This window comes from Leopardus geoffroyi, chromosome A1, assembly GCF_018350155.1.
Source record: "Leopardus geoffroyi isolate Oge1 chromosome A1, O.geoffroyi_Oge1_pat1.0, whole genome shotgun sequence".
Classification (NCBI taxonomy): Eukaryota; Metazoa; Chordata; class Mammalia; order Carnivora; family Felidae; genus Leopardus; species Leopardus geoffroyi.
Window position 1 is genome coordinate 15504332 of NC_059326.1, and position 144179 is coordinate 15648510.

Sequence of the window (144179 nt, forward strand, 5' to 3'; positions counted from 1 at the left end):
ACTGTGAAAAAGAATTTGAGAAATATACCCCAGTTATGTAACTATTAAGTGGCAAAAAAAATCAGCCTTTCGATTCCTGTGTTTCTAATCCTAGAGTGGATGTTTTTTGTCAAATCAGTGAGGAGAAGGAGAAGGAAAGTACGAGGAAAAAGAGGAAGAAGAGGGGGAGGGGGAGGAGAAGGGAGGAGAAGAAGAAGAGGAGGAGGAGGAGAAACAAGGAAGCTAGATCAGTTGTGGTTAAACTTTTTGGAGTAATCAACCTAAGAATCTGGTGAAATTCTGGTCTGTCTTCAACAAAAATGCACTTTTGCACAACACTGATATAAATTTTAGGAGGCTACTTGACCCTTGAGTGCTCGGCCTGCATGTAATTTTATAACCCCTCATCTAGAGCCCCAAATAGGATGATGAGTCATTATTCATAGTAAACTAGTCTCCCTTTATAGGAAGAGGGTTATATATATATATATATATATATATATGTTTCCTACTAGATACATTGAAGAGAAAATTTGGTCTTAGATGTTGGATGAATAAGGACTGTTTCTTTTAACATAGCCAGTAATCACTTGGACATCAGCCTTAACAACAAATATGCAGATCTGTCTCCTCAGGCAAAAGAAACAAAAGCAAAAATAACTATTGGGGCTACACCAAAATAAAAAGCTTTTGCAGAGCAAATGGAACTATCAGTAAAATGAAAGGCAACCTAGTGAATGAAAGAAGATATGTGCAAATGATATATCTGATAAAGGATTAATAACCAAAATATATAAAGAACTTATACAACTCAATACCAAAAAAACAAACATTCCAATTTAAAAAAATGGGAAGGTGAACTGAATAGACATTTTTCCAAAGAAGACATACAGATGGCCAACAGACACATGAAAAGATACTCAACGTGACTCATTATCAGGGAAATACAAATCAAACCATAACGAGGTATCACCTCACACCCATCAGAATGAATGGCTAAAACCAAAAACACAAGAAACAAAAAGTATGGGTGAGAATGTAGAGAAAAGGACACTCGTGCACTGTTGGTGGTAGTACAAATGGGTGCAACCCCTGTAGAAAACAGCATGGAGGTTTCTCAAAAAATTAAAAGACAGAAATACCATATGATCCAATAATTCCACTACTGGGTATTTACTGAAAGGAAACAAAAACACTCATTTGAAAAGTTACAAGTACCCTATGTTTATTGTGGCATTATTTACAATAGCCAAAATATGGAAGCAACTCAAGCGTCCATCAATAGACGAATGGATAAAAAAGAGGTGATACACACAAACCACACACACACACACACACACACACACACACACACACAGAGTGGACTATTTCTCAGCCATAAATAATAAAATTTTACCATCTGTGACAACATGGATGAACCTAGAGGGTATTATGTTAAGTGAAATAAGAACAGAGAAAAACAAATACCATATGATTTCACTTATATGTGGAATTAAAAAAAAAAGATGAACAAACAGACTTAAATACAGAGAATGAAAAGTACAGTATAGAGAATGTAGTCAATAATATTGTAATTACTTTGTATGGTGACAGATTGTGACCTGTATTTCCTCCATTGGCTTAACTAGGAATAAAATGTTCATTTGTGGTTTATAATCCCAACTGCCTTTTAGCAGAGGGAATAGCAAGCATTGAACTGATCCTGAAATCTGAAAAGGGCAGGGTCTTAAGGGAGAAGGAGGGCTAGTGGCTTGGTTGCATTTGGCTGTAATGTCAAAGCACTGCTACAAAACAAGTAAAAAAAAAAAACAACTTACTAATAATGTCTGTGTTTTCCACTTGAAGATAACGTTAATGACAGGAATTTCTACTTGTGTTGGCTTTGGGAGCAAATTAGCCTGAAAAAATGGATGTACAATGAACATGTCTTTGTTGTTTGGGGTGCAGAAGGTATTTGCAGAGTCTGAGGCTCTTTGATAAGCACAATACAGCTCGTTTTTAACCTGACATGGAACTTTTATAATTTATTTCCAGACAATGGTGATCAAGTACTTGGAAATGGTGAAGGAGGGGAGGCTGGTCTTTTATTAACCTGCAAAAATAAAGCAAAAAATTTATTCTTTCATAAAAGGGAAAGTAGGCTATCTTGACTGTTATATTGATAAATCCTTATTGTTTCTTTAATAAGTAATTCTACATTTCAGAAGATAGGAAAATCTTAAGGGTGAATATATACCTCTGTTCATTTGGCATTTATTTAATGCCTTGAAATAACAGGCAATCACTGATATAAATGGATTGAGTTCTGAAAGTTTGTACTGTAGAAAATTTTCCATAAAAATTATAAATGCCATTATAATAATATATATCCTACTATAATTATATATTATTGTAATTATATACATAATTAAATTAATAATGGATTATATTTGTTTTTCTAACTACATCAAAATTAGTTAAAATACATGTTTTTGGAATCAACCTGCAAATAATCTAACCATTATTTATGGCACTATTTCCATGAGAAAGACAATTAATGTTAGAAACCTATTTAAACCTACGATTGGAAAAAGTAGAGACTTTTAATACCTTCTATGACTCTGGAAAAAACAGATCAGGAATTTTTCTTTTGACTGGCTCTGGTGGAAGAACTTTCTCTCCTTTGGCAGCTAGTTTTGCAAAAGGAAGGGAATTCGCCCCCTGGTGGTGATCACATACATGCATGAAATATTCATAAACCGGTGTTTATATATTACAAACTGTTTATGTATTCCTTTTCTCCCCCACCATGGGATTTTTAAATACACCTTTATATCTCCCAAAACTTGTAGGGCATTATCTTGCATATGGCAGACAATCTGAAAGTTTGCTGAATTAATTATTAAAGATACTGATTTTCCACTAAACATCAGATAAGAGTGAATGACTTATTTTTACAAGCTCTTAGCACAGAATCATAAGCAAAATTATTTTTCTTACAATATGAGGACACTACCATAGGAATTGTTTTAAAGTAGTTCATAGTAGTATCAATAAATTTCTAACAAACTAGTTGCTAAGTTGAAACTTCTGTGCCCAGCTTTTTTAAGTGCCACCCCACCACCAAACACAAACACACACCCTACCTATCAAATTAATGTTTTAGTTAAACTGATTCTCCTGTAATTCCCCAAATGCAATTTTCACTGACCAACCCCCTCCCACCCCCCCCCCCCAACTGCCTTTAACTTGTAGTTATCCTTTGGCCTTACCACCTAGAAAGGGATTCTTTTTTTCTTTCCATATTGTTATCCTTTGGCCTTACCACCTAGAAAGGGATTCTTTTTTTCTTTCCATATTGTTAAATCTCACGGTCTAACACTCTTACCCTCTGGCAATATGAATAGCCATTCTGTCTTTTCTGAATATTGAAAACCTAGAACATGTAATGCTGGGGGCTGTTATCTCTCTTGTATTCAAAAACAAAAACAAAAAACAAAACAAAACAAAACAAAAAAGCACCCTTCTGTATGAATTACCCTACCCAGACTATATAATTAGCACCTTCTTATATATCACCTTATCTTCAATTTTTTACCCATACAATTCAAAACTTTATTATACAATGTTGTGTTCAGATGTTTCTAAATTAAATTATAAGCTATTGTGTAGAAAACTTTTCTTACACTTCTACATTTATTCATTCACTTCAGGAATTATGGCATTCGTTCATTCATCACATAATTCACTCATTTGAATAATAAATATCTATGAAACATGAATGAGACACTATTGATGATGTCATTGGGTTCACTGCATCTAGTACGGGGCTATTATACATCATCTATGACATGGAAAGCTTGTTGCTATAAAACAACAACAACAAAAAAGTAACTGCAAAAAGATGTTTCCCAGTGTTCTGGTATGATGATCAAAGTTTTTCTGCCTCAGTTTAACATAATCTTATGTCTAGTTGAGATCTTACTTTGTGTGTGAGCCAAATGGTATAGTGGGGGAAAACATGGACCCTGAGAAGGAAGTCCCTGAAAAACTGCAACTTCTCACTATAACACATGAGGCAATGTCACCTGCTAAGAAAGGAGGTCAGTATTTATGAAAAAGTGAATAAGCCCATGAAGAAAGTGAGAGACTGCCTCCTAGAATCACTTTGAGCATCTCACTCAGATTTGGGGACCAAAACTATGCAGTAACAACCTGTGATTTCCTCCAGCAATATTCAGTACCTAGGTGTAGGGCAGAAAAGGTCCATTTTGCCTTTTAGACAAGGTCAGGACTTGGGAGGCTGATACCATTGGAGGAAAATAAGGCCCAGGCAAGAGAATAGTTGGAGAGATGTTTCTAGCCAAGGAAGAGGGGGAAGCAATGAAGGAACACAAGCTTGAGGAACCAGGGAACTCAACAGGGCATGGTAGGTGAAAGTTGGATGACTAAGAAGCTGCAGTCAGAGACAGAGTTTAACATTTTTTTTTTAATGTTTATTTATTTTTGAAAGAGATAGAGAGCGAGCAGGGAAGGGGCAGAGAGAGAGAGAGAGGGAGACACAGAATCTGAAGCAGGCTCGGAGCTGTCAGCACAGAACCTGACACAAGGCTAGGACTCAGAAACTGTGAGATTATGACCTGAGCTGAAGCCAGATGCTTAACTGACTGAGCCACCCAGGCGCCCCTAGCGACAATGTTTATATTGGAGTTTCCAACTTCAGGAATGATTAGTGAGGATGAATTTGTGGATGGGTTGCTGACGTAGAATGGAAGTTAAGCTTTGTTAAGTTAAGGAGGTCAAGTTGAACCTTGAGAGACTGCTCACCAGAATGTTAATGTTATCTGTGATTATGGCAGGGGTTCTAGAAGTCATGACTCCTATGAGTTGGTGACAAAATCTTCAATAAATGAAGGCTTATGGAATGGGAAGAGTGGTAGAACTACATGGTACAAAACTCAAAGAAGAGTCATCAGAAAAATGCAAAAGGGAATTCTGCCTGCTAGTGAAGTCTCATTGGTTTATAGTTTTTTTCATTCTATGAAGCTGCTTTCCTTACTTATTTAACAAATCAGAAAACACAAGTGTGGTTGATATGTATTTGAAAAGTATACAAATTCAGGTGCAAATACTTGGAAAGGACCTACTACAGTTTTATTCTGTGATTTTTTTTTAATTGAAAGACAATTTACCAGTCATGATGCATTTCCTATCTCATTTAAAAATCACAAAAAACTAGGGGCGCCTGGGTGGCTTAGTCGGTTGAGGGTCCAACTCTTGATTTCAGCTCAGGTCATGATCCTAGGGTCATGGGATCAAGTCCTGCATCGTGCTTCACACTGAGCTTGGAGCTGCTTGGGATTCTCTCTCTCTCTCTCTCCCTCTGTCCCTCTCCCCAACTCATGCTCTCTCTCTAAAATAAATAATAATAATAATAATAATAATAATAATAATAAATAATCACACAAACTAACATTTTATTAATGCATTATACCTGATCAAAATCATATTCTGTTTTATCTATGATACAGGTAGCATTTAAGTATTCTACTGGGAAACCTGTTTACAATGATTAAGCCCAAAATTAAATTTTTAAATGATTAGACATGAGGATGTTCTCTTTCTGTATCACTTCTCACCCAACTTAGGATATAAAGTACAAACCTTATTGCCACATAGCAAAGCTCCTTGAGAATCAGTCTTATTTCAAATCTGAGAAAATACCATACTAAGTTTTTTAAACTTAAATTAAAATGATAGTATGGGAACTCAAAGTGATAATATTAAATGCTAGGCATAAATCTTTATCTCTTCATCAAATAAATGAGGAAGTACAATCTATTGGTTAGAGCCTCATTGTAATTAATCTCTATTTTGTAAGAGAGACCATGGAGAGGGTTATCACCCCCATCATTTATGCTCTTTTAAGTTCTCAAGAATATTGCTTGACTTGTCTAAATAATAATCAGGTTACTATTGAGAACTGTTTGTTCTCACCTAAACAATGACCAGGAATGATCAAGGCATATAGCTACAATTCCAAGTGCATAAGACAGAAGAGGGAGGCAGTGAACCTCTTGATATGTTCACTTGATATGAAGTCAGGCATTTTGGTTGGGGATGAGCAGGTTTAGAAAGGAATGGGAGCAGGCAGGAGAAAGTGTTGCAAGTTGGTAGAGTTGGAATGGTGACCTGGTTCCAGTTAGTTCTCAAAATTTCTATAAGCCTATCCTAATGGGAACTTGAGCTTGTTAGGCCCTTAACTATACAAGAACACTTAGAAGAAACCTGGCCACGCAAATCTTCCCAAGTAATAACCTTGTACTCCTATGCCTCAGCCATATCCTCACCTGCATATTTGTTCCTCTAGAGAAACTCCACCTCATCCATCACATACCAACGAAATCACTGTGAGTAACTCGTGAATTACGTCCTATGCATACAAGATTAAAAATCTCTATTAGGCCTTACCCTCACCAACATGAAATGGGGTGATGTTGGTGAAGCGTCCCCTGGTATCTTTACTGTTTTTGAGAAGGCTAAGGTTCACCTGAAGGTGAAGCCACAAAAGCCCTCATCTTTGTACCTTATGTTGATCCCTCATGTGTGCAATGGGAATTTTCATGTGCAAGGAGAAACATGAGAACTCTCTCAAGATTGTAAGCGATGCCATCTGAACCCTAATTGTATGGCTCTCCTGGCCAACATTATCCATAAAAATTTCAAATCATGGAGAAACTCATAATCACAGTCTATGCCATCAATGCCACGAAGACACTGTGGGTGTCCCCTGTGGTGAACCATGATGTCATGGTGCTTCCCAGAGTATCATTCCCGTAACCAGGGGCACTTCCAAGAGTATGTCATGGATCCGACCTGCCATCTGAAGAAAGCTTCTAAGTTCAACGTCAAGAATGTGGTAGAGCAGGAGTTCGGGGGCCCTCTGAAGAAAGTCCTGAGCAATACTGAAGACTAGATTGTCTCCCATGATTAACAGAGTCACTCACTCCTCCACCTTGATGCAGGGCATTGCCCTCAATGACCACTTTGGTAAGCTTATTTTTAGGTATGAATTTGACTACAGCAACGAGGTGGTAGACCACTCATGGTCCATTAGGTTCCACAGAGTAAGAATCCCCTGGGCAACAAGCCAAATAGTCCTGAGGTAGAGAGCGACTCTCAGCTGCTGGGAAGTCCTTGACTCACATCCAATCCCCAATCCACTGAGAAACTCCCAACCCTTCACAGTTCCCATTCCAAGCCCCTGAAGAAGCCTACCATATATATATACCTTGTCACATATGATCAGCACAATCAATATTATACACTGTGCCCAGAGAAGGAAAATCTACCAGTTCCCCATTAAGAATCACACCTAAGCATTTTAGTATGGTATTTTGCTTCCTTATTAAGCTCTCAGATTACTTTTCTCTGCTCAACTCTAACCATTCATACAACCCAATATCCTATACGTCAGCCATACTGGCCTTTTTGCTGCATTTTATTAACTCTGTTTTAGTGAATACTGTTTCCTTTTCTTGAACGTTCTTTCTATGATCCTGGTCTACCTGACAAATGATAGATAATCTTGAGGTAATTGGTGTAACAGTGTCAAAGAAAAGTCAGAAGGGGCTATGGGAGAAAGGTCTCAATAACAAAGAGTTAGCAGCATGTTATTACTTATTGATGGAGCAAAATTAGTGATGATCTTGGTTGTGAAATAGGTACACATATGATGCGACTGAAGAGGCATGACCCAAATGTCACCTCTTCTCCATTGCTTTCCCTAGCCTCACTACCCACCTCCCGAGAAAAGGTCTTTGGCTAGAATTATTTTCCCTCTATTTTAATGAGAAAAGCATTTATGAGTTCCTTCATTTCTAAGCTTCTAATGAAGAAAATAAAGTTTCTTCATTTCTTTTTTTTTTTTTTAATTTTTTTTTTTTTCAACGTTTATTTATTTTTGGGACAGAGAGAGACAGAGCATGAACGGGGGAGGGTCAGAGAGAGAGGGAGACACAGAATCGGAAACAGGCTCCAGGCTCTGAGCCATCATGAGCCATCAGCCCAGAGCCTGACGCGGGGCTCGAACTCATGGACCGTGAGATCGTGACCTGGCTGAAGTCGGACGCTTAACCAACTGCGCCACCCAGGCGCCCCTCTTCATTTCTAAGTAAACCTTAGTAAATCCCACTCCTGGGGCATCTGGGTGGCTCAGTCAGTTAAGTGTCCAACTCTTTTTTTTTTTTAAACTTTTTTTTTTTTTTCAACGTTTATTTATTTTTGGGACAGAGAGAGACAGAGCATGAACGGGGGAGGGGCAGAGAGAGAGGGAGACACAGAATCGGAAACAGGCTCCAGGCTCTGAGCCGTCAGCCCAGAGCCCGACGCGGGGCTCGAACTCCCGGACCGCGAGATCGTGACCTGGCTGAAGTCGGACGCTTAACCGACTGCGCCACCCAGGCGCCCCAAGTGTCCAACTCTTGATATCGGTTCAGGGCATGATTTCATGGTTGTGAGATCAAGTCCCACATCAGGCTCTGCACTGAGAATGGAGCCTCTAGGGATTCTCTTTCACCTTCTCTCTCTCTGCCCCTCCCCTCCCCTGCTCATGCCCATGACCATGCTCTCTCTCACTTTCTCAAAATAAACATTAAAAAAATAATAATAATAATCCCATTCCTTCCAGACTGTTCTCTGAGTCCTTCTTGCAACATTATATCTATCCTTTCCCTTTTTATTGGAGTCTTCCAGTCTATCCACAAATATGCACAGATGCCTGTACCCTAAATCACTTAACTTTAGTGCCCTTCCAGTTAATATCATATTTCTAACCTTCCACACCCAGCAATTCCAGTGGACTATATATTATTATTGCCTCCATTTTGTTATAAGGCATCTACTGCCCGTTTTAGCTTCTTTCTTCATCTTCTTCACTATTACCTCAGGTTATCTGATGACAACAAAAAATCCAGATACCAAATGCAGTACCTTATTTTGAGTTTCCATTGAACATAGGTGATCTATCCTAGTTCTTGAAATGATCTCCTCCTGGTCTTTTGGGACATGACTCCTTTGCTTTCCTCCTATCCTTCTAAGGATACCTTTTCAGACTCTGTTCAGAGGCATTCCTCCCTTCCTTCCTCCTTCATCCTAGATATGTCATTGATTCTCTTCTCTTTCATTAGATATTTCACTTTCACAACTTCAACCACCATTCCTGCATGGACTAGTCCTATATATAAGCCTTGACCTCTCTAACACATTCTGGCTCTGATTTCTGTCTGCATATGGGGTGTGACCCCCTACAGATACCACCAACACCTGAAACAATATCCTTGCAACTAATTTTCATCACCTCTTCATCACCTCTATCTCTTACATTTCCCTTCCAGCAGAGCCACATTAAACCATAAATAAGAGATAAAATGTCTCTTTTACTTTTAAAGGCTTTCAGAAATTATAATATCCTAAAACTTCTTTGGCAAACAAACTTTATAAACCAGGCTACAGAGAACTAAAGAGGAAATGATGTTTTTACACCTCAAGGTAGATACAATTCTGCAATTTAAGATAAAAAATGTCTCATTTTACAAAGAAAATCACTTCTAGGGAAGCACATAAAGAGAGTTAGATGGATTCCTAAAAGACTAGAGAGGCTCAGGAGTACTTACCTTAGAGGAATCATTTATTTAAGATATAAAGCAAAAAGAGATCTTAGAAAAAATAAGATGCTATATGAATGCAAAGATTGGTTCTATTGAAATTATGTTAATTTAATTCATTTACTCCATGGGGATTATGCCACTAAAGAGTTCAAAAGATTTAGTCATCTTCCTCTGTTACAGATTTATTTTAAATCCTTATGTTTTCAGCTGTCTACCTTTTGGTCTAGTGGCCTTTTGTACAAAATATTCCCATTAGAAGAAATATTTCTGACTAACCCTTTAAAATATGAACAAAATAGCATCTATTCTGAATTGCTAGCTGCTCTCTGAATAATAAATCTTCCTACAGTTAAACACGGATAATTAAGGTCTGTTTTAGAGACTTGATTTCAGAGAAAGGAGGCTCAGTAATTAAAGTGAAAATGAAAAAAATGAAAATGGAAACTGATCAGGAGTGAATTTCCATTTCCATTTAACAGAATCTCTCAGGCACTAAGTTTTATTAAAATTACCTAGGAGGCTACTCAAGCTATTTGCTTTCCAAATAACCTCTGATTTTGAATAAACAAAATGTAAGCTATGTTATTTTGGTTCTATAACAGAGCTAGGAATGAAACGCAATTGAAAATTCAGGTTGCAGTGGAGGTTGAAAAAGATGGAAAAAAAAAAGAGCAAAGATGTGTTGATCAGGAGTACCTGGCGAAGCCCCTCTGCTCCCTCCCCACAATAGCCTCCTCCGGGGAGAACCCCAGCCAGGAAAGGTCACTGCACAGTTTTAAAGTTGCTGTTCCTTAAAGCCTATCTACCTCTTAACCTCCATGACTGGCAAGGGACTGCTGACCACCAAGGGGCTGCTGCAGTCCTCCAGGACGGCCTCTTCCAGTCGAGGGTTGCAGACAGAACTAGCTTCAAAGATGCCCTGTATCTACTCGTGTGGTGTGACAGTCAAGTATGTTCAATGTCATGGTGGCTGTTAGTTCAGCCTCAACAACAGATGAGAAGCACTGAATGCTGCAGGTCTGGGAGAGAATCCCAAAACACATGAACCATCCTCTCTAAGAAAGTCTCAAAATCTCATGGAAACAAACAGGAGAGGACCAAAAGATGAAAGAAAATCTCACTTCTTTTTTCTAGGTTAATAATGTTTACATTTCCAATTACAATTCAAAACATTCACCAAACTAAAGTGATTAATTTATCTTATTTGTCACCTTCATAATATTTAAGTTCTACCTGAAATGAATGGAAAACAGCTTAGCAAAAATAAACAAAAACCAAAAATACTAATTGCCCAGTATTAGTTTAAGGAGCTTCATTTTTCATATAACCTTTATTCCCCAAATTCTATTTAATGAAGAAACTAAAGTATTATGCCAATTCTCGTGGGTTTCAGACACTATGAAAAATCTAGAGGGGCGCCTGGGTGGCGCAGTCGGTTAAGCGTCCGACTTCAGCCAGGTCACGATCTCGCGGTCTGTGAATTCGAGCCCCGCGTCAGGCTCTGGGCTGACGGCTCGGAGCCTGGAGCCTGCTTCCTATTCTGTGTCTCCCTCTCTCTCTGCCCCTCCCCCATTCATGCTCTGTCTCTCTCTGTCCCCAAAATAAATAAACGTTGAAAAAAAAAAATTAAAAAAAAAAAAAAAAAGAAAAATCTAGAGATAATCAGAAAGGCCTATTATTAAGGGTCATGCATGGGAAAATTGGAGGGTGGGGATCTCGTGCACTCCAGAGTGGTACCAACCAGCATTTTGCTACATGTTTGTGTAAGTGTTCAATCTGCTTGGTGATCATTCACACTCTATGATAACCACTATCTTTGTATTAATCATTTTGTCCAGATAGCTTTGAGGGTTATAAAGAAGTATCTTTCCAAATGATTTTTGTGTAACAGAAGGACTGTGCCCAAAACATTGGATCATTTATTTTTGTTCCATTATTTCCCCCATATATGCCAAACTCAATTGGATTAACATACTTGAAACTTCTCATAATAGTAATTCATTTTTTAAAATATCTTAGCATTGCACATTACAGAATAGAATAGTATGACAACTAGAAGGCACAATTCCTGATGTGAAGAAAGTTTTACTTGGATAGGCAACCAGTCTTGAACAAAGGAAACAATTAGGAGATAATTTCACAATTATGAATTATGTAAGTCTTAACATAAGCAAGTATATTATGACTTAATATGAACATTTAAGGTCACTGTCATATTTTCTTGGATTTACTTCTAATTCTTTATATGTTTTTCTTTTTTAAATGGCATGTTTTATTTAACCATATGTCTTAAAATTTATTTTTTATAGAATATGTATCTAGTACACTTGTTGATGCCCCTTATTAATTTTTCCCATTATCTTTATAAAGCTTTATTGAAACCTGTATGTCAAGGTGACAATAATACAGTGTTTGGAAAATAGTAACAAATAAAGGGTATCCCAGAGTCAGGTTTACCAAATACATACTGGAAACCAGGGAGCATCTTCCTCCATTTCCCAGCAGGAACAGAGGGCATAACAATAGCTTCTGCTGACTTATATGCCGTTACTTTCTCTTTTTTAAATCATTATCTATGAGTAATTACAACTTTATTCATATATCTTTAATACGTTTTTTCTTATTTTTCAACTGGGACCTCCAATTCAATGTTGAAATGATATAGCAGGCATCCTCGTGTCATGCCAATTTTAAAGGAGATGATGTTTCTAATGATGTATCAGTAAGGATGATATTTGCTCTAAGTTTTTGGTAAATACATTTTAGGTATTTTTCATTTACTGTGATAACTTTTAATAAAAACATTTACAAACAGCTTAAAACTGTCATGAAACAATTTATATTTACCCATATGTTAATTTGCTCATCATTCCTTCTTGTGTTGCACACACATCTTCCTTTTTTCTTCTTCCTCAAGTGAGTCCTTTAGAAGCTCCTTTGAAGAGTGCCTACTGGTAATACACTCTCAATATTTCTTAGCTGAAAATGTCTTTATTTTGCCCTTGTGCTTGCCTGAAATTTTAACTAGGTATGTGTTACCGTATTGACAGTTCTTTTCTTTCAGCATTTTGAAAATATTATCCATTTAGGGCCTCTCTCCATTGTTGATGTTGAAAAGTCAGCCCTCGCATTACTACTGCCGCCCAAAAGTATGGTCTACGGAGCTTGTCAGACATGTGGATCTCAGATCCCATCCTAGACCAATTAAATCAGAACTCTGAAATGGTGGAGACACTTCTCCATGCTTACTTACTAACTTTACAGGTGATTCGGGGGCTCATTAGAGGTTGAGAACCTAAGAGTAATTTGTGTATAGGCAACTTGATCTCTTCCTACTTTTAAGATCTTCAAGACATTATGATATATCTAGACGTAGATTTATTTTATTTATTATGCCTGGGAATTTTTACTTCTTGCATCTAAAGATTCACATCTTTCAGTAATTCTGGGAAATCATCAGCCATTATGTCACCAAATATTTTCTCCTTCTGTAACTCCAATAATGTGTGTTTTAAACATTTTCATTTTTACTTTCCTATAGTTTTTAATGTAGATCTCTATATATTAATATCTCTAATGTTTTCATACGAAAACAATTTCTGAATAGGGGCATCTGTAAATGACTACATCTGCAGAAATTTAATTCAACAACTTACACAACGGATGCTGAGTGACCCACACACACACTTCTAATCTCCGAGTTGGGAAATAACTTTCCACTAAAATAGTATAGCATTTTACAATTACTGCAGTACCTTAAAGCTTAATCAAAACAGCACCACCAAAAACTACACTGTAAAATGGAACGACTGAGACCCTTCTATTGTTTGTTTATGAAGTAAAATCTCTTAGAAAACATTCAAGACAAGTTGATACTTCATTTTCATATCACAGTGTGTTCTTTTACAAAAAGGTACCCACGTATCATATCTTTGTCAAAAAGGAGTAACTTATTTTTTTTTTAAGTAGGCTTCACATCCAGTGTGGAGCCCAATGCAGGGTTTGAACTCATGACCCAGAGAGACCAACACTTGAGCTGAGATCAAGAGCCAGATGCCCAACTGACTACACCACCCAGGCACCCTTGCAGTAAATTATTTTTAAAATACTTCTCAGTGAAGAAAACAGCCAAACTAAGAAAAAAAAAATCCAAGATATTTTCCTGTGACTTTAAAATTCATTTCATTAATAGTTGTATTCATAGACTCCACAGAAAATCTGTTTCCTGATATTTCAGGGACTTTTCATCAAATTTGGTGATTCAATGACTTTCACAGAAAAGAATGTCAGCAGTTTTAGAATGCCAGAACAATAGCTTCATCTGAACCTCTCAGTGCTTCCCCTCCACTCGAAAACATGAGGACAAAGAGCTTGAGCAGAAATAAAACCAGGCATAGAACCAATGGGGGAGGGGGCATATTCTTCTTTAACATGCTGATGGATAAATAGGAAATTTAAAACTTGATTTGTTTTAAAAGCTAATGCTTTCGAGACTAATTATCTGTAATGACAATATGTCTGTGTGCTATGTAAATAAGAACCTACAATGAGACACATCTGTCATAATGAAATGTGACACAGGAGAGATTAGAGTAAAGCTTCCCTTACAGTGAGCTTTTAGACAAACTTTTTCTCTGATTAATAAAATGTCCCATTGTTTGAGACACTTGAAGTAAGATGTGGATGGAAATAGGATTGGATTATTATAGGAATTTTTGTGGATGAGTTATGCAGATTTGATCTGATTAGTTCATTTGTGCTCAGCAGAGGCAATGATTCCTCCCTCTCAGTCAGCCATTGCCATGTTCTTCAGAAAGGCACAGGATCCTCTGGGAGCTGAAGTCTGGTACCTGACATTAATGCATGGGCTTGTTTACATCAAGAAGCTCATTCAGAAGAAATTCTTTTCTCTCTCTCTCTCTCTCTCTTCATCTAGAGACCATCATAAAACAAACAGAAACTACCATGATCTGAGGCTTACCTCGTCTCACTCTCTTCTCTCACCTGTAACCTCCACCTCTCCCTTTCTGCTGGTTCTTTCCGATTAGCCTAGAAATGTGCACATGTCTCTGTCATCTTAAAAAAATAAAATAACAGAAACAAGAAAGTCCTCTTTGAATTCTGCCAATTTAATTCACACTTGATTCACTGAAAGAATAGTGCATTTCTCCATCTTCACTTTTATACTTCCCTTTCATTCAGACCCCATTGTCATCTGGCTTCTTCCCAGATTAGAAATATTGCTGGGATGCCTGGGTGGCTCAGTCAGTTAAGTGTCCAACTCTTGATCTTGGCTCAAGTCATAATCTCAAGGTTCGTAAGATCCAGCTCAGCATTGGGCTCTGCAATGAGAGCAAAGAGCCTGCTTGGGATTCTCTCTCTTTCTTTCTGCCCCTCCCCTACTCATGAAAACTCACACACTATCTCTCAAAATTAATAAATAAAACCAAACAAACAAAAAAATAAATCTTGTTAACAACTGTAATAACAACAAGGTGTCTATTTTTCAGCCCCTACCTTGTTTGACAACTCCAGGGACCCAACACTATTGATGACTCCTCTTTGTGAGGTTCTTTACACAGTGTCTAGGACTACAGTTTTTCTTCTAATTCTCAGTTCTACTCTTCCATGGGCTCCTCATCATCAATCCTCCTACTAAACAGTGGTGAGCCCCAGACCTGCATCATGAGGCCCCTTCTCTTCACATTCTGCCTGGGCAATTGCATCGTTGCTCACAGCTTCTCCTTAAGTTGAGAATTCCAACATCTGCATCTGCTGTGCAAACCCTCTCCTCAGCTTCTGAGCTCCAAATCTATACATCCCACAGCTCATATGGATGTTAAATAGACACCGCAACTCAATGTAACCAGAGAGGCTTTATTTTGAAAGAAGAAAAGTTTTTCCTACTATATTCTTTATCCTCTCAGTTCTTCAACCAGTAACCAAAGAACCAGCTTTGCCGCTTCTCTTTCCCCTTTGTCTGACCTCAATATCACTAAGACTTGTTAGTTTTCCTTATCCCCTTCTCACCATTCTCAGTGTCTTACCTATCCCGTTGTCTTCCTTCTCAATGACACTATTGTAGTTTACACTCGTTATCCCCTGCCTATAACACTGTCTCCTAAACAGTCTCCCTGTTGTTATATTTGCTGCTCTCCAGTCATTCAATTCACTGCTGAAGCGATGTGCCTATAATTATAAACCTCACTCTGTTGTTGAAAACCCTCCACATTGAACATCTCTTACGTGCCCCTTCAGATCCTTCAGCCTCCCTGTCTCCCAGGCCTCTGTCACTTGCTCTGCCCTAACTACAGCTACTTCACACATCTAAAATGCCTGCCTACAGAAATCTTCTGCCTGATCCCAAGGCCTGGAGCTTCTAGCTCCCCTCCACCACTCCCATGCTCAGATGAAGCACCACATGTTAGTCCTGGTTCTCCAAGAAGCATATACCAAGATTCAATTAAACATGTGCTACAGATCTGATCACTATTGAAGGAGAGAAAGAAGTTAGGAAGGTTATATAGAAGAGTCCTAGACTCCAGTGCAGTTCTAAGGAAATCTTGGCAGGAATGCTGAGACATCCACAAGCTAAAACCTCCTGTTAGAGGAGTCCCTGTCTCCTAGGAATAGACCTACCTTACTATGCTATGATCAGTCTGCTATGATCAATCACTGGGGCAGACAGAGGAAGTGTGGCCTCTGTACACTTAGCGTGTTCGCAGATCCACCAAATCATACTGCTGGACAGACACAGCAGCATTCTACTATATGACGGAAGTGGCACATTTATGATGAGGCTGGAGCAGGTCCAAAATTATGAGTAAATTACTATCAACTGCTGGTCCAGACTGCCTGCCATCTACTTCTACAACACCAGTGCCTCTCTTTCAGCCCATTAATTCCTGTGCTGACCAAGTCTCAGAGGAAAAAGACACAAGACTGGCTCATAGTGTGTTGGTATAGCTAGAAATGAACAGTTACCACATTAGCCCCAAATGTGGGTGACTCTGAAAGATGGTCTGACATAATGACCCTGAATAGTCTCCTTGACCAGCCCAGTGCTTGTGCAATAAGCTACAGAGTAGACAGGGTAACAAAAATGAAGACTATGCATGGGCCTAATAACAATGGCTTCTTGTCATCATCACCAATCTGGCTACAGCCACTTATGAGTGGCCAATGTGCCAGCATCAGAGACTAAAGATGTGCCCTCAATGTATCGCCATCCCTTTAGATGTCATCCAACAACTATCTAGTGGCAAGTTATTTTTTCCATGCAGGAAGGGACATTAATTATTAATCCATACAAAATTGACACATACTCTGGATAGAGGGTTGCCTTTCCTACCTGCAAAGCCTCTATTGACACCACTATCAAAGGGCTTGCAGAATGCTTTATCCTTCAACATGCTTTCCACACAATGTTAGCTCCCATGTGGGATTGTTTTCTACAGCAAAAGAGGTACAAAAGTGGACTTGTTACCAGGGGACTCAGTGATTATACTACGTACCCCACCAGACCAACAGAATGACAAACAGCCTGTTGAGGGCTCAACTATGGATGCAGTATCTTGTGGGGTTTGGGTACTGTCTTCCAAGAAGTGATATATGGGCCAAATTGACAGGTGACATATAGTAATATGCTTCCAACAGTAAGGGTTTATGGGTCCAGGAAGCAAGAGACACACAAGTTGTCCCCTCATCATCAAACACAGGGGTCCATTGATAGGATTTGTGCTTCTACTCCTTGCAATCCGAGGTCCTTCCCAATCGGAGGCCCTAGTTCCCGGAGAAGGGGCACATCTGCTACTGTATGTAAGAGTCCCATTGATTACCCCTGGACCATTTTGAGCTTTAATGACAATATTTTGAGCTTTCACGCCAATAGTCCAAAAGGTAAGGAAAACAGTTTCCTGTCTTATTGATTTAATTAAAGAGCTGGTGTTACCATCACAGGATGGCTTCAAAGGAGATAGTGTCTGAAACCCAGGGGATCCACTGGGTATCTCTCAGTACTCACATGCCCATTGGTAATGGTTAATGGAAAAATGCAGCAGCCATGACCTAAAACGTACAGGGAAAGCAAAGGGTGAGACCACTTGAAGTTCTAGGCCACCTCACCAAGAAACCAATATAGACCAGCAAAAGCTGGCCCAGGATGAGGGAAGTATATAGAATGTGTGTGAGGACAGAGATGATAAATATCAATTAGAGCCTCAGGACCAGCCCCAGCCAAGAGATTGTAGCTTATTATTTCACTAGCCTACTTGCCTTCTTTCTGGAAATCACAACAAGTCTCCTTCCTGAGGGGAATTCTGTGACTGACTGACTTGTTCCTCCCCTCTGTGGGGAAGCAGTAAGAGCAATTTGTTCTCATAACAATAGAAGCCCAATATTGTATCACAGAAACCATATATAATGGAAGGTCACAAGCATATCTGAGGATCATAAGAGGTCATGTGTACTGGGTACATCTTATGCACTGCTTCAGATTCCCCCAGCCTCACCTGTCAATCAGCCCTTGGCTATCTGTTCTGCCTCAACCACTGCCACAATGACCAGTTCCAGACTCAGATGAAGCACCACACTGCAAGGCTTGGATCTGGCTCTCTAGAAGGTGCCCAGTGATGCAGTTCAAAAGTAGAAGGGAGTTAATACCTCAACAGTGAGCTCTGTTTAATGGGAGACAAGAGAAGGTAAGATGCTATCAGATGGATTCCCTTCCCCTACACCCTCTGATGGAATGCTCTGAGGCACGTCTTTTTTGTACAGCGTCTTTGGAGCTGTTTCAAGTGGCTGAGAAACTGGCTCTGTTTCTTCGTGAAGTGATGACCAGCTTCGTAATGAAGACCTTGTGTACCTCCCATCCTTCCCTGACTTATTGCACTTTTCCTGTCTCACTGCCCCCAGATTACCTTTCCGGGAAACCATTAGCATTTAATCCTTACCTCTGGTTCTGTTTGATAAAGAACCTGGGCTAAGTTTCACTTCACTGCTCACTCCCTCCAAAGAAAACCTCAGTTCCAGTTCCCGATGTCATTTTCACTCTCATCACCTGTGGTCCCCTACGTTCATCTTTTGGTGATCAAGCAGAGCTCTTCACAGGTTTCCAAGCTGCCCACCTTTTTCACAGCATCATACATCTGTATCTGCTCTTTACTGTGCCTGGAGAATACTCTCCCACCCACTCCCTCTGGTGAACTCCCCACAGTGCCAGGGGTGAAGTCAGACAACAATGAATCCAGTACCTCACGAAACTTCACTACAATTGAAATGTTTAGAAGCCTCTTTCAGTATCCTTGCTTAATACTGAAATATTAAAAGAAAAAGAAAAGAAAAGCCACGTATGAATAGATAAACACTTATTCTTCCTCTTATGGTAAAAAAAAATACTTGAAATACAAGAAAATCACTATGGAGACAAGCTGAAATGCATTCCTTTATCAGCAAATGTAATTGAAAGATTCTCAGCAAAACTGCTGAATGTTTGAAGATGTAAAGAAATAAATATTAAAATAAGTATATAATAATACAGGTTTTCTGTATAGATAGAAAAAAGTAAAGATATTGCTAAAAAATCAATTTATGATATTACTAGTCTGGTTCAAAAAAGAAATAAAAAATAACTCATTTTCCTATGAACAACTAAAGGAAAACATGTACCAAGAAGCTATATTCTCAATGGTAAATTCTTTAATGAAAACAATTATTTATGAAAAAATTTGCTTAATTGAATGGCTACTTAAAGTGGAATAAAAAATATTCTGGGATAAAGTCATAGAAACATTTCCACATATAAAATCCTGCACTGCATCATTCATAGTCAAGATGTTACAGCAAAGCAGTTGAAGCCAGGAGTGTGCCAAGTGCTAGAGATGTCAAAAACGTAGTTCCTTTCCAAGAAGGCAAGATCTTTAAAATACAGACTCTTGTACAATACTTTGTAATGACATGAGGAACAACCGTGGTAATCTTTTGAATGACACAAGGTTTGTTTGTTTTTTTCTACTTGTGGCAAAATACATAAAAGGTTTGTTGAATATAAAGGTATTATACATCTTTATTATATAAAACACCATGCTCCAGATTTGCTGATTTTTTTCTGGTATGACAATGGTTGTCAGGATTTGCTGTTTGGAAGATATTTTCATAGATTAAATACCCTTTATCACCACCTTCAAGATGAAGCTACCATTTTGATAATTTTGATTCTGATAATGAATGAGAAAACAAGTGCTTCTTGAAAACAAAAAAAATTACTCTGGGGAGAGTATTTTGAACAATGACTGTTTGATATTATTTCCATTAGCATATGATGATACAACTGACAATAATGTATGCCACCTGTAACAACTCCTTCCTGTGCTCACATTTTAAAAGTTGACAATACATTTTTCAAACCTGTTTTCAAATCATCCACATGTGGAATTTCATTGGACCTATACCCACTTACAAAAATACATAAAATGCAGGACTTTTTGATGAGTCTGCATAAACAACTGATTGATATCATGGAAGATGAACATCTGGTGAGTGATTTTCAACTAAAATCTTTGCATAATTGGTGAATGGAATTGAAAAAACAGCATCATGATCTAGCAGGCACAACCAACAATGCACATCTTCAATTTGTATATATGTATCTTTGTGAGGTATTTTTCTACTATGACCACCTTTAGAAACAACTATAGAAAGAAACTGAGTTTAGAACCAGAACTTAAAACCAAATCTTTTCAAAGATAATATAGCATATCCAATGACATGTTTTCAATGATGTTTTAAAAAATGTAACAGCTTATCTCATCTTTGTCTCATCCCTTTTTAAAGTTCAATTTGCTTTTGTTTGGTATATGATTCATGTATATAATAAATATACATCAATTAAGAGTACATGACCATTTGGCAATGATTTCTTGGATATGACATCAAAACTGTAGGCAACAAAAGAAAAAAGTAGATAAATTAAACTTACTAAAACTACAAACTTTTGTGCATCAAAGGACACTATCAACAGAGTGAAAAGGCAACCTACAGAATGGGAAAGATATTTGCAAATCATGTATTTGATAAGGGATTAATATCTAGAATACATTTTTAAACACCTGCAACTCAAAAACAACAGAAAATAAACAACCCACCTTAAAAATGGGAAAAGGACTTGGATAAACATTTCTCCAAAGAAAATACACAAATGACCAGTAAGCACAAATCACTAGTCATTAGGGTAATACAAATCCAAACCACAAAGAGATACCATTTCACATCCATTATAATGACTGTTACTAAAAACAAAAACAAAACCAGAAAATAACAGGTGTTGGTGAGGATGTGGAGACACTGGAACCCTCATACACTGCGAGTGGGATTGTAACGAGATGCAGCCGTGATGGAAAACAGTATGGCAGTTCCTCAGAAAATTAAATACAGAATTACCATTTGATCCAGCAAGTCCACTTCTAGATATATACCTGATGAAATTGAAAATAGGGACTTGAACAGACACCTGTACACTAATATTCATGTCAGCATTATTTACAATAGCCAAATATATATTTGTTATTATATTTATATTACTGACATATAACATTAGTAATAATTGTTATTATATACTGTTATATTTTTGTATACATTTTGTATACATATACACAATGGAACATTGTTTAACCTTAAAAAGGAAGGAAATTCTGAACAAGGTATATAATATGAATGAACCTTAAAGACATTATGTAGAATTCCCCTGGAAAGCCATCTGGCCCTGGGCTCTTATTTTTTGGGAGATTTTTGATTACTAATTCAATTTCTTTACTGGTTATGGGTCTGTTCAAATTTTCTTTCTTCTTGTTTCAGTTTCAGCAGTTTATAATGTTCCTAGGAATTTGTCCATTTCTTCCAGATTACCCATTTTATTGGCATATAATTACTCATAATACTCTCTTATTACTGTTTTTATTTCTGTTGTGTTGGTTGTGATCTCTCCTCTTTCATTCTTGATTTGATTTATTTGGGTCCTTTCCTTTTTCTTTTTGATCAAACTGGCCAGGGGTTTATCAATTTTGTTAATTCTTTCAAAGAACCAGCTCCCAGTTTCACTGATCTGCTCTGTTTTTTTTTTTTTTTTTTTAATTTCACTATCATTGACTTCTGCTCTAATCTTTATTATTTCCTGTTTTCTGCTGGTTTTGGGTTTTATTTGCTGTTCTTTTTCCAGCTCTTTAAGGTGTAAGGTTAGGTTGTGTATTTGAGACCTTTATTCCTTCTTTAGGAAGGCCTGGATTGCTATATACTTCCCTCTGCGTCCCAGAGGTTTTGGGCTGTGGTGTTATAATTTTCATTGGCTTCCATGTACTTTTTAATTTCCTCTTTAATTTCTTGGCTAGCCCATTCATTCTTTAGGAGGATGTTCTTTAGTTTCCAAGTATTCATTGTCTTCCCCAATTTTTTCTTGTGGTTGATTTTGAGTTTCATAGCATTGCGGTCTCCTATAGAATAAAGACAGTCTCTTCAGCAAATGGTGCTGCGAAAACTGGACAGTGACATGCAGAAAAATGAACCTGGACCACTTTCTTACACCATACACAAAAATAAACTCAAAATGGATGAAAGACCTAAACATAATACAGAAAGCCATCAAAATCCTAGAGGAGAAAGCAGGCAAAAATCTCTTTGACCTTGGCCGCAGCAACTTCTTACTCAACACGTCTCTGGAGGCAAGGGAAACAAAAGCAAAAATGCACTGTTGGAACCTCATCAAGAATAAAAGCTTCTTTCTGCACAGTGAAGGAAACAATCAGCAAAACTAAAAGGCAGCCAATGGAATGGGAGAAGATATTTGCAAATGACATATCAGATAAAGGGTTAGTATCCAAAATCGATAAAGAATTTATCAAACTCAACACCCAAAAAACAAATAATCCAATGAAGAAATGGGCATAAGACATGAGTAGACACTTCTCCAAAGAAGACATCCATATGTCTAACAGACACATGAAAAAATGCTCAACATCCCTCATCATCATGGAAACACAAATTACAACCACAATGAGTTACCACCTCACACCAGTCAGAATGGCTAGAACTAACAATTCAGGCAACAACAGATGTTAGCAAGGATGCGGAGAAAGAGGATCTCTTTTGCACTGCTGGTGGGAATGCAAACTGGTGTAGCCACTCTGGAAAACAGTATGGAGGTTCCTCAAAAAATTAAAAATAGAACTACCCTATGACCCAGCAATTGCACTATTAGGTATCTATCCAAGGGATACAAGTATGCTGTTTTGAAGGGGCACATGCACCCAATGTTTATAGCAGCGCTATTGACAATAGCCAAAGTATGGAAATAGCCCAAATGTCCATCAACAGATGAATGGATAAAGAAGATACAGTATACACACACACACACACACACGCACATGCGCGCGCGCGCACACACACACACACACACACACACACAAATGGAGTATTATTCAGCAGTCAAAAACAATGAAATCTTGCCATTTGCAACAATGTGAATGGAACTACAGGGTATTATGCTAAGCAAAATAAGTCAGTCAGAGAAAGACAAATATCATATGACTTCACTCATGTGTGGAATTTAAGATACAAAACAGATTAATGAACATAAGGGAAGGGAAGGAAAAATAACACAAAAACAGGGAGGGGACAAAACATAAGAGACTCTTTCATACAGAGAACAAACTAAGGGTTGCTGGAAGGGCTGTGGGGGGAGGGATGGGCTAAATGGGTGAGGGGCATTGAGGACACTTGTTGGGATGAGCACTGGGTATTGTACAAAGGGGATGATCACTGGAATCTCCTGAAAACATTATAGCACTATATGCTAACTAACCTGGATGTAAATTATCAATAAATAAATTAGTAAATAAATAAATGACATTATGTGATGTATGAGATAAGCCAGACACAGAAGGACAAACATTGTATCATTCCACTTATTTGAAGTATCCAGATTAGTCAAATTCATAGAAACAAACAATAGAATGGTGGTCACCAGGGGCTGGGGCTAAGAGAGGATGAGAAGTTATTGCTGAATGGGTATGGAGTTTCAGTTTGGAAGATGAGAAATTTTGGAGATGGCTGTACAACAGTGTAGATGCACTTTATGTCACTGAACTGTGTACATTAAAACGGTTAACTTTTATGTTGTGTCTATTTTACCACAATAAAAATAATAATAAAAGGAACACGACTTAAATGTATGTACATCTGAATGGCAGAGCATTCTTCGTCCTCTGCACAACGGCACATGTCCAATTAATGCTTGGGAAAGGAAGAAAGGAGGGAGGTAAGGACATCCATCTTGGAATTATGACATGGAGACATTATTTTCCTGTGTATGTCTTTGAAGGATACAAATATTTGGCACCCTGAGAGATACCAGCAATATGTTCTCCCAGAACATGGAGACTTTTCTCAACATCTAACCTGCCCTCCTCCATCTTCCCAAATTCTGACCCCACAGTGTTTTCAACCTCACAACGGCTGCCAAATTTGCAAATGTTAAGGGGAACTTCTGATAAGTCCTCAGTGAAATTAGTAGGAAAATCCATACCACCTTTCCGAAGCATGCAAACAGAACTGCATTCAGGCAAAAGCCTCCATCTGATATCATGTATAGGAGAAAAGGAAAGTCTACCCACATGCCTAACACCACTCCCAAATGACAGTCAGGCTCAGTGTAATAAGTGTCTTCAAGTTGCTGGGCCATGACCTAGAGCCTAATTATGATGAATTAAAATAAGCAAACTTTGCTCATTTCTCTTCTCCTGAAGTCTATGTTTGGCACCTTATTTTAATTGAAATCTTTGGAATTAAATACTACTAACATTGACACATACAATATGGGGTAATTCTTCTAAAAGATCAGTAAAGTTTAAAACGCTGCAATGCTTTCAACTTAAAATATCATTCTATGTTTAGGGAAAACGTCAAAGACAACAGTATCCTTTTATTACAGAGCACCTAGAAGACAGATAATATTTAATACGTGTGAGGATAAATCTGCAAAGAAAAGGAAACGTCAAAAGGCTGCTGTTAGACTCTATGGTATGCCAGTGTTTAAACACTGAAAAACCAATAAAATGTCATTTCACATTTAAAGTAAGCATGCTAATCTCCAGATAGAGAAGTTATAGGAATTTTTTTTTCCTTTAAAAAAACTTATATTCTGGGGTGCCTGGGTGGCGCAGTCGGTTAAGCGTCCGACTTCAGCCAGGTCACGATCTCGCGGTCCGTGAGTTCCAGCCCCGCGTCAGGCTCTGGGCTGATGGCTCAGAGCCTGGAGCCTGTTTCCGATTCTGTGTCTCCCTCTCTCTCTGCCCCTCCCCCGTTCATGCTCTGTCTCTCTCTGTCCCAAAAATAAATAAACGTTGAAAAAAAAATTAAAAAAAAAACATATTCTGACAGTAACTTCTGATATTAATATTAATGCATGTTATTTTACAAACAAAATTGGTGTCGGCAGCTCAGGATACAACGTTTTACAGCAAAGGGAGAAAATAAAATATAATAGGAGTATGGGATGGAAGAACCCTTATTTTACCATTATTTTTAAATCTCTTCATTAGAAAGTATGTAATTCTATGAAGGCAGAAACCATATTATTTTGCTCATTTCTATATTCTCCCAACAATGCTAGCACATAATAGGTATTTCATAAGTATTTGTTAAGTGGATACATAAAAGTGCAAAGTTAGGTATTCACTTAATGTATTTCAAAGGAAAATTGCCAAAAACAGGCCCCCCAAATCAGTTACAGAACTGAAACCTCATCTCACTAGGGTGACGTGACTGCCACATGACTAGCTAGTGGCAGAGTTCCAACAGAGACCAGTGTCCTCACTTCCCCAGAAATTCATGTTTCAGTTTAAAGGAGCAGAGTGAAGATTCTATGTTGCTACATCAAGCTCTTCTCCAGTTATTCCCTAACAGCTGAGACAGGAAATGAGACAAGGAAGGATGAGCATCCAGCTTTCTTCAACCACTAAGAATAAAGACAGAGAGCAAAATGCCAACAGGAATGGGAGCAGATCTTGAACAAACAAGGGAAAAGAGGAGAGGGCCAGAAAGAGTCATCCTTACTAGAGTTGAAGATTTAGCATTATTTTCACAACTCCCTTCATTTGTTCTGAACTAATGAATGTTCTCTGGGTCCTTCTCAGTACTAGCCTTCAACATCAAAGAAATGATTACAATGCTAAATGTTTTTTCCTACACCAAATGTGTACCATTTTATTGAGTTTAAAGGAGATGTACCACTATATACCAAATAAAAAATAATGTTTCATATAATTAGTATTTATTTTTCCAACTACATACTTTTTGGGTAACAGATGTAGTTGCATCCCAAGGCTTACTAAAAAGACTTAATTTCTACTTTACTGAAAAATATATAAGTTTCCATTTTTATTAAAAAACACATCAGGGGAAAGAAAAACAATTGTAAAATACAGACAATATTTAGATTCCAAAGAAAAGAAGAACATTGTATTTCCTTTAAATTTTTTTTAATGTTTATTTATTCGAGAGAGAGAGAAACAGAGTGCAAGGGGGAGAGGGACAGAGAGAGAGGGAGACACAGAATTTGAAGGCATCAGGCTCTGAGCTGTCAGCACAGAGCCCGACAGGAGGCTTGAACGCACAAACGTCAAGATCATGACCTGAGCCCAAGTCAGACACCTAACCAACTGAACTGCCCAGGCGTCCCTGTTTTTAAACAAATTATAAAAAGAGATGATCTAGTTACAAAGCACTGGTCAGTGTATATGGTAAAAAAGCAGTATCTATCCTCTGTCCTGCCATCTCTTCAGTTTTACTAGAGCCAATGCTGAGACCTATTATCAGTCATTACCCAATCCTGTCTGTAGGATTTCCTAATTCAGTCATGAATATAAGCATAGAGTTTAGGTACCGGGAAAGAAGTGGTATAAGTGAAAATGAAATTTGTTTCCAATGAAATAAAGGCTTTACAGTACACTCAATATAAAATGAAGTACCCTTCTCCCAACATATATTCAACAAGTGCTGGCTGGTATTTTCCTTACCTGGGGGTAGATGGTTCTCATTCCCTTTCTACACAGCAGAGCCTGTTATACTAGCCAATTGTTTCTAAATTCTACCCCTTCAGAATTACAAAGAATGTTAGTAAATGCTACAAGAGAAACAAAATCTGTAATTAACCAAAAAGTTCAAAAGACCCTGGCTTAAAGAAAATGATTAGAATGATTTGTTTGCTACCGGTTTTTCACACTCCCTTAATATGCTAATGTGAATAGAGAATCTTCAAAAAAGGGATTAATATGAACTGTTTTCCAAACTTTTTTGGCACCTTTTTTTTCTCAAAGCATCTTGGGGAGAAAATGTCTTTTTCTCTTTACCTGTGTCAGAAAAGGCACCTTCAGCCATGCTTAGCTCTAGTTTCTGAGTGGAAATCAATTCTCATATCACTTCCCTATTTAAAATCTGTCAGCAGTTTAAAATACTTCAGAATATTTTAAGAACATAAAATCCTGGGGTGCCTGGGTGGCTCAGTCGGTTAAGCGTCTGACTTCACTCAGGTCATGATCTCACGGTTCATGGGTTCGAGCCCCGCGTCGGTCTCTGTGCTGACAGCTCGGAGCCTGGGGCCTGCTTTGGATTCTGTGTCTCCCTCTCTCTCTCTGCCCCTCCGCCACTTGTGCTCTATCTCACAAAAATAAATAAACATTAAAAAAATTTTCTTTAAAAAAAAAAAAGAAAAGAAAAGAACACAAAATCCTGATTTTGGCTTGTAATTCTGACCCCTACCTGAATCTGCAGCTACGTCCCTTAACTTGTCCCAGTTAAGCCCTTAGAAGGTGCCCTCCCGGGGCGCCTGGGTGGCTGGGTCGGTTAAGCGACTGACTTCGGCTCAGGTCATGATCTCACGGTTCGTGAGTTCGAGCCCTGCATCGGGCTCTGTGCTGACAGCTTGGAGCCTGTTTCAGATTCTGTGTCTCCCTCTCTCTCTGCCCCTCCCCTGTTCATGCTCTGTCTCTCTCTGTCTCAAAAATAAATAAACGTTAAAAAAAAAAATTTAAAAAAAAAAAAAAAAAAAAGAAGGTGCCCTCCCGTCCCTGGGCTTCTGTGCACCGCCATTCCATAGACTGCAAGAGCTGCTTGCCGGGGAATGGCCCCTTCCTGGCGCCCTGGCCTGGCAGACATCACCCCACCCAGTCTGGTCTGGGTTCCTCCGTGCCTGTACCTCCTCTGCCATGCCACAGCTCCAGTGACTGTTCACTTGTCTTTCCCACTCCTTCTGCGTAATAGGTACTGTTTAAATGTTTGTTGAAATGGATGGATGAATGAAGAGTTCTCACCTAACAGAAGTGATGAGGATGGGGAAGGCAGGGATTTAATGTCAACAGACTGTGAAAGAACACTCCGCTTTATACTAAACTCTTGGTTTTCCATGTGACACATTGTGCAGCCTATTTAAATCACCAAGGAACTGGCCGAAACCCTACCATTTATGGTAAAGAGAAAATTTCGCTTTTATTTTTGACCATGTTGGACATATAAACATCCTGCAGCATAAAATCTACACACATATATTCTTCCATCCACTGGTGAATCATTCATCTATGATTCTATTTTTCCATTACTACCAGATTCTCTTTCTTGACATTTGAGGACTCTAATTAGCAAGAAGCTGCTTTTTCTTTCAGGATTATAGAAATATTTTTTAAGGGAAAGGAGAAATTAATGATTCCAAATAAATATCAGCCCCATTTATGCCTTATGAAGCAGGACATATAGGTTCGAATGTGTCCCGGAGGTAGAAGCTGGGATTCTGTCCTATGCAGATGAACAAACACTGCCAAAGTCCACAACTGCATGCTTGCATGAAGCCTCCAAATCCTAATGAGCTCCATCACTGTGGCCAAGGGCCGCAGTCTGACAGGTCTGCCAGCAGCACTGCTGAACTGCTAATGAGTTTTCCTGCCTCTCTGCTCAAGTACAACAGAAAGGTTGTGTGCTAAAACTTCCAACTAGTAAGAGGGAAGAAAAAAGAACTGCGATAATTTTCTGAAATCATAAATTAGGAGATTTATTTTTTTACTTCCTCATCTCGTTGCTTTTTTTTTTCCTCTTCAGTTTAATAGAGTCCTGAAGTCTAATGTAAGATGTCCTAACTTATCGTTTATATGGATTATACTAATCGGAATCAGGACTGCATGGATGCAGGGAGAAAGTAGCCATCTACTCCAGGCGGCCACCTAGATGGTGTGCTTTCCTTTTCAAAAATAATACCACTTACACCTTTTCTGAAAGCCTGAAAAACGGAGAGCTAGAATATAAGACAATAAAGGCCTGTCTTCTTGGAGAAGTCTGTCGGATTTGGCCTATGCAATATAATGCTTTACATTAACATTATGTTTGACACTCCTTTATGTATAAACATACATGCACAAATATGAAGGCACTAGATCCCAGAAGGTCAAATTGTTTTTGAAATACAACCATACCCCTAAAGACTTCATCTACTTCATAGTTTTGCTTAGTGATAGAATTAGTTTAAATTACATATATACATTTAATCTATTTCCCCATTTAATCTATCATAGTGCTAAACACTCCATAAATATGTGGTGAAATCAATGTTTTGTACAATGACAAGATTAAAAATATTTAAAAGCAGCGTACCTGGGTGGCTCAGTTGGTTGAGCATCTGACTCTTGATTTCATCTCACATCATGATCTCACAGATCGTGGGATTAAGCCCCACATCAGGTTCTAAGCTAACAGCGCAGGGCCTGCTTGGGATTCTCTCTCTCCCTCTCTCTCTGCCCCTCTCCCACTCGTGCTCGCTTGCGCTCTCTCTCTCTCTGTCTTTCAAAATAAACAAATAAACTTTTGGGGCACCTGAGTCAGTTAGGCATTCAACTTTGTCTCAGGTCATGATCTTGCATTGCAGTCTGTGGGTTGGAGCCCTGCATCAGGCTCTGTGCTGACAGCTCAGAGCCTGGAACCTGCTTCGGATTCTGTGTCTCCCTTTCTCTCTGTCCCTCCTCCACTTGCATTCTCTCTCTCTCTCAAAACTAAATAAGCATTTTAAATAATTAAACTTTAAAAAAATGTTTTAAAAACAAAATGAAGCAAAATCATAACATTTTTCTGCAAAAACGGTAGAAGTTATTACTCTTTAGTGTGTCAGAACTTTTGATTCACTATAACTTATAAGGATGGCCCCTGGAGTTACAGAATGAGCAAGTCCTAATGCTGGGATAATACAGACCCACTGCACTTTCAGTTCTGCTGAAAGTGCACAAAGCAGTTCTGCTTTGATTCTGCTCTGAACATGTCGGTAGCACCTGGCTGGTTTGTCTGACACCGTATCTCTCTGCTAGCTATTGAACAGAATGTTGAATTTGGTATCATCTTTGCTTTGTATACCTTGATTTAACACTAGTTCCCTCTTTCTATTTTACCAATCCTGAGGAAAACCAAAATATTTCACATTGAAAATATTACGCATGGCTCTTAAGAATACTTACTCAAAGAGGTGGTAGATTGAAAAATGGCTCTCCAAAAGACGTCCATGTTCTAATTCCTGGAACCTGTGAATGCTACCTTATTTGGGAAGAGCGTCTTTGCTGATGAGACGCATACCCTGAGATGAGGAGGTTACACTGGATTATCTGGGTGGGCACTGAATACCATCACATGTACCCTTACAAGAAAGGGATGAGAGACAGACACAGGGAGGAGAAAGTGATGTGATGATAGAGCAGAGCCTGGGGTGATGCGGCCATGAGCCAAGGAATGCCAGCTGTCACCACAAGTCAGAAGAGCCAAGGGAGGGTTCTTCCCTAGAGCTGCCAGAGGGGACGTGGTCTTGTTAACACTTTGATTTCAGACTTTGAGGCTCTAGCGCTGTTAGAAGATAAATCTGTGTTGTTTTAAGCCACCAACTTTCTGACAATTTGTTGCAGTAGGCACAGAAAACTGTAGTGTCATTTCCCCTTTAAGAAATTACAGATTAGGAAGGGCAATAAAACAGGTTCACAGGTAACAACAGTATGAGGTGTCAAATCACAAGTACCCCCCAAAAATGCAGAGGGCTATTCTTGGAAGTTACTCTTGTAGAAATATATAATATGGGGGGGGGGAACCCACTAAACCTAACTGGCAATATGAAAAGTATGGTTTTACTGCAACATACTAGATATAAATTACAAATGAAGAGGACAGGGCAGATGTCAAGAGCTCACAGTGAGATGAACTTGACCAGATTTGGCAAATAATCAGCCGGCAAAAGGAAGAAGTCAAAGAGAGGGCTGGAAATGTGTTTCAGGAGAGATGGTAGTTGTTAAAATAGAGATAAAGAACACAGAAGAACAGATTTAGGAAAGGTGGATGAGTTCAGTTTTAAATACACTAACTGCAAATTATTGGCAAGATGTGTACATGATAACAAAATTCAGGAAGCAGGAAATGTGGAATGGCCCCAAGAGAGAGGTTGAGGCTGAACATAGAGGAAGATGTGGGTATCATCCATACGTATGATAGTTACAGCCAAGATATTGGGTAAAATTTATAAGAGATGGGGTGTAGAATACCCATTATTTGCAATATTTTTTTAAAGTTTATTTATTTATTGAGAGAGAGAGAGAGGATGAGCAGAGGAGCGGCAGAGCAAGAGGGAGAGAGAGAATCCCAAGCAGACTCTGTGCTGTCAGCTCAGAGCCTGATGCAGGGCTTGATCCCTCAAATCATGAGATCATGACCTGAGCCAAAACCAAGAGTCAGACGCTTAACGAACCAAGCCACCCAGACACCCCTGGAATACTCATTCTTAAGTAGAGTGGGAAGTATGGAGAATGTCTCTATGAGGAATGTAACAGAATATCCAGGAGTTTTAAAAAATATGCCATTGTGAGTCCCTCACATATGCTGAGAAGAAACAAGGCTGAGAGGAAATGGTATAGACAGAGCTTCCCAATCAGCATGCCCATGACACTGTGTCTTCAATGGGTTGCAGGTCTGCTGCAAGAAATTGATCCCCACAAGCTTCAGTATGGCTAGTAGATTCTTTTTGTTTGTTTGTTTGTTTTGGCTGATAGATTCTTGAGGGGTCAGAGTCCTCCAGTCTCCTTCAGCTATGAACAGCTTCAATGTGAAGCTCCACACAGAGTGGCCAAAGCAGAGCAGGATCTGATGATGTGCCCTGTGGAAATCTCACTGTTTCGTGGTGGCCAAGAATTTGAAGAGATTATCATTTTAAAAGTCTTGGTTAGGTGGGGCACCTGGGTGGATCGGTCAATTGAGGGTATGATTCTTGGTATCGGCTCAGGTCATGATCTCACGGTTTGTGAGTTCAAGCCCCATGTTGGGCTCTGCGCTGACAGTGTGGAGCCTGCTTAGGATTCTCTCTCTCTCCCCATCTCTCTCTGCCCTTCCCCTGATCGTGCTCTCTTTCTCTCTCAAAATAAATAAATAAACTTTTAACATAAAATCAAAGTCTTGGTTAGGAATTGCAAGCCAATCAAATTCATTCTATGAGGTCAGCATCACCCTGATACCAAAACCAGATAAAGACTTCACTAAAAAGAGAACTACAGGCCAATATCCCTGATGAACATGGATGCAAAAATTCTCAATAAAATACTAGTAAATCAAATCCAACAGTATATTAAAAGAATCATTCATCACAATCAAGTTGGATTTATTCTTAGACTGCAAATGTGGTTCAATGTTTGCCAATCAATGTGATACACCACCTAAGAACCATATTTTCCTTTCAGCTGATGTAGAAAAAGCATTTGACAAAGTGCAACACTGATTCATGATAAAAATAAAAAAATTAAAAAAAAACTCAAAAAGTAGGGATAGAGGGAACATACCTCAACATAATAAAGGCCATATACAAAAACCCACAACTCATATTATCCTCAATGGGGAACAATGGACAGCTTTTCCTCTAAGGTCAGGAACAAGACAGGGATGCCCACTCTTACTACTGTTATTTAACATATTACTGGAAGTCCTATCAGAGGAATCAAACAACACAAAGAAATAAAGTGCATCCAAATAAGCAAGGAAGAAGCTAAATTTTAAATATTTTAACTAAAGGGGCACCTGGGTGGCTCAATCGGCTCATGTCATGATCTCACAGCTCGTGAGTTCGAGCCCCACATTGGGCTCTGTGCTGACAGCTCACAGCCTGGAGCCTGCTTGGGATTCTGTGTCTCCCTCTCTCTGTCCCTCCCTGCTCACACTCTCTCTCACTCTCTCTCTCTCTCTCTCTCTCTCTCTCTCAAAAATAAACATTAAAAAAATTAAATATTTTAACTATGACATGATACTCTATATAGAAGACCCAAAGATGCCATCAAAAAACTGTTGGAACTGGGGCGCCTGGGTGGCGCAGTCGGTTAAGCGTCCGACTTCAGCCAGGTCACGATCTCGCGGTCCGGGAGTTCGAGCCCCGCGTCAGGCTCTGGGCTGATGGCTCAGAGCCTGGAGCCTGTTTCCGATTCTGTGTCTCCCTCTCTCTCTGCCCCTCCCCTGTTCATACTCTGTCTCTCTCTGTCCCAAAAATAAATAAACGTTGAAAAAAAAAATTAAAAAAAAAAAACTGTTGGAACTGATACACGAATTCAGTAAAGTTGCAGGATATAAAATCAACACACAGAAATCTGTTGCATTTCTATACACCAACAACAAGACAGTAGAAAGAGAAATCAAGGAAAAAATCCCATTTACAACTGCATCAAAAACCATAAATTACCTAGGAATAAACCTAACCAAAAAGGTAAAAGATCTGTACTCTGAAAACTATAAAACACTGATGAAAGAAACTGGAGAGGACACAAAGAAATGGAAAAACATTCCATGGTAGAATAAATATTGTTAAAATGTCTATAGCCCTCAGAGCAATCTACAAATTTAATGCAATCCCTATCAAAATACCACCAGCTTTTTTCACAGAGCTAAAACAATCCTAAAACGTATATGAAATTACAAAAGACCCTGAATAGCCAAAGCAATCCAGAAAAAGAAAAGCAAAGCTGGAGGCTTCCAGATTTCAAGTTATATTACAAAGCTGTAGTGATCAAGACAGTATGGTACTGGCATAAAAACAGACACATAGATCAATAGAAAAGAACAGAAAACCCACATATGAACCCACAACTATATGGTCAATTCATCTTCAACAAAGCAGGAAAGGATATATCCAATGGAAAAAAGATGTGTCTTCAATAAATGGTGCTGGAAAAATTGGACAGCAACATGCAAAAGAATGAAACTGGACCACTTTTTACACCATAAACAAATATAAATTCAAAATGGATTAAAGACCTAAATGTGAGATAGGAAACCATTAAAATCCTAGAGAGCACAAACAGTAACCTCTTTTTTTAAATGTTTATTTATTTTTGAGAGAGAGCACATGCAAGCAGGGGAGGGACAGGAAAAGAGGGGGACAGAGGATCTGAAGTGGGAAAGGTGTGCTGTCATAGGTGCTGACAGCAGACAGCCCAATGTGGGGCTTGAACTCATGAACCGTAAGATCATGACCTGAGCCAAAGTCAGACACTTAACCAACTGAGCCACCCAGGCACCCCTGTAACCTCTTGACATTGGGTGTACCAACTTCTTACTAGATACGTCTCCTAAGGCAAGGGAAACAAAAGCAAAAATAAACTATTGCGGGGGTGCCTGGGTGGCTCAGTCAGTTAAGCAACTGACTTCAGCTCAGGTCATGATCTCACAGTCTGTGAGTTCGAGCCCCGCCTTAGGCTTGTGCTGACAGCTCAGAGACTGGAGCCTGCTTCCGATTCTGTGTCTCCCTCTCTCTCTGCCCCTCCCGTGCTCATGCTCTGTCTCTCCTGTCTCAAAAATAAATAAAAACATTAAAAAATAAATAAACTATTGGAACTACATCAAAATAAAAAGCTTCTGCACAGCAAAGGAAACAATCAACAAAATTAATAGGCAACCTATGGAATGGGAGAAGATATTTGCAAATAAAATATCTGATAAAGGGTAAGTATCCAAAATATAAAAAGAACTTATAAAAGTCAACACCCATAAAAACAAATAATCCAGTTTAAAAAATAGGCAGAAGACATGAATAGACATTTTTCCAAAGAAGACATACAGATGGCCAACAGACATATGAAAAGATGGTCAACGTCACTCATCATCAGGGAAATACAGATCAAAACTACAATGAGATATTACCTCACACCAGTCAGAATGGCAAAAATTAATAACACAGGAAACAACAGGTGTTGGGAAGGATGTGGAAAAAGGGGAACTCTCTTATACTGTTGGCAGGAATGCAAACTGCTGCAGCTACTCTGGAAGACAGTATAAAGGCTCCTAAAATGTTAAAAATAGAACTACCCTACAATCCAGCAATTGTATTATTTACCCAAAGGATACAAAAATAATAATTTGAAGGGATACATGCACCCCAATGTTTATAGCAGCATAATTAACAATAGCCAAATTATGGAAAGCACCCAAATGTCCATTGACTGATGAATGGATAAAGAGGATGTGGTACACACACACACACACACACACACACACACACACAGAATATTACTCAGCTATCAAAAAGAATGAAATCTTGCCATTTGCAGCAATGTAGATACAGCTCGAGAGTATTATGCTATGAAAATAAGTCAGCCATAGAAAGACAGTACCATATTATTTCACTTGTATGTGGTATTTAAGAAACAAAACAAATATATATAAGGGAGAAAAAGAGAGGAAAACCAAGAAATAGACCCTTAACTATAGAGAACAAACTGATGGTTATCAGAGGGGAGGTGGGTGGTGGGATAGGTTAAATAGGAAATAGGGATTAAGTAGAGCACTTGTGATGAGCACTGGATATTGTCTGTGCTTAATCACTAAATTCTACACTTAAACCTAATATTACACTGCATGTTAACTAACTGGAATTTAAGTAAAAACTTGAAAAAAAAAAGGAATTGCAAGCTATTCAAGCATAAAACCTATTATAAAGAGGTTATAGTCACAGAAGCAAACTCCAATGTCTCAAGAAAAAGTTTGAAAAAAAAAGTTTCTTTTGGAAGGTTTTAATTCTATTTTTCTTATCATATGTATGTAATATAAAGAAAATACAAGCTGTTGTCTGCCAAACTTCCCATACAGCCACCTCCAAATCCCCTCCTGTTTACCCTCAGTGTGCAATATTATTATTTTACTGTGTGTGTCATGATATAAAAAAGATTGAAAAGCACTGATATAGAGAGACAAGGGGTATCAAATCAGATCCTTGTGAAATATCTCCATTACAGGAGAGAGGGCGGTGAAGAAAAGACACAGAGAGGGTAAGTATCTGGCATTTGGGAGACAAGTCCTGCCTCAAAAGGTGGAAAATTTCCCCAAAGGAAATGGATTTAGATGCTGGGCCACCAAAATAGATAATACTTGTCCCAAACAGGTCGGCAACGCCAAATGTCACAGAAAAGTCCAATAAAGATGGAAAAATATCCATGGGATTTGATAATTAGGAAGCACTAGAAATGCTAGCAGCATCCATTACAGGACAGGCAAGGAAAGGCCACACAATAGGGAGCTGGGGTGGAGGTGGGGGAATGGTGTGGACAGAAATAAATAAACTGCTCTTTTAAGAAGGCTATTGTGAGGAAAAGTAGTGGAAGTGGAGGGGAGCAAGGATCAGGGGATGTCAGACTTGCGTGTGTTTCTACCTCAAAGGTAAATCGGCAGCCCAGAGGCAAGTTTAAAGAGGAGATATTTGTAACTGCAGAGGAAGGCATACTCTTGACAGAGAAAGCTCCTGAAGAAGCTGAAGGGATGAGATTGAGCCCAGGTAAAAGGATGGATCTTGGATAGATGTACACTGGCTCAAGAGAAGGCAGGCAAGGATGGCACAAATCATTTCACCAATCAGAAATTAGGAAGCTGAGGTGGCTGTGTCTGGGATCTCTCTTTTCTCTGTTTTCCAGGGATACAGACTGAGACATATTAGAAATGGAAAAAACAATGGGTTTGGCGGGGTGCCTGGGTGGCTCAGTAGGTTAAGCGTCTGACTCTTGGTTTTGGCTCAGGTCGTGATCTCTTGGCTTTGTGGATTCAAACCCCACATTAGGCTCTGCACTGGTTGGTGTGGTGCCTGCTTCAGATTCTCTCTCTCTCTCTCTCTCTCTCTGCCCCTCCCCAATTGCGCTGTCTCTCTCTAATAAATAAACTTAAAAACATTTTTTAAGGGTTTGACAATTAGAAGGTCATTTATGACCTTTGCAAAGACAGTTTTAGTGCTTTATTGAACCAACAGGTATTTATCATAGTAGTGAATGGGGCACAAGACTGGAGGTCCTGAAACGAGAGTCCTGGATTTTAGATTTAGCTTTTCACTCAATTAGTTCTTCATAAGTGAAGGCACCTTTTGGGGACTTATTTCCTCAAAATGGAAGAGTTGGAAGAAATGATGACTCCATCCATGTCCAACACTTATAATATTTGTCTGCTCTATACAAGGCACAGGCCTGGCCAAATATGAAATACAAAGATGCAACAAGATGCAACAGGGATTGGGCCCTCAACGGCATCACTGCCTCCAAAAGCAATTACTACTAACAATAAGTCATCTTGTTCCAGGAAGTGCTCCTTCTCAGGTCAAGGTCAGCTGTTAGGGGAAAAGCACTGAAATTTATATTTTAAGGGGAAAAATATAACCAATTTCTAGTATGATTTTTAAAAATACTATCAAACTTGGACTGAAAATCTCAAGACCTTTAGCTACCTAATAAAGTTATTCCTCAACATGATAAATCTGAGAAATGAATGAGTCACAGATTTAGGGGTCCTTTAATAAGTGAGAAAATTTGGCATTAATTTGAATACTGTGAGTTTTATCTGAATCTGTCCCTTGGATGTTTAGCACAACACACTAAATGGAAAGTTGTGACTGCACATGTTATATTTTTTAAGACAAAATAGATTCTGCCAACTTCTAAAGGAACAGAAAATACAGGCACACATAATGAAGACTGTCGAAATGTGATATAAAAAAAAAGATGTATGATGTTATCTCACACATCTTCCCATCAACATGTTCATTATAATGCATTCTTTTGTTCTATCCTATTCGGAATTTCTAGCTGTCTATTTGTACATTGATTTTGCACCTCCCACCACAGAGCTTAGAAACATTGACAAGCATCTTCCCATACTCTAAAATGCTGCAGTATGAGGAGGAGGACATTTCTATTGCTTTAATCTTCATAAAGAATGCTCACGTGGCTAATTTGTTCAGTTCCAAGTCTTTGGTATCTTGTCACTCCTTTTGAATATAAAGATGTCTAGGCTGACCTCCTTTTCCCAAAAAGGATCCTTAGTATAGCTCTGATTGGATTCAAAGTGCTACCAAGCTCTTTGCAGAAGAAAGGCTATGTTAGAAGAAGTACAGATTATTCCAGAGGTGTGTCTGTACCATTCCAACCCATCGTAATCAAGATGTGCAAATCACCCATCATTGGTAACTAATTCTCTGTTGTGGCAAATTAGTTTATGATCACTTACCTCCCCTCCTCCCAAAGCCCCTGCTTCTATGTCAAACATCTCTGAGGTTCTCCTAAAGGGATGGGGTTGCTTCCTTGTTTTACTTCCAACATATGATTGTGTTGAATGAAAGGCAGTGGGCAGCCAAGTGACTGCAGAATTGAGAGTTAAGAAGACCTGACTGCAAGCCCTTCTCCTGCTACTTATTTGCTGTGTAATGTTTAGCAGTTACTTAACCAGATGTTCAATTTATTCCTCTGTAAAAGAAAGATTAATAATACCCACCTGACCTACAACATGAGGCTGCTGTGAAGAAGAAAAGGAAATAGATGACACAGAACATTTTTTAACCTATTCTTATGACTTGGCTTGCTATGGTGGGACAGCAAAGGCAAGCAACCTGAGCACTGATTTTCTCCCCAAAGCAGGCAAGACCTTTCCTTCTGCCTGGACTGCTTCTTCCTTTGAGCAAGACCACATGGGACCACCCCTTGAAGGAATACGGATGCAGGGGCCAGCCCTGCTTCCTACAGGCCTGTCCTTACATTCTGGTGTCTCAGGGTGGGGCACTGGGACTGGTTTTTGTTCGTTTGCTTGCTTGCTTGTTTGTTTTTGGTAATTTCAAATCTCTGTTCTGAAGCATTTTTCCCAGAATTATGGGAAGTCAGAACAGTAGTATTTTATTTTATTATTTCATTTCATTTCATTTCATTTCATTTCATTTCATTTCCATTTCATTTCATTTCACTTTATTTTTGAGAGAGAGAGAGCATGTGCATGAGTCCAGGAGAGGGGCAGAGGGAGAGAGAGAAAGAGAGAGAGAGAGAGAGAGAGAGAGAGAGAGAGAGAGAGAGAATCTTAAGTAGGCTCCATGCTCAGCGTGGAGTCTAACATGGGCCTCAATCTTACGACTCTGGATCATGACCCGAGCCAAAAATCCAGACTTGGGCAGTCAACTGACTGAGCCACCCAGGTACCCCAGAACAGCAGCTATTTTATTTTTTTATTTTTATTTTATTTTATGTTTAAATGTTTATTTTTTTATTTTTGAGAGAGAATGGGGGACAGGGAGCAGAGAGAGAGGAAAACACAGAATCTGAAGTGGGCTCCAGGCTCTGAGCTGTCAGCACAGTGTGATGTGGGGCTCAAACTCACTAACTGAACTGATGCATAGGGGCACTTGTACCCCAATGTTTATAGCAGCACTCTCAACAATAGCCAAATTATGGAAAGAGCCTAAATGTCCATCAACTGATGAATGGATAAAGAAATTGTGGTTTCTATACACAATGGAGTACTACAGGGCAATGAGAAAGAATGAAATATGGCCCTTTGTAGCAACGTGGATGGAACTGGAGAGTGTGATGCTAAGTGAAATAAGCCATACAGAGAAAGACAGATACCATATGGTTTCACTCTTATGTGGATCCTGAGAAACTTAACAGAAACCCATGGGGGAGGGGAAGGGGAAAAAATGAGGTTAGAGTGGGAGAGAGCCAAAGCATAAGAGACTCTTAAAAACTGAGAACAAACTGAGGGTTGATGGGGGGGTGGGAGGGAGGGAAGGGTAGGTGATGGGCATTGAAGAGGGCATCTTTTGGGATGAGCACTGGGTGTTGTATGGAAACCAATTTGACAATAAATTTCATATATTAAAAAAAATAAACATTAAAAAAAATACAAAAAAAAAAACCTCACTAACTGAGAGATCATGATCTGAGCTGAAGTCAGACGCTTAACCAACTGAGCCACCCAGGTACCCAGAACAGTAGTTACTTTAAACAGATTTTTATCTTCTATATAACAAAAAACACTATTAAACAAGGAATCATTGGTGTTCACATCAAACAAAAATATGACATTTAAAGTGACCAAAATGCAGCCACTGTTTCTGTTCAAGTCACTGCACAACTCCGTCCCATTTTGGAATCTGATATGAGGCCAAACCCAGCAGAGAATGATAGACTATTGGAATTTTTTCCACCAAAAGTCACTGCTATTACCTCTATATAATCTAATGAGTGTCAATTAAAACTCCTGAAGTCCATTTTCAAATATTCTGAACTCACATATTTATCCCCTTAGTCAAATCAGGATTCTAGGGATAGACAAATTTCCTGTTAGTCAAGATCAGTTATGACTGTTTATCTATCCCTGAAGTAAAAGCTGAGCCACTGTAACTTCAGAAAATAACACCCAGTATCATCAATGTGAATTGCTCTATGTCTAACTTCCAAAGACAGACCTATCTCCTCAAAAATTAATGTTTTTTAAAAACTATTCTATATTAATCTTTTATAAATAATATGAGACATTTTATGATACCACATTAAAGGATCCAATTACTTCTTTTAAAAAGTATTTTTATTTTTCTCAATTTCATTTTTACCGTGTGATTCAAAATAAATGGCATTCTATCATAAACAGTATTGTCACACGTATTACCTCATTTTAATCTCAAATTACTGTCCCTATCTTGCAGATACAGATTCCATGTCATAGCACAATGCTGGTGCAAAATAGATATCTGAATGAATGAATCAATCAACTGATCAACTGATTGATTTTAAGTGACCTGCCCAAGCTTTAATAGCTAGGAAGATCAGACTTGAGCCCATAACTTTGGCCCACTGTTCTTTCTACTGTGTCACACCCCCTCTGCTCTTGCTAACAACACAACAAAAAAAGTTTAAGCAAATTGTCACACCTAATATAGATTTACAAGCACCTGATTATACTTTCTCTCAAGCACATATGGAAGTGTTGATTCCAGATTCTAAAGAAATATACTAAAATGGAATTCATTATGATTAAGAACTAAAAATTATCTTGTCTTTATCTCTTCTCTGGATATGCTCTAAAGAAGGTATCAATTTTACATTTCAAAACAGATTGTTCTCTTATTCCATTCCTAGAGCTTTTACCATTGTTGAGAATCGTAGCAAGTCACAAGTAGCCATGTAATTGTGGGCTCAGGAGTTAGGTGGGAATGTAATTTGGCAACAATTGCTTTAGAAATTAGCCAGATATGTTATACAGATTGTGCATCCCTTTCTCAGTAAGATCTAGTGTAGGAAGGAAACACAGCAATCATGGAATAGAGACTTCAGTGTTCTTCCCACAGAGCAAAATTTCTTAAAAAATCTGAAGGCTGTGATTGAGAGAACTCCTTTATTATGCTATTGCTAGAGAGCAGACTTTAATATTATCACACTGAACAGAGAGAGAACAGAGTATAAAGCCTGATGAGGAATAGAATGACCACTAAAGAGGCCAAGAGTCCGGTTCCTAGCCCTTTCCATAATATTTTAAGTATAATCACAAAGCAAGCTCTGAGCAAACATTGAAGTGAAAGACAGTACAGCCTTATACCCCATTACATATCTTTCACAAAATAATGATCCATTTTCTCCTGCACTCAGGTCAGGAGAGACCAAACAGCACGTTACCTGATGAGATCATACCCTGAAAAACATAACTTCAAGCATACCTCATTTACCGACTGGCACTGAAAAGCAGGTAAAACTTTACCCTTTAGGGGAAAAAGAAAGATAATCAACAACCTGTATGTGCTATATTCATTTTTTTTTTTTTTTTGCTATATTCATTTTTTAAAGCAACAGAATGCTGAGATCAACTCTCGAGTTCTTACTCACACATTCATAGACTCAGAGTGAGGGTTAGGAGTCACAACCAACTCTTGAAACATAATGGGTCAATGGGATATCAATATTGATTTTCGTTATGACCAGTCACCAAACACATGGGATCCACCGCAATGCAGTGGAACATGTGTGTTGTGCCGTTTTTGCCATTGTGGTGGTTATTAAAGACATTCAAGAGTGAAAATGTATGAGTTTCTCATTTTGTCAAAGAACTTACAAGAAATGCATCTTCCAGGTGTGCCTGGGTGGCTCAGTTGGTTCAGCATCCAATTCCTGATTTTGGCTCAGGTCATGATCTAGCAGTTGTGAGACTGAGCCCCTTGTCGGACTCTGTGCAGAGCATGGAGTCTGCTTAAGATTCTCTCTCTCTCTGTCCCTCTCCCCCTCCCCAGAGCTCGCTCACTCACTCTCTCCCCCTCTTTCTCTCTCTCAAGGAAAAAAAAAAAAAAAAAGTATCCTCCATACCACATTCCCTGCCCCAATAAAATGCAAAAAAAAAAAAAAAAAGACTACATACTTCCATTGCCCACTTTCATGTGATGCTGCCCTGAGGACCACAAAGCCTTGGGCTGTTCCTCTAAGGGGTGGGGTGTGCTGGGAGAATGCATGAGAATCACAGCCTTTTTTTTTTTAAGAATTTTTTAAAAATTTTTTAAAATTTATTTTTGAGACAGAGAGAGACAGAGCATGAGCAGGGGAGGCGCAGAGAGAGAGGGAGACACAGAATCCGAAGCAGGCTCCAGGCTCTGAGCTGTTAGCACAGAGCCTGACACAGGGCCCAAACTCACGGACTGCCAGATCATGACCTGAGCTGAAGTCGGACGCTTAACCAACTGAGCCACCAGGCTCCCTGAGAATCACAGACTTATGTGTTAACTGCAAATGTCCTTGGCAGCTCCGGGATTGGGTGTGTACAGCCCTATAGTAAATGAGTGAAAGGGCTATGGCAAGTCTAAACCTGATCCTCACTTTCATATGGTGTCTTCTTCCCACAAACACACACTCACACACACACACACAGAAGGAACAGACATCATGCTTAATACTGGTTCATCCTTTATCTTTAAAAAATTAATGCTGTTTGCCAAAACTGTATAAAGATTTATGTTTCCAAGTCAAAATCAGAGATTACATAATGTACCTTTCAGCAGAATCAAATGCAAAATGTGTTATGACCTAATAGAGAAAATTAAAAAAAAAAACACTTAGGTGATGAATTATCTGGGTTATGGTATTTTCTAGCAAATTAAAGATTTAGCAGAAAGACTTCTGTTTAAATGCTTATGGCTTTACATATTTCTACACTGTATTAGTTGTTTTCCTACCTTACTATGTATGGCATGTTAAAACTGCTCTATGACAGGACTGGAGAGTTCCTAGGAAAAGTAGGAGATGGTACCCATGATGGGTATTACACAGAGTGTTATGAGAGTGTAGACTAGAAGCAGAAGATGCCCATCAAACTCAAAGAGGGTAAGAATGCGGGGAGAGAGAGGGAGGGTTTCTGTTTCTAAGAAAGTGGTTCTTAAGGTTTTAATGGCCATGAATCCTTCACCTGCCATATAATTTCACCTGTTTAATAAAGCATTATTTTTAGCCTTACATCTACCTAGTTATTTTTCTTTATAAAATATTTATTCAAATATGCTTTTTAAATTCTTCCAATACCCCAAAAAGCAGGTGGGGAAAGCAGTGTTACTTATACTTCATAGATTAGGCAACAGAAATCATGGAGTTAAGTTTCAGAGATTAAGACAGAAACTCTTGCTCTCTGGCTTAGCTCTCTTCCCACTAGATCAGCTTTCAAACTGCCCTCTGAGTACCCCTTTGGGAACCAATGGAGGTGGGGAAACTGAGTGTTTGGGTTTTACCCAGGATAGCTACTTGTTTCTTGGTTTTACATGTTGGATTTCTATGTTAGTATTTGAATAAAGAGCTAAATTTATTTGGTTAAATTAACTATTTCTTAATTAATGTACTTATCTCTTCTTTATTCACTATAGTATTTATTATTTACTGTAAAATATATCATTATTATAATGTGAAAAATGTAAACACTTGGGTAAAGTATCAAACTTATGATATAAAAACTATATAACGTTTCATCATAGAAACCTAGATTAAAAGAAGCTAGGGGTGCTTGGGTAGCTCAGCTGGCTAAGCGTCATCCCATTCCTGATTTTGGCTCAGGTCATGATCTCACAGTTCATGACAGTGAAGAGCCTGCTTGGTATTCTCTCTTTCTCCCTCTCTCTTTGCCCCTCTCCCACTTGCGTGCATTCTCTCTCTCTCTCTCTCTCTCTCTCTCTCTCTCTCTCAAAATAAATAAACTTTAAAAGAAGCTAGACCCTTGGGGCACCTGGGTGGCTCAGTCAGTTGAGCGTCCGACTTCAGCTCAGGTCAGGATCTCACAGATCATGGGTTCGAGCCTCCTTGTTGGGCTCTGAGCTGTCAGCACAGAGCTTGGAGCCTGCTTCGGATTCTGTCTCCCTCTCTCTCTGCACTTCCCCTGCTCATACTCTGTGTCCCTCTCTCTCTCAAAAATAAATACACATTAAAAAAAATTGAAAAAAAAAAAAGAAGAAGAAGCTAGACCCCTTCCTTAATAAGATTCCTGAACTTAGTAGGAATGAATAAGATGAAATGAAACATCCAAGGACTGATCCTGGTCTCTGGGAATAGTGGTGATGAAGTAATGGGCTAGGTCTTGAACAAGAGCTCAGCTCTCTTTCCTGGACAGAGCAGACCAAGCCTACAGAAGGCAGCAACTGAACCAAAACTGAACAAAGGTTAGAAAAGAAGCAGAAGTACAAGGAATAAACTTAGGCTGGGGTTGGGAGGGTAGAGTAGTGGGGGAAAACAGTGTAGAGAACTGATGAAATGGAGGAGAAATGAAGAAAAGAAAAACATAGAAAAATATATGAGGAAGAAAACAGGATAACTTTATGACTCATTGTTTATGGGAAGGAGAAAGAAAGAGAATGGAAAAGAACAATTTCCAAGTTTTCAGTTCCATAGACTGGGTATATCCTGACAACTAAGACTCAAAATAGCAAGTAGAAGCGAGTCTGGGGAGGGAAGAGGAAGAATTTAGTGTGGGATATACTTAAGAATTTAGTGTAGGATATCCATGGAAAGACGCAGATCTGATGGTAGGGTGTGTGAGGGGATATCTAAAGGAAAGTTCTACCTGAGCTGGAGATATTTAGGAGTCATCAGCATCCACATGTCTATTAGACCTATGAGGGCAGAGAAGAGCAGCCAGAGAGTACACAATGTGAGAAAAGAGGAAGGTCACAGTGGAAGACAGGGAATAATGCTACGGAAGGGCCCATAGCAGAAATGATAAAGGGAGGTCAAAGAGATGGAAAAAAAGCAACTAAGTGGTATAAGGAAAAAGGGAGTTTTGAGAAGAAGAAATTCACATTCAGCATAAAGGACTGTTACGCACTGAAAACAATCCTTTGAATTCAGTAATTAAGAAGTTGTTGAGAAACTTACTGAGGGCAAATTGAGTGTCCAGAATGTTAAACGTTTAAGAAATCTGAAATGGAAAATTCAAATGATGATAAAATCCAGTGGGGAGAGGGGTGCCTAAGGAGTAGGGCACCAGAATGAAAAGAAAGTAAAATCAACAGAGTTAAGACAATAGAACAAACAACCAAATGTGCTGTTGAAATATACCAAGATGGCTGTTTGTGTAGTTGGGAGTGGATAAACAAAGTGCCATAGTCTCCAGTGGATGCTGCAGATAACTGGGCCACCTACTAAAAGAATAAAGAGGAAGGGACAGGGAGTAGTGTGGTCACATTACCTAAGTGTTAAAAGAGGATAGGCACTGACAGGAGAGGAGAGGAAAAATAATGGGAATCAGCAAATGGGGAGCCCAGTTAGTGCTGAACAATCCTACCCTCCACCATTAGCAGAAAGCCTGAAATTTCTTATGATTCTTGGAGAATAATAAGCTTTCCCACTGGAGCTGAACAAGATATGGTGAGAAGAATGTTCTATGAAGATGTCAAAGAAACAGAGGGTCTTCCTTGTAACAGAACATGATTCGCCAGTACCTAGTTAGAAGACTGTGATCCATTAAAGTATACGAGTCAGAGGGATGTGGTGTTGAGCTGAAGAGTGGTGGGCACGTATACAAGATATGATAGGTGACGGGGATGAGACGTGGAAGAACCTGACAGGAAGGAGGGATGGAATTAGCTAGCTTCATCCTCTCAACACAGGCTGTTTGTGTGTCCATCCCTCATGATTACTGGACTTGGATGGGGTGGGAGGGATGGTGTGTCCCTCCTAGTTGCCTGGCTTCTAACCCTGAAAGAAAATGGTCAGAAGAAGTGAGATTTAGCAATTGAGAGTTTTGTCCCTATGATAGGTAAGTCAAGAATAGTATACATAGAGACCAAAAGTTCATCTCAGCACTTGCAAATCCTTTCTATTCCCTCAGGGTACTTTTTTCCTCCTTGAATCACTATCATGACACTTTTTCATAAAACTGGTTTTCATTTGCCAACATGGCTTCTTTGAAATCCATAGAAGATGTATCAGGTATCTGTCTATCTTGATGCCCAAAATCCAAGAAACAGTAATCAACAGGGGTGGAGAGGGAGAGGGGGAGGTCAGTGGATTCCTAGGGGATGGTCTAGATGGGGAGATGTCATCATTAGAGGAGGTACAGGCTTTTATCCTTCATTCCAAACTGTTCATAGTTTAGTGCAACAAGATTCAAGAAAGAGTTCTCGCTACTCTTAAGAGTCCCATGTTCTTTTTCTCATCAAGCCCCTTTCTTCCATAGTTCTTAACAGTCATCCACCATACCCCTTCCTTCACGCATACTTTCATATGGTTATTTTTGCCTGGGCACTGCACTGAGCTCAATGCTGAAGGGAACATATCAAAATGTCCTTAGTGTAAAGGGGAAAAGGCAGCTGAGAGGCAATGGGGAAATAGAGCCCTGGAGTAAGAAAGCCTGGGTGTGAGCCCTAGCTATTTCATTTAGTAATTTTGTGGTTTGGGGCAAGATACCTAACGTGATTACTTCTACTTTGTCATTTATCCAATGGAGATAATAATATGTACTTCAGCAGGATTTTATGACAATTAAATGACATGTATCAACGTGCTTTGGAAATTATAAAATCCCTACAATGGAATATGGTAAGTGGAGGAAAAAAGGTCTAAATAGAATTGTTTGGATATTCACAGAAGACAGCACACTCCCTACCACATGTTAAAGCTGATACTTTCCTTATGCTTTTACTAATTATAACAGATATAGAAAGACCTAAAATCACAGCTCCATGTAAACAAGCTCAGAATTTCTCCTCAGGTAAAGTAGGCCAACAGTCTGCTCAGTAGTATTTTGCAAGCTAAAATTATAAGTCACAAATACATATTATTTTTTCCTAATAAAGGGCCTAAATCAGGCAAGATTCAAATAAATAACTTTATTTATTGAATCATGAAATAAATAGAAAATTTCCCATAGAGATAAGAAACTCAAATATCCTTAGCCTCAAAGAACTTTTGATTGTAACCATATAAATGTCATTGCGAGAGATGAACTTTTTTATGTATTGCTATCCTAAAACCCCTCATACCATTGTAAAGTCCCTTCCAACTCCAAAATCTGAATACATGAATAATTTTTGAATTGCAGCAAGTTTTCACACTTGTGAGTAAAAGCCAACCTCATTAAAAAATTGAAAAGGAATACCAATTCCAGTCCAAGAAAGGCATTTTATCTGAATTGCTTAGAGCACTCCTTATTCATACTTGTGAATCATGGGTGTAAAAACACAGACCAAAAAAAAAAAAAGTCAGAAAATGTAAATGTCTTTAAAAACACCTTTATGTGAGAAATCATTAATATAAAATGGTGAGGCATGAAGGAAAAATGAACTGCACAGATAACAGCATAAGCAGACATTACTCTTGAAGCAACTTACATAGGATTTGCATTTATTTAAATTTAAATGATTGCTGACATGTATTGAATATTTGCTTCATAGGAGGTTGTTATCATAGCCATTATACTTTTATCAATTCACTTAATCCACAGCAACCTTCTGGGTTTGAGGAACCACCAACCTGTTCTCCACAGTGGCCACATCATTTTCTTTTCACTCCCTTTTAAAGTATTTAGTTTGAACATTTTAAATAATGCAACACAGTATTTTGATATTACAGTATTAACATAGCACTTGATTAAAGGTCTGCAAATCTTTGTAGTTACATATTTTAAGTTGAAAAATTAACTCAGAAGGCATATATGAAATTGTCAAATTCACAGAAGCAGAGAATAGGATGGTGGATGCCAAAGGTTAAGGAACGGGAAAGACTTAGGGATGTATTACTCAAAGGGTACAAAATTTCAGTTATACAAGATGAGTAAGTCCCAGAGATCTACAATACGACATAGTGCCTATAGTTAACAATACTGTATTGTACACTTAGAATTTGCTAAGAGGGTAGATCTTATGTTAACTGTTCTTATACACACATACGAAACATATTAATAGTAAATAGCAAGGGCGGAAGAAAATTTTTAGCAGTGATGGATGTTTAAGGCATAGGTTGTGGTAATGATTTCAAGGGTGTATACTTATGTCCAAACTCATCAAGTTGCATGTATTAAATGTATATACAGCTTTTTGTACGTCAGTCATACTCAATAAAATCATGGGTTTGCACTACAGGAAGCAAACTGTCACAATAATTTAAGGCATCTACATGTTCCAAATATGAAATAATTCTAAAAATCAAGAACTTGCAATATGCCATCTTAATTTTTTTGAGAGGTAGAGATGCTTCTAGTTACTTGACAATTCATTTTATCTCTTGCCTTGATTGTTGATACCTCCTGGTCCTTCCAAGAGAACACTTGTTGGAGGAGAAATAATATGATTCTTTCAAGGTTCTGAGGACCTTATTACAACCTGAGTCTGGTATACACTACTGCTTTGGGGCTCTGATCTCAGCAGGTGAGTGCAGGTGGGGAAAGTGCTGCCTGTTTCTTTCTCTTTCTGAATCTGGCACTCCTGCCCTTTGACTACTTCTATGAAATCCCAACATCCTTCCCATAAACTGTTTCTTGTCATCTCAGCCAGAATGGACTTCTGCTGTTGTCACCAGAGAAGCTGCCATTCACCTGGCCAACTCCTACTATTCTTTCAGGCCTCAGCGTAGATGCTGGAATTTTTATCCTGCCTGGTACAAAAAGCTGAATTTCATCTGCCTGTACTTCCATTCCTTTATTCCCCTACTTGCCAGGTTTCAAATGGTTAATGAGAGGAGTACACCCGTTTTTCTTATATTTAATGATTCATTCTCATAACTCTGTATTTCCCTATTTTCAATAGCTTTGTTTTATATTGAATTTTGTGATTATATTCACAGCAGTTATTTATGCCTAAGTCCCTGTACTTCATTGATTTCATTTTTCTACTCTTTGGTTCTTAATACTGAATCCCCCAGTCAGCAAGGTATCTGCAAGCAGTTTATTTTCTAGGTCTTTGCCTTTGCACAACAACATACTTCAGCTGAGAATGGAATTCTTAATTACATTTCCTCCTCTTAAAATATTTACAAATTTTCCATTATCTTTAGGAATTCAGTATTGCAAAGAAGTCTGAATAAAACAACTAAATTTTGGTCTCTTTTAAGGAAAGCTGCTTTTCCTCCTTCCTGACTGGATATTTGCAGGATTTTATAAATATTCTTAAATTTTTCATTTTTTTTTGACAAGGCATGTCTACTTTGGATATTTAGAATTAATTTAGAATTTGCTTGGACTATAATGAACCATTTTTCAAAATTGACTGCTTTTTTTAAAAAGCATATTAGAGTTATTATATCTCCTGTATCAGTCACGGTATAATCAAAGAAGCAAAACCAGAGGGGATATTATTTATTACCAGAAGAGAACCTTTAGAGTGCCAGGAAAGTCTTTCCTTGAAAGAGGCAGAGTTCCGGCTGCATTATTTCTCTGCTTCTACTATAGTTTTCACCTAAGTCAGCAAAGATAGTCAAATTCCATGTTCACAAAGCAACGGTAGATGAGGTTCCAGCCTTAAATTGTTAATGTCAGGCTCAAATAGGTAGGGCCAGATCCTACTTACCAAATTCTATTCTACATTCAGAGCAAAGGAGGATACTTTAGAGATTAAATTCATGTGGCTTTTCAACAATGTTGAGTCACCCCAACTATGCCAACTCAAGTTGACCCCAAATTTGTTCATTCCATGAGTTCAAACTCAGGCTTTAGATTGAACACTAAAATTACAGACTCAAACATAAAAGGATGATATTTTTATTAATAAAACAATAAGAAAAAATGGGCATTATTGAAAACTATGTCATCTTCTTAGATTACATTAGAGAAAAAAAACCTAAAATTATTGCTGACGCAAAGAAAATAAAAATGCTGATAATTTTAATACTGTCTCTAGGGAATATGATTGGTCCAAATACCACAAGAAAGCAGAGGAGAAATTAAAATAAAGAAAAGGAAGCAGGACGCCTGGGTGGCTGGGTCGGTTAAGTGTCCGACTTCACTTTAGGTCATGATCTTGCAGTTTGTGGCACAGGTCAGGCTCTGCACTGAGAGCTCAGAGCCTGGAGCCTGCTTTGGATAATGTGTCTCCCTCTCTCTCTGCCCCTCCCCTGCGCTCTCTCTCTCTCTCTCTCTCTCTCTCAAAAATAAATATTTTTAAAAATCTTAAAGAAAGAAAAGGAAGACACAAGTTAAGCTAGAGAGAAAATATTTCCTTAGAGTAAGGTTGAATATTAGGGAACATATTAAAGAGAAATTAAACTGAAAAGGAGATTTCAATAGACTTCAGATACAAAAGAGAAAGGAAAATGCAGTAAGATCTAACTGGTATTAAAGAGGATATCAGATATAGGGAAAATGTTTGGTTATTACCATATCAGAAACAATGAGTCCAAAAGTTTCAAAATTATCCTAAAAAATCTGTAACAGAACTGTGTCCCCCTAAAATGTGAATGTTAAAGCCCAAACCTTCAATGTAACTATACTGAGAGAAAAGGTCTTTAAAGTGATAATTAAGGTTCGAGGAGGTTATAAGGTAGGGTCGCTGATCCAGCAGGACTAGTGTCCTGATAAGAGGAGGAAAAGATATCAGGGATATGGGCACAGAGAAGGCCATGTGAAGACACAGTGAGAAGAGACACCTGAGAACTCATGGGCTCCTGTTCTCTCTATCCGTGTGAGCACAAAGAACAGCCTATGTGAGCAAAGAGCAAGATGATGGCTGCCTACAAGCCAAGGGAAAAGGCCTTAGAATGAAATCTACCTTGCTGGCACTTTGGTCTTGGACTTCTCAGTCTCCAAAACTTTAAAAAACAAATTTCTTTTGTAAATCCACCCAATCCGTGATATTTTGTTACGGTAGCTCTAGCAGACTAAAACAAAATCTGAGAGAGAAATAAAGTACACCAAAAATAACACTCTTGAGAGAGCTAGGGTCCAGGAAAATACTAAAAGGTAGATTCCATTTTTCAAATTATGTATTTATTTATTTATTTTTAAGAGAGAGAGAGAGAGAGAGAGAGAGAGAGAGAGAGAGAGAGAAAGTGCACAGGAGGGGCAGAGAGAGAATCCCAAGCAGGCTCCATGCTCAGCACAGAGTCCAACACGGGGCTCAATCTCACAACTGTGAGATCATGACCTGACCTGAAATCAAGAATCAGATGCTTAACCAACTGAGCCACCCAGGTGCTCCTTAAAAGGTAGACTCTTAAAATTGCTAATAGTCTATAATAAAAGCAATTGATTTTCTTGCCTCCCAAACTATATCCCTCTAATACATTTATTTCTAAGAAGCAAATCTGATAGTGTCAGTCCTTTCTCCAAACTACACACACACACACACACACACACACACACACACACACACACACAAAAGCTCAAACTAATTAGCTTGGAAGATAAGCTCTTCCAATACCTGGTTTCTATGTACCTTCCTGAATTGTTTCTTCATAGATCCCAACCCTGCATCCTGGATTCCAGTTGTACCAAACTATTTGCAGGCCTCTGAGCATTATTAAATTTATCATGTGGTCCTTCTGTCTGATAGGCCCATTTATCCTAGTCTGTGTGGATCCTGCAAGATTCAGCTTAACACTTCTATAAAGCTCTTCTTTACTCATTCAGATAGAAATACTCGTATATTCATACCACCTATAACATTTTATTTTTCTTAAATATTTGCCACCTTGCATTTTAAGCCAGTGGCTCTCAAAAGTTGTGATATAGCCCCCTAGGAGGCATTCTGAAAATATAAGAGGCATTTTTGATTATTGCAAGACTGAGGGTTGGAAGAGCACTATAAACATACAGTGGACTGGATCAGGGATGCTAAACACCTTTCAACATGCAGACAGGCCTCTATAAAAAAGAAAGAAAGAAAGAAAGAAAGAAAGAAAGAAAGAAAGAAAGAAAGAAAGAAAGAAAAGAAAGAAAGAGAAAAGAAAAGGCATCATGTCCACCTTTTGAATGTTCCATTAGACTTTCATGTAGGTGAAAAACTTACTTAGAACTATCTGAGTTGAGAATCAAACTCTGGCTTATAGATCACCAAAGCTATGATTGCATGCTGTTATATACTGAGGTTACAGGAATATAACTATCATATAAATTGAGGAAAGAATGTACTTGGTGTTTGTTCAGAACTTTACCAAGTTGTTCCCATTTCAGAAAGTCAGGTCACCAAAGGAAGCACTGTATTTTAGTCACCAAAACAACACAACTGGATTAGTCTGCATTTGTAGCTGTAGAATCATGGTGATTCTAAGTAAATGTACCAATTTCCTTATTTGGATCTTATTTCAAATGTAAAACATAAATTTAAAATGTGGGAAAACATTCAGCTAAATATTTGAAATTGGGTTGTACAGCTTTTTGTACAAATGAACAGTCACCAATGCCTACTCTGCCAACTCGTTTTTCCTTTCTTTATTTTTTTTCTTTTAGAGAGAGAGAGAGAGCACAAGTAGGGGAGAGGGGCAGAGGGAGAGGGAGAGAATCCCAAGCAGGCTCCATGCTCAGTGCAGAGCCCAATGCTGGGCTTGATCCCACAACCCTGGGATCATGACCCAAGGAAACTCAAGAGTCGGACACTCAACCAACTGAGCCAGCCAGATGCCCCTGCCAACTCATTTTTCTAATCAAGCCAATAAACCCATCAAGATTAAGTTAATATTTTACAAAGGATTATGTTAATCCAACTGGAAAGACACATACATGTTTCATACATATATATATATTGAAAACTACTGAAAACTACAATACCATCACTGGAATGTTTGATAATGTTCTGTGCAAAAAAAGATAGGTCTCCTTGTTTCCTTCAGAGCAGTGTATGGCATGCTACACAACATTCAAGAACAATTAATCTTAATAGCTGTATAAAAGACTACTCCGAAGATGATAAAAAGAAATCATATTAAATGATTTCCTCTATTCCACTGCATTGTTGCCTTAAGAAGGTTACAAAAGGTGAAACCAACTGCATAATATAAATAAATCTTTATTACAAGTAGATGAATGCATCCTGTCTCACAGAGAGCCTTCACCATTCGCATATGTCAAGTTTGCAAAGACAGAAAAAGTTGCAGAGAAAATGTTATTTTCAAATTGCTGACAGTGAATAAAAAAGAATTGTCAATTTTGAAATCCTCAAAATTACTTAAAAGAAAAAACATTTTTCCAACATTGTTGCTTATTAACAAATACAGCATTAGTAATGATAGTCTAGAGCCAATTTTAAAGTTTTTTTTTTTTTTAATTTTGAGAGAGACAGAGTGCAAATGGGGAAGGGGCAGAGGAGAGAGGGAGACAGAGAATCCTGATGTGGGGCTTAAACTCATGAAACCGTGAGATCATGACCTGAGCCGAAACTAACAGTTGGATACTTAACCAACTGAGCCACCCAGGTGCCCCTAGAGCCAATTTTAAAAAGACGCACACACATACACACAAAAACTTCATAAAAAAAAATATCAGGACTTGTGGGTACCAGAGGCAGGAGATGAGAAGAGGGGGAATTGGAGGAAGGTGGCCAAAAGGTACAAACTTCCAGTTATAAGATAAATGTATAGTAGGGATCTAAAAGAAAACACAGGCAGTAATCTCTTGGACATGGGCCTTAGCAACGTATTTATAGATATGTCTCCTCAGGCAAAAGAAACAAAAGCAAAAATAAACTATTGGGACTACACCAAAATAAAAAGCTTTTGCACAGCAAAGGAAATGATCAACAAAACAAAACAGCAACCTACTGAATGGGAGAAGATATTTGCACATGACATTCCAATAAGGAGTTAGTATCCAAAATATATAAGGAATTTATACAACTCAACACCAAACAAACCAACAAACAAAACAAATAATCAAATATAAAGTGGGCAGACCTGAATAGACATTTTTCTAAAGAAGATACACAGATGGCCAACAGACACATGAAATGATGCTGAACATCGTCCATCATCAGGAAAAGGCAAATCAAAATCACAGTGAAGTATCACCTCACACCAGTCAGTATGGCTAGGTTCACAAAGACAAGAAATAACAAGTGTTGGCAAGGATGTGGCAAAAAGGGAACCCTTGTGCACTGTTGGTGGGAATATAAAATGGTGCAACCACTGTGGAAAACAGTAATGGAGGTTCCTCAGAAAATTAAAAATAGAAATACCATATGATCCAGTAATTCCACTACTAGCTATTTACCCAAAGAAAAAAACATTAACTCCAAAAAATATACACACCTCTTTATTATGGCATTATTTATAATAGCCAAGATGTTGAAGCAACTGAAGTGTCTATCAATAGATGAATGGAAAGAAGAGACAGTATATCTACCTATCAGTCAATATACCTACCTAAATCGATACACACACACACACACAGTGGAATATTACAAAATATTACTTAGCTATAAGTAAATGAAATCTGGCCATTTGCAACAACATGGATGGACGTAGAAGGTATTATCCTAAATGAAATAAGTCAGAGAAAGACAAATACCATATTATTTCATTTATAGGTAGAATCTAAAAAACAAAAAAACAAGACTCTTAAGAAACAGACTCTTAAATACAGAGCACAAACTGGCGGTTGCCAGAGGGGAGGTAGGTGGGAGGATGGGCAAAATAAGTGAAAGGGATTAAGAAATACAAACTTCCAGTTATAAAATAAATAAATTACAGAGATCAAAATTACAGCATAGGGAATATAAACAATAATACTGTAATATGTTGCATGGTGACAGATGGTGACTACACTTACGGTGAGCATCAAGTAATGCATAGAAATGTTGAATTACTATGGTGTACATCTGAAACTAATATAACATTGAATGTCAACTATACTTCATTAATAAATAAAAAAAATAGTACTAAGGATGTTAATTACAACATGTGACTATAGCTAATGCTGCTGTATGATATATAGGAAAGCAGTTAAGAGAGTGAATTATAAAAGTTCTTGTTACAAGGAAAAAATTTTTTCCTTTATTCTTTTCTTCTTTCTTTCCCTTTTATTGTATCTACATGAGAAGACGGATGCTAGCTGAACCTCTTGTGGTAATCATTTCACAATAAAAGCGAATCAAGCCATTATGCTATATGCCTTAAATTTTTACAGTGATGTGTGCCAATCACTTCTCAATAAAATTGGAAAAAAATATGTAGCAGAAACACTTCTAAGTTTCCTTTTGCTTCTAAAACTTTATTATGCTATTAGTCTTTTTTTTTTTAATTTTTTTTTTCAACGTTTATTTATTTTTGGGACAGAGAGAGACAGAGCATGAACGGGGGAGGGGCAGAGAGAGAGGGAGACACAGAATCGGAAACAGGCTCCAGGCTCTGAGCCATCAGCCCAGAGCCTGACGCGGGGCTCGAACTCACGGACCGCGAGATCGTAGCCTGGCTAAAGTCGGACGCTTAACCGACTGTGCCACCCAGGCGCCCCTATGCTATTAGTCTTAAAACTGTATTTAGTTCATTGGAAAATAGTACTTCTTTCCATCTCCACACATTTAACACTGAACAAATGTACAATTATATGAAACCTGTATCTGTAGAGGAGTTCAGAAAATGAGCTTCAGAACACAAAGCTGCATGCTTTCTTCAGGAGTAAATCCAATGATACATGAAAGAATGTGTTGTTACTCTTAATTTCCTCAACATAGTGCTGAGCTTTGCCTGTATGTCAGGAATACTGCGGACAATATGTGAGGCATTTCCTCATCTGCAGTCACTCTCCTTCACTGCCACAATGTATACCTTGTTGGGCTACCACCTGGAAGTATTTTTCAATTCAACTCATGCTTAACTCACAATTTATGTTAAACTGTAATGGTCAGGGGCGCCTGGGTGGTGCAGTCGGTTAAGCGTCAGACTTCAGCCAGGTCACGATCTCGCGGTCTGTGAGTTCGAGCCCCGCGTCGGGCTCTGGGCTGACTCAGAGCCTGGAGCCTGTTTCAGATTCTGTGTCTCCCTCTCTCTCTGCTCCTCCCCCGTTCATGCTCTGTCTCTCTCTGTCCCAAAAAATAAATAAATGTTAAAAAAAAACCAAAAAACTGTAATGGTCATTAGATCATGAGTTTGATGTGCTAAACTTATACTACTCATCAAAATAAAAACATCAGTATCGGGGCGCCTGGGTGGCTCAGTTGGTTGAGTGTCTGACTTTGGCTCAGGTCATGGACTAGCAGTTCGTGAGTTCAAGCCCCACATCAGGCTCTGTGCTGACAGCTCAGATTCAGAGCCTGCTTCAGATTCTGTTTCTCCCTCTCTCTGTTCCTCCCATGCTTGCTCTCTCTCTCTCTCTGTCTCAAAAATAAAATAAAGATTAAAAAATAATTAAAAAAATAGAAACATTAGTATTAAAGTAAATATATATATATATATATATATATATATATATATATATATAGGTTTTATTAAAAAAAACCAACTGACTGAAGTGATAAATGATAGATATTACTTTGGGTAATTACAGTTTTATGTTTGTTCATTTTTCTAGTAAATTCACATTACAATAAATGCCAATTCTGTATGCCAGTATTAGCAAAATTAAAAAGTCAAACTACGGAAATATGGCTGTCCACATAACTAACAAAATTTTTCTTGGAAATTAATTATGCTCATATAACTACACTTAAATTCTTAATTTAGTTGGGTAATTGTGAGATCAGATTTTTAAATTATATATATAATTATATAATACATAATATCACAGATGCATGTAAAAATAATTTATTTCATAAATACATTTATACTTTCTATTTTTAATTTTTTTAAATGTTTACTTTTGAGAGAGAGAGAGAGAGAGAGAGATAAAGTGTGAGCAGGGAGGAAGCAGAGAGAGAGGGAGACACAGAATCTGAAGCAGGCTCCAGGCTCTGAGTTGTCAACACAGAGCCCAACATGGGGCTTGAACTCATGGACCATGATTATCATGACCTGAGCTGAAGTCAGAAGCTTAATCAACTGAGCCACCCAGGCACCCCTATACATTTCTACTTTCTAATGTGTTCTGATTTACTATGTATCATTAGTATTCCCAGTAAATATCAGTTTGCATACAGTAACTGGGGTGCATTATATATACCTAATACTTAAATTGAAGTATTGATTTTTCATAAAATATATGTTCTAAATAGAAGACATAAGGTATGTATTTTGTATACCTTATACTAAATGGTAACTATACCTGCAAACATGAATATTAAAGAAAATTAGGAAAAAAGAAACACCAAATGTTTAAAATTTTTTTAATGTTTATTTATTTATTTTGAGAAAGAGAGAGAGCCAGGGAGGGGCAGAGAGAGAGAGGGAGAGAGAATCCCAAGCAGGGTTCACGCTGTCAGCACAGATCTGAACATGGGGCTTGATCTCATGAACCATGAGATCATGACCTGAGCTGAAATCAAGAGTTGGATGCTTAACCAACTGAGCCACCCAGGCACCCTGCACTAAATGTTTTTAAAAAGTCATTTCATTATTCATCAGCAATACTTAATTACTAATAATTATTGAAATAAATTCCATGAATCAATGAATGTTCAAATCCTTTCAATAATAGATTACCCATAATCTATCAAATGTCCATGAAGAGTCTGAATGTCTTATCCAAATAAGATGGTTCTCCAACAAATTTTTAAAAAGATTTGGCTCACATTATGGACTTCTGTGGAATTTCTTATATAGCCAATGAAAAGATAAATATCAGATTTGAAATAATGCAAAAGAGTGAGGTGTATCTTCCAAGTCATATTTGAAAAGGCCTTTCTCTTTATTCAATTTATAATTATTTTAATTTATATTTTATATATTAATATGTATATTTTTAAATATACAGAAAAACTAAAAGTCCAGGGCAATAAACATCCATATCCCCACTACCCAGATTCAATAATCGTTAAGTATTTTGCCATAATTGGTTCCTATATGTATTTTTTGGCTAAAACATTTCAAAGTAAAAATGTAGATATCATGCCACTTTACCCCTAAATTCTCAAGCATAAATCTCTTACATATAAGGATATTCTCTTACATAGCCACAACAGCATTATCACATCCCCAAAATTTGGAATAATTGTCTAACATCATTTTCAAATGTCTCCAGTTGTCCCCCAAAAAATACCTTTTATAATTGTTTTTTTGTTGGTTGTTTTTAATGGGAATCTAATCAAAGTTCATACTTTGCATTTGTTATATAACTCTTCCAGTCTCCTTCAATCTAGAAAATTTCTTAAACCTATTTTTAAAGAAAAAAAATTACAAAATTGACTTTCTTCCACTAGGCCACTTGTGTTTTACTATTCCACATTCTGGATTTTCCAGTTTGTCTCCTCAGGGTGCGGTTTAACTTATTCCTCCCTCTCTCCCCTGTAAATGGGAAGTTTTTTCTATAGGTTTAATTAGACGCATGCTCAACATTTTGGGCAGAATACATCATATATGATGTTTTGATGTTTATCCTTCATTTTCACTCACATAGGAGATGGGAAAGAGCAAGTCTTCCTCTATTAAACTAATGCTATCACATGGGTAAGGAGAGATAGTCAGATATTTCCATTGCAAAGGTACATTTATAGCATCAATGAGCTCCTTCTTAAACTTTAAGGAAAAGGGACCAATCTTATTCAAGTTGAAGGGAATTCTCATGGCTCTTTCAACAAATGAAATAGTTAAAAATAACCTTGCTCACTTGGGACTTTTATAGCTTTTAGCTTTGTAGTGTAATCTATCTAACATGAGGACAGATTAAAAGATACTTGACTCTGAAATATACTGCTCTCATTTGGATGCAATGATAATTATACTTAAAGACAGTTAACATTTTACAATAGCAGATTGGGTGGTTTTAAACAGATGTGGAATATGTCAGCCAGCGTTTTCAAAAGAAATTAATTGATCTTCAAAAGGACCTGAGGACAAACCATGATTTAATCAATCTAATTAAAAACGTTAGAATCCAGCCAAGACTTTCACATCTACATGTCTGAAAACAAGCTAAATTATGGCAGCATTTCCTGCTATCTGTATAGTTGAGAGTGGGTTTAGTCAGTGTGCTTACTGCAAGTCATGAAAACCAATTACAAAGATGAAACAGAACATTTTAAGCTAACTTTAGTAGGCTTAGTAAAAAATATTAAAACATAGATATCTCACTGAATTTCAATGAAAGACAGTTCTCAAATATTTCATATTCTTATATGTTAAAAAATTTTACATACTCTTATAAGATATATGTTATAAACCTACATTTATTTTGTAAGTTTATTGTTTATTGAAATTATGTGTTTATTTTTGGGTTACTTGTTGGGTTTTTTTGTTTGTTTGCTTATGTTTTCTATGTAACTCTAATAGGGAGTCCCCAGAGAGAGGTATAGTCCCTCCATAGCCTCTTGTATGACTATTTCCTTTACTAGTCTATTTTGTATTCATTGTTGCTTATTAGAGAATAGACTTTGACATATTTTTAATTTCTGGAAGCTGGATGTATAACTCAATAAATTCTGGAATTTTTAGATAGAATAAATGTTTTCTGAGATACTCTTACTAACACTCCATGTCATAATACAGAAAACTATTTCACCCTTCATTTATAAGTTAATGGCCAAATCATTCTTTGTCAATTTCCTTTGACAGCCCATAATTTCTCTTCGCATGTTTTCCCTACTAAAATTAAATGTTTCTCCCTCTTTTCTATCATATACAAACTAGTCTTGTTTGTTTTAGCTTATCCTAAACTATTTCTATTCTGGGATCCACACATGCCTGTGCTCTTTTTTTGTTCCTTTGTAAGGAAAAACTTCTAACCTTCTTATTCATTCATTATTTATTTTTAATGTTTGCTTATTAATTTTTTAGAGAGAGGGAAAGCACAAGCAGGGAAGGGGCAGAGAGAGACACACATTCACATAGAATCTGAAGCAGGCTCCAGGCTCTGAGCTGTCAGCTCAGAACCCGATGCAGGGCTTGAACCCACAAACTATGAGATCATAACCTGAGCCGAAGTCAGATGCTTAACCAACTGAGCCACCCAGGCACCTCTCTTACTCATTTCAGTAAATTAAAGCATTGACTACATCATTGTATTTTCCAACCTAATTGTGCCTGAAAATTTAAATGCTGGATACACACATTATTTGATAATATATTATTCTTTTTATGCCCCTTTTATATCACATTTAGGACAATGTTGATTTTCCTTAATTGTGGTAAAATATATATAACATAAAATTTCCCATCTTAACTGTTAGTGTTAAATATATTCACATTGTTGTCCAACCAACCTTCAGAACATTGGTTTTGCAAAACTGAAACTCTATACCCATTAAACATCTCCCCATTCCTCCCTGCCCCAGCCCCTGAGGACAATGTTTTTAAAATTATATGCAGAAGTAAATTACATGAAGTGTTAATTACAATTTCATTTGGGATAGAGAAGAAATTTTACAAACTATTTGTAGAAAGAAAGAAGAAAGAAGGAAAGAAAGGAAGGGAGAAAGGAAGAAAGGAAGGGAGAAAGAAAGAAAGAAAAAAAGAGAAAAAGAAAAAGAAAGAAAGAGGAGGGAACAAAAAAGAAAGAAAAAGAGACCTTGGGTCTAACACTGTGTGATGGTTAATTTTATGTATCAAGTTGACTGGGCTAAGGGATACCCAGATAGCTGGTAAAACATTATTTGTGCATGTGTACATGAAGGTGTTTCTGGAAGAGTTAACATTTGAATCAGTAGATTGGGTAAAGAATATTGCCCTTACCAATGTGAGCAGGCACTAGCCAATACACTGAAGGCCTGAACAGAAAAGAGGCCAAGAAAGGGTCAGTTTGCACTCTCTATTGACTTGGGACGCCCATTTTTCCTGCTCTAGGTCATTGATGCTCCTGATTCTCTGATCTTGTAACCTAGATGGAATTATAGCACCAGCTCTCCTGGTTCTCTAGCTGGCAGACAGTAGATCATTGGACTTCTCAGCCTCCATAACTGTGTGAGCCATTTCTATAATAAATATACAGTATTATATATAAAAATACATACCATATTACATGTCCTATTGGTTCTATTTCTCGGAAGAACTCTGACTAATACACAGGGTCAAGGACCACTACTCTAAACTACTTGAGGGAAGAGTATCTTATTTATCTTGGTATTTCCAAGGCTTATAGCACTGTGTAAATAATAGAAGCTCAATGAATACTGTTAAAAACAAACCACATACCCCCAAACAGCTTCACTTAGATTAAGGTCCCAAGTCAGAAAACCAAGACTTAATATCTAACCTAACTGCCCACTGGAAATATAATCTTTAACCAGTCAACATGGGGATTTCCTGGTCAGCACTAGGAAATTTACAGATAGACCCCCTCCACTCCCCTTAGGAAGGTGACTTTGCCTAAAACAATGGCATCTTGCTAATACAGTAAAATCTTGGTTTGTGAGCATAATTCATTCCGGAAACATGATTGTAATCCAAAGCACTTGTATATCAAAGCAAGTGTCAAGAACCATTGGCCCAGTTGTGATCATGTGATGTTCAGCGTCACATGCTACTCATATTGCAAGACATTGCTCGTTTATCAAGTTAAAATTTATTAGAAATGTTTGCTCGTCTTGCAGAACACTCACAGAACAAGTAACTCGCAATCTAAGGTTTTACTGTAATTGCTTTTTTCCGTTCCCTCTCTACCATTAAAAACCTTTCCTTTTCTGTAGCCCTTTGGAGCTTCCCTCTACTTGCTAGAGGGGATGCTGCCTGATTCATGGCTAAAGTAATAAAACCAATTATATATTAAAAATTTATTCAGTTGAATTAACAGTATTTATTGAAAAAATGAATTATTGATATACTTAGTGAAAGGAATCAGTCACAAAATACCACACTTTGTATGATACCATGTAATTAAATGTCTAGAATATGAAAATCAATAAAGACGTAGATTAGTGGTTACCTAGGGCTGGGGAAGAGAAGAGAGGAGAAAAAGAATAGGTAGTGACTGCTAGTAGATATGAGGTTTATTTTCAAATTGATAAAAATGTTCTAAAATAAGATTATGGTGATGATTACACAACTCTAAATATACTTTAAAAAGGCTGAAATGTATACTTAAAGTGGGTGAACTTCATGGTATGTAAATTGTATCTCAAAATTTTTTTCAAAAAGAATTAGTGACTGAATGAATAAATTGTACAATGTGTAGTTCCCATCCTTGACAAGTCATCTAGAACTATCAAAAGTCTGACCAATTATGGTTTTATAATTTCATTTGAAATGCTAGGTATTTTCAGATTATCAGATACACAAATGCATTTTATATCCAAAGCAAAATATAAATTCCAATTTTATTTTACTTAACCATTCAGAACAAACTTTATTCAATGCACCAATTCATCAGCATGGTGTAAATTCAAGAGAAGGGAAATATGGAGTAATTTCCTCCTATATCAATAACTTACATGAAGTTCAAACAAGAAAATTATACTTAAGAAGTAAGGAATAACTTGTCCAAGGTAGATACCTTGCAGGCAGAGCTCCATGGAAACCTGTTACAGCCAACTGCATAAGGAATAAACCCTGTCCAGTCACAACGATTCGATTCTCACCTCTGTATCACCTCAGGAGAAGCTGGTGCATCCCTAACTGAGCTGGAGCCAAGGTTCTGCTGAGTCACACTACCATTGGATCTTAGTTCCTGAGCATACCATGCTGGTGCCCAATGCTTGCAATTTAAAGCCTCATAGCTACATACTAAACTATATGTTAACTAACTTGAGTTTAAATTAAAAGAAAAAAAAAGCATTTGACAAAGTACAACATCCATTCATGATAAAAACTCTCACAAAGTAGGTTTAGAGGGAACACATCCCAACATAATAAAGGCCATATACGAAAACCCCACAGCTAACATCATATTCAATGGTGAAAAAAACTTCAAGCTTTTTCTTTAAGATCAGGAATAAGACAAGGATATACACTCTCCCCACTACTACTCAGCACGGTACTGGAAGTCCTGGCTACAGCAACTAACAAAAATAAATAAAAGACATCCAAATTGGTAAGAAAGAAGTCAAACTTTCACTATTTGCAGATAACATGATACTATATACAGAAAACCCTAAAGACTCCATCAAAAAAACTACTAGAAATGATAAATGAGTTTAGTAAGGCCACAGGATACAAAATCAATATACAGAAATCTATTCTATTTCTATACAGTAATGATGAAGTAGAAGAAAGAGAAACTAAGAAAATAGTTCCTTTACAATTGCACCAAAAATAACAAAATATCTAGAAATAAACTTAACCAAGCAGGTGAAAGACCTGTGCTCTGAAAACAGTAAAACACTGATGGAAGCAATTGAAGTCAACACAAACAAATAGAAAGATATCCCATGCTATGGACTGCAAGAACAAATACTGCTAAAATGTCCATAACTACCCAAAGCAATCTACAGATTTAATGCAATCAAAATACCAACAGTATTTTCATAGAACATGAATAATCCTAAAATTTGAATGGAACTACAAAAGATCCCAAATAATCAAAGCAATATTTTTTAAAAATTTTTAATGTTTATTTATTTTTGAGAGAGAGAGATAGAGCACAAGTGGGGGAAGGGCAGACAGAGATGGAGACACAGAATTCAAAGCAGGCTGCAGGCTCTGGGATGGCAGCACAGAGCCTAACTCAGGGCTTGAACTCACAAGCTGGGAGATAATGACCTGATCCAAAGTTGGATGCCCAACCAAGCCACCCAGACACCCCCCAAAATAGTCAAAGAAATGTTGAAAAGGAACTAAACTGGAGGCAGCACAATCCCCAGTTTCAAGATATAATATAAAGCTGTAGTATGCAAAACAATATGGTACCAGCACAAAAACAGACATACGGATCAATAGAACAGAACAGAAAGCCCATAAATAAACCCACAATTATATGGTCAATTTATCTGTGACAAAGGAGTCAAGAATATGCAATGGGAAAAAGATGGTCTCTTCAACGCATAGTGTTGGGAAAACTGGACAGCTACACACAAAGAATGAAAGTGGACCACTGTCTTACACCATACACAAAAACAGACTCAAAGTGGATTAAAAACTTAAATATTAAGACCTGAAACCATAGGTTTCATGTTCATAGGTTATGTTTATAGAAAAAAAAAAACATGGGTAGTCATTTCTCTCACATTGGCCACAGCAACATTTTTCTAGATATGTCTCCTGAGGCAAGGAAAACAAAAGCAAAAATAAACTATTGGGACTATATCAAAATAAACATCTTCTGCATGTTTATTTTAACAATCAATAAAGCTAAAAGACAACCTATTGAATAGGAAAAGATATCTGCAAATGAGTACCTGAAAAAGGTTGGTATCCAAAATACATAAAAAAATTTTACAACTCAACACCAAAAACTAAATAATCCCATTAAAAACTGGGCAGAAGACATGAACAGACATTTCTCCAAAGAAGACATACAGATGGCCAACAGAAAAGAGGCTCAATATCACTCATCATCAGGGAAATACAAATCAAAACTACAGTGATGGGGTGTCTGGCAGGCTCTGTTGGTTAAGCATCCCAACTCTTGATTCTGGCTCAACTCACGATCTCATGGTTCAGTTCATGGGATCAAGTCCTGTGTCAGCACAGAGCCTGCTTGGGATTCTCTGTCTCTCTCTCTCTCTCTCTGCCCCTCCCTCACTTCTGTGTGCATGTGTGCTCTCTCTCAAAATAAATAAATAAACAAACTTAAAAATGAAAAAAAAAACCCACAGTGAGATAACACCTCACACAGTTAGAATGGCTAAAATCAAAACCACAAGAAATAATAAGTGTTGTCGAGGATGTGGAGAAAAAAAGAACACTCGTACACTTTGGTGGGAATGCAAACTTGTGTAGCCACTATGGAAAACAGTATGAAGGCTCTTCAAAAATTAAAAATACAACTATCATATGATCCTGTTAATTTTCCTCCTGGGTATTTACCCAAAGAATATGAAAATACTAATTAGAAAAGATATATGCATCTTATGTTTATTGCAGCATTATTTACAATAGCCAAATTATGAAAGCAATACAGGAATGGATAAAGAAGATCGATCTACCTATCTATCTATCATGGAATATTACTGAGTCATAAAAAGAACGGAATCTTGCCATTTGCAGCAAAATGGATGGATCAAGAGGGTATAATGCTAAGTGAAATGAGACAGAGAAAGACAAGTATCATATGACTTCACTCATATGTGGAGTTTAATAAACAAAAGAACAAAATAAAAATAATGCAAAATAAAAAAGATTCAAACCAAAAAACCATACTCTTAAATACAAAGAACAAACTTATGGTTACCGGGGGGCGAGGGGAATGGATGAAATAGGTGAAGGGGATTAAGAGTATGCTTATCATTCTAAGCACTCAGTAATGTATAGAATTGTTGAATGAGTAATATTGTACACCTGAAAGTAATATAACACTGAATGTTAATTATACTGGAATCAAAATTTAAAAAATAAAAATAAATAAAATATAGTTTCCCAAATGTAGACACTTACCAACCATTCATCACCCCAAACCATACTAGCACTGCCTAGCTTTTTGTCTCTGTCATCTGTCCTTTCTCCCTCACCAGAAGGTTGTGACATTTGCTTAGCTTGAAGACTGACCCCATACAAATTTTCAAAAGAATGCAAGATTGGTTTCTAGTGCCCTACTTTTCACAGCAAGTCCCCTATAATTTTGAAGGCAGACCCTCTGATCCACAAGATAAAGGAGTTTCCCATACCTCACAGGACATCCGAGTTGTATTCAGACTGGAACCAGGTCCATGGGTGACATGAAGTCAGTGTTTTGGCTTGGGTGTTGCAGGACCAATTCCTTTGATGTATTAGATGGATTCCAGGAGACTCTCCTCTTCAATTCACTCTCCAGAAAGGCATTTCTTTCAATGGTTGATTGTACACTGCTCTGTCTTCGAGAGTAACAATTACGTGTGTTGCATATTTTCCAAGTCACCATTTGTTTTCAGCTCTCTGACATATTTCTGCAATTGATCTTTGATCACTTTCATCTATACAAGATCATCCTCTAGTGCTCAGACCTCCTGGGAGCCTTCAGAATATTGCATTTCAAACTTCTCCTTGGCCATGAGACCTCCATATGGAGTCCGTTATTTTTGGTCAGAAGGTCCCTATTCCCAGTTTAATTTGTTCTATCTGTGTATCCAATCTAGCTTCATATTCTCAGCTTTCCTCTTGGAATCATTGTATTCATCGCTTGCTGCTTTTGTGTCATAGTAGATCTTCCTAAAAGGCAGTATCTTCTCCCTCATAGAGGAAGGTCTTTTTCCTAAAGTCCTCTAAATATATAACTAATGGAGAAATTAGTGTTCTTATGGATGGTTTTTGGGCTCAGCAAGTAAAGACTCTGATGGCAATGAGGAATCTAAAATATTTTTATTATTTTCAAATTCAGTACTGCCTCAAACTATTACCTCCCTCCTTTAGTGCAAATCATGCAAAGCTGTCTGCACGAATTTGGTGATAACAATGATAGTAACATAAACCGAAGGGAATGTGGGACTGGTGGTGGTGAATGGTACACATACTGTGTTGATGGAGGAGTGACAGCATTAGAGCCCACCTGAACTAAAAATGGCAGGGATGAATGAGAAAATAACAGTACACCAAGGGAAAAAAAAAAAAAATATATATATATATATATGGATAATCTAAGTGGCACAGCTACAACTTCCAAATTACAACTACTTTCATTCCTGTTACCTCACAGTTCCCAGTGAGCCCCCAAAGATGAGAAAAACAGGTTTTAAGTGCCCACACATAGGTGACAGGACAACAATGTGGTTCCAAACTGGCTCTGTAACTTGAAATCCATTCCCCATTATAACTCCCACCCCCCACTTTAAATATAAGACAAGTTGAGAATGTGACAAGAATGAAAAAGATTGAAGAGATTTTTTTCTTTTTCTTTTTCTTTTTTTTACTTTGAAGGGAGTTGGAGTTGAACTGTTTCCCTCCTTGTATCTTTTAAGATAAATATGCTGAGCTTAGAAAGAACATTTCAGAGAAACTGCACACATATACACTAGAGTTCAGGGGATGACAGGGACTGTTGCCTGAACCTTCCTTAAAAATGGCTGAGGCAGTCTCCATAACACGAAGAAAGGTGGGAGCAACAGGAACAAGCCAGTCTCCCATCCATGATGGAGCAAGGTAGCTGGCCTTGAGTTATCCTGAAAGGACTCTGTCCTGTGTGCTGAGATACATTGATCCAGCAGCAGAAAGATGCTATGGAAATGGTATCACCAAAATCAGGAGAGCAGAACTCACTGAAACACCCACCAGCAATAAAGCCAGCATTAGGGCATCTGCCACATGAAGGGCTATAACTGTGGATTATAATAACACCTGCCATATAAGTTTGTGTTCTTCAAAAGTTCTCCTTACTGGTCTCAGTTAATGAGCACACAGATCATGCTCATTGGGGAAGAAGGTATTTAAATGATGAAAGGGGGCGGTTTGCTCATTAACAAGGCTCACTTTAATCTCTCACTATGGATGGCAGAGAGTTTGGGGCCAGGCATTGGATTAGAGAGAATCTCAAGTTTAGTAAACCAAAGAGAGGTTATCCAAGAAAGGAGGAACAGATAGATGCTACAGGACTAGAATCCAGAGCCCTTTTGATGCAGTGAAACAGATCATGTCACCCTTCTGCTTAAAACTCTCCAGTGGATTCCCACTGTATCCAAACTCTGTACAGTGGCCTATTGGCACCTACTTATCTTCTCCCCACCAACCTCCCCCCATCCCTTCTCATGGTTCAGGTCTAAGCTCAGACGTCACCTCAGTGAAGCCTTTCTTGTGTAGCCTATTAAAAATGATTTCCCCTAGTGCTTTTTAAAAAAAAAAAAGTTCCCCTTATCCCTTATTTCTGACTTGGAGGGGTCAGAAAGAGCAATTGTGAGTAAGGGAGAAAGTGAAGGCTAGGAGAATAAAGAAACCAAGTACACTCCTGCCCACCATCCCCCAGTCGGTTTCAAACTTCAGTCAACCTTGAGTTATGGAGGAAGAGAGAAGCTTTAAAGCAAATGGGGGGAAAAATAAAGTTTTGATATTATACTTTCCTGGGCTTGTTAAAATCTGAAAATGAGACTGTTTATTAATCTATGAAAGTGAACAGAAAAACAATAGGATATTCCCCGAACGTCGTCCAGAGGTGGGAAAGAAAGAGCACATACATTAAGCTTAAAGACAGCAGTAGGAGAAAGTCTAAGTTACTTTCCAAACCCTACCAATTCAGCTCATTTTTTTTTTTAAAGGACACAACTTTTCTTTTTTTTTTTTTTTAATTTTTTTCCAATGTTTATTGTTTGAGAGACAGAGACAGAGCATGAGCAGGGGAGGGGCAGAGAGAGAGGGGGAGTCACAGAATCTGAAGCAGGCTCCAGGCTCCAAGCTGTTAGCACAGAGTCTGACGCAGGGCCGGAACTCACGAACCTCAAAATCACGACCTGAGTCAAAGTCGGACGCTCAACTGACTGAGCCACCCAGGCGCCCCCCCAATTCAGCTCATTTAACAAACTGTTTATCCTGCTGTTATCCTTAACTGAGCACTTATTAAATGCTAGAATCTTATGTCATTTAGTACTTACAGTAAATCTATGAGAAGGCCAGTCCTCACAGTCTCCTGCTAATTTAGGAGTAATATTCCTTTGCAGTTTATTAAAAAGAAACTTTAAAGGGATTTCCTAAGGAAAAAGAAAGAAAATGTAAAGATGAGCTCTAATTATGAGAAGACAGCACAGCACAATCATGTTTTCAAAGGCTTGGAAATCCCCTAGGTAATCCTTTCCCTAAAATAATTCCAAACCCAATCCTCCTAAGTGGACCCTTAAACTCAAGTGAAAGTTCTTCTCTGAAAGGCACAGCCTCCATCCAGTTTACCACTTATCTGGACAAAGTACTTATGAATCAAGATGGATTTACACACAGATGATGATGCTTAAGTTCCAAGTCTTTCCCCTTCTTCCTGTCCAAGGCTGGGAGGGGGCCAACAATGCGTTCACATGGGCATATATTTATGTAAAATTTGCAAAACAAAGCAAGCAATTTAATCTCAATTGATTGAGACCCCTGTCTCTTTCCACTCAGGACTTCCCTTCTGTCACATTTATTCTTGTGCTGGGTGGTATTGAAGAGGTTCTAGACATGCGGGGATCTGGTTGGAGGAAGCTGAGTTGTGATACAATTAGTTTGGGTTTAGTGGGATATATTTACGTGGTTCATAGCCAAGGGATTGCTAACTCACTCTCCCACTCTCCCATGTAGCAACAGCTTTCAGGAATGTTCCTACTGCCTATACTCTACTGATTCATTGGGCATGAAGACAAGAGAGTATATAGAGGATCAGGGGTCGGATCACAATATGAATGTGACAAAAGTGTCCGATTGCTCTTAACATGAAATAGTGGAGGACAAAAAGGGTTTGAAATGTATGGAGCCAGAAACCAATCTGTGGAAAATTACTCTAGTCATCAAATGTATAAAATCGTAAGATTTGGTTTTCATCAACAGCTGGTCAATTAGAAGTTCTCTCCTGTTATGAATATGGCATACGCAATTATAAACATACCATGTATTTTTATGGGAATTGTGCAAAATAGAATTTACCAGAATGATATGTTTTTAGGCAGCATAAATATAAATCTAGCAGTACTACCAACAGTAAGTACATCAACAGGTGAAATGCACGTTTTTTTTTTTTTAACGTTTATTCATTTTTTGAGAGACAGAGTGAGACAGAGCACGAGCAGGGGAGGGGCAGAGAGAGAGGGAGGCACAGAATCTGAAGCAGGCTCCAGGCTCTGAGCTGTCAGCACAGAGCCCAACATAGGGCTTGAACCCACGAACCGTGAGATCATGACCTGAGCCAAGTCGGATGCTTAACCAACTGAGCCACCCAGGTGCCCCTGCATGTGTGTATGTGTGTGTGTGTGTGTGTGTGTGTGTGTGTGTGTGTGTGTTTAAGTTTATTTATTCTGAGAGAGAGAGAGAGAGAGAAAGTGTGAGCAGGGGTGGGGCAGAGATGGAGAGGGAGAGAGAGAATCCCAAACAGACTCCACGTTGTCAGCGCAGACATGGGGCTCAATCTCACCTACTGTGAGATCATGACCTGAGACAAAATCAAGAGTTGGATGCTTAACCAACTGAGCTACCCAGGTACCCCAAAATGCAGGGTTTTATATATCATATGATTGTGTGTCTTTCCTCAGTTCCCTATTCCATATCATGTGTTGTTTAAAATCATCTCTGGGGTACCCGGGTGGCTCAGTTGGTTGAGCGTCCAACTCTTTGTGTGTGTGTGTGTTTTTTAATTTTTAATGTTTATTTATTTTTGAGAGAGAGAGAGAGAGAGAGAGAGAGAGAGAGAGAGGCAGAGCGCAAGCAGGAGAGATGCAGAGAGAGGAGACACAGAATCTGAAGCAGGCTCCAGGCTCTGAGCTGTCAGCACAGAGCCCGACGTGGGGCTCAAACTCACAAACTGTGAGATCATGACCTGAGCTGAAATCTGGAGCTTAACCGACTGAGCCACCCAGGCACCCCGAGCGTCCAACTCTTGATCAGTACAGGTCATGGTCTCATGGTTCGTGGGATCGAGCCCCACGCTGGACTCTGTGCTGACAGCATGGAGTCTGCTTAGGATTCTCTCTCCCTCTCTCTCTCTGCCCCTCCCCTGCTCATGCTTTCTCTCTCTCGCGCGCGCGCTCTCAGAATAAACTTTAAAATAAATAAAATAAAATAATCTCAGATCCCCTTGATGAAGCTGTCATGCTAAGAGCGGTGCCAAAATAGAGCTTAAGGTCACCAGACTGAAGTGTCTCAGAACAAACATTACTTCACTCATCATGCTACCAGAGTTAGCCTCTTTAATCTGTCTTTAGAATGTTGTTTGTTTTATCTAATAATTATCTAGTAGAATGGATCTTTGATAAAGTAACCTACCCACACTTCTGAAGATCCTGTCATCTCTGGAAAAAAGTAATGTTGCTATAAATTGGTGGAGTATAACACCTTATTTCACTCAGTTAAATCTTAAAACAAAAAATCCTAATTAGAAAAACAACTTAGTTGTATAACTTAAACTAAATCATGAAGCCTCCAGGAGTTTTTCATGTCCTCCCTATCTCCACACATAGCTCAAGAAGGATGAGATGATAACCTGTTTCTCAGTGGAATCCAGAATTTTTTGCCATAGCAGATGGATCCAGTTGCCAGTTCTCACTTCATATAGATCGAAAACTGCTTCTCATTGTTCTTCCAATCACACTATTTGCCTGGAACCAAACTCATCTGAATTACTTAGAAATAGTTTTAAAAACTTTTTCCTGCTTATGTTCAAATGAGGACTCAGACTGGTAGTGGCGATATCAGATATCATGAGTGTTATGAATACATATCACATGGGATAGAAGAACTCTCCTTGTAAAAGAACCAGAGGAGGTCATCTTACAGATATTTCTTTGCTTTTCTGTATTTTATTGGCATTTTGGCAATACATTTTGTGACATTTGTGTTAAGCTAAATTCAAGGATGATTTGGGATATGAAAGATCAAATACACAGGCACTTAACCTGTGACTAAAGTCAAAACGTCTGTCACTAATACCCAGGAATATTTCCTGCCCTGAAAGTTCTCTATTCTTACACTGATAACATAAATATCAAAGTATCATGTACCCAGCAACTCTGTGAAACCCTCTTTCAAAGGAGGTTGTCTCCTGGCTCTCCTAAACAAAATGCTAACAATATATCTGAAAGTCTGAGCATAGTCTGTCTTTTGCTACAGTCATGCATTTATCTATAGATGGATGAAGACAAGAAACACAAATATGGGCTCAAAATGAACTGTGCTAATTTTTATTTTCTTAATAGGCCTTTTATTTTTCTGGAAGTAGAGAATAAATTTAAAAAAAACTGATTAAGGGGAGACTGGATGGCTGAACTGATTGAGTGGCCAACTTTTGAAATTGGCTTAGGTAGCAATCTCCCGGTGGCAGGACTGAGCTCTATGTCAGTTCTGGGCTGAGCATGGAGCCTGCTTGGGATTCTCTCCCTCCCTCTCTCTTTCAAAATAAATAAATAAACATTTTTAAATTTTTTTTAAATAAAATACCAATCAAATAAAATACCGATATACAATATAACATGTAATATAGATTGCCATGAATAAATTTCTCATATCATAACCAGAGTTATCATTGGGAAGAAAGAAGATACTAATGTGGAATGAAGGAAGTCAAGAAACGCTACTGGGGGTAGGATCAGAACAGGAGTAATCAGTATGAATTCATGATTAAGTATAGATACATACATGTTTGGATTTTTTCCTTTTATCTGTTCAAAGTGCCTAGTAGCATAGAGCACATCTAGCACCCAGATCCTGGTTTCTAGGTATCATCCTCCATGAAAAGGAACCAGAGATCCTAGGAAATCTCTAGGAGAAAGGAGAAATGGACTGTAGCTAGGACAGTACAAGACAAGTCTGGAATATCTTCTTATGCCAGAAAGCAAGGGAGTGCCCAAAAGGATACAGGAGCCTGCTTGAAGGACTACCACCAGCTGAATCTAGGAAGTCCAGCCAAATCCAGAACAATCTGAGCATTGATAAGGTAAGTAAGAGACTGCAATCCGTTAAATAAAACAGAAATTCATGAGTCCATACTGATCGTATATAAACAATAAAGAAATAAATACAGAAAGTAGAAGGGATGGCTCTTCCCAACAGTAAAATGCCAACTCATAAATACAGAGGAAGTGATAAGAGTTGAAAATTGTCATTTTGCAATAATCATAATATTCATTCAATCAGTATCACAAACATGATATATAGAATACTTTATTTTCTTCTGAAATAATAAAATAAAATCCAAGACCTATAGATTTATTTTCATACAAGTTTTCCTAGATAAAAATGAGGGCTGTAATTGGTTTTAAGACAACTCTACTATGCTGTAATCACCGTGGTAAAATTCTGTTCTGGTGAAAATTGGTACTTTGTTAACACCAAGCTTCATAGTTTGAAAGAACACCTCAGAAGACTGATAAAAGGAAATAAGAATGGTTCCTTTCCTCAGCTCCCAACACACAGCATATGTTACTTCTCAGGGAAGCGTAAAACTATTGTCTAGAAGCCAGAAAGGAAGAAAAAAAATAAACTAGAGAAAGTAAACTAATCTACAGAGTTTGAAATAGAGGAAAACAGGTGTGGAACTCTGGTTCTAGGTTTAAAACAATTTTATTTGAATTAATAACTACATAAAAATTAACCATATATCATTTTCTTGAGCAAAGGAAGAAGCCTAAGTCAGAGTTAAAATACACTGAGAATGGACAATTAAAGCAGTACTACAAGAGTCTATTGGCCCCTGCTGGCCTGTATCATTAAGTTGTATACTTACCATGGGTAGGTTTTATAGCATGCAAATTATATCTCAATAAAAAAAAAAAAAAACCTGCTGTCATTTATTGAATACCATAACAGGAATTTGCACTAGGGTTTAAATAGCACTGCCTTCAGTGATATGCTGATAAATTTTTAAAAACCAGTTGACTGGTAGAAAGAATGTTTTAGCACATGATTTACAAATAATAAAAATCACAAGACTCCTTATTGTAATTCCATACGCTTCAGTGTAACCTGCTATTTCTTGCAAAATCCACTATCACTTTTTATAATTATTTCACCAACAAGTGTCAAGAATTCAAACTATAAACAAATGCTTGATTTTTATCCGGTTCAGCAAAGAAGTTGCTCACATTAGTGACAGAGTACAGTTCTGCTCTAAATGTTGGCTGACATTTTTGTTTCTATTGATGAGTAAGACAAAAGTGAAACAATGAAGATGTATGCCAGAACTTCACTTATTGTTCAATGATGGGAGCAACTTCTTTGCTGAAATCATGGTAATTTTCAAATACTGAGAGAATATTTCAATTTTGGGAGGCTACTGACAACGTGACAGCCACAGCCATCAAATGTGTTAAGTTTAATCTTCATTAACATTTTTACTATCACCTTGAGTCTGAAGACAATCAACAGCAAGTCAAGCTCTGCTTTGTATCACTTGACAATCCCCATAGTGTAAACACGCTCACCATGGCTAGCTTCAAGCAACCAACGTGACATCACTGAATGCAGAGCTGAGAAGAGACATGCAGTATCACACTACCAACTAGTATTTCCACATACGTATCTTATAAGCATTGCTAATAGTAAAACACTGAAAAACGATTAGAAAGGGATGAGTTTTGAGGTTTTTAACTTTTGTTTTTAAAATAATTTAATTGGTGGGGCGCCTGGGTGGCTTGGTCGGTTAAGCGACCGACTTCGGCTCAGGTCATGATCTCATGGTCTGTGAGTTCGAGCCCCCCATCAGGCTCTGGGTTGACGGCTCAGAGCCTGGAGCCTGTTTCAGATTCTGTGTCTCCCTCCCTCTCTGCCCCTCCCCTGTTCATGCTCTGTCTCTCTCTGTCTCAAAAATACATAAATGTTAAAAAAAATTTTTTTAAATAAATTTAATTGGAAGTTTATGTAATTTAATTTTTAATAATAACAGTGTTTAACTTCCAGCTCATTAAATACCTGGTATTTCAACAATGGCTCTCATCAACCTCATCTAGCACACCACTGACCCTTCCTTTTACTATGGAGAAAGCTGAATGTCCCAGAGGCTGTCACTAATGAGGCCTGGTCACACAGGACAGTGCCAGCCAGGTCTGTCTATATTCAAACCTCTTTGTGCCTCTCTTTGAAACGTAGGTAGCTGGTGACCTACTCACACATCAACACCCCAACACCTTAATGTGAGTGGATTTATCATTTGTTGGGGTAGTCATTGCTCTCCTTCCCAATAGGTGGAATGCAAAACCCAACCAGGCAAGGAGGAAGGAACAAATGGAAAGAGAACAACTACCTGGCACTTTCGTTCAAGAGGCGGCAGGGTCGATTCCCTCCTGAGATATGGCTAAATTAAGATTTAGCAACCAGCACTTGTGCAACAACTGGTAAAAATAATAGGTCGTTTATTGTTTTTTTTAACGTTGGTCATTCAGGGTTGCATTTTACCCGTTTTCACTGTATTTAATGAAAACGTTATTAAAGACTCATCTTAGAGGTCACAGCAAAGGACAAATATTAAAAATCAAATAAGTTTCCAAGAGAGAAAAAGAAATATATCGGAACAAATCACTTAGCTCTTAACACAAACTTGGTCCCAAGTTTGGCCCACTCCTCCACCATATTTTCAAATAGGCCGCCTCTGCCCTCCTTGACTGCCAACTAGTGGTGCCAGGTTGTGGCACATGCCAGCTTCACATCTCCCATTTCAAGGCATTTTGAGACAAAAATACTATGATAATTAGCATTAAAACGCCGTAAGTCATAAAATCGCTCAGGAGCCATCTTAATTTACAGTGTGGAGTTCCAGTACAAAAGTGTTTTTGAAACTTTTTAGACACAGTAGGTTTCAGCAAAAAAGCGCGGTCTTACCGAGCGCGCAGAGAGAGACTTCAACTGCACCCAGAGCCTCCACAGCAGCGGCGGCGCCAGCGCAGCGAAACGCAACACAGCGCCTCCAGCCAGCGCCGCAGCCGCACTTGCGCAGTCAGCTCCTTCGCGGGCTGCTCAGCCCCGCCCCTCAGAGATGCGAAGTTCCCAGAAAGGCGCCAGGCAGAGAAACGCTCACGCGCGAGACGCGGCCGCGCAGGCGCAGTCAGGGCCCCCTCACCTAGCCGGAGCCTTTTCCCCTCAGTGGTCTTTGGCTTGCGAAGTGCCGCTGGGCCCCGTATTTGTTGAAAGGCTGGGGTCGTGGACCCCCGCAAGGTGTCAGCAGCACGGAGGTGCAGGGCGTCGTCGAGGGTGCGGGGCCGGGCGCCGCCGGTGGCGCGCTCCGCCCCGGGGCCCCCGCCACTGCTCTGGGCCAGGCCCTGGCTCCAGCCTCCGTCCCGGCCCCGGCCTCGCAGTTCACCCTGCTGGTGATGCACCCCTGCGGAGGGCAGGACGAGTCTGCGGCGGAGGGCGTCCTCAGGCAGCCTCCGGCCCTGGGGGACGGCGCCGGGACGGGCAAGTCCATTAGGTACCTGTGCGAAGTGGCGGGGGCTGGCGAGGAGGAGGCAGGGGAGGACGAAGCCGACCTGCTGGACACTTCAGACGCCCCGGGGGGAGGCGAGAGCACGGCTAGTTTGGAGGATCTGGAGGACGAGGAGACACACTCGGGGGGCGAGGGCGGCAGCGGGGGAGCCCGGAGACGGGGTGGCGGCGGGGGCAGCATGAGCAAGACCTGCACCTTCGAGGGCTGCAGCGAGACCACGAGCCAGGTGGCCAAGCAGCGCAAGCCTTGGATGTGCAAAAAACACCGCAACAAGATGTACAAGGACAAGTACAAAAAGAAGAAAAGTGATCAGGCCCTGAACTGCAGTGGGGCCGCCCAGCCTGGCAGCGCGGGAAACGTCAGACTGGAGGTATCAGACCTTAGCTGGGGTCTTGGAGAGTGGGAGGTGGTTAGGGGGGAAACAACACTCTTAGCGCAAAACGCGTTTCCAGCGCTGCCCGCCGGCTCCCAGATGGGCCAGGTTGCTATGGCTCGACTTGTGGCAGAGAGTGAGTGCTTGTCCTGAATTAGAGTTTATACACACATGTGCAAAGCCTTAACCGTTCGGGTACATCCTTGTGAGAGATGAATAAGTGTCAATGGAAATGTTGTGACATATCAGCAGACCTGTTATTTCAAAGATCAGCAATATGGGCTGGAAGGACAGGTAGTAAGTGAATGATGCGGTTCATCGCTAAAGGAGCAGGCAAAGAAAGAGACCTTAGGAAACTAGATGAAATTATACTTTAGAGAAGGTAATCTCTTCCTGATTGCATTACCCTATTCACAGCGTACTGTTAACCAGTATCCCTATTTTAGTACCCAACTCTTAGTACCCCATTGCTAAGTACTCTGTTCTTAGTGCCCTGGTCTCCCTTAATCTTATTCTTTTGTACTCTGTTTTCAGTAACTCTGTTCTCAGTAGCCTTATACTGTCCTCAGTACTCCCATGCTTAGTACCCTGTACTTAACCTTGCTCTCAGTATCCCTTTTCTTAGTACCTTGTTCTAACTATCCCTTTTCTTAGTGCCCCTAGAAAGGGAAATGGAATAATAATGGGGTGTAGGTCTCAGAAGATTTTTGGAGTGTTTAATTTGAATTGTTTTGAAGGTTAAAGCCAGTGCTCTGGTGTTGGACTTTGGGCTACAAATCTCCATTCCATCATCATTTGCTGGTGGTGTGGCCTTCTTGAATAGGTTGTTAAACTTTTAGAAGCTTCAGCGTCTTCATCTGTAAAGTGGATTTTAAAATGGTACCTGGTTTGTAATGTTGCAGTGAACACGTGAAATAGTCCATATTGAGTGTTCACACAGTGTTCACACTATCTAGCAGATAGTAAAAGCCAATAAACCTTAGCCACTATTATTGTCATTATTAGTACTATACTTGGAAGTTGTTACAGATAAGCAGATATTTCATCTGTATGTTTTCCTCCTTTTAATAAAAGCTATAGTCCCTCAGTACATTGAAAAATTGAATTTTGTTAAAAATGATCCAGAAAAAATTTTAAACTGAAAGCTGTCCTAGAATGTATTCTGAAAGTCTTTAAATTTCTTAGTTTTTGCTGGACTTGAACGACCTCCTCATTGCCAAAATTTTAGACTTTGGGATTGTTTATAAATGTAATGTTATAACTATTTTTAAAATTTATAGCCCTCAACATGTCACACTTAATTTATACTAATTAATAAGGGCCTGAGTGACTTCTCTTTCCCTTTTATCTCATTGAGTCTTAATCTGTTTAGGGTAAAAGGATTTATTTGAGAATCTGATAAAACCTAATGAACCCTTTTCCCAGAAAAAATATATACATGTAGGTATTTAATTTGCATTCACATTATAGAGTTCAAAACCCCTGTGGGCCTGAACTTGTGTCCTTGTAAAATGTATTTTACCAAATCTTAGATTACAAGGAATTATGGAAATAAGCATTTCACTTATTACAGAATGAAAGTAAGGTTGATTTTTTGCCCCCTATATGTTCCAAAGTTACTCCTGTGTTTCAAATTCACTTCAGAATTCTTCAGAGAGAGAATATACTTCTTTTCAAGAAAGAGGTATTTTACCTATAGCTACTTTTTTTCTTTTAACTGTCCAGCTTTTACATCTACAGTTTGAGGAAAATGTATAAAAGGCAAATAGATACTGAATTAAGTCTCCTCCTCGACGTCCCACAAAGAAGAATCTTAATAATTTTCCTATTCTAAAATAATTTGCATGATTTTTTAGTAAAGAGAAGTAATTGCTATAAGCAAGAATTAATACCCTGCTGTACATTTGTCTTATATTATGGGACAGTTTACCAGTTCTGAGACTTCAAGAGCTGTAAGTTTTTATCTTTGTTGAACCGAGTGTGAAGAACACCAACAGTGACCATCAGGACATAAGGGGCAACTGTATAGCACTTCTTTAGTAGTGGAAAGGAGGACAGATCATTATAGGCTGAGATACTCTGGAAAGGCTTTGCAGAGAAAATATAACTTAGTATAATCCAGAAAGGGTGGCTAATAGTTTATGCTTAATCAGCTAAGTGTCTTATGTGCCAGACACTGTGCAAAGCTATAAATGGAGTGTCACATCCTTTAGCAATGCTAGATAGATGCTGTATTTCACATACATGGAAACTAAGGCACAGAAAGGTGAAGTAACTTGGTCTAGGTTTTATAGCCAGCAAATATTCAAACCCAAGTAGTCTGATTCTAGAGCCTTCACTCACATAGTGTATCCTCACACAATACTGTTTCCCTCGAATTTGGGTAGGTGAAAGAAAATGAAGCTCATCTTAGTAAAAAAAGGGAAGTGGGAATACAGAAGACACTTTTGGGAAGAAACAGGAAGACCACTCTAGCTAGAGTGGAATATTTATGTGGAAAATTCATGAAAAATAAATTTGGAAAGAGAATTGGAAGCCAGTTTATGTATGGTATTGAATGGCAGGTTATGGGATTTAGGTTTGGAGTCTTTAAATGAAGCTTCTAATTAGGAAGTAACAGGGCTCTACTCTAATGGGATGGTTTAAAGTCAAGGCCTGTAGACTTAGAGACTTTAGGAGATTATTATAGTAGGGCTGATGGGCAGTGGTAGGGGTCTTCTGTAGTGTGAAAAGCAAATTAGAAATTAAGGTTTTTAAAATCATTTACATAAATCAAATAAGGAACAAATATATATAATATTTAGTCTATGCATCTAAAAGTGTATTATATGAGAGAACACGTAAAAGGAACTAGGGATAAAATAATTGACTTACAGGGTTGATCATTATCCTTAAATATCTAAAAGGCTATCGTTTAGAAGAAGCAGTAGGTTTATTTTGCGTAGTTTAAGTAACTAGGATCCTTAGGTGAAAATCACAAGACATATGTCTTTCAGCTCGACCTAAATAAAAGCTACCTAGATGTTGGAGTTACTTAAAACTAAATGGGATGCCTCAAAAGTTGGTAAACTCCTTAGGGCAAAAGGTGTTGAAAATTTTTGAAAAAGGAATTTGAACATTGTAGAAGTTTGGACTAGATGACTCAAGGTTATTTCTACTACAGGCTTCTGTGTTTTTGTGACATTAACATTGTGAATCTACATAGTGCTTTTCTGGGGTTGTAAGAATAACACCATCAAGTCAGTTTCATTATTTCATTTCTGTGCACACAAAAATGAAATAGTGCTACATGTAGTTAATCCTGTGGGGAGTGAGGGAGGAAGAAATTATTTTTGTTTTCTCTGGTATCAGAATGCTCTTTTTACAGTTGTTTTTTTTTTTCCTTTACATTTTGCGGCCTAAGTGTTTAGGGATTGAACATTTTTGTCACATCCAGTTGATAAACTTCTCATAATGAAAGAGAGAAAGTGGATATTCTAACAGAGAACTCAGAGCCAGTGGGGAAAGAGGTCAGGAGAAGAAAACAGCTTCAGTAACCACCTAAATAAAGAGCAAATAGAGGAGAGTAAATTTACATATGGCTTCATGGTAAAACACTTACAGTTTTATATTTGCTTAGTTAGAATTTCTGGGTGTGGTCAGTATCGTATCAGGTTTTCTAAGAGTCAGAATATCTTAGTTAACTACAACAATATTTAGTTATGCCAGGAAAATTGTGAGTATTTTAAGATTCTGTCAGGTAACGGGATACATATTTGGTAGTTAGTGCTGCTGATTTTGTTTAGTTAAGGATGTCTCAGACTATGGTTTTCATTTTAGAACTTAACTATTTTGGCTATACCAATAGCAGGAGATTATTTATACCAGTGCTTTCTAGTCTTTCCAAAGCCAGTTTGTCATTTTTTTCCTAGTGACTTCCAAAGTTTGAAAGCTTCGTCTATCAGTTGCTTCTTTAATATTTTACTGCTCCCCCTCCCCGCATTTAACTGTTGTTAAATGGGCAAGAAACTATCAGGGTGTCTCATTAGCAATATGTAAATTGCCTTTGAGTTTATGTATTCCATCCAAAGGCAGACAAACTTTGTTTTGGCCTGGGTGGCTTTATCTGAAGAGGGTGTTTAATTTCCACTTGGCATTTTTTGTAATATTGAAAATAGCTAACAAGTAACTCTTTGCTTCTTCCACCTCTGTCCCACTATTGATTTTGAGACCTTCAAGAGACTGGAGATCCCAGGTTGGAAATCGTAGAAGGTGAGGGAGTGAAGAATGTTCTATAAAATTAACTGCTATCACTTTACCTATGACTTAAACAGGGATTTTCCCAATGTTTCACAGGGACTAGGCAAGAAGGAAGAGAAGCTGAGACGCATTCCTTACATCATTGAAAGCTTACAATCATGGATTATTATTTAACTTAATCCTATTTGTATTTTTATCATTTATCCCAGGAAAGTACAGATAACATACTCTCCATTGTTAAACAAAGAACAGGAACCTTTGGGGATCGTCCTGCAAGACCCACTCTTTTAGAACAAGTGTTAAATCAGAAAAGACTGGTAAATATCTGTTTGTAAAGTACTTACAAATTTGTGAACAAAAGTTTTTATAAATACAATTATGTAGTTTTTGTGATTTTAAAACTTGTTAAACGGTTACCAGGGTCGAATTGTTCTTCCACCACATACTAGAATGTCATAATGCTCTCCCAAAACTGGATGAGCTGAAACACCTTTATTCCTTTATCTTCACTGACTAAACCTTGAATATCTGAGCAAGATAGGGTTTTAAAAGAGACTTTCTTGGTACTGAATTCTGTGATTTATGGGATAATGCTTTAGTGGTATGGAAGTATAATTAGGCTACCATTTAAGAAAGATCTCTATTATAAACTTGGTAGAAGGCATCAGAATTCAATCAGAAAAAGAGAGATTATTCAATAAATACTGAAATAACTGGTTAATAATTCGAGGACAAAAAAGAATTTAACTAATCATGTCACTGTACGTCAAAATAAATTCCTGATGAAGATTTTTTAAAAATGGCATTGAAACTTTATCTCAAAAATATTTTTCTGGCTTAAAAGAAATAGACAAAATTACAAAGAAATGAATACTATAGTCAAAAATGGTGGTAAAAATGCAAACTTCAAAATAACATACAGGAAAAATCTTTGCAACAAATATAAGAGACTGTGGTTAATATGGTTGACATTTTTAGTTTACAAAATATTTAAATAAGTTGATGAGGAATTTGGCTTTAATACATTGCAAAAAATATGAACAGGGAAAAAAGCAGAAATGCCACCATTTAATGATATGAAAAGGCATTCAATGTCAGTAAAAATCACAATAAACAGTACAACAGATGAAAATTATTTAAATGATAACAAACAATGACGTTGAGGGTTCCATGAAATAGATACTCATTCTTTTGATGGTATCATATGTTGGTATAATAAGACTTCTGCAAAGCAGTTTGGCAGTATGTATCAGAAGTCTCCAAACTAATCATTCATTTAGCTCAGCAGTCATACTTACTGTGGAGATCTTTGCAGGAAATAAATTCTGTATATGGATAAAGTTAAGCATAAAGATGTTGCCAGAAATGTAATTATCACAATTAGTAAAATTGTAGTTTAAACAGCTTAGGGGCGCCTGGGTGGCGCAGTCGGTTAAGCGTCCGACTTCAGCCAGGTCACGATCTCGCGGTCCGTGAGTTCGAGCCCCGCGTCGGGCTCTGGGCTGATGGCTCAGAGCCTGGAGCCTGTTTCCGATTCTGTGTCTCCCTCTCCCTCTGCCCCTCCCCCGTTCATGCTCTGTCTCTCTCTGTCCAAAAAATAAATAAATGTTGAAAAAAAAAAATTAAAAAAAAAAATAAATAAACAGCTTAAATGCTCAAACAGTGTCATAATAACTGAGTAGACTATTCTGCATTTACTTAATAGAATTTGGGACTATCTTTACAAATACATGTTTTTATTGAAGTATGGTTGACTACATCTAAGTTTTAAGACAAGTAACTAGAAAATGTACTTTGCTCTAATGTTAAGGTTTTTTGTTTTTTTTTTTTAAGTTTATTATATTGAGAGAGACAGAACAGTCAGGGGAGGGACTGAGAGGGGGTGGTGGGGACAGAGGATTTGAAGCAGTCTCTGTGCTGACAGCAGAGAACCTGACATGGGCCTCGAACCCACAAACCGCAAATCATAACGTGAGCCGAAGTCAGATGCTTAACCAACTGAGCCACCCAGGTGCCCCTCTAATGTTAAGTTTTAACATCAGTATTTAATGATAGTATTTCCACCTTGTTCAGTTTATCTTTTTCAGTTTTTTGGAACCAAAGTATTTTTTCTCCTCATCAATTTCTATAAGTATTTTATTATAGTAAAATCATACTAACCAGAGTCTGTTATAGTTGTTATATGACTTTATATTTTAAAATGACAGTTGTACAAAACTGTATATATATTTTTTGATCAGTCATATTCTGTCTTTTCTGAACTTTTGGTAATGTGCTAATATTACTTTTATTAATACCTGTATACCTATACACACACACACACACACACACAGACGCTTTAATTTCTTCAGAAAGACTTAATAGGCTAGTGGGAGAAATTGAATCCTTAAGTGGATTTCCACACTAGCATCTAACAGCCATTTTCACATGTGGCCCCTTTTCATGTCCTTGTTTTTCTTGCTATAATCTTGGGCCAGTGTTATTCTTGGCTGTTTGCTCTTATGTTTCATAGACAATATATATGCTGGCACATCAATAAAGCATTTCCTTTGTGTTCAAAGTCACCAATAAGATCAGGCTTCACTCCCTATTTTTAGGTTTTAGTATTTTGATGTATGACATCAAATTTTATTATTATTAGTTTGCAGTTTAATTGCAATGCATCAGATGCAAGGGTGAATGCAAAGGCATGTTTTATAAGCATATTGTGCCTTGTGCAGGGACATAACAGTAATTTTATAGCATGTGAAGATAATCCCATAAGAATAATGTTAACAAATATATTTTTTCTTTTTAAGTCATTACTAAGAAGTCCAGAAGTGGTGCAATTTTTACAGAAACAGCAACAATTATTAAATCAGCAAGTTTTGGAGCAAAGACAGCAGCAGTTTCCAGGAACATCAGTGTGAAAGAATCTATCAAGAAGATCTACATGGTTTTTATTTTGTTGTAGTAGATGGACATATTTTTATACTAAAGATAAATGGGGTAAGACATGCCAGTGAAACACATAAGCAGTTATTTTCCTGTAAATGTATGTGTGCATTTGGGGATAAATAAGTATTGCACTTTGTGCATCTAATCCTTTCAGGTTACCGTGAATTTGAAGAAACAGCTTATCTTTCCAAAATAACATTTAATTACAGTTGTTTTTTTAAACAAAGTGTTCCTCTTCAGTCATAGTTACTGAAGGTAATGGAGCAGTTACTTTCTGTGGAAGTCAAAAAGTTAATAGATACTAATCTTTGGTCATTTAATTCAGTGGTTCTTATCAAGGGTCATCTGCAAATGTATGGATATGTTTTTGTTGTCACAGTGACCTTGAAAACTCCTAGTTTTTTAGTGAATGGGTCAGGAATGCTAAGTGTTGTATGGTGTCTGGCATGGTTCACAACTAATAATTATCTTACCCACAATGCCAGTAATCGTTCTCTTAAGATACACTGATAGTTGTGATACTACTTGTGATGATAAAATGTAGTCAGGGCACCTAGAATTGCATTCTTGTAATAACCTTTTCTTTACAGTTAAGACTGGAGCTGTCAAAGAGGTAAGCATATTTTAAATGTGTAAGGAAAGTGATCATTGTTACTATCTGTGAAATTAGGATGTGCATTTCTTTTCAGGCATGTGCTGCTAAAACCTAGGAGAGGGGTTATCTAAGTACACTGGAACGAAAGCATCTCTTCAAGTTGGCTTCTCACTTCATGTTACCTATTAGTATTGATCTCTTTTAAAGCAGACTTGTGTGTTAAATCTGTGAACGGTATAGATGTATCTCATTCCACCAATGTCAGGACAAAAAAAAATTTTTTTGATACTCATTTTCCTTTTCAAAAAGAGATTCTGAAAGTAAAAATAACACTCCACCATTTTGTCAATGTTTTCCGAAACAGCTAATTTAAGATCGTATTATTCCTAAAGTTCACAGAATAACGGGTAACTGGATAGATAACTTTTTCCTTGTATCTTCTCCTAGGAAAAGTTTTAAAAGGCAAGCCTACCAATAAGAGTAACCAATCAAATGTCAAGAGAGGATTTCCAATGTTAGATAATAAATGTATGTCTCTTAAGTCTAACTGCAAAAATGTGTTTGTTTCTTGGGTTTTAAGCCCTGAAATATGTATCCAGTTAAACTTAGTCATGGCTGTTTTAAGAAGTACTTAAGGAGAGAAAGAATATTTTTGTTTATTTTTTATGTGTGGTTTATACCTGCCTATCTGTGCAAAAATAACAGATTTCACCAAAATTATTCATTAAAGCCCAGTTGTTGACCTTTGCATTGTCTGATTCACTTGTTCTATTCTTCAGTTTTTTCACTCTGGATGCAGAGGAATTCATTTACATTTGTTATTAACTGTTAGTTCTCTTACTTACGGTATTGGAGCTTTACTTAATTCCTACAGTGTAAATAAACTTTTATGGTGAAAAAAATCAGCTTATCCTTTAACATTTATTTATTTTGAGATAGAGACAGAGCATGAATGGGGGAGGGTCAGAGAGAGGGAGACACAGAATCCGAAACAGGCTCCAGGCTCTGAGCTGTCAGCACAGAGCCCGACGCGGGGCTCGAACTCACAGACCGCGAGATCATGACCTGAGCCGAAGTCGGCCGCTCTGCCGACTGAGCCACCCAGGCGCCCCTCAGCTTATCCTTTAAATAGGATAGGAGGCATATGAAAGGAGGGAAAGTAATAGGCCAGGGAGTACTGAATTAAAATAAAAGAGATTGAATTTATGTATATGTAAGTATCTATCTCAACATATACTTGCAGATAAATCACTAAAACAATAAGGTTTTTACTTACTTGGGGGTAGATTTATTGCATGTGTCACTACTAGTTTATCCCTCCATGTGCTCATAACTTTCACCTTATGGCTTTACAGCTCCTCCCACCAGGAAATTGACTTTATTTACCTACCCCTTAAATCTGAACGACTGGCCTGTGACTTGTTTTAGCCAATAGAATGCATAAGAAATAATATGCCAACTTTGAGTAGATTTCCAAAGATTTTGAATAGTTGCCCTTGTTCTTTTAGAACCCTACTCAGCTGCCTATTAGCCTAGCCCAGCCTAGTTTGCTGGACAAGGAAACACATAGCCCAGGCACCTTAGTTACCAACAGCCTGTAACAGCCAGGCATGTGAGTGAGGCTATGCTAGACTAGCTATCCCCCAGGCGACCTGCCAGCTGACTGTAGATGCATTTGAAATCCCAACCCAAATCAGCCAAACCTAGCCCAGAACTACAGAACCACCCGGCTGACCTGTAGAGTTGTGAGCAATAATAAATGTTTATGACTGTAAGCCACAATGTTTTGGGGCGGTTTGTTACACAGCATTCTTGAGAGTAGGTAACTGATACACCTAGCTATATAGTTATTGCTGCTTAACAAACCACCCCAAAATCTAGTGGTGTAAAACAACAATTTATTATCTCTCATAGTTCTGTATAGGATTGCTATAGTTTTAAATAGTTGTACAAATACTTTGAAGCTAGGTGTGGCAGGCTGTACTTTCCAAAGATGGCCACAACAAAGTCTCCCATTCCACATGCTCTTATGTGATGTGGCCCATTAAGGACTGGATTTTAGGGGCATCTGGCTGGCTCTTATCAGTTAAGTGTCCAACTCCTGATATCGGCTCAGGTCATGATCTCATGGTTCCTAAGATTGAGCCCCGTGTCGGGCTCTGCACTGACAGTGTGGAACCTGCTTGGGATTCTCTCTCCCCCTGCCCTCTGTCTCTGCCACTATACTGCTTGCATGCACACACACGCACAGCATGTACACACTCTCAAAATAAATATTAAAAAAAAAAAAAGAATTGGATTTTATTTTGCTACCCCCTTGAATCTGGGCAGGCCCTATTCCCACTTTAACAGAATATGGCAGATGTAATGCTATGCTAGTTCAATTGAGACTAGAGGAAAGAGGACACAATAAATACATTTATTTATATAAATATAAATAAGCTTCCAGCTTCTGTCTTCCAACAAAGTCAGAGATCAACTGCCAAGATATAGTGGGGAGTTGATAAGAAACTTTAGGAAAAAGGCAAAAGTTGGAAAGACACATTGAAGTCAATGAGATGGCTAATAGTAGTTGCTTGCTAATAATCCCCTGATAATCTGTTTTTCCCTTCTTTCACAGTAATAGAATTTTGTGTTGGGAACATCGCCACACAACAAGATAGCTGATTTTCACATGATACCATGCTAAAGAAACCAGACATAAATGATGTGTGGATGAGTCCATTTATATAAAGTACAAACACAGGTGAAGCTTGCTGTTAGAGTTCAGGCGTGGTTAGACTTGGGAGGGGGTAGAACCCAGGAAGAGGCATGAAGAGGCTGCTGGGGTTCTGGTATTATTATTCTTGCCCTAGATGCCGGGCATGCAAGTGTGTTCTGTTAATGAAAGTTCAGCAAGCTATACGTTTTATATACATATACATCATATTCACATGATTTTTATGTTTTTCAGTATATTGTATTTCAATCTTTTTAAGTTTTTCCTTTTTAAGACTATTTATCAGCTGCTCTTGCATGTGAGTAAATTCTGGCCAAGAAAGTAGAAGCAGAATGATGTATGCAATGTCCAGTTAGTGCCCTGAAAGAAAGCAGACAGCCCACTTTCCTTCCTCCATCTTGCGTTAAATGTGGACAAAGCAACAGATCACCTGTAGGCCAAATGAGGTTAATTCACTGGGGATAAAGGAACAAGATAGAAGGACCCTCCTTAGATGGCCTCCATCCATGTGGAGGAGCAGAGCCACCACCCTAGCCTGAAACCTCTTGTTTTTGGATGACTACGTGAAAGAAATGGAATATCCTGTGTCTGCCATGATTATTATGATGTCTCTGTTACATCCAGCCAAACCATATCCTAAATAATACTATGGGTAAAAGGATTGCTGAATAAAGATTTGGAATACTGGAAGCCAGGAATCTGTAATGGCGTTCTGCAGTGACGTGACACTATTTCACAGGGCTCAACCAACTGTCACGGTAGGAAAAATACGTATTACAGGCTTGATCTCAGATTGATTTAGTGGAAGAGGAGGATAAGGAAGTTAGGATACTTTTGAGAGAGTGCTTTCAGTAACAAGATAGAGTTCAGGCTGAGCAGAGGAGAGATGAGGGCAACAAGGAATGGGGTTTTCTGTGAGATTGCACAGCCAAATGTCAGAAGAATGAGAGAGCACAAGATACGTAAGCTAGGAAACTAGTGGTATGCATCACAATGGATTAGTGACAGCCCCAGTGCTGTTATGCTCTATAACAACATGTTTCAGTGAATCAAGCTCTTTGAAATCATTAGCTGTAAGACCATTCCCAGGCTTCCACTAGGAGTGTGATTCAGAGCGTTGGATAAACAAGCCTGTAAGATTTAATGACAAATGTCACTCCAGGAGGGCTCACTCCAGGGAGAAACAGAGTGATTTACTTCAGCTCATCAACCAGCAGCTCTAGAGTATTGCAAAAACTTGCTAAGAAAGTGATCATAAAAGAAAAAAGAAAGAAAACTGTAAAATAGATATCTTGCTTCAGAAGTAGTTAACCCGAACTGTGGAGAAAAAGAAGACAACCAACCAGATAGCCCTCAAAAGAACGGTCAAAGGTCATATTGTCAAAAATTATCATGGGCGCCTGGGTGGCTCAGTTAGTTAAGCATCCAACTTCATCTCAGGTCATGATCTTGCAGTCTAGGAGTTCAAGCCCCGTGTCGGGCTCTGTGCTGACAGCTTGGAGCCTGAACCTGCTTGGATTGTGTGTCTCCCCTCTATCTGCCTCTTAGTGCCCTGCTTGCACTCTCTCTCTCTCACAAATAAACATACATCAAAAAAAAAAAAAAATTTTTTTTTAATTATAATTCGTCTATAGTCAAAGACTTTATTATGAATAGGTAAATACAAAAGGGTTCTAACTAATCTTACCAAAAATTATATGTATTTATACACACATACAAGCTTGTATACAAAACTGGGAGTTACTTCCATAAAGGAAAACTGGGGCACTGATGGTGTGGAGTAGCAGAATGGGGGGTTCAGTGGTTAGGAGACTATCTTTCATCAAAATAATCATTTGAACTGCTTGAATTTTTACTAGTGCATGTATGATCTTTTCAAAAATGTTTTACTTTTTTTTTTTAAGAGAGAGAGTGCAAGCAGGGCATGGGGCAGGGAGAGAGAGAGAGAGAGAGAGAGAGAGAGAGAATCTTAAGCAGGCTCCATGCTCAGCACAGAGCCCAATGTGGGGCTCAATCCCACAACAGTGAGATCATGGACTGAGCCAAAATCAAGAGTTGGACGCTCAAATGGACTAAGCCACTCAGGTGCCCCAAAAATGTCTTTCTTATTACAAACTGAAATGAAAATGCTTTTTCCTTTGCTTCCTATTTCAGTTTATAGGGAGAATATTTTTACTAATCTTTATTTCCATATATGTAGCACTTATTTATAGTGCAGTTTCCTAACATCCATTCTGAAGTCCAGATGTAAACTTCCCTCCTGGAGGTGCATAAAGAAAGTAGATTATAATCTGAAGACAGCATGTCAGAATGATACCAATTCTCTAGCATTTTCTAAGTTTCAAAAACAACTCTGCCTACTTACTTGATCCTTACAATAATAGTGTGCTCACAACGGTAATTTAAAAAAAATGTTTTTAGGGGCGCCTGGGTGGCACAGTCGGTTAAGCGTCCGACTTCAGCCAGGTCACGATCTCGCGGTCAGTGAGTTCGAGCCCCACGTCAGGCTCTGGCCTGATGGCTCAGAGCCTGGAGCCTGTTTCCGATTCTGTGTCTCCCTCTCTCTCTGCCCCTCCCCCGTTCATGCTCTGTCTCTCTCTGTCCCAAAAATAAATAAACGTTGAAAAAAAAAATGTTTTTAATCTTTATTTTTGAGAGAGAGAGAGAGTATGAGGGGGAGGGGAGGGAGACTCAGAAGCAGGCTCCAGGCCCCGAGCCGTCAGCACAGAGCCCAATGTGGGGCTGAAACCCACAAACCGCGAGATCATGACCCGAGCTGAAGTCCCACACTCAACCGACCAGGGCACCCAGGCACCCCTCACAATGGTTATTTTATAGATGAGGAAGCAAGCTTGCAGAGGTTGTCCCTTGCTCAAGATTGCACAACTAGCAGGATTTAAATCCAGGCCTTCTGATTCCAAGTTACTTACTGCACGCTATTGTAAGTAGTGTGAGCCACGTACATAATCATGGTGAGGCTAGTGCTGTTGGAACACAGACTTTACATTTGACAATGGGTGCGCTATCATAATAGAGCCTTTGTACAGTAACCCCTTGAGTTTTAGAAGCTTAAAAAAATTATTTACACCCTAATTATATTACTTTTAAAAAGTACTTCCATGTGTTAATTCATTGGAACCTCAGAACATGGCAAGTATTGTCTCTTATTTTTGGATAAGGAAAGAAACTCAAGAGAAGTGACTTCTAAAACAAGTCCAACTGTTGGACGCAGAGCCAAGATTTGAACTTAAATCTTGTCTCCAAAAATGATGCTCTGTCCACAGTAGCATGTTGTTGCTGAAGGGGAAGCTAACACTTTTAAATGTCTGGTTTCAAACAAGGTAGGCACTTCAGTACATGCTAATTTTTACATTTCTGTATGCACACACATACATAATTTTATATAAATACATCAATGTAATCATATTATGTATACTGAGGATTTGGGGCTTAGGTTTTCCCTCTTGTTCCATTTTTTGGTTCCCCACCGTCAGTCTTCCATGCACTGCCCAACTTCCACATAAACTAAGTCAACAACCTAGCATGTGGTCTTTATTTTTTTCTGTTTTATAAATTTTAAACACACATATGTACACCTATAGCAACCATCAGTTACATAAAAATGTAGGCATATAATTCACATCATATATTACTTTTTTATGCTCTAGAACCATGTAGATAGAAGTCCCCCCTGAGTCACTTCTATAGCTCTGATTCATTGCTTTAGATGGCTGCAGGGCATCTCATGACAGCAATGTATCATCACATTCTATCATTCCACTGCTGATGGCATTCACCTGGTGTCCAGTTTCCTATCCCTATGGACAATGTTGCATCCCTGGCATGTATCCTTACATACTGGTGTGTACCGGTGGTTCAATGGCCTTGGAATAGATTCTCATAAATGGGATTGTCGGATGGAGGGAAATATATAGATATGTGTTTTCTCTAGATATTATTATATTCCCCCCTCCCCCCCAAAAAAAACACTCTACTAACTGCAAATGTCTACCAGAAATAAAGGAGAATTTCTTTTCTTGTATTTGCCAGCAGGAATTATTATTCTTTTTTAACTCTTTCTGAAAAGATATGTACTGGTAATTGTTACATGTACTAGCATTTCCCTGAATAGTAGAAAATTTGAGTACCTTTTCATATATGCTTGTTGGTTATTTAGACTTGCTTCTCCATGAATTGCCTAGTGATATCCTTTGTCTGTTTTTTCATTAGGCTTCCTTTTTCTATTCAATGTGTAAAAAGTCTGGTGAATATTATAAAAATTAACCCTGTCATTTTTATTCTTTTTTTTTTTTTGGCAAAACTAAAATATGCCTATTTATTCCTTTAATGGTAATTTTTGCCACACAAGCTTTCCATTTTTGTATATTTCAACAGATCTGACATTTCTTTTGTGGCTTTTGGGTTTCTAATGTTGGTTTAAAAGATCCAATTTGGGATCTTTAAAATGACTGTTGATTTATAATATCCTATTTCTTTTTCTAGAATTAGAAAACATAATTAATACAAGTTTTGTCAAATAGTCCTAATTTATTTTGTGTAACTAATTGACACGGACAATTTAGTATTCTTTTTTATCATTGTGACTCCTTCAACTTCTCATTTTCTTTAGCTTTGAAAATGAATATTAGCATGGCAACAGACGCTGCTGAATGACACATACATTTGCCTGTGTTCAGACAGCAATTTATTTTAATGGGCTGAACTGCCTCATTACAGAAAAAAAGTCTGATTAAAATATTGCTTTCATTGAGTTGAAAGTTAACAAATGTTTTTAAAAAACTATTTCAGTGAAGGTATTTGAACTGTTTGTAATTAGATGAGTTGATCTCATCTCCTATTCAGGACACAGGCTCCTTTCCTCTATTATCCTCACATATATTACTTCCCCTCCACATAACCATTTGTAAGCATGGAGACGAACAGTTTTTGTTATCATATACTGCAGCAAATAAATCTTTCCTCTTCGTAAGTTTACCCTAATGATACAGAATCACATGCAACCTTTTCTGGTTGGAAAACCACAAAAGAAGTTATGACTAGTGAGATTTTCTGTTTTCCTCTCTTACAATTGCACCTTATATCATTTACTGTCCTCAAGTTGGAGACCAAAGTCAACACTAAAAAGATTTTATATCAGTTGCCTTTGAAAATCTAATAACAAACAGGGTACATTAATAATATTACATTGATATTAAACATTTGCACAAAAATGTATTACTACTTATTATAATTATATAAAAATACACATACATACCTGAACTTTCCCATGAGGTTGATTAGAATCATCTGAGGTGGTTGGGGCACCTGGGTGGCTCAGACTCTTGATTTTGGCTCAGGTCATGATCTCACAGTTTGTGGGACTGAGCCCGCATCAGGCTCTGCACTGACAGCGTGGAACCTGCTTGGGATTCTCTCCCTCTCTCTGCAACCCCCTTTCATAATAAATAAACATTAAAAAAAATCATCTGAGGGGGATTGTGAGTATAACTGTGACAGAATTATTTCCTTCAGAAAGTGAGGGAACCTGAGTCTTGAGAAATCAGTATCTTTCTAAGATGACCAAAAGTTGTCTGCCACTGTGAAAACTTAAGTTTGCTTCTAGCAGGGCAGTGCTCAGAGACCCTTGTTTCCAGCCTCCTGGACTACACTTGCAAAGCTGGCCTTTTCTTTCTAAAAGAGACTTCATGGCATGGACACTCTGCCTTTTGTGCTAATGCTTGGGCCCTTGTATCCAACTATGTGCCTGAATGAGAAAAGCCAAGCATTCCATTCATATTGAGGTACCGTTTTCTCTTCCTTACATCGAAATGATATTTTGCTACGTTTCCTAGGTCTCTTCCATTTCTCGTTTACCTCTTTTGTGCCGGCAACAATCAAAATTGCCCTTGGCTCACTAGTCCCAGATACTTGCTACCTGTAAATAGCGCATAAAGTCCATCCAGTATCTCATTTCTTGAACACTTCCGGCTTTGTTTGCAACTGGAAGATGACTACAGCCCCTGCCCAGGCCAGGCATCGCCCATTCTGAACGAGTATGAGAACTTAGAACTGACACACAAGGAGCAAACCCTCAGGTGCTCACTGTGGAGAGGAAGGCAGGTGCCTTCTGACCAGCAAGCACCAGGCCCTACCTGAACTCTTCTAGATGCAAAGTGAAGGTCAGATGCTGGGATCAGCACAGTGACTGTGCCATGGCAGCAGCAGCAGGAACAGCAGTGTCCTCAGAAGCCAGCCCTGCCTGTCTACACTGTACCCTTGCAGGGAAATGTCATAGCTCACCTCTATTAATAATTGGAGGCAGGAATTGATTGTTCTATTTCTAGCAACCAAAACAGCAAGTCTTCCCACGTAGTCTAGGAGAGAAGCGAGGACTTTGAACAGAGATCTCTTAAATAGCTGATGTACTGTCAAAGCGACTCAAGCCAGGATACTGATCAGAACCAAAGTAGCAACTACTCAGTAATAAGTTACAGGTGCTTTCAAACAGCCATGCCTACACTTTGTGAGAAGAAGCCGCTTTCACCTGAAGCCTCCTGATGAATCCAAGACAAAGTTTCATCAACATTGCGAACCTAAGAATGATGGTTATGACCACTGCTTCAGTTATCCAACACACCACCCCCAAGGCATAATGGCTTAAATTAACCACCTTTTTGTTGTCATTGCTTGCATGCGGTAGGTTGGCTGAGGTCAGCTGAGGGGTTCTGGTGGTCGGGTTTGGGGTATCTCATGGGACTGCATTCAGATGGCAGCAAGACTGTGACTGCAACACTCAGGGTGGTCTCACAATCCTCCAAGGAGCACTGAGCAAACTGACACCCTGCCCTGGGCCAAAACCAACCCACAGCCTGTTTTTGTACCTCAGCAGGCTAAGAGTAGTTTTCACATTTAAAAATAGTTGAAAGATCAAAAGGAAAAAGTTTCATGACATGTGGAAGTACTGAAATTCAAATTTCAGTGTCCATAAAATTTTATTGGAGCCCAGCCATGCTCCTCATTGACATAATGTTATAGCTGCCTTTGCCCTCCAATGGCAGAGTTGAGCAGTTGCAACTCTTGGCTGCAACATCAGAATTCCTTGTGCTTCTTTCTAATCTTTACTGAAATTTTACTGAAATTCACATTTTAAAAATAAATGCTTGAGATAAAAACAATTATAACTGTTTAACTGTCAAAACTACCTTTCTTTGCTACTGCAGTGCGGCTGAATATCTATTTCCAAACCAAATCGTGAGCCTCCTCGCATGCCCACCAGCTGGCAACGTGGTCACTGGACATGCAATTGGAGGCTTGCAATATTTCAAAGAGGAGAAATGAAATACTTGCTGATTTTTAAAAGGAAGAACTGGAGGGGTGCCTGGGTGGCTCAGTGGGTGAAGCATCCGACTTCAGCTCAGGTCATGATCTTGCAGTTCGTGAGTTCAAGCCCTGTGTCCGGCTCGCAGATGTCAGCACAGAGCCCGTTTCAGATCCTCTGTGTCTCTCTTTCTCTCTGCCCCTCCCCATCTTGTGCTCACTTGCTCTCTCGCTCTCAAAAATAAATATTAAAAAATAAAATCAAATAAAAAGAACTGGAAACATTTTTGCCTTTACAATGTAAACTTGAAAGGCCTTTCTAAACAACAGCTAGATAATGATGAACGTGAAGAGATACAATCCTTGCCCTTAAAGAGCTCCCAGTCCAGCAGAAAGTTGGACAAGTAAACAGTGTGGTGCAGGAATTAATAACTGACCACTGGTGAACACAACTATGATGGTGGCACAGAGAAGAGACATCCAACCTGGCTTGGGAAGGTCTTGGATGATTTACTAAGGGAACTGATGGGAAGGAAGTCAAGTCGGATTGGCCCAGAAGCCTTCCCAGGTACCCACCTAGGGCCTGATGGAGATGTCATTACTTGGTTCCCCAGAAGGCTGTCACAACTGATAGTCCACTGACCTCATTTGGTGTACTTGTTCATCTTCCTCCACAAACTGGTAAATTGCTTTAAAGGCAGAAACTGTGCTGTTTGTCATTGCATCTACAGTGGCTGACACATAAGAATGATCTGGTGAATAAATATGCAGAGGTTTCTCAGATGATGAAAATATCACCCCTCCAAGACAGGCTAACGTTTACAGACAGTATGATAGGTCTATGCCATGGTATATTTAAAAAAATCTGTACTAGTTAGTGTTTGAAATGTCAATACCAAATATTTGATACAGGAACAAGGTCGAGAACCATGAGGATGCAAAAGCAGACATGATACAATCACTGTCCTCCATAAACTCACAGCTTAAACTGGAGGTCTCATAATCCCCAGAATAGTCTGTCTTTCATCTGTTTATAGTTTGGAAGTCCACAAATGCCTCTTTTTGAATAAGTAGGGCATTTCTTAAAAAAATAAAGAAGGAAAAAACCTTGATCAAGGATATAAGAAGGCTAAGCGAAATTTCTTGAGAGATTTATATATTTCCCCCCCCCCGCCCCCCTCCCCCGCCACCACCACCCCGCCCTTCCATTTTAAGACTAGAAGGAAATGGAGGGAGTTGAGAATTTCCTCCTGGATTTTATCTTAGTTTTTCCTCACTAGCCATCTTTAGCACCTTCTTGATCAATGAACAGATGTTTACAATAATAAAGTTATTTCCTATATACCGTAATATCACTTAATATTTGCCATGATCCAGAAAAAAAGCAATTATGTATATCTTCTCTGAAATTACTACAAAGTATCTTCAAGATTCTATATTTCATGCCAGTTGTCCGAAGATATTTAATTCAAAACCATTACCTAATTTCTCTTATAACATGTTGTATTTTAAAAACATCTCATTTTCAAAATAAGATGGCTTAAGATCATCTTACAGATCCACACACAGTGACCCTTTTGTGATGTTTGTAGGGAAAAACGAGCCAAAAACATATAGGTACAGTAGTGTTTATTATAAACAATCAGGTAACAGTATAAGTGTGCATTTGAAGGATAACTGGAGCCTAGATATTATGATCAAAAGCATTACTTAAATAGAAATAGTTCCTTTTTTTGTTGGTTTGTGTTACATTAATTTGAACTTAATATAGATTATGCCAGGATCCCCTAGTCTTGTCATACAGTTCAACTGCTAGATCATAACGGGGAAGACAAATTTGGAATGCATATTATTTTTTTCTTTAGTTGTTGAATATATATGCCAAGTATCAGGGACACATTTAAAGTTAAGCAGGTGCTTAAAGTCTAGCAGGTGATATTTATAAGAAACTTTTGTTGTTGCTACTAATCCCTTAGAAGACAATGAAAAGGGGATTCTGAGTGCCAGTGCTAGGTTGTTGTTCAACTTTTCATGATTTATACAGAGTGTTAAAAAAAAAAAAAAGGTAAATATGTTGAAAAGTGGTTATCTTTATACTTCCAAAGCACTGGCATATAGTAAAATATCATCTAACTAAAACAAACTTCTCACATCTCAATTTTTTAACAGGAAAAAAAAAAAACCCAAAAACAATGGGCTTGAACAACACAACAAATGTTCTGGGTCTTAAGAGCAGGCCACATCGTTGTTGTTCTCTATTGCACGACCCTTGTCCATGGCAACCTTAAATATGTTTGGCATTGCTACGTCTTAAAATGGCTTAGCATGTCCACTTTGCGAGTTATCCTCTGAAAGAATGCTCTTAAATTTTTTCTGGATTGTCCATCTCAAGGAACAAATGCTAAATAGCAAACGTGGAAGTCTGAAAGCAAACGATGCATTACAAGTTTGGCTAACTGTTGCCAACAGAAACATTAAAAGGCCAATGAGAATGTGACTGTCAGAGCGACTGAAGGGTTAACTCTTCTGCATTTCACTCGCATCCTAATAGGGGCTCTTGGTGAGACATGACTGGTGATGATGCAAATGTACCACTTTAATCAAGTGTTTTCTTCAAAGGAATAACACAGGCTCTGTGGAGTATTTCATCCTGGTTTCCCAAAGCTGCATGAAAATCCAGGTTTGTTTATTTGTTTTTAATGTAACTTATAAGCAACCGGTTACGATTAATTCTGCAAAGGTATAAGGTTACCAGAGGATGAGTTTGAGCACTTGTGAAGAGATCAAGAAAGTTATGTTAAATGTCTGGAGCAAAATCCACGTGTACCAAAATCTCATGGCACAGTACTCATATGAGGAAGACTCACCATATTAATGCCTCTTCTAAGGAAAGAAATGGGGGAAAACTGGAAAATAGGGAAGTAAGAGAAAACAAACAACTTCGAAGCACTGAAGAAAAGTAGCATTTATCCCAGGAAGACTTCACCCCTTACCTGATTGCTCAGAAGAGAAGGAAAGTAAGTTTCAAAATAGAGACAATTAAGCAATCATCAGTTGTATTTTTTTTTAAGCAAAAAGAAAAAAAAAAACGATCGCAGGTTTTGTTTTGTTTTAAAAGTGAAAATACATGAAGATGTCTACACAGGTTTCCTAATAGACTCTCAGCTCCAGAGTCTGGGGCTGTCTCTGGTTTACACTGGATTCCACAGTACCTAACACTGTACCCAGCACATACAGGTGCACAATACATAGGTGATGAACCAATGAACTACAGGGTTTTCTAAACACTAAATGGACCACCTAATTTTAACGTAGAATGTACTATTTTCTGTTGCATATATGAAAGTTTCTATTAGATAACACTAGTGCTTACAAGAGGTGACAGTAGGAACTCACTCGTATCTTCTTCACAGGATCATTTCTACCTTGAATACAATTTAATGATAAGCAACTACTGTGTGCTAATGCTAAAAAGACTTGAGATAGAATGTATAAATGAAGAAGCCTCTTGGATTACTGAAGTACCGTCTGTTACAAGCATAATTACCTTCTTAAATTATACATTTTTAAGAGGGTGTGAAATATTTTTCGAAGCAGTGCAGTGTTTAGTGGGTGGGAATTGTGTATATATATATATATATATATATATATATATATATATATATATATGAAAGTACCTAGAAATGTGGGGAATTTTCCTCTCTTTACCATCCAAGAGTAACTAAGAATGGGCTTTTAATACCATATATATATTTTAAGTGTCCCACTCTTCGGTACCGCTGTTCCCCAGAGATTATAAGGATTATGAAGTTATCATTCTATTTGTGAAGTTATTTCCAGGTATGAGGTTTCAGCTTTGTAAGAGGCTACCAGATGTGACCAGCAGATCGAGACACTAAGTTAAATAACTCATAAACTTCATCCCAGCAATGTGTCCAGATTTTCTCAAAGGCTTCACCACTGTTTTAGTCATCTGTAAATAGTATCTGCCAACGTGTAGGGAAAATGCGGCAAAAGGACTGCCCTCGCCATGAGCCTTTTAATGGGAATATGAGAAGGTGTGAGTAAACAGAGGATGCTTTTGTCCAACCCTCTTATTTTACTGCTTCTTCTCCACTCAGGATTTGCACACATGGTCCTCTAGCTCACTGTGTGGACTCCAAAGGCGGCCAGGCTGCCTGACTTGAGAAACCAGGAAAATTCAGGGACCCGATTCCCTACATGGAGAGCAAGTGCCTCCCTGGCTGAGTGCCTCCTTGGACTAAGTTCTGGTCTTGTTTTGCAGTTTGGGAATAATGCTCAATTCTTGCTATTTTCATATTAACCTTTCCATGCAATAGACTCATTCTGGATTTTTTTCAGTGGTAGATTATGAGGCAACGTGGCTCCCAGCTTCACAGTTTCTTTTCCAATCACAGTTTAAATTTGTTTCAAATGTACCATTAATATCAGCACAATCATCCAGCTATAGGTATTTCAACTTGAGAAATAAAATAATTTATGTGATTTATCTTACATAACTGGTTTACAAGCTTGGTCTGTTTTTTTTTTTTTTTTTTCCTTGCCGATAACACTAAAAGTGAGATTGTTTAAATTATACGGGTTTGACTGCTTTCTTTTGTCTGAAAGTGTTATTTCTCTAGTGCTGCTAGTACCCTGACTCTTAATATATAAACAGTTTTGATATTTTTCTGGTAGGCCACCCAACATGCCTTATAATGACACAGCTGACTAAAGCTGCCTTTTATTCTGCCAGCACTTTTCAAATACTATTGACACAGTTGCCTTCATTTGTTACCGGCCAGCCCACAAAAGAAGCTGCTTCCTATTATTATAGCATAGGCACGAAAAACCTGCTTTTCTAATCATGTTGTACTGGCATCAGGTTTAACTAGAAAGCACAAAACAATTGGTGATAAAAAATATGAATAGTATATATTATATGTATTTACATATGTACTTGGAAACTTGAGTTAGTTGCAAATCTGAAATGACGTAAGCCACTGCCTGCAATAGCATCTATGCTCTAGAAATGTCGACAAAGTCATGACTAACTGTTAAGACACCGAAGAGATCGGGTTATGTGGAGAGCCCATCTGAGTCAGAACTTTGTCCAACCACTGCAGTGGTCCATGAAGATGAATCTCAATCCAGCAGGGGGTGCTCGTGACATCTTGGCGATGATACTCAGCTCCCCAGCCCTGTAAAGCAAGAAGAGAGCCAAGAGTGAGGATGTGGAGAAATGGAAACCCTCATGTACTGTTGGTGGGAATGCAAACTGGTGCAGCCGCTCTGGAAAACAGTGTGGAGGTTCCTCAAAAACTTAAAAATAGAACTACCCTATGACCCAGCACTAGCACTACTAGGAATTTATCCAAAGGATACAGGAATGCTGATTCATAGAGGCACTTGTACCCCCAATGTTTATAGCAGCACTTTCAACAATAGCCAAATTATGGAAAGAGCCCAAATATCCATCGACTGACGAATGGATAAAGAAGATGTGGTTTATATATACAATGGAATACTATTTGACAATGAGAAAGAATGAAATCCTGCCATTTGCAGCAATGTGGATGGAACTGGAGGGTATCATGCTAAGTGAAATAAGTCAGTCAGAGAAAGGCATATGTTTTCATATCATATGTTTTCACTCATATATGAAACTTGAGAAACTTAACAGAAGACCATGGGGGAAGGGAAGGGGAAAAAATAGTTACAGAGAGTGAGGGACACAAACCATAAGAGACAGTTAAATACAGAGAACAAACTGAGGGTTCATGGGGGGTGCTGTAGAGAGGGGAAAATGGGTGATGGGCATTGAGGAGGGCACCTGCTGGGATGAGCACTGGATGCTGCATGGAAGTGATGAATCACAGGAATCTATTCCCCAAGCCAAGAGCACATTTTATACACTGTATGTTAGCCAACTTGACAATAAATTATATTAAAAAAAAAATAGAGCCAAGAGTAACGGTGCCAGACTTTATGGTCAGCCTGCAGAGGTGTGAGACAGACAGGCCTCAGTGCACACAGAGCCCACACACCAGAGCCGCTCCTGACACCTGAGAGAATGTGCGCTCGACCTTCCTGTAAGTACAGAACAACTTCTGCATCAACCAGACACCCTAAGATGAGTCCAAATCAAAGATCGCCTCTAGGCTCACAACTAAATACACAGACCTAGAGATGGTCTGGTCTCTAGTCACGTCAGAAACACCGGCAAATCATTTTCTCTTCCACAAGGGAAGGAGCCTGACCTTATGTTCCACCCCTTACTGCTGAACACAGTGTTTTGCACAAAACAGATGCTCACTGCAGACCAGTGACTGGATCTGAAAACTGTAAAGAGAGAACTGAAGGTGTTCTTGATGATTCAAGGGTTGGTTAAAAAGCCTGTTTCTCCTCTCTCTCTTTTTTGGCTCACTTTTTGGCAATTTCCCACTTATTACCATTCGTAGGAAAGATAGTAAAAATAAAGAAAAAATAAATTTGTGTATTTTTTCTCTAGATGTTATATACCAGTAAAAAGTTATTTTTTAAAAATGAAGAGAGATCACAAATTACTTTTATTGGGAACAGTGATTATCTGTAGTTTAAAAAAACTTGGATTTCAACAAAACCATGCTGCCTGATCACACTTTACATTCGAGACCACAAGCCTCAAGTGCCCCTGTGATGCCACCTGGCAATCAAATGACATTCCCCCAGTCCCTGTGCTCTCCCACTACCTCCCACACCCCAAATGACTGCTCACTCTTGTCCTTTTTCCTACAACCTCTAATACCTACTCCCCCGTCTACTTGAGAATGACTATCTTCTTTCTTATTTTAACCAGAATGAAGCAATCCGAAGGGTTTCCACAGCACTTGCACGAACATACTCAGCCTTTCTACCTCTCACCACAGATTATCTGGGTTTCCAAATAAGCCAGTCCATCCAGTTGTGCAGAAGACTCAAATGCCTTCCCAAAGACATCATTCCAGGAAATCTCCCCATTCTCTCCTATATTTTGTTTTCTGCTGGATCATTCCTATCAACATAGGAATATGATGAAATATCTCCCATCTTCAACATACTTCTCTTGGCCCTAACCACTCCCACCACTTACTGCCCTATGCCTTTGACCCCCTTTCGAGCTGTCTGAACTTGCTGTATCAATTCCTCTCCTTCCGTTCTCTCTTAATTCCATTCTGATCAGCATTTCAACCCCAGCCTTCAACAAAACTATTCCTGTTAAGATTTAAAAAAAAATGGGGCACGTGGTTGGCTCAGTCAGTTAAGTGTCTGACTCTTGATTGTGGCTCAGGTCATGATCTCACAGTCGTGGGATCAAGCCCTGCATCAGGCTCTGTGCTGACAGCTTGGAGCCTCTCTGCCCCTCCCCAGCTCACTCTTTTTCTGTCTCTCAAAATAAATTAATAAACATGGAAAAAAAAAGATTAAAAAAACCCTTTACATGCTAAAATTAATGACCAGCTCTCAGTCTTCATGTCACTTGGGCAGCATGTGATTTGGTTTGTCCTCTCTCCTCCTCAATATACTTTCTTCTTTTGGTTTAAAGAGCACCTTACTTTCTTGGTTTTACTTCTACATTGGTTAATCTTTCTCAGTTTTCTTTGCTGGTTCTTCCTCTTTTAAGGTGGAAGTGTCCCAGGGCCCTGTCCTAGGACCCCTGATCTTCTCGGTTAAACTCAAACAACTGGCAATTCCACTCGGGCTCACGGACAGATACCGTGCATATGCTGACAATTCCTACATTGATATCTGCAGCCCAGCCCTCTCTCCCTAAATCCTGACTCATACCTCTAACTGTCTGTTCAGCACTTTCACCGGGATGTGTGTCAGTGCAAAGTTTCTCTCACTAAAACTGAACTCTTAATCTTGTGTCTAAATCTTCTCCGTCCCGGGTGGAGGGATCATCTTTCTAACTCTTCCTTTCTCAGAACTCACACAGAGTCACCTCCATAACTCAGAATCCTTCCCCTTCTTACAACTTCTTCCATAACACTCCTAGTGGGAGCGATGGTCATCTCTCAACTGAACAGTGCAATGGCCTCTTAGCTGGTCTCTCTGCTTCTGTTCTTGCTTACACGATATTTGCAATTCACACGGCAACTACAGTGATCCTTTAAATATATAAGTCAGATCACGAAATCCTCTGCTCGAATCCCTTCAGGGGCTCCCCATCTTGTTAGAGTAAAAGGTGAAATCCTTACAGTGGCTTCCAAAGCACTGATCAGGTTCCCTATCACTGCTCTGATCTCACCCCCCAGCTCCCCACTCACACTCTAGGCACTCTGGCCTCCTGGTTCCTACAAATGTCAGGCCATGCTCTTGCTGTAGGGTTTGCCCTTCCCTCTGCGTCTACTGCTTCCCCTCCAGATACCCGCATGATTTAACTCCTTTATCTCCTTCAAGTCCCCAATGAGGCCCACTCTGCCCACCGTTTTAAAATTTGCAAACTCCCCGTACTCGAGTACTCCCAATTCTCCATACCCTGCTCTATGTTTCTCTTTCCATTCAAGTTCTTTATTATAGCTGTGGTTTATTGCCTGTCTCTCCCTACTGGAATGTTGATTCCATGAGGACAGAGATTTTGAGTAATCACTGATGTATCCCAATGCCTAGAATAGTGCCTGCTGCAGCACAAGGTAGGAGCTCAATAATATCTCACTGACTGACTGGATGAGTCCTAGAATCAGTAAAAATCAGAGCTAAAGACGATCCAGCCCATCACCCCTCATTGGTAGCTACCAGTGTTTAGTCCTCTTTAATTTCTTATATTTTTTAAATTTTAATAATGTGTTTTATTTAACACAATATATCTGATATTATCATATTAATACATAATCAATATGTAATTACTAACAAAGTATTTTACATTATTTTTATTTGTATTATCCGTCCCCCACAGTTTTGTTGACATACAATTGATATACACTGTGTTAGTTTTAGGTGTACAACATGATGATTGGATATATGCATATATTGCGAGATGATCACCACAACAAACTTAGTTAACATCCATCACCTCACATACTTACACATTTTTTCCTTACACATTTAAATTTCTTTTAACCTAGTCATCTGTTGTTATATTTGCAATATTACTTACCTGTTTTCTGTGAATTGTATAGCTTTATGAGATACATCTAGCTGATCTTAGGACAATCAGATTTCTGTGCAAACTTATACTACAGTGAAATAATTACCTCTGATGTACTGGCATTTCATCCTAATTTTAAAAACATGGACCCAGAAAAAACAACTAAGAGTAAAATGGACTGTACATTCATGGCGATTTAATGCCCTCTGCTGGCTCTAAAGCATCAGAACATCTGAAAAGATTTCCAGGTATTTGCTAATTGTTTTACAGTATAAAATGCTTTTAAAACTTAACAGTAAATTTGAATAAAACTGCTTTGTCATCATGAAAGAAATAATTTCAAAAATCCATTTTTTCCATTGCAAACTATATTCTTGATTGTTGTTTTTTAAAATAATTACTAAAATTACAAATACAATAAAAATAGATTTATAGAAAAATAGGACAACTATTTTTCCTGGTAATTTTAAAGGATTAATAAATCTTACTTTGAAAACACCTGAAATGGGACACCTGGGTGGCCCAGTAGGTCAAGTGTCCCACTCTTGATTTCGGCTCAGGTCATGATCTCACAGGTTGTGGGTTCAAGCACCGAGTCGGGCTCTCCTCTGACAGTGAGGATCCTGCTTGGGATTCTCTCTCTCCCTCTCTTCCTGCCCCTCCCTCTCTCTCAAAATAAATAAACATTTAAAAAAAAAACAAAAAACCTGGAAAAAACCATACTGATTTCTTGGATGGGTATGCAACAATGTGAAAACTATGTCACATATACCCAGTTAGTGTGATAAACACACTCATATTTTGAAATATTAGAATTATTCACCAGTACTCTGCACAAGATGAAAGAGCAGGTGGTGACACTGGAGTGTTTGGCATCAGGGTGCAAACCCAGCTGTGTTTCCTTCCCACGAAGTAACTTCCTCAGTTCTCCAACCTTCACAACAACATGAGTAAGACCTAATTCAAGAAACATTCAAAGCTCTTTCCGCCATCTTGGAACCTGTGGAGGCCTGCTGGGAACAGGACTCCTGAAACGACAAATATGTCTGGAAGGCTGTGGTCCAAAGCCATTTTTGCTGGCTATAAGCGGGGTCTCCGGAACCAGAGGGAGCACACAGCTCTTCTTAAAATTGAAGGTGTTTATGCTCGAGATGAAACTGAATTCTATCTAGGCAAGAGATGTGCTTATGTGTACAAAGCAAAGAACAACACAGTGACTCCTGGTGGCAAACCGAATAAAACTAGAGTAATCTGGGGAAAAGTAACTCGTGCTCATGGAAACAGTGGCATGGTTCGTGCCAAATTCCGAAGCAACCTTCCTGCTAAAGCCATTGGCCACAGAATCCGTGTGATGCTGTACCCCTCAAGGATTTAAACTAACTGAAAAGTAAATAAATAAAGGTGTAGATTTGTTCTCTTGAAAAAAAAAAAAAAAAAAGAAACATTCAAAGAATACTCATACACAGAACATCTACTTCTCTCTGAGTTAATCATTCCCGCCATAATATTTCTATCCCAATTTGTTTATGCTTTTATAATAGCAATTTATTGTACACTAGCTTGTATTAGAACCAGTACTGCCTATTTTGTAGCTTAGTTATAAATATTATCTCCTCTGTTGGCCTAAGAGTTAGTTTACTTAATTCAGATAAATTCAACATTTATTGAGAGACAATAGTGCGCAGCAATTTGAGAGATGAAAAAAAAAATCAGATAACTAACTTAACTTGTCCTTCTTTCAAAACTATCATTTTTTAAATGTTTATTTATTTAAGTTTTTTTTACTTTTTGAGAGACAGAGAGCACAAGCAGGGTAGGGACAGAGATAGAGAGGGAGACACAGAATCCAAAGCAGGCTCCAGGCCCTGAGCTGTCAGCACAGAGCCCGACGCGGGGCTCAAACCCACAAACGATGAGATCATGACCTGAGCCAAAGTGGGACGCTCAACCAACTGAGCCACCCAGGCGCCCCCAAAACTAACATGTTTAAGAATTTTCTTGTAGCTGCTAAACAAGAGAGTTGATACTCATAGAGGAGCTCTTCCTAAAAACAACTGAACAGAGTTCCAAAAAACGCCCCAAAAAACCCTGTTGTCTACTTGAACTGGCTGGAGAGCTACCCACATCACCCAAAGAATGCATTTTGGCTTGTTTTATTTAGTTTTTCATTTTCTACCTTAACACCTGAAAGCAAGTGCTCCTTACCTTAACAAAGCTCATCCGGATAGTGCACATCTTAGTTAACTCGTAGACGACTTCAAATCCGTGGTGAACTGACTGAGCCAGCAGCTGAGCAAAGAGCTGGTTGTTGAAGATCTTGAGACTGCAGCCACTGGGGATCTTGCAGACGGTGGCCGGGTGGAAGCCATGCTGATAGTTGCAGTTCCGGCTCTGCACGAAGATGCTGCTGTCACTCACACACTCGGCATACACCTCTCCCCCAACATAGTATAAATGCACGCCTACAAGGTAAAAATGGCGTCCTCAAGCAGCAGTACCAGTAGTTTACGATTAACACCATCCCCTTCTCATTGCAACGTCAAGGTGTGTGACGGTCTGTTGCGAAATTAATTTTAATATCACCACAACCACAGTATGAAGCGTGACCTCCATGCTTGTGGGTTTTTTCCCACAAGTCCATTTAAAAGTGGATGGCAACCCACGTTTACAATGATTGTGCAGACTCTCCTGTACTCCTCCGTTTGTCACTCTCGATCTCGTGCTCATGCTTATCCACTCTATTATTTTTTATTTATTTTTTAATGTTTACTCATTTTTGGGAGAGAGAGAGACAGAGCACGAGCAGGGGAGGGGCAGAGACAGAGGGAGACACAGAAACTGAAGTAGGATCCAGGCTCTAAGCTGTCAGCACAGAGGCCGAGGTAGGGCTCAAAACCACAAACCGTGAGATCATGACCTGAGCCCAAGTTGAACGCTTACACCCAGGCGCCCCATTATTCACTCTAAAAGTAAGCTCTCAGGGTGCTGGGTTGCTCAGTCGGTTGAACATCCGACTTTGCCTCAGGTTTGTGAGTTCAAGCCCCGCGTCGGGCTCTGTGCTGACAGCTCCGAGCCTAGAACCTGCTTCAGATTCTGTGTCTCCCTCTCTCTCTGCCCTTCTCCCTGCTCTTTCTCTCTCAAAAATAAAAATAAATATTAATTTTTTTTAACTTTTCACCTACTATTATAGATCACAGAAATAATGCCTATATTTTACTTGGGAACAAGGAAATCCTTGCCACCTTTTTCAGATATAAAGACTCACAATAAAAATGCAGCTTATGCTACTCTATCTCACATTCTTGTACTTTTTTTTTTTTTTCCTTCACATTCTTGTACTTAACAAAGCAAGACAGCATCCTGAGATTGGTGCTTCCCAGGCTAATTTTTATTCCAAATTAAAGCTGAGCTGATTCTTTCCCTCCAAGTATCTGGGTTAAAGACTTAACATAAATGCATATATAGCAAGCGACTGGGGTTAGATGAAATGAAGAAGTTCAAGTCTAGTGAATGTTAAATACCAGAACGGTTTTTCCAGCCTTTCAGCAGAAACACAATTCTCCAGCATTAGGTGTCAATGTGATTGTAAACACAATCGCTGTGCAGTCACAAGGTGTTCATATAAACGGTCCAGAATACACCTAGAGTGATGTACTTTGGATCTGTTCAAACTGCAAATACAGATTTTTAAATGATATAATCTAGAGAACCCTGGGGGGTTCTGCACAGCTGTGCACCGAGGAAACATCACGGAGGCAGCGAGCTGCTCAGTGCCTGTCAGGTTCTAAGCAGCACTTGAGGTGACTGTGCATTAGCTGTGACTGCCTTCCATCATATTTACTGTTTCCTTTTCCCATCTCCTTTCCCTTAATACAATTTTAGAAAAGAATGTTTTTCAGTACTACGCATTCCAGCCATAGCACTGGAGACACGGATGTGGAGTCATAGAGCTAAAGTATTTGATGTTGAGGCCAGGGTTCCCCTTCTCTCCACCTCGGGCTGGCCCCTCTCCTTTTTTCTCAGCTCTCACTCCCTTTTCTTTCTCATGTCTCTTCTCACAGTCCCTGAACAGCCTGGGATCTGGCACCAATGGCCCAGGCCGTGAACAGTAGGCAGGAAGGTCCCAACTGGCTGGGACACAGTTACCTGGCTGCACGGACATGGGGGTGAGGCAGGGGCAAATACAAGCAGACTTCTTTACCAGCCCCTGTGAGCTCCCTGGGGGGAAGGCCTACCTCTGGAGTGGTTGTGGTTTTCTCAGAAGAGGGTAAACCAGTGGGGAAAGAGCCAGCGGAGACTGCTAAGTATTTAGTATGTATTTGAATTGAATGACCTTCAAATTTATAATCTTCCCAGAACCTACTAAGTAAAATAGATCGGACTTTTTGTTATCTGACTCTGGTCTTTATTTAGGGGATGATTTTCAATCCTGTTAAAGTATTACCTGCAACCACAGCACCAGTTGCCAGAGTAAGGGAAGCAGAGAAGAGCCTGGGCAGGCAGGTGGTAGTTTAGCATCCTGAGCAAAAAGGGGCCAGAGCCCAGGGAATTAGCACATGGAGGCTTGAGTCAGCTCTGAGCAGCAGGCAAGGGTGGATTTCAATGCCAGTGTGAAGGAGGCTGGGTTTTGGTTAGAGAGGGGCATCCAAGGAAAAGTCAAGTAGGCAAGTCATTTTATTTGCATCCACCTGATAGGCCAAAACAGGGGCTTTAAACCACATGTATTAGATTCAAAATCTCCACAGAGAACAGCGAGCAAAAAGGATAAATGCCCAAAGAAAATGCATCCTGAGATGACAAAGAGGACCCAGGCAATGTGCTCCCCAGGCAAGCTCTTCCAGCATTTTCTCTTGGGCTGCATCTCTCTTTATCTGAGTTTCCCACTTCTGTGTGACTGCCACCCACAATTTAGGAGATGAGGGAGTGTGGAGTCCTGTGTCGTGGTTACTTAGGACCAGAGAGAGACACCTTGGGTTTGATTTGGGTCTGCTAAGTCAGACTGCAAGAGTGTTCCCTTTTGGTCTTCTTCCATAGTCTTGAGTGACAGGGAAATAACAGGTAAGACTGAGAGGAAGGTGCGTAGGTTGGTGAGAAGGTTCCCTTGGTTTTGTAATTGATCATCCCCTTGCCTTTGTTACCCTCTCGTCTGCACACCATTTTAGCAACCTAGCTGAATATCAGAATCATCTGGAGCTTTAAGAAAGTGCATATTTCTGGGTGTAATAATGGTACTTTTAGAAACCCCTTATATAGATATATATGTATATACACATGTATATACACACGTATATACACATATGTATATACATACACATATGTATATACATAAATATGTATATGCATATATATGCATACATATATATATGCATATATATACTCAAATCTATGGAGAAAGGATATGAAATCTGAGATTTATTTTAAAATACTCTTGCAAGGGGTGCCTGGGTGGCTCAGTAGATTGAGTGTCTGACTTTGGTTCAGGTCATGATCTCACAGTTCCTGAGTCTGAGCCCTGCATCAGGCTTGCTGTCGTCAGCACAGAGCCCTCTTTGGATCCTCTGTCCCTCTCTCTCTGCACCCCGCCCCCTGCTCATGCTTTCTCAAAAACGAATAAATACTAAAAATTTTTTTGAATACTCTTGCAAAACTATCGTGGAGGGGTAGAAGAAAAAATGCACAGAATGCGAATCATTATTGAAGCTAGAGATGGTGCTATGAATATTCACCACACGATCTGTCCACTTTTGTATATGTTTGGAATTTTCCAAAATAAAACAAAATGTTTTAATGTATGATCAGAAAATAATAATATAAGAACACAGATTTCCAGATCCACGCTAGGGCTTTGGCTCAGAGGATAGGCCCTCCATTGGACTGTGCCTGCAGCTGTGCACTCCACAATCCAGGGTGTGTCTCATAGCCTTTTAAGATCTAGGTAACTGTTATAAAGCTACTCCAGAAGATGGCAGTAGCTGCTCTTGAGAAAGGGGCTTCTAATCCACACAAAGCCATCTCTGGGCTGGTAGCAACGTCAGTCCCCCAAATCCGTATTTGAAGACTGGAAGTCTCTTTGGACGTTATGATGAACAAACAGGTTCATCACACCTGTTTGGCCGACACTGAATGGCCCACGTCAGTACTCACACTCAGCCACTCTGCCGGGCTGGGCCACACTACTGCAGCAATCCTGGCATGCCCTTACATGCCACATCCCACCTCCCCCCACACCCCCTTCCCGCCACATCCTTCCACGATCAGGAAAGCCCACTAGAGAAAATTTAGAAAATACAGAGATGCAGAGACTAAAACTCAGCTACAATCAAAGCTAACATTTGCTATATACCTTTCAGGCTTCTCTTTCACGTGTGTTTTTTAAACCTTTCACCCTTCCCCTACTAACAGTTTAATTTTATTATAATAGCCAGGGGATCAGGTGAAAATTCAGATCTCGACTTAAATCTATCTTTCTATTTTATGCAGAGTCAAAGCTAAAGCACTTAAAATGGCCTCAAGGTCACTGCCACCTGGTCCTTTCCCCTCCTCCTCTTCAAAGATTCCCCATTCCCTTACTACTCATCTTGGCCCACTCACCGTGGCTTCCCTGATGTTCCTTACAATATACCAGGTAGGCTTCAGGGCCTTTGCCCCTGCTGTTCCCTCTGCTTCGGAAGTTCCCCCTCCATGTAGCTAATTCCCTCTTTCCCTTTCTGTTCAAATGTCACCTTGTTAGGAAAGTCTTCCCTGGCTACCCCACTCTGCATTAAAACATGCTCTCCCCATTTTCTTCCTCTCCTGTGTTTTTCTCTAATCATTAAACATACCATTATTTCTTCTCTGTCTTTCCTTAGTTATAATAGGTAACCCATGAAAGCAGGATTTTCTGTTTTTGTTTTGTTTACAACTATTACATCCCTAATGATGGAATAATCTGGCTATGAACAGATGCTCAACAAATATTTGTGAGATGAATGCCTATCTCTGAAATCTAAGTGTCTCTATTAATTAACTCCATAGAAAAAGTTAACTTATTCACTAATCTAGGTGGGCATTTTGCTCCAAATTTATTCGGGCTGGTGCTCCAGGAAGCCTGCTGCTCAGAAACAAATAATCCAAGGGAGCACCTGAGAAACAGTCCCTTGACCTCATAGAAGACTGATAGCTCTTCCTTTAAAAATATTCTGGGGCACCTGGGTGGCTCAGTCAGTTAAGCGTCCGACTTTGGCTCGGGTCATGATCTCACAGCTCATGGGCTTGAGTCCCGTGTCAGGCTCTGTGCTGACAGCTCAGAGCCTGGAGCCTGCTTCAGATTCTGTGTCTCCCTCTCAGCCCCTCCCTGAATCATGCTCTGGTTCTCTCTCTCTCTCTTTCTCAAAAATAAATAAATGTTAAAAATTTTTTTTTAAATTCTAAGACAACTTTGTGTGTGTGCCATGCTTTATGATATGACTTATTAACTCCTCTAAAAAAAGGTGGGTTTTTTTCCCACATTAAAGCACTTCCAAACAGCTTTCTGAGAAGACTCTGACTCTGCATTGGAGACCACATGAGGGTGGAGTGCCCTTCCATCCAATCAGCACTTACACAGACTTTATGGCTTCCATAAAAGGCCATCCATCCTAGCCTTTCCAGCCAATCAGCACTTAGACAGACTCTCTGGCTTCCGTAAAAGGCCATCCATCCATCCTAGCTCTTTTTTCCTATGGCTTCTTAACCTGGGGATTAGCTCTCAGGCAATAATGCAGAACCTCAACTCTCCATGTCTGCAGCAGCAGCACCTTAAGCAAGCTACTTTCGGAAGGGCTCCCAGAAGGTATACAACACTCCTTTAATATCTGAAGTCTATCTTTGGATCAAGTGGCAGCAGCATAAGTCTGAAGTCTAATACACAGACCAATGTGCAAAGCCCCTCAGCACACAGCTCCACAATGTTTTAATGTTCTGCCTCTCGATTTCACTTGGAGATTCTTATAAAAATCATTTGAAAGTAAAACCGCAGTACCTGACAAATTTATTTAAGAATTTAGTCAAAGGGAAAGAATGGCTATGCTTCTTCCTTTATGATAAAAATTACAGTACAGTTGTGTTTCCTTGTTTTGACCTCCCTGTTAGGAAACCTAGAGCAAAATTTTAATCACAATTACAGTGGTCACCGTTAGCTATATTCTCCTTCCCTGCCACCCTCAGCCCCCAGTTTCTGATTTTCTATTTTTCATTTATCATTTCACTGCGAAGTTTTCCCTTATGCCACCTCAAAGCCACTATGGAAAAATACAGGATATAAACAAACATAAATATCACCATGAGAGTCAACATCAATGAATAAATTCAACCTGTTTCTAATCAACGGCATGTAGGTTTTCTATGACAGAAGAAATTTAGGGGGTATGTTAGAAAGAATATTTAGAATGATCATCGAGTACAATAATCAATCTCCTCTGGAAATCTGAAAGAAAAGGCTTGTGGCTACCTTGCTGAAGTGGTCTAAGGGCTGGAGGGAGAGAGAAAAGGTAAAATGACTCTAAATGTTCTGTATGCCTATGAATCCACAGTAGTCCGACATGACAGTGGACAACCAGGTATTAAACGCTACCAACTATTCTAATATAAAGAAAATGATTTAAAGATCTGCAACCAGGCCTCACACTCGGGTAGGATTTGCTACCGTGGATCATGGCTATGAGACAGGCTTCAAAGCACCACTGGCCAGACCCCAGTGAAGCCTGTGCCCATCTGCTTCATAACAATGCCTGACCACAGGAGAACGCCAATCGCTGCCAAAGGTTCCCAAACATAAACAGGTCGTGATTTTCACTACCTCGCTTCTAAGTCTCCAAAGGTCACTTTACCTGATATATAAAATCACCAAGCCAGAATTCCTCTTATTTTGCATCTTTAGGCAATTTGAAAATAATTCATGATACTTCCCTTCAATAATTTCATCCTGCCTTCTTCATATTTACCATCTTGTTTGTCTTCATAATATTTAACCTATGCCACTCTCCAAAAGATGCTGTGCTGACCCTAGAAGTAGAGAGACTAAGACCCTGAAAGCCTAGCTGTTTTCTCCCAGCTCAACAGCCTAGGACCAACCTGCTAGATTATGTGGCCAGTATGTGGCTTGTTCCTGTCCCATGTTTTAGCTCAGAAGAATATAGGAATTACATATTTGCTTTTACCCTTTCCTATGTGTCTCCTGGTGTTTTCTATTGTTGAGTTTCTGTTTACGTTAGAAAGAAGTCCAAGACAGAATCTGTTCCTGTTATTTGAAGGGTCTGTGAATCCATCTATAAGCACGCTTCGGGAGGAGGCCTGGAACGTCTCCCCAACTCGGTTGTTCAGTTCATAGTACGCAACAGAGCACCAGTGCTGTGGTTCCTCGTAGCAAACTGGTCGAAAGTCTGCAAGAAAAAGAACGAGAGAGCACATCACCACTGTCATGCCTGGCTTCCCATCTCACGATTCCACCTGGAAACTTACATTAATGCTGTCAACCAGAAAGGTGGCTGCGAGACAAGGATGCTCTTTGTGATCTTTACAAACCTGTCACTTGACAGAAGCTATTGTAGTTAGCTCATCTAGTTAACACATGTGGCACAGAGGCCACAGTCCTTGTGACTCTCCCATGGTTAGAGCATTTGTAATCATATTTATAAGTATTGAGGGGGCCTGACAAACAACAATATGAACAGATCAATGTCAATTCCATCGCCCCTAAAGGAGACAGCTCCAAGGATGGTGGCAGGTTACCTCCTCTTTATGTGTGAATGATAGCATATTACTGTCACTGTACCAAACTGAGTCCCTGTGACAAGAGTATCATTTCCTAACAAACTAAAAATGAAAAATAATAATTTGGATATAATAAAAGCTGAATCAAAACTCTAGGTAGGAATTTAAATTACTGAAGAAAGAAAAAAAAAACTTCTATATAGACTCACATTCTCTGATGTGTACATATGGAGTACTTAGTTATTTATGGCATAAACTATTTTAAAGACAGCTGTATGTTTCATTAGGAAATCCAAGAATGTTATGCCAAGCTTTTCAAAGCTAATTAAGTTGCCAGTAACCAACCACAGTTCAGAGTGCTAATCCTTTGCCACTTTCTCCACCGTTTTTAGTGGTTATATTATCTCTCTTCTCTTTGAATATCCTAGTCAGTCTTATATTTACAGTGTGTTCCTATATGCACTAAAACATAAATTTTTGAAACATACATTAGGGGGTTATTATCTGATTTACATAAGGGCCTTTACTTATAGAAGACTTCACCCTGGCCGACTTTAAACGCTAAGCTCCCTTACACCCTCTCCACCCAGTGTGGTTCCTGGAACTACAGCTTGTGCATTGCCTGGGAGCTTGCTAGGAATGCCGGTTCTTGGATGCCACCCCGGATTTACAGAATCAAAACCTGCACTTACAGAAGATCGCCATGTGGTTTATGTGAACGTGAAAATTGAGCAACGTTTATCCAGCTCATTATAGGAAACAGATAAAATCCTGCCAAAACCCTATTTACATATTTACATATATTTGTAAGGGCACCCCTCTAAGCCAAATCAAAGACCCCATGACAAAACTATAGTATAAACACAACTGGAGCAAAATTGCTAACTTAAATACCACTTCCTGTGCTCAACATTCAGAACTACAAACATCTAAATGTTAGGTTAAAATAAAAAATTAACTTACTCTAGTTACCGGGCTGATAAACAAACATTCACTCTACGGTATTGAGGAATGCCAAAGTTAAAATGCACAGCCATCGTTTCTGCCCCTTAAAACACATGTGAAATAGCAGGCTAGCACATTTCATTTTGTTTTTGGATTTGTTTTGTTGTGGGGTAATAGGTAATTGGAAAACAGCTACATTTAGCTGTTCATCTGCAAATTTACCTCCATTAGGCACTGACAGCACTAAATGACTATCAGCTGTGGCATCTACAGGTCGGCCATTCTGGGTCCCTGGGGCTTCTGTGGCATGATAAGGCGGGGGTGGTGTGTCAGCTAAAAGAAAGCAGTAAAACAGAGGAATGTCAAACTGATAAACTACACAAAGACAGATCCAACCTTTCTTGCTGTGAAACTCAGGGCTTGGTGGATAGCGTTATTGCTAAAGACGGGCAGTAATATAATAAGGCTATTCTGCAGGACATTGTGAGTGTCACATAGAAGAAATCGGTTGTCCAGACATCCTCACAAAACGGCTGATTAGTTTTCCCTCTCACTTAGGGGTTATCTATGAGTTATAAGTTCCGACGAATGTAGGATAAGATTTTCAAAGCTAGGAGCTATTCTCCTAGCTTTTGCAATGGCAGAAGAGTCTGCTGTCTGACTTTCAAAGCAGAAAGCTAAACCTTCTTTGAAGTGAGCTTAATTTTCAATTCCTCTGTTGCCATGGATTGTACAATGGCCACAGAGATGGTCTCTCTCTGAGATAGTTCCAAATCTGCTCCCCCAAATGCAGAACAGTTGAAACCTGATTATAACCTGTGCCCCAAGGCATGCTGAGAGGAGCTCTTCTCCCCAAATATCAGTTCTATAATTGGACAGTGATCAGGGTTAGGCAAATGGGTGTGCATTCAGTAGATAATATCTTATCAGAAATTAATTCACAACACAATAAAAACTCCTGCAGCAGAGGAAGAACCTTTCAGTGAGAACATCAGAATAACTGATTCCTCCTGTATACATTCCTAATGTCAGTTCAGAATAGTCTTGTTTTGTTAGGGGTGGATGGAGTGCAGTGGCATGAAAAGTTGACTCAGTCTGCCTTTGTTGAATTGAATTTTGTCCATTCCAGTAGTTCCCACACTTAAAGTGTGCATAAAATTGCCAGTGAAACTCTAGTTACAGATGCAGATTTCTCAGAAACTCTGAGTCTGCATGCAGGTCAATGGCTAGATGAAGACATGTATGTTTACAGGCACTGATGGCAGTTCCCAGTGCACGCCACATCGTCCAACCGTGGATAAATCATTTCCTTGTGAGAAAATAAACGCTGACCCTGTTTATAGGAAAAGTCATAAAGCAAGGTGGCCCTTTTGTAGGTCCCTGACTGGGTCTATCTATAAAATACAGGTTGAACATAGTTACCCTATCACCATATCCACTCGTAGGCATATGCCCAAAGGAGCTGAAAGCAGGGACTCAAGCAGATGCTTGCATGCCAGTGTATACAGCAGCACTCACACTAGCCAAAAGGTGGAAATAACCCAAACATCCATCAACCAACAAATGGATTTTTTTTTTAATGTGGTATATCCATTCAATGGAATACTGCTGTCACAAAAATGAAGTAACTGACACAGGATACAACCTAAACTATGAAAACACTATGCTAACTGAAATAAGGCAGACATCATATGATTCCACTTCTGTGAGGTACCTAGAATAAGCAAATTCATCAAGATAAGAAGTGGGTTGAAAGTTACCAGGGGCTGGAGGAAGGAAGAGGAAGAGAATCGGGAGCTACTGCTTAACGGATACAAATTTCCTGTCAGGTCGATGAAAAAATTACGGAAATAGACACTGGTAATGGTAGCACACAACTCTGAATGTGCTTAATGCCACGACATTGCACACTTAAAAATGGTTAAGATGGTAAATTTTATGTGATATATATTTTACCACAGTTTTAAAAAATTAAGATGAAAAACCATTAAGTGCTACATTTTAAGTGTGTGAACTCTATCTCCATGATAGATGTATGAACTATATCTCCATAAAGCTGGTATAAAAAAAAATTAAGGGACTGAACCAGTGAATTTCAAGATTTCCTTTTAGTCTCACTTATCTGTGGATCTGTTATTCAGGTTGCATTTTGCTGTTAATCATTCAGAAAAGAATTGTTTTCTCCGAAATGAAAAGAGCCATTCCCTCCCTAAAAACTAAGCAGCTTCTGCAAAGGTGCTGAGGTCCATCTTTCATGGGTAGGAAGAGGGAAAATATCAACCTGCTAGTCCCACCGATTCAGGAAGACAATGTCAGTGCAGGCAATCTTTACAGTGCAGATACATTTTATGTAAATACGTGTTGGTGACATAATTATCCTCCTTTCTCTTAACCATGGCTCTGTCCCCAAATGACTTCTCTTCCTGTTGTGTCTCTTTCTCTGTGAATCCAGCCTCTTGTAAGACAGCAGCCATCTCCTTCCAGTCTGTGTGGATGACCCCTGAGCTTCCTCCCAGGGTCTCACCCCACATCAAGCCCTACTGAGTCCACATCCTCAAATACATTGTCTTCTTTCCATCCCCATATACCTCCCTTAGTTCAAGTCCTTATAGTTACTCGCCCAGGCATTACTGAGACCATGATTGTTCTCAACAGCCATTACCTCTTAAAAATCAGAGACTACAGTCATAATCAATCATCATCGTACCTGTAGCAGTAGCACAGTGCCTGGCACTTTTTAGGCGCTCAGTAATTACTTACTGACTCAATAACATCTATATCTATAACCCTGAGCACTAGCCCTGTGTTCCAAATGCCTGTGTGGTGGTTCATTTACTCTGTAACCAACGAATGAGCGACTACTGTGTTTTAGCGCCTGTGCTACACATATGAAAGATGACTGACAGTTGAATGGGGGAAATAGACCCAGAAGGAATTATACAATGTAGTGTGTTAAATGAAATAGTAAACGTATATGAAAATAGTAGCTGTATTGTTGAGGGGGCAAAAGGAAGAACTGAATAACTCAGAAAGGCAGGGCAACTCCTTTCCTGTCTTCCCACATTTTATAAGTTCTGTGAGGATAGGGACAATTTTTACCGATCTTTTAATTCTCCTTTCGGCTCCCTAAGCAATGATTTGTGTAATACAAGTTCAATAAATCTCTCTTAAATAAATGAATACATGAACAAATGAATGAGGCAGATCGTAACATCTAGCACCAAATGAATCTATTCATGCCTTTAAGAACTTGTTCCTCGGGATATGATCTACCTCACACTCATGAGGTGCAGTAAACCTCTTCATCATTATCTAACTTAGACCCACTTAGCATGTGCAATTATGACAACGTGCTTGATTCCCTCTTTTGCCCAGGGCATGCACACCCCCTCTCCCTTACGTAGGCTTCTTCAGTTCAGCAAATGTTTACTGAGTGAGTCTGTCTTCAACATGCTGTGCTAGCTTCACACAACACAAAGGGAGGACACGCTGGTGAGGTGAGGCCTGACACTGCCCCGGTGAAGTTATGCAAAGAAAAGGCCAAGCATGGACCCCTCACATTTCTTGCCCTCAGGCCAAGTCTTCCTGCTTCAGTCAGCGAAGTATTTTATTATCTCAATTCTGCGACCTTTAAAAAAAAGCCATTTCGTTTCTGAGCGTTCCCAGAGGATTAGAACCAGAAATGAGAGCAAAGAGATGTTGTAGCTCCAGAACAAATGCTCCCAAATGGCCCTGATCTTAGAAGGGGCAGGGTCTAGTGGCCCACAGGAGATTGCCACACAAACTGTAAAGCTCCATATGAACATCAGTAGCCAGTGATTATGATGATGACGGCCCCACCGTGAATAACTGTGTTGGGTCAGGGTCTATGGAGACCGACTGCAGCTTTTTTTTTTTTTAATTTTTTTTTAACATTTATTCGTCTTTGAGACAGAGAGAGACAGAGCATCAATGGGGGAGGGGCAGAGAGAGAGGAAGACACAGAATCCGAAGCAGGCTCCAGGCTCCGAGACATCAGCCCAGAGCCCGACGCGGGGCCGGAACCCACGGACCGCGAGATCGTGACCCTGAGCTGAAGTCGGATGCTCAACTGACTGAGCCACCCAGGCGCCCCGACCGACTGCAGCTTTTACTGACCTGAGTGTTGATAGGGGCTCTCTGGCTCGGAGGGGCTTCCTGGGGAGTGAGGGTAGCCGGCGGTGCACGGGGACTGTGAGAACACGTGCCCAGGCGAGGGAGGGAACGCAGGGCACGGAGGCTGCTGGAAGGAGTCGGGATAGGTGGCATTGTGTGGCATGAGAGGCTCGCTGTGGAGGGAGGCACTGCGGAACTTGGCCAGGAGGCTGAGCTGGGGGTTATATTCACTATGTCTTGGCACGAGCACTGGAGGCAGCACTAGGATGAGAAAGGAACCAGCGGGTTAGACTCGAACGTTGGCTCGTCGGCACAAAACCCGGTGGACGCTTGCTGTTTGTGTCTGTCCATTTTTGATGAGACAACTCTGTTTTCTGGGAACTATCCATCCACCATTCTTTGTGCTTGCTGTAGAACTGTCAGTTAAGGTCCCATCTTTTCCCAGAAAGTGAGCTTGTGAAACAAGCTGAACACCAAAGTTTAACGCTTAAACACTCTTATTGCAAACTGAGTATTGAACAGAGTATCACAGTAAAAAACAACAACAACAAACAAAAAAACAGTTTAGAGGAGAATCGTTCTGATGTCAGCACTCTAAAGAGACTGTCTATTCAGTCCTCCCACAGAAATTACCAGAGCTGCTCTATTATGTGGCCATCTGCAGATCTAATTGCTTGTGTCTTCCTTTAATTTTGCCCATAAAGTGGTTATTTTTTTAAGGCAAAATTGGTTTCTAAGTGATCCTCAGAATTTTTTTCCCCTCAGATACCATGTTGAATTATTCAGATGACCAGCCTAAATTTTAGGCTCAGTGGTACTGCTAAAGTAAAAAAAAAAAAAAAAAAAAAAAAAAATTCTACTTGTCTTTACCAGAAAGATTTAAAGGTAACTAAAAATCATTAAGTAAAAGATAAACAGAGTTATAAAAGTAAGAGATAAGCAGCAATAAGAGAACTTATAAATAAAGCCCCATGTGTGTTTCTTCTGAATTCCATACTTGGAAAAAAAAAAAGTATTTTTGATCCCGATTCTATACAAAGTTAGGAATGGATGCAATTCTCAAAGGCAAACATTATCCAGGCTTTCCTAGTTCCTATTGATTTCTGCAGTGTCACAACCCCTGGCAGTTGTCAGTAAATGGTGTTGAGTATAGCCTCTGACCAACATAAGTTCCAGAAAGAGAAGCAGAAAAAACAGAGGGAGGAAGTGATCAAAGAAATAACAGAAGAAAATCTCCCAGAGCTAAAGAAGGATCTATGTCATCACATTGAAAAGAGCCATGGAATACACAACCCAGTTAACGAAAAGAGATCCAGACTTGGTCATACCACCTTGAATTTCAAACATCGAAGGGCAAATGGAATATTCTAAGGGTTCCTAGAGGATCACCTCAAAGCCACCTATGAAGACATGAGAACTGAATTGACTATTGGTTTCCCATCACCAATGCTGGACACTAGAAAGCAATGGACCAAGGCTCTTCTAAGGGAAAATAATTCTTACCACAAGATCCCATGATGGAAACGAATACAGTAGCCAAAAAATAACATAAATCATAAACTAAAATGTAGATATCAAAGATTTAAAAAGAAGAAAAAAAGAGAGAAGTTAATATAAATTAGCTAAATCCTCATCTTTTAGTCAATGAAATTATCTAAAGGTGATAAATTCAGAAATAGATTTATAAGCATATCATATAGAATTACTTCCACACTTTTTAGGAATCAATGTGTAAACACTGTCTAGGTGTATAAGTATATTATCTAGAGTTATCTCCATAATTTTTGGTAATAATGGAAGGAACTAGCAAAAGAACTAACCAATAATGATTAAAAGAAGTTGTTTCTAGAGATGGATGTGGTAGCTCTTGTTTTTAATCACACTATTCATTTGTTACCATACGCAAATATTGATAAAAACTTTCATAAACAAGTAAATATTCTGGGGGCGCCTGGGTAGCTCAGTCGGTTAAGCTTCCTTCCAACTTTGGCTCAGGTCATAATCTCACAGTTTGTGGGTTTGAGCCCCGTGTCGGACTCTGTGCTCACGGCTCAAACCCTGGAGCCTGCTTCAGGTTCTGTGTCTCCCTCTCCCTCTGCCCTCCCCTCACTTGTGCTCTCTCTAAAAACTAAATAAACAGGGGTCCTGGGTGGCTCAGTCGGTTAAGTATCCGACTTCAGCTTAGGTCATGATCTCACACTCTGTGAGTTCGAGCCCCGCGTCGGGCTCTGTGCCGACAGCTCGGAGCCTGGAGCCTGCTTCAGATTCTGTGTCTCCCCCTCTCTCTGCCCCTCTGCTGTTCATGCTCTGTCTCTCTCTGTCTCAAAAATAAATAATAACATTAAAAAAAAGTTTAATAAAAAATAAACATTAAAACAATTATTTTTTATTTTATTTTTTTAATGTTTATTCATTTTTGAGACAGAGAGAGACAGAGCATGAACAGAGGAGGGGCAGAGAGAGAGGGAGACACAGAATCCGAAACAGGCTCCAGGCTCTGAGCTGTCAGCACAGAGCCCGACGCGGGGCTCGAACTCACGGACCGTGAGATCATGACTTGAGCCGAAGTCGGACGCTTAACCGACCAAGCCACCCAGGCACCCCTAAAACAATTTTTAAAGTGTAAATGTTTCAGAATAAACAAACAACAATAATAGCAATAAAATAACATCAATCACAAAGTCTACCACTTATCCACCATAATACATTTATGTCTTTCTTAACAAGCAACACTTTTTCGTTCTACATGTAGAAAATAAACTCTAACAGGTAAATGAAAAGTCTTAAACTAAACCACAACAGTCGAGAGTGCAGAGAAACAAATTATTTCTTCCCCCTTTAAAAGCCAATATGTGCATATACTGTTTTATGACATTATAGGACACCCAATGGCATCATCATTCAAAAAATGAGCTGGATGATAAGCCATTAAACTTCCTTTTATGTGTTCCATGAATATGCAGGAGAAAGATGACTTTCTCCATGAGTTGTCTGAAAGTGAGGGCCCGACAGAGTAAATGGTATATGGCTTCTTTTGCAATGACGTTTCTTCATCACAATGATAACAAGGTTCAAATAAACACTCACTTTTCTTTTTTGAGTGGCCTCACACCCCCTGAATACAGAAAATTCAATTTCTTCGTAGGCCAAAGATCAGAGGCACCAAAAGAAAAAAACAGAGGGTTCGTCCTCCTTTAATGAGACAAATGCCTTGATAATGTGTTTTTACCATCTGGACGAAAATTTTTGTAAAGAAAACCAATGGTATCATTCTGGTGTTATTCAGCTTGACTGGCTAGTTTACCTTAGATTTACACTGATCATATTTCTAAACACTTTCACTCAAAACATAGCTGTCTTAGTCCATTTGGACTGTTATAACAGAAATACCATAAACTAGGTAGCTTATAAACAATAAAAATTTATTCCTCACAGTCCTAGAGGCTGGGAAGTCCAAGATCAGGGTGTAGCATGGTCAGATTCTGGGGAAAGTTCTCTCCCAAGCTACATATTCTGATCATCTGGGTCCTCATAAGGTGGAAAGGTATAAGGGATTTCTCTGAGGCCTCCTTTAGAAGAGCACTAATCCCATTCATAAGTGTCTTTCTTCGTGACCAAATCATCTCCTAAAGCTCCCATCTCCTGATATCATCACCTTAGGCATTAGATTTTCAACATGTGAATTGGCGGGGAGGGGTACATAAACATTCAACCCATAGTAATAGTTATTCCTAATTACTAAATTCTATTTCTAGATCACAATTGCTGCTTACAAATATGACATAGTGAGATTACAGACAGTGGTTCAATTTTATGCCATCTTTTAAATACCACACTGTCTTATTTTTTTATTTTTATTTTTTTTAAGAGACAGACAGCAACAGAATGTGAGCAGAGGATGGGCAGAGAGAGAGGGAGACACAGGATTTGAAGCAGGCTCCAGGTTCTGAGCTGTCAGCACAGAGCCCCACACAGGGCTTGAAGTCAAGAACCGTGAGATCATGACCTGAACCAAAGTCTGATGCTTAACCGACTGAGCCACCGAGGCACCCCAAATACCACACTGTCTTAACAACTAAGTCTTAACAACTAAGCATTACAAGGGGGCAACAGTGGCAGGAGTTACTGTGTATATGGGTTGTGTACAAAGCAGAGCTGAGAAAAGCTTTTGTATCTTTTTCAAGAGTCATGTGGTTTTGATATATGGGTACTTTCAGTCAAGAAGAAATTGTACTCCTGAAATAAGCTCCAGTCGCAAGGAGTAAAATCACCACACACTGCAAAAACACTTTTCGCGTGGCTTCTACTAAACTCCAGCCATGCAAAGTGAGGTTTGAGTACTAATGACACTCGTACCAACTGCTGGGTACCAGTCGATGAAGGTGCAGTATTGAAACTGAGAGTTAAGGTTTAAAATTTGAACAGCAATTTGACAGAGCAATTTTATATCTGTTGAAATGAAGAGTAAAACAAAAACAAAAACAAAACTGAGCTCGCATTTGGTAAGTCTTCTTAAATGTTCATTTGCCTGGCAATTCATTTGTATTACAGAAGTATTGATATTTGAAGGGTTGGAAATTTAAAAATAAAAAACTGGTCCTTCACTACAGGCAGTTTGAAAAGCATTTAAATAGATGATTTAAGTGGTTGTGTGAGTAAAAAGAAAATCTGACTGTAGCCCTCAATGTTCCTAAAATGAGGGAGTCAAGAAAAGGAGATTTCAAATGAAAAACTTAAGCTTTATGATAACTAGGAACCCAATAAACTTGCTTAACATTAGCATCCTCACTGTTCTCAAAATATTTACTTTAAACACGACCAGAAAGCTAGATGTAAAATCTGCTTTTTCTAATAAAAAACATCAAAGTTAGGAATAAAAAATCCTGTGTAGCTTAAATATTACCTTAAAATTAAAATTATATCTACCCATCTTTCATTTTGGGAAGTCAAACCTAAAATATAATAATATGAAATCTACCTGCCAAATCATTTAACATTTCTTTTTTTTTTTAATGTTTATTTTTGAAAGACTGAGAGAAACAGAGCATGATCAGGGGAGGGGCACAGAGAGAGGGAGACACAGAATCCAAAGCAGGCTCCAGGCTCCAAGCTGTCAGCAGAAAGCCCTATACGGGGCTTGAACTCAAGCACCATGAGATTGTGACCTGAGCTGAAGTCCGATGCTTAACTGACCAAGCCTACCGAGCCACCCAAGAGCCCCTTGCATTAATATTTCTAAAAGAACTTTACATAAACTAAAACACCAAATAAGGCTTTTAACTTAGGTTTTCTAGTATTCAAAAGGAAAACCAGAGACAATGAGCCAGATAACTTCTTGCAATGTACATTTTACAACTCCATTACTCAAGAAGAGAGAAATGATTTCTTAATGAACATTTTTTCATCAGGTATACTTTGAGTGCTTACTGTAACTCATATCTTTGAAACAAACAAGCAAAAAAGAATCAAGTCATTGTCATAAACTTGGACCTGAATGACTTTTTTTTTTTTTTTCTTTTTTTTTGGTATACAGAAAGAGCCCAGAGAGAGAGGAAGGAAAGAAGGGAAGAAAGCTAAGACCTACATGATCTAGTGAAAACACGTCAGATTCTCCAGGGCTTTCTCAACAGTCTTCTACAGAGACTCACTCAATCCCAGGATGAGGAAACTGTGAGAAGCATCCACACGCAGGCAGTGACTTCCCTGACTATAGTTATACAACACGACGGGAAGATTTTGGAGCCTGAAAGGTGGCCTAACTCAAACCACTGTAGGCTGGGAACTTCCTAGTACCGCTGTGAGGTTAACGCCAGGCCTACTTAGACACAACCACCTCTCTCTCTCTTTTTTCTTTTTTGTTTATGTATTTTTGAAAGAGAGAGAGAGACAGAGAGAGTACCAACAGGGGACGAGAGGCAGAGAAAAGGGGACAGAGGATGTGAAGCAGGCTCCAGGCTCCGTGTTGACAGCAGACAGCCCAACTTGGGGCTTGAACTCACGAACCGTGAGATAACAACCTGAGCCTAAGTTGGACACTCAACCGACTGAGCCACCCAGGTGCCCCTAGACACACTCATCTTTTAATGGACATGGGCCACTTGGCAGAGCTCATGTGCCAGCCCTCTGGTCTCCCGGAATGAGACAGGTGGCCAGTCAGGGAGAGGAAGCTCCTATGAAAACCGCAGCCCTATATAGCCAAAGGAACACTCTATCCAAAGAGAAGTGTAGTCAAACTGCTACAGCCAGTGTGAAGGACAAGGGTAAACATCAGACTTCATAAAGGGGGTGAAATATATGTACCCCCCCACACACATATGGGTACATGAAGAGTTTTAGAACAGTATTGAAGCCATATTTAAGAACAACTGCTAATCTTTCCCAGCCCCTGTTGCTTTCAGTCCTAAAAGGATTTCTAGCAATTCTTCCACTGGCTGTTTTCAGACCCAGATATGAGATACTTCCATGCACCTGAGCTTGGGGAAAGTGGCAGCAAAAACCTCCTTTAGTTTAGTTCGGTTTCACTGAGGGAGAGAGGATAGAAAGGAGGATGTTCCTTTTTTTTTTAAGTTTATTTATTTTGAGAGAGAGAGAGTGAGTGAACAGAGGTGAAGCAGAGAAAGAGAGAGAAAGATTCCCTAGCAGGCTCCACGCTGCCAATGCACAGCCTGACGTGGGGCTCGATCTCACAAACCGTGAAATGTGACCTGAGCCAAAATCAAGAGTCAGACACTTAACCACTGACCAGGGTGCCCCAGGATGTTCATGTTCATAGCAAAGCCATATTAAGACCTTCAAAGACCCCCAAGAACTGGAAAAATTGATGACAACTGCAAAATACATCAAAACAAAAATTCATTTTTCAAAATCTCACAAAACGTGTATGTATACTGGAAGCACCTTCTTTCTAGATTTTTCTGACTGCAAAAGTTTGGATTACTTCCTCGGATTTGAACCTCCCCTCTTCCTTTTCCTTTGGTGAGGTGGGGCGGGGGGCGGGGCTTGTCTTGCTGATGCCCCATCACTCCTCTTCAAGTGGGACAAGACTCCTTAACTTTAAAGATAAACCATGACATCAGGAAGAAAATCTCACCTGGAGTCTCCACCCGGCGATAGTGGTAGGGGTTAATGCACACCTCTTTCTGCTTGGATCCAAATGGGAACTCACAGCACTCCAGTGGCTTCAACTCGTGGTGAGACTGGAGATCAGGCCAGCGCCACACTCGGCAGTAAATGACGTGGGGCAACCCCTTGCGGTGGGACACCTGCAGCCGCCCATCCAGGGACCTGGGAATTGTAACGCATTTGCTGGGCTGCCCTGGGCAGCTGAGGGCCCTCTCCAGCTCATCCATGGCTCCTTTCTTCTTCTTTAATTTCTTTACTAAAGAGTCTACTGCCTTCTCTGCCCACTTTTCCTCTTCATCTCCTTGCTTCCAGCCTAGCAGTCTCTTCACTGCCGGGCTGGTGAAGGAGAAGAGGGAGCTGATGGGGGTGCTGGAGTGCATAAGAGGTGAACTGCAGGTGTCCAGTGCAAAGAGGACCTGGAAAGATAGCCCTTTATTGCCTGCAGGGCCTGAGGGAAGTATGCAGCAAGTAACTCTCCAGGGATGTCATAGGTACAAACTCTGCAGGGATGTCACAGGTACAAACTCTGCAGGGATGTCACAGGTACAAACTCTCCAGGGTTGTCACAGGTACAAATTCTCCAGGGATGTCATAGGTCTTCCTTTTCTTCTGGAAGTAACTGACCGATTCAGGCTGGGAACTGTGTTGACTTTCTGCTAGGTCCTAGAATAGGCTGGCCAAGTCTGAAAAACAAGAAAAAAACACTCCAATCAGCTTAATCAGGATAATTTTCAGAAAAAAATTAAAGGTTGGATATAAGGAAGAAAATACACTTCAAATGTTTTGGACTTGAAAACTCTTAGTCATCTTTGGCTCTTCCTTCTCCATTATCCCCTGACCCAAGTCTTGGTGATTTTGCCTTCAAAATGTCTTCTAGAATTTGAAACTTCCTCTCCATTTCCACCAGTATCTGAGGCCTAGCCCACCTCACCATGACTAGACTACTGCAACAGATTCTGAAGTGGCTCCTCTCTTCCAATTCGAATAATCCATTAAATCCCAAATACAAGTTTTAATGAGTCATTTTCCTATTTCAGAAATTACAGTGGCTCCTTAGTTTCCCAAGCATAAACTCCTCTGCCTAGATTTGAGAGCCTCTGTAATCTTTCCTCAACATGCTCACACTTCTCCCTTTCTCAATTCCAGTTTATGCAAGTAACCCATCTTCACTGATGAAAGAATATGTACACGGAATAAAAAAAATAGGACACTAATAACCTCACCATTTGTAGATGTTCTTCCAAATGACTTTACAGGGACAGTGGCTCCCAAAGTGTGACCCAAGGACTCCCGCGAGTCCCAGAGTTCCTTTCAGAGAGCTGCAAGGCTCTCTCTTTTCCAACTACATATCTGTGTGTGCTAGACTTTTCTTCATGTATTTCAACTTTAAAAATATATCACAACAGATTATATGCAGAAACAGGTAAGAGAATTCCAAGTGTCATCTATTAACCAGGCATTAAAGGGATTTGCAGAGATATAAAACAATAACACTCTTTCCAATAATTCTTTTTAAATATAGTTTTTAAATAAAAATGTTTATGCTAATATATAATGGGTTTATCATTCTCTTTTAATGAATAATTAAGTATTTTTAAGTTTCTCACTCTTAATTTCAAAATGGTAAATATTTGATAGATATAAGACACATACACAAAGAACCTTTGGAGTTCTCAATAATTCTTAAGAGTAGAAAGAAGTCATAAGACCAAAAAGTTTGGGAACTGCTTTTTTAGAAGTTACATATAGTCACGGTACATAAATGTGGACAGAAAAAGGTACTGCTGTCACATTTGTTATTCTGCCTGAAAATCAGCTGAATTCTTCTTCACCCTGGCACCCAGAGGAGACATTCTTTCCCAGTTATTCAACATTCCCATTTAAACTTCCTGAGGTTGAACTATACTTCCTCCTCCGTGAAATAGTTGGCTTAAACAAAACTCTCTCCCTCCTCCAGATTTTAGAAACCAGCTACCTTATTAACGTTTAAAGTGTCTGTTGGTAACATTTTGGAGCAAGCAAACTCTCAGTATTTAAGAATCAATCTAGCTCAACATCTCCAAAATTGCTTGTTTAGTATGAATTAAATATCATTTTCTCCTCCACTTCCCTGGAGGGAAAGCTGCACCTTTCTGAACACAATGATATAAACTTCTCCCAACGAAGGTGCTACATAAACCCCTGCTATTGTAATTATCAGGGGCCCCATGTGAGGAGGATGTCAGCCTGGTTACTCAAAAATTGATGAATTTAGTAAATTAAAGCAACACCTGCATCATTGTATTCCGTATATAGACTTTATTTAGCAGTGTATAGAGGTAAATGATGATGGAAAGGAGACTTGAGGGCTTGATAGCTGGGTTTTTTCACTTGGAAGTTTGACTTACACCCGGTTTTATTTAGAAAGGTTGATTTTGTGGCTTAACGGTCATGAAATATAGTTAAGTCACTATGTTCTAGTTCTGTTTACTTAATCAAGACAGGCTGCCTTAAAGCAATGGTTGAAGAAGATTAGGAGCTTTAAAGAGAAGTAACATGATGCAGAATAATCTGAACCCCCAACAGGCTTTGAATTCTACTTAGTTTTACATGGGATTCCTATTAGTAAATTGTGAAATAAATATTTAAATTTAGGTCAGTGACTGATAAAAGCTTTCTATAAAATGTTCCACAGAGTTAAACTAAATATACCCTTTAAAAAACGTTTGTTCCAGCAGACAAGTAACAGTTCTCTAAACCAGGGCTCATTGTTGTTTTCAACTATGTGTTCCTATCTACGAACGGCACTTGAAATCAACTTATTAGAACAAAACAGCTTTTGTAAAAACAACAAAATAGACTATAGTGCAGTGCAGCTAACGAAGGAAGAGTATTATTTCGCTATAACTTTCATTCAGAGGTGTATGTTCTGTGTGACAGATGGACATGAGGGTCACAATGGAATTTGCAATGCACAATGTAATGTCATTTGGTATTGTGGGTTACAATCAAAAAAGATTGAAAAGCACTACCTTTAAGCCATAGAGTTCCTCAAGCCATGTCTGTTTGAGGTTCACCTTGATAAGTGACTTGCCAGGGCCACTATCCCTCCTCATCCCTTGGGGAAACACCGACTAGTCAGAAACCTAAGGTCCAAGGAACCCTGGCTCTACAGTCTGATCTCACTGCCACATTCTGAATCTATATAATGGTCTCACAGTGGCTCTTTATAGCTCTAAGACCCAGCTCCCATCGCATTACACAGAGGCTCTTGCATTGAGGGAGGCCCCCAAAAGTCAAATTTAGAATCTCAGAGTATTTAGCACTAAATTTGTAATAGGAGCCTCCAGGCAGGGAAGGAAAGAGGATAGAAAATATCAAAAAGTTAAGGTTTAATAAAGCTGGCTGGTGGGTACACAGATGTTCAAAATAATATTCTCTACACTTGTTCTTTGTTTTGATACGTTTTTTAATAGAACAAGTAAATTTAAAAAGTGAATCAGACTTGGAATCTCACTAACATTAAGCCCTCAGTTCCTATTTGTCCAGGGGCACCACTGAAGGTTCATTAAGGCCATTCCATTCTCACTCATATAAAGTCTTTGCCACCAAAGGAACAAAGGGCCCCTTGTTTATCTCCAGCTGGTCATCACTCTGACATCAATAGTGCACCCCCCCTTCCCCCCATGCAAGCTTGTTTAGTAGTGTCAACCTGGCTCAGAACAGCTTTCCACTGTCAGATAATTTAAATGCTCTTAGACTATCTGCTCAAACTGAGCACAACCTCCTCAAGTAGCACTGCCCAGGCCCATCATCATCATTAAAACAGAGCACTCCCAGGGAGGTTATTAAAACACTGTTTCACAAATAGGAGGGGGGTTGTTAATACTGCTATCGTTACTCTATTCCTATAAAGTACAAAGAAGGATAAAGCCATCTTTATAGTCTATAAAGATGAATGTATGTGAAGTATTTATAAACAAAAACCTGACCAGACAATTTCCACAAAATCTAACAAGAGCTATGGAAGAGAGATGCCAGGCGGTACAGGGGGAGGAGTCTCTGGCCCAACTTTGGGGGTTCTGGAAGGATTTTGGAGATGATTACTGAGCTCCCCTTAGAGGGATGTAGGTCACAGTTAAAAAAAACAAACTAACTTGGCAGATTAGGATGATTTTCTAGTAATTCTTTTTGTGGTTAAATTCTCACTTTCCTAAGACAATTGTCTATCCCTTGTCACAAACCAACCATGTGAGCTTTGGCAAGTCATGTGGTCTCTCTGGCCCCCCTCATTTCCTCGTCTGCAGATCAAGGGGGGCTCACCCTCAAAGTAGGCTCTGCCTGGGCAATAGTTCCATGACTCCATGGCTGTCGGTTGTAACCTGCCACATGGGACTGTGTGACTCCTTCAGCTGCTGCCGACACGACATTACTACCCTAGTCTACTCCTGGGGTAGCACAGCCTGAGAACAAAGCCTTCACTCATGAAGCTGTATTGCATAGAGCAGAGCAAAACAACAATTTTTTCCACTGTTGTCAAATTGACCCTCTTTATAGCAAATGTCATGTACCAACACAGCATGATTTCCACTCTTCTCTCCATACTTTTGTTTCTTTCTAGCATTGTCTTTACTACCACGAAGGAACCAGAGTGAAAACATATGCTTGGGGGGGCGCCTGGGTGGCTCAGTCGGTTAAGCGGCCGACTTCGGCTGAGGTCATGATCTCGCGGTCCGTGAGTTCGAGCCCCGCGTCGGGCTCTATGCTGACAGCTCAGAGCCTGGAGCCCGTTTCAGATTCTGTGTCTCCCTCTCTCTGACCCTCCCTGTTCATGCTCTGTCTCTCCCTCTCTCAAAAATAAATAAAATGTTAAAAAAAAAATTAAAAAAAAAAAGAAAACATATGCTTGGTATTACTGTGTTTGACATGACATGCAGTGCCTTCAGTCAAAGCCCTCATCACCCCAGACCTCCACAAATGTTATCTGCTGGCCATTACAGCTTGCCTTCTGTAGGCAGAAGGACAAAAGCACAGCTCATCCCTCCTCTGGCTCACTAGTGGTCCACTTCACATACAGCACAAAACAGTATTTCCTTTTTTTTTAATTAAAAAAAGAATTTTTTTAATGTTTATTTATTTTTGAGAGACAGACAGAGTACGAGTGGGGGAGGGGCGGAGAGAGAGGGAGACACAGAATCCAAAGCAGGTTCCAGGCTCCGAGCTGTCAGCACAGAGCCCGACATGTGGCTTGAACTCACGGACCGCAAGATCATGACCGGAGCCGAAGTCAGACACTCAACCGACTGAGCCACCCAGGTGCCCCACAAAACAGTACTTTCTTTTTTGGGCATCTGAATTTTACAATAACCCTCAACTGAGTAAGCAAAAAAACCCCTCATTTTCAAGTTTTTAGAATAAACAGGACCACTTAAAAGAAGAGCAGAGCTGACCACAAGCATATACACTATGATTTAACTACCTAATTCCACCCTAAATTCCAATTTGTCAGGCTGTACAAAAGTTTGGGAGATAGGAACGTTTCATTTTTAAGTTGTTGGTTTAAATCAAACTCCTGTTAGCAGTTACTCAAGATTATTTTTCCTTACTGTCCTCCTTGGAAGATTCAATTGGTGATTTTAATCCTGACGAGAACAAAATTTAAAAAATACCATTTATGATGAATATGTTGGCTATCTGCCCTGGAGCATGCCAAAGCATTGCACACACAGAACTTCTGAGCAACCCTCCAGGGGCACTGCTTCCTTGTCAGTGTGTCCAAGAAAAGTCAACATCACCAACCACGCTGTACGCCAGCCAGCCTAGGGGCTCAGATGGCATTTGCCCATTCTGCAAGGGCCCACTCCAGAAACACTCACCACATTGAGACACAATTGTTTCATTATTTTTGTTTTTTAATTTTTCAATCTTATCAATTTTGACCCTCTAATCCATAGTATCCCTACAGTATCCCTATTTTTATAGCACTTTTGTATACCAGTAATTAATATGGCAATAACAAGTGTCTTAAAGTTAAAAACAGATCCAAAAAAATGTCTACCTAGAAAATAGTTGGCTATTATTACCCCTATTGGCACATATATATCATGTCTTATTACTGCATACACTTGGAGAGAAACCAAGCTTAAAACACACACACACACACATGCCCACGCGCGCGCGCGCGCGCAATGTGTATTTCACTTAAACTAGTCTGTCATCCCTATGTGTTTCAAATGAGTGGTAATTACAAGTTTGAATTGTAAGGGATAAATAACTACCCCATACATGTACCAGTTTAGTGTCACTGGATAAACATGTCAGTTGTGTAAACATGGAAATGGTATCATAATTTCATACTCTGGGAAAGACGCTTTTCTAGCTGTATTCAGAGCTTCCCTACAAATTTGTGAAAGGGCAGTTCCTGTTCATAGTTTGCCAGTGAGCATCTTGTTGCAGGGTAGAGTGTCTTCTGACCACAGTGACACAAGAAGATGACAGAGATGCATCTTTATAACCAAGGCTCTACTCAAGAGGGCCATGGTGGGATTTCAGGTCATCTATTAGACATCTGAACTGTCTGCTCATTTTGGGTGACTGCATATATGGATTTTTCTAGGAAGACAGTCCATAGGTATTTTTCTTCAAATTATTAAAAGAATCTCTGACCTCTGAACACTTACAAAAAAAAAAGCAATGAATTAGAAGAAACTGGAAAAGAAGGGGAAAGAAGTAAGAGAAGGGGGAGAAGCTGAAGAGATAAAGAGAATTACTGATTATTCTAACTGACTAAAACAAAGGAGAGTCTTAAGAAAGACTGGGGTCAGAAGATTCTGGAAAGATGGTGGAGTATGAAGCACCAGAAATCTGTCTCTCCATCTAGACAATGATTGCACTGGCAGGATCTGTATACTGTAACTAGGCTGGAACTCTAGAGTCAGTTGAATGCTTAGATGGTAAACGTGGCTAGTTTTGGTCAATTTCAGGTCTTAGCCCATTAGCAGCCACTTATCCCCTACCCCTTGGCAGGCATGCCAAGGGGTGTGCGTGTGTCCCTGCAGCACCTTGCAATCACTTCGCCAGGATCCAGGGAAGACGAAAAGGACCCTGTCCTCCAAACATCAGGGATCTGTGCTCTGAGCACCAATTGTTGTTTTTGATCACTGAGGTGTCAATGGGAGGGTAGCCACTGTAGTTGCACTCTCCCCAGTGTTTCAGGTCTTTCCTCCTCTGGCTAAAGTGACTTCAAGGGTGTTTAAATAGGGCCAGCACCCTTCCCCCATCCCTTTTATTTTTCTCTTTTTATTCTTGTGGGAGCTAGACATTAAAGACTAGGACATTCAAAAGCAATTGCATACGTGGGGAAAATTAGAAAGTGACTATGCATATCTAGGGAAAGGAGCAGGCTCAGAGAAGACTTGAGAAGACCTTGAGTTTACACCTCAGGCTGATCCTTGGCACAGAAACAACCTACAACATTAAAACAAAACACAACAAAACAAAAACAGCCCAAAAGCAATAACAAAATCCAGCATTCTCCTGGCAAAGGGAGAGAATCTGATTTCCAGATTTGCCACATTATCAGATTGAGATGTTTGGGTTTCAACAATAAATCAGAGGCATACAGAGAAATGGACAAGTATGACCCATTCACTTTAAAACAGAAATGAAAAATTCATTAGAGGGTTGCAAAGTGGGCCACTGATATTCAAAGCGCTCAAAGGTAAAAACTATTAACCAAGAATCCTATATAAGGAAAACCTGTCCTTCAAGGGAGAGGGAGGAATTAAGACATTTCCAATATACAAAAAGCTAAGGGAGTTCATTACCACTAGATGTGTCCTGGAAGTAAAGGAAATGATCAAAGGATTCTTGCAGTGTGAAACGAAGGACACTAGACACTAACTTGAAGTTGTATGAAGAAATAAAGATCTAAATAAAGGTAAACACATGGGCAATTATAAAAGCTAGAATTTCTATAATAAAGGTTTGCAATCCACTTTTTGTTTTCTACAGGATTTAAGAGATTAATGTATTTTTTAAAAAATTATTAGTCTAAAAGCTAGTACTATTGTAACCCTGGTTTGCAACTCTTTATGTTGTTTTCTATATAACTTAAGAGGCTGATGCATTTAGGAGAGCCTGAGTGGCTCAGTCAGTAGAGCATGTGTGTCTTGATCTCGGGGTTATGAGTTTGAGCCCTATGTTGGGTGTGGAGATTACTTAAAAAACAAAATAAAATCTTTAAAAAAAGAGAGACTGATGATTTTAAAATAATTATTATAGTTTATGTTTTGAGGCATACAATGTAAAAAAGATGCAATTCTGTGACATCAACAACTGAAAGGGACGGGGCTGGAGCAGTGAAAAAGCAGTTTTATACGTTATTAAAGTTAGCCTGGCATAAATTCAAATTGGAGTGTTATAACTTCAAGATGTTTAAAATAATTCCAATGATAACCAAAAATAAAACAACTAAGGAATATACACAAAAGGAAATGAAACAGGAATTTAAATGTTTCACTTGACATAAAAATAAACTTAACACAAAAGAAGTAGTGCAGGAAATGAGGGACCAAACAAAGCTATGAGGCATATACAAAACAAATAGCAAAATGACAGAAGTCTCTCATTATCATTACTTTAACTGTAAATGGATTAAACTCTCCAACCAAAAGATAGAGATTGGCAGAAGAACAGAGAATAAACACGATCCAACTATATTTTGTCTAAAAAAAGACTCAAATCACTTTGGATCTGAAGACACAAATAGACTGAAAATGAAAAGATGATAAAAGCTATTTCATGGAAACAGCAACCAAAAGAGAATGGGAATAACTGTACTAATATCAGACTAAGTAGACTTTAACCAAAAAAGTTTATAAAAGATAAACAAGAACTTTATATAATTAATAAAAAGCTCAATACAGGGGTGCCTGGGTGGTTTAGTCAATTAAGTGTGTGACTCTTGGTTTTGGCTCAGGTCATGATCTCATGGTTTGTAAATTCAAGCTCCATGTCAGGCTGACGGCACAAAGCCTGCTTGGGATTCTCTCTCTCTCCCTCTGCCCCTCCCCTGCTCACTCCTCTCTCTTTCAAAATAAATAAATAAACCTAAATTAAAAAAAAAAAAAGCTCAATATGGCAAGAACATATAACAAGTATAATCATTTATACCTATAAAGGCAGACCAGCAAAATGTATGAAGCAAAACCTGATAGAATTGAAGGGAGAATGAGAGAGTGCCACAGTAACACTTGGAGACATTAATACCCGCCCCCCACCCAGTTTCAATAATGGACAGAACGACCACAGACTCAATGCAATCCTGACCGAAATCCCAAAGAAGTTGTTTGTAGAAATAGAAAACTCATCCTAGAATTCATACTGAATCTCAAGGATAAGAATCTCAAGGCTATCTCTTGGATAGCCAGAATAATCTTGAAAAAGAAGAACAAAGCTGGAGGCCTCACCCTTCCTGATTTCAAAATTTACTACAGAGCTACTCAAGCCAAGACATTGTGGTACAGGCACAAAGACAGACATACTGGCCAATGGAATAGAATGGAGAGTCCAGGAATAAATCCTTGCATATATGGCCAAATAATTTTTGACAAAGATGCCAAGACCATTCAATGGGAAAGGACAATCTTACAAACAAATGGTGCTGGGGAAATTGAATATCCACATGCAAAAGAAGGAAGTTGGACCTTTATCTAAGACTACATTCAGAAATCAACATGAAATGGATCAAGACTTAAATGTAAGACCTAAAACCATTAGCAACTTTTAGAAGAAAACATAGGGCAAAAAACTGCAGGACACTGGATTTGGCAATGATTTCTTGGACATGACACCAAGGCACAGGCAAACAAAGAAAAAAAAAATACACAAACTACACTTCACGAAAATTTAAAAATGTTGTACATCAAAAGACACTATCAACAGAATAAAAAGGCAACCCACAGAATGAGAGAAAATATTTGGAAATCATATGCCCGATAAGGGATTAATATCCAGAATATATAAAACTCAACAGAAATCCAAACAACCTGATTAAAAAATGGACAAAAGACTTGAACATACATTTCTCTAAAGAAGAGATACATGCCCAATAAGCACATTAAAAGATGTTCAACATCACTAATCATTAGGGAAATGCAAGCCATAACTACAATAAGATACCACCTCACGTCCATTAGGACAGCTACTATTAAAAAAAAAAGAAAGAAAGGAAAGAAGAGATAGTGTTGAGAATGCAGGTAATTCAGAGAACTCAGAACACTTGTGCACTGCTGGTGAGAATGTAAAACGGTACAGCCACTGTGGAAAACAGTATAGCAATTTCTCAAAAATTTTATTTATTTTTTAAATGGTTTTTAATGTTTATTTTTGAGAGAGAGAGAATGAGCGGGGTAGGGGCAGAGAGAGAGAGAGACAGAGGATCCGAAGCAGGCTCCATTCTGACAGCAAGAGAGCTCAATGTGGGCTCGAACTCATGAACCGTTGAGATCATGACCTAAGCCAAAGTCAGATGCTTAACTGACAGAGCCACCCAGGTACCCCTCAAAAACTTTTAAGTAGGTGCTCGCTTCGGCAGCACATATACTAAAATTGGAACGATACAGAGAAGATTAGCACGGCCCCTGCGCAAGGATGACACGCAAATTCGTGAAGCGTTCCATATTTTTTGGGCACCTTTTGGGATGAGCACTGGGTGTTGTATGGAAACCAATTTGACAATAAATTTCATATATTAAAAAAAATAAAAAATAAAAAATAAAAAAAAAATAAATAAATACTTCATGTAATAAAATATGGAAAAATGAAAAAAAAAAACTTTTAAGTAGAATTATCATATGATCCAGCAAGTCCATTTCTGGATATATACTTCAAAAAAATGGAAATCATGGGGCGCCTGGGTGGCTCCGTCGGTGAAGCGTCCGACTTCGGCTCAGGTCACGATCTCGCGGTCCGTGAGTTCGAGCCCTGCATCGGGCTCTGTACTGACAGCTCAGAGCCTGGAGCCTGTTTCAGATTCTGTGTCTCCCTCTCTCTGACCCTCCCCATTCATGCTCTGTCTCTCTCTGTCTCAAAAATAAATAAACGTTAAAAAAAATTTTTTTTAATGGAAATCAGAGATTTCAAGAGATAATTGTAAACCAATGTTCACAGCAGCATTATTCACAAAAACCAAAAGATGGAAACAACCCAAATGTCCATTAACAGAAAAATGGATACATAAATACTATTCCATTGCACATAATGAAATATTATCCAACCTTTAAAAGGAAAGAAATTGGGGAACCTGAGTAGCTCAGTCGGTTAAGCACCCAACTCCTGATTTTCGATCAGGTCATGATCTCACAGTCATGAGATTGAGCCCTGCATCGGGCTCCCCACTGGGCATGGAGCCTGCTTAAGATTCTCTCTCTCCCCCCCCCGCCCTTCCCCTGCTCATTTCCTCTAAATAAATAAATAAATAGAAATAATTCTAAGACATGCTATAAGATAAATTAATCTCAAAGACAATAGTGCAGAATGAAGTAAGTCACACACAAAAGGGCAAATACTATATGAATCCATTTATTTGAATAGTGGTTGCCAGAGGCTGGGGGGGGGGGGGACAGTGGGGAGAGGTGGCAAGTTATTTTAATATGTATAGCAATTTTAATTTTACAAAATGAAAAGAGTTAAATAATGGTGATGGTTGCACAGCAATATGAACATTACAACGATGTACATTATGAATGTATTTGATACCTCCAAATTGTTCACTTAAAAATGGTTAATAGGGTAAATTTTATGATACTGCATAAATTTTATGATTACTGCAATAATTTTTTAAAAGACTAGCGTTCATGGAAATAATAAAAACAAAGCGGAAGTAAGAAAGGCTATGGCTAACATGTACTGAGTATTATGGTGGTAAGTTTTCACATGCATTTCTTCCCTGAATCACTGCACAGCCATGCGTGGTTATTATAACTGCACTTTATATTTGAGAAAACTGAAGCACATCAAAATTAAGTAACTTCTCCAAGATCACACAAGTAGGAAGCAGTGGTACCCAAAGGAGATAGGAGGAAAGCAACAATAGGTGTCTCCCCGGCCATGCCGAGACCGGGAACAAGAGAGGACACGAACCCAAAGCTGAGTCTGAACTCTGTACTGAAATGGAGGATGATGAGAGAAGGGACATGCATGATAGGAAGGCAGGATAAAAGTCATCCGAGGTCTCTTCAATCTCCAAAATATTGTGATTCTAAGGGACACCCAGTTCAAGTGAAGGACTGGCTTTCTGTTGTAAAGGAATGATTTCTGTACCTGAAGGATAAATCAGAACCAAGCTTCATCTGTTACTCAGCAGTCAATCATCTGTGTATTTCAACAAAAATACCTACCATCAGTGCTTACTTTGTGCCAGGCACTGCCTAGTGGTGAACAAAGCACACATGGTCCTTGCCTTCACAGAGCTTAGAATCTTCTCTGAATATTAAAGCAAATGTTAACGAACCATAAAGTACTATGCAGGAAATGCATAGTGTTTCCTAGTGTTGAAACTAGGAAACACTAGTTTCTAGTGTTGAGACAGAGAAAAGCAGGGGCAAGAGATCTCCTTGGACCTACTGGGGAAGACTTCACTGAGGATGTAACAATTAAACTGAGAGGAAGAGGAAGTGCCAGCCTGTCCACAAGCTGTGGGATGAGAACTCCAGGCAAAAGCTCTAAGAGGGTGGCATAGCCACGGGGAGAACTTGGTGCCCTTGGGAAACTGAAGGGAAGCCTGTGTGGCCAAGGAGGAGTGGGCAAGGAGGTACACAGCTAGAGGTGAGGCTGGAGGTGAGGACTGGAGACAGCTGTGCTGGACCTTGAAAGCAACATATGGAAAACTGGTTTTATTTTAAGTGCAAAGGGAAGCCTTTGAATGGATTTAGAAAACAATTAAGTTTAGTGACCTCATGTATTTTTCAATGATCACAACAGCTCGTATGGAGAATAAATCAGAGAGGAGAGAAAGCAGGGAAACCAACTAGAAGATGCTGTAAAGTTCATGTGAGAGACTGTGGGAGCCCTCACAGGGGCGGTAGCTGTGGAGGAAGGTGGATCGGTGGACTATTGTTTTGTTGCTTCGTTTTGTTTTAAGAAGGGGCTTCTAAAGAGCATATTACAGATTAAGAAGAATTAATCAGTACAAAGAGAACATTCATGTTGCAAAGATAGGAAGTGGAACAGCCTACGAACGGAAAGAGGAGAGAAAGAGGGTAGTGCAAGCCTGTCCATCTGGTCACAGCAAGAATGAGAGTATTCCCTCCAAAAGATCTGATGTCTTGATGAAGTCTGAGTACGACTGGAGGGGCAGGGGTGAGAGATTTGAGAAGCAAGGAAAAGATAGGAAGTAGGGAGAGGGTGGGAAGGCAGGAGCGTGTTCTGAATTATGGGATAAAAAACAAAAGGCAAACTCCCATAGAGCATGATTGACAGCAAAACCCTTGGAGGGTCCCACTCTGAAGAACTTCAGGAAAAACTAGATATACTCTTGGAAAATGAACATTGCTCCCTTCTAAGTCCAAAAACCTGGCTCCTCCACCACTGGGCTCTTTCCCCTTAATGACAAGAGGAAATGACCAGAGCTGGAAAAAGAAGCAGGACAGCCAAGCCGGTGCTTGGGCGCTTATCCCTAAGAGGCACAAAAATATCACTACAATAAACTCTCAAAATATAAGTTGGGCACGTTCCTATTAAAGTAGGCAGTGCCCTTAGGCGGGGAAAAAAAATAACACCTCTAAATGTTTTTTTGTGACGCACATGCACTCAGCCCTCAGAAGTTAGGAAAGACGGAAGAAATTCTGATGGTGATACACAGTATTTGTGTTCCATACAAAAAAATGTGATTAACTTGATTGTCTTTTACACACTTTAATATAATAGCTTAGAGGAAGGGGCCAGAGATAAATACTTTCATTACTCTGAAAGGCTGCACATGAAACTGACATTCATTGTTTTCGGGAAAGAACTAATGGTGCCTGGAGAGAACAGGGAAAGACATGTTACTTCTGTACTTTTTTTGTATAAACTGAAAATTACCTCCAGAGTCAGAAAGACCCCAACAGAAAACTGGGAAGTGAACTCTAGAAAAGTGGAAAGGATTTTGCCCACTTATTGCAAGCACTGATTTTTCATGCTTGAATGGTAATTAAGATTATTTTCCCCACCGTTCCTCAACTCATTTTTTTTGTTTTTGTTTTTTTTTTAAATGCTATTTATTTATTTATTTATTTATTTAGAGAGTGCAGGGTAGGGACAGAGAGAGAGGGAGAGACAGAATCCCAAATAGGCTCTGTGCTGTCAGCGCAGTACCCAATGCGGGGCTCAAACTCACAAACTGTGAGATCACGGCCTGAGCCCAAATCAAAAGTTGGACCCTCACCTGACTGAGCCACTCAGGGCCCCCTCTCAACACATTTTGAAGAAGTGCATATAATTAGTCTCTCTGAGTACTAATAGTACTCACATATCTTGGTTCATCTCTTGTTAAAACTATGGGAAGACTGGATTTCCCACATCTGTTCTGAAAGTGGTCTGCCATCACTCTAAAATGTGGTTCCAAGTTCCCTTCACTCCCAAGATAAGTCTTGCATTCCTAGTTAGCCAGTAGGTAGCAACAATCTTACACACAGGAATGAGCTGTTTCATTCATCAAGAGCTCTCACTCGTCCTAAAACTTTAACTGCATACCCAGAATTCAGCAGAGAGCCAGGATTATAAAAACAAAGTAGGCCTTTACTCACAGTGGGACCCAAACAGGTTGCAAAAAGGTAGACTATGTGTTACTTAGAGCCTATTCTCAATTTATACCTAATTCTAGCATGGTTTATTATTTGCATTAGAGTGCTTTGATTGAAATTTCACTAGGCACAAATGTATACTGTCATATTACTGACAGCACAATTCTTTCTTCTCTCTATATTTGTAACTTAAAAAAATTTTTTTTAATGTTTAATTCTTTTTGAGAGACAGAGAGAGAGGGAATGAGCAGGGGAGGGGCATAGAGAGAGGGAGACAGCATCTGAAGCAGGCTTCAGGCTCTGAGCTATCAGCACAGAGCCGGATGTGGGGCTCGAACCCATGAGCTGAGATCATAAGCTGAGCCAAAGTTGGAAGCTTAACTGACGGAGCCACCCAGGCGCCCGGATATATTTGTAACTCTTAATGTGTTTATAAAACACTCCGTATTCTCAAAGAGAATAAGGATCACAGCCAACTATTTCAGCATGCATGACTTATCAATTACAAATTGAAGATCCTTAAATCTATTTTTACTGAATTGTTTATAAACTGGCAAATAACTGCTGCCCTTTAAAAAAAAAATTAAACTTTTCTGTACCTTAGCAACCTCAGAAAGAATAAACCAGATCTTAAGCAACACAAGGCATCTTAAAGGTGTCTTTACTCCAAGCAATCCTGACCCATGAAAATCTGGGATTACCACAAATATAAATTTGAGAGAGACTATTCGTCCTACAAAATGAGTTATGATAAATGTAAAAGTATTATTCAATTTACAAAAGTCTGATCGTATGCAGCTTTTTCAGGAATAAATATCCTTCCATTTCATAAGTATTTACCAAGTTCTTTATGTTGCAGTTCCCAGTTAACTGCTAAACTTCACAAAGTTTACTCCTAAAGGTATCTGATTCTTTGGTCAGAAACAATCTAGACTCTTTAGTTTAATTAAGAGAATTCATTTTACCTTCCTACTTCTAAAATTCAATTCTAATTTAAAACAATGTAAGGGGCGCCTGAGTGGCTCAGTCAGTTAAGCATCCAGCTCTTGAGTTTGGCTCAGGTCATGATCTCATGGTTTGTGAGATCGAGCACCACGCTGGGCTCTCCACTAACAGTGCAGAGCCTGCTTGGATTCTCTCTCTCCCTCTCTCTGCCCCTGTCCCCATGCTCTCTCTCTCTCAAAATAAATAAACATTTAAAAAAATATATTCTGCCCATCTTATCTAAATGTTTTTGTTGGGCAATAATGAATACCCTTGTTAACAAACTGCAGAACAAATCAGTTTGCCCTTCAAAACTCTTTGCCCTTCAAAACACCAAACCTTAAAACTTTTAAGAATTTTATAACTGTTCCAGCCTTTTTGTAAGCAATACATTATTTTACTGATGTAGTCAATAAGCCACTTTTTAAAAATGTTCCCAGCATGTCTTTCAGAAAACCAATAACAATTCTACATATCAGATGATAACCATGTAGAACAGCTTAGCTGAATTTTGGGAAAGGGATATTTTCCCTTAAAAAAAAAACAAAACAGGGGCGCCTGGGTGGCGCAGTTGGTTAAGCGTCCGACTTCAGCCAGGTCACAATCTCGCGGTCCGTGAGTTCGAGCCCCGCATCAGGCTCTGGGCTGATGGCTCAGAGCCTGGAGCCTGTTTCCGATTCTGTGTCTCCCTCTCTCTCTGCCCCTCCCCCGTTCATGCTCTGTCTCTCTCTGCCCCAAAAATAAATAAACGTTGAAAAAAAAAATTAAAAAAAAAAAACAAAAAAAAACAAAACAAAACAAAAACTCACGTGTTTTAAAATTGGTCTTGTAGGTAATGAGGTATATTCCCACCTTCCCATGTTGTAAAGTCACCTCAGGACAGCTTGGATGTCCTTTTTTTTTTTAACCCTGAGTAGTGTTTGGGAACAACAGAAACAAGCTTCCCTTCAACAAATACAAACTTTCATTCTCATATTCTCTCTCCCCACCCTCCCTCTCTCTTTCTTCATACCCCTTCCTCCATCCACCACTGCCTCCCTCCTTCCCTCCCTCTTTCTCTCGATAAATGTAGTTCAGCCCAAATATGGGAAATCTGGTGGCACAGTAGGGACACTACATCACAACCATATTACACAGAGGACAGAAACATGGCTTTTCACAACTTTCCCTATTTTTTCATTCAGAATGTCTCATATGTCAATGCACAAGTAATGTATAATGAGGCACATGAAAAAAACTTTTAATGTTTATTTTTGAGAGAGACAGAGAGAGCATGAGTGGGTGGGGGGGGGGGGGGGGGGAGAGAGAGAAAGAGAGAGAGAGAGAGGGAGAGAGAGAGGATCCTAAGCAAGTTCTGAGCTGTCAGCACAGAACTTGATGCAGGGCTCGAACTCATGAACCCTGAGATCATGACCTGAGCCGAAGTCAGATGCTTAACCAACTGAGCCACCCAGGAGCCCCCTCAAAAAAAAATTTTTTTTTCTTAATGTTTTTATTTATTTTTGAGACAGAGAGAGACAGAGCATGAGCAGGGGAGGGGCAGAGAGAGAGGGAGACACAGAATCGGAAGCAGGCTCCAGGCTCTGAGCCATCAGCACAGAGCCCAATGCGGGGCTCCAAGCCACAGACTATGAGATCATGACCTGAGCCAAAGTCGGACACTCAACCGACTGAGCCACCCAGGCACCCCTCAAAAAAATTTTTTTTAATTAACTTCCATAACTCCAGCTTATAATTATGGTAAACACAACAAATGGCCTTTTACTTTTCTTCTTTCTCGCTTTGGTCCTCCGAGAAATACAAATCTACAGAAGAATGAACGGTCACATACCTGCTACTACCAAAAACATTTTACTACCCTTCCTTGTGTTCAGGTGCACTACAAAAAGTAGGAATTATTTCTAAAAAGCCCTTAAAAATACCCTTTGGGAAGTCATCCTGAGGTAATTCTCAAAATTTTTAGATTCAGTCTCCACCATGCTACTACTGGGTGCTGTGCTGTGTGCTACAGTAGCTTCCCCGGTCAAACATCTTCATTACTCAAGGAATTAAAAGAATTTTAAGTCAGGACACAATGCCATTAAACTGCTTCAAAATATTTAGTCTTCAAAATGTAATAAAGGATACCTGCTGGGCTAGCTTTGACTTTACTAAATGGTTTATGGGAGCGTTTTGTTTTGTTTTGTTTTGTTTTGTTTTATCTTTATTTTAAACATAGGTGACAACAGTAATTTCATCACAGAGAGTCTAAAACCCCGGCCTGGCCCAGCCCAGAAGCAATGTGTTTTCTTCATTGTACAGGTCTGGGGAGACCCACAATCTGTCACTGACACCAAGGACTGTTCCCCTGTTCCCTAGACCTGAACTGGATGGACTTCTGTGCATGAACTTGAGCTGCTCCGACTTGTTACATTTTCTCCAGTCTTCAAATGCAGACAGGTATAACTGAGGACATGATACCTACTAGAGTCCTAGTATTTCTGAGGGTAAACTCATCAACTCCTTCTACACTGCATCACATCTGCTCACTGCTACTCTCCCACTGTGCAAGCAAGTGCTCTTTAGATGTACAGCGTGGATTCCTACTGCTGAGAAAGAATTCCAGAATCTAAAAAAACAAAAAACTGAACCTGTGCCGGAGTAAACGTGAGCTTGTCCATT

The 144179-nt window shown here is 39.2% G+C and overlaps 3 protein-coding genes and 1 non-coding gene across 6 annotated transcripts; 3 read left to right on the forward strand and 1 right to left on the reverse strand.

The window, feature by feature from the left end:
- The first annotated feature begins 10444 nt into the window (after positions 1-10444).
- LOC123607414 (regulatory factor X associated protein) lies at positions 10445-85442 on the forward strand. Its single transcript, XM_045496701.1, has 7 exons — positions 10445-10575; positions 17084-17213; positions 36366-36480; positions 75915-76063; positions 76192-76920; positions 81372-81479; positions 83961-85442. Exons 1-7 carry the CDS (start codon positions 10445-10447, stop codon positions 84069-84071), a joined length of 1473 nt encoding a protein of 490 aa, XP_045352657.1. The 3' UTR covers positions 84072-85442.
- A 10900-nt stretch (positions 85443-96342) lies between these two features.
- Positions 96343-126346, reverse strand: SMAD9 (SMAD family member 9). 3 transcript variants are annotated; one of them, XM_045474192.1, is made up of 6 exons: positions 125738-126346; positions 118651-118908; positions 114736-114846; positions 113016-113237; positions 106045-106301; positions 96343-99931 (listed from the first exon to the last, which is right to left on the reverse strand). In XM_045474192.1, exons 1-6 carry the CDS (start codon positions 126147-126149, stop codon positions 99788-99790), a joined length of 1404 nt encoding a protein of 467 aa, XP_045330148.1. In that variant the 5' UTR covers positions 126150-126346; the 3' UTR covers positions 96343-99787. The 3 variants fall into 3 exon arrangements, 2 of the variants coding, with proteins under 2 accessions (XP_045330148.1, XP_045330156.1); XR_006711498.1 differs by having other exon boundaries at positions 99821-99931; positions 106045-106230; XM_045474200.1 differs by lacking the exon at positions 114736-114846.
- On the forward strand, positions 104811-105252 carry LOC123596052 (60S ribosomal protein L35a). Its single transcript, XM_045474216.1, has one exon. It carries the CDS (start codon positions 104882-104884, stop codon positions 105212-105214), a length of 333 nt encoding a protein of 110 aa, XP_045330172.1. The 5' UTR covers positions 104811-104881; the 3' UTR covers positions 105215-105252.
- A 9983-nt stretch (positions 126347-136329) lies between the features above and the next one.
- LOC123581507 lies at positions 136330-136436 on the forward strand. The gene has a single exon (XR_006703775.1). It is a non-coding gene; the product is annotated as a U6 spliceosomal RNA (small nuclear RNA).
- The last annotated feature ends 7743 nt before the right edge of the window (positions 136437-144179 follow it).

Bases quoted from the DNA above. Each gene is read 5' to 3' on its own strand.
- LOC123607414 (XM_045496701.1), top strand. From the start codon at position 10,445: ATGACTGGCAAGGGACTGCTGACCACCAAGGGGCTGCTGCAGTCCTCC. The intron at 17,214-36,365 runs GTACTGTCTTCC...TCTACCTCAAAG, and splicing joins CAGTATCTTGTGGGGTTTGG to GTAAATCGGCAGCCCAGAGG. The intron at 76,064-76,191 runs GTCAGCTCCTTC...CCCCTCACCTAG, and splicing joins GCCGCAGCCGCACTTGCGCA to CCGGAGCCTTTTCCCCTCAG.
- LOC123596052 (XM_045474216.1), top strand. From the start codon at position 104,882: ATGTCTGGAAGGCTGTGGTCCAAAGCCATTTTTGCTGGCTATAAGCGG.
- SMAD9 (XM_045474192.1), bottom strand. From the start codon at position 126,149: ATGCACTCCAGCACCCCCATCAGCTCCCTCTTCTCCTTCACCAGCCCG. The intron at 118,909-125,737 runs GTGAGATTTTCT...TTCTCATCCTAG, and splicing joins TCGCCGGGTGGAGACTCCAG to TGCTGCCTCCAGTGCTCGTG. The intron at 99,932-106,044 runs GTAAGGAGCACT...CTTGCTTTACAG, and splicing joins TCCGGATGAGCTTTGTTAAG to GGCTGGGGAGCTGAGTATCA.